Source organism: Eretmochelys imbricata, chromosome 1 (genome assembly GCF_965152235.1).
Source record: "Eretmochelys imbricata isolate rEreImb1 chromosome 1, rEreImb1.hap1, whole genome shotgun sequence".
Taxonomy (NCBI): Eukaryota; Metazoa; Chordata; order Testudines; family Cheloniidae; genus Eretmochelys; species Eretmochelys imbricata.
In genome coordinates this window covers 162,526,843-162,648,738 of record NC_135572.1, presented here as the reverse complement: position 1 = coordinate 162,648,738, position 121,896 = coordinate 162,526,843, and the positions used below count along the sequence as shown (strand labels likewise).

The 121,896-nt window shown below is 42.8% G+C and overlaps 1 protein-coding gene across 1 annotated transcript; it reads right to left on the bottom strand.

Moving 5' to 3' along the window:
- Window positions 1–3,615: 3,615 nt before the first annotated feature.
- On the bottom strand, window positions 3,616–62,946 carry KCNJ6 (potassium inwardly rectifying channel subfamily J member 6). The gene is made up of 2 exons (XM_077807245.1): window positions 62,034–62,946; window positions 3,616–3,941 (listed from the first exon to the last, which is right to left on the bottom strand). Exons 1-2 carry the CDS (start codon window positions 62,929–62,931, stop codon window positions 3,616–3,618), a joined length of 1,224 nt encoding a protein of 407 aa, XP_077663371.1. The 5' UTR covers window positions 62,932–62,946.
- Between the last annotated feature and the right edge of the window lie 58,950 nt (window positions 62,947–121,896).

Here is a 121,896-nt window from a genome sequence, read left to right as displayed (position 1 = left end):
CATGGAGGGTCAGGTCCTCAGGTGGTATAAATTCATGTAGCTCCATTAAAGTCAGTACACCTATGCCAATTTACGCCAGCTGATGATCTGACCCAGAAAATGTGGGTGCAGAAAAATGAACATGAACCAGAAACCCCTGCTATACAGGAAAAAGACTGAGAGTTGCACTATAGTCATCTGGAAGAGGTCTATACAAAGAAACTGCTCCAGCGTACCTAAGCTAGAGTACTCTCGTGTACTCTAGCTACCTAAGTAGGCAGAATCTAGCAGCATGAAAAGTTGCTGAAATATTGCATATATCTTTGAATATTGTCACTATCTCATCAATTTCACAATAGATTTTAAGAAAAAGATACCTTAGTGTATTAGTGAAATACAGAGAAATAGGAGCTTTGGATGGATTTTGGTTGCTTATGTAGCTAGCTACTCACATAAAAATGTCACATTATTTATGTTCCTTAAATTTGATTTGCCAACAATATTACTGGGCATTGGCATTTCCAAATATATTGTTTTAATAAGAGCATGAGTCAAAATTATCAGGTAAATGTATATACCGTAGTAATGAAAAACACCACTCAGTACGGTCAGCTTTGAAAATCCATTGTTAATTAACAGCATTCAATTCTTAATTGTTTTTAACAGTTCAGTTGAAGTTGTTGACACAAAATACATTGTTAAACTGCTTAATCAATCATTGTAGAAAAATAGAGGTGTTTGATAGGGACATTATAGTACAAAGTTTCTGTGAAGCTTTCCAGTTGAAACCCTTGGAGACTTTTTGTTTTTAAGCTTACATTACAAAAATGAGAGTTTTTGTAAACTTTACATTTCATACCACATTAATAGCAAAGACAACCAGAGACAGAGAGAGATCTTATGCTTTAAGTGCCCTAGTCACAAAAATATAACTTACCCATGCACATGCCCTAATAGCATAAAGTCTATTTTTTTGTACTAAAGGGCACAAAAAGGTTTAAAAGCCGCTGTTTTATTGAACACGAGAAGCTCTTCTTAAACTGCAGCGACGGATTATAGACGGGCCCAGTAAATCACAAGAGCAAAAAGCAGATTAATCCTATGAGGAGTTCTCTGCTTTAAACTCATGTACTATGCTCTAGGACTACAGGCTGACACACACAGACCAAGCCCCCCCACCCCCGCAGGTGGTGCTTCATTACTTTTAGCAAGTATCTTTGCTACGGGGCTCTCCCTTAGAAGACTATCTCTGATGTGTGACTAGTGTTCTCCAATGAAATTTCAGAGTGACTCCTCCTTTAAAACACCTTAAGAAGCACGCATACACCCTGCTCTACTGTGTGAATTCCTTGGCTCTCAAGAACAGCCTAAAAAACAGGGTGTGCTGTATAAACCATAGTACTGAGCAGGTTCTGACACCGTGTCAGTAAACAAAGGGTACCATTGTATTTTAAAAGAGTCTGTAGCAAAACCAGTTTTCGCCAAACTAAATGAAAATAAGCAGCAATCTGTAACTACCTGATGAAATCAGTCATCCTAGTGGAGGGGATGAAAATATATCTTTTGAACAATTGCTTAAATTGTGGAATTGTACGAGTAGCTTCTTGTGAAAACCTGTTCAGGAAAATTTTCAAAAATAAAGCAAACACAAGGCTTAGCTGTTTTGATTGGTGTGATCCAGGTGTGCAAAACCTCCGCCTGGAGACCACCTTAGCTGTAGGGGCCAAATCAACTCTTAACGACTCAATGAAAATTAAGGATGGGCAATTGCGTTGCAGTAAAAACAGTGTATAGATGTGAAATTAATGTGAAGGATATATCACAGTGCAAAATTTCCACCTGCCCACTAGGTTTCTCCTGAGGTTTTTTCCTTCTATTTGAATTTAAAAGCTTCTGTACAAAAAAACCCCTTTAAATTCTTTTCAGTGTATTTTTCCTTTCCAGACTAGGCAGGTACCAAAAGAAAATTAAGGCTGCAGTTTGTTTTTCTCCTGACTGAGGGAAATGGTACTCTTCATGGGCCAGAGCCAAAGCCCGTTGAAGTCTATGGGAGTCTTTTACTTGAATTAATACTATTTTATGCATACGGGGCCTGATGCAACAATCCTTGCATTGAGTAATACCATACACTGTGAGTCACCTCACACTGAGTGTTTTTGAGAAGTTAGGTACTACTCTATGCGCAAGATCCTCAGCTGGTGTAAATCATGCAAATCATCATAGTTCTGTTGCATCAAATCAAAATTATTCAAATCAGCTGAGGATTTGGCCCAATATGAGTAAAGGTGGGAGGGTCTACTCATTTGAATAGAGATGTTAGGAGTGGGCTTTTATATGAGAAACCCTGACGAAAATTACCTAGGGCCAGAAAGCCTGTTGGGAATTTTCAGGACCAACAAAGTGCTAATGATGTTAATGAATGAATCTCATTGACGACAACTTCAGATGAAATTCAATTATGTCTTCCCAGACCAAGTAGTTAAAAGTGTTCCCTACTTACCTATGAATAACATTCAGAATTTTTAATGGCTTATGCTGTTTTCATAGAAAACTACATAGTTTTAATCCAATGGTTTTGGGAAAAAAAGAATAGTTTCCTACGGTAGTGCACTTACAGGGTCCTAGCCCAACATGAACATGCTCTTTGTATTAGCAGCATACCGGAGATGCTTGTGTTTTCCAAGAGTCTGCCACAGTCTAATTCAGGCTGAACTGCCAAAAATAGCCAGGAATGGTTTACCCTGTAATATTACAAAAGATAGAATCATTTTTGTAAACAGTTTCACAGTATCTCAGTAATGTTTCAATTTCTCCACCCTGCCCTCCCCCAGACTTTTATGGCTTTTGAGAATCCGTAAAATGATTTGTTAGGGAGACTGTGAGGGCTTCTAACTAGCTGCCGGTCTGGTACACTGAAGAAAATGTTGGGCACGAAAAGGGCCAGATATATAGGGAAGAAACTAACATACTCCAAAGATTAAACCAGAAATGCCGATTCAATTTTTTGCATCCCAATATTTCTAGACTTATGTATCGAAACCTACATTAATTACACATCTCTGTACATTATTTAGAAGTTCTTTACTACAGTACTTTTGTACATGCTGGGTTTATTATGAAATTTAAAGAGCAAGTAATTACATAAGGCATATGTACAGTATCCTGTTGAGCTGCAGCTCTTTCGGCTCACCTCAGTCTTAAAGCTGCAATGCCCATTTTCATTGGAGGCATCACATCCTGTTTATGAAACTGTCTTCAAATATATAAAAATTAGAGCCAAGGCCCATGGCATTAACAAACATTAATCAGTCTTTTTCCTTTTATTATCCCAGATAAGGAGTTTTTCCCCCTGCCCCTCCCCCCCCCTTTTTTGGTTCCTTTTTAAACACACCTGTGGTGGCGAACTTGTATTTATCCAGAGGAAATATGCAATTATTGGAAGGGCAGTGATCAGAGATTTCATTGTATGTAAGGGATATTGCAGCTTTAACTCACGTCTTTGCTTATTTTAGGAATCACTTGATTTGTTTGGGCAGGTAGACATGTCAAACCTTAAATATTTCTTTTCTTGTCATAATAATAAAAAAGGGAAGGATCAAAAAGAAAAAAGAGGTTGTGTGGTGAACCTCTGCTGGTTCAAACTTTGGATTCATTCTCTAAATTTGCCACGTCACCATTCCTTTCGGTTTGGTCTTCGTGGTTCTTTCCCCTCTCTTCAGTTTCCAGGTCAGTGTGCTGGTTTAATTTGCTGGACACAGACCAAGTCAGGGGCAGTTCTGCTCGGCTGGCCATCTCTGCCAGTTCTTTGGCACTGTAAGACGGTGTGTTGGTCTCGTATGTTTCATGGAAGCTGTTGTAGTCAACTTCATAAAATCCATCCTCCAGCGTGAGGACAGGTGTAAAACGATGACCCCACAGGATCTCACTGGTTACATAAGAACTTCGAGCTTGGCATGTCATTCCTGTAAAGAGAGAGAGAGAGAGAAAATTGTAATACGGACCGAGTGCCCCAAAATGATTCTTGTTGTTGTAGTTTTACATAGCCGAGTGGTTTGTATTTAGTACTGCATGATAGAAATGATATGCCAGACAAGTCACAAGTTCACTGCCCCTTGACAATTAAAACTAAGCAAAAATTTGCCATGTGTCATTTGACAAACTTTACCTTTATTTTTTGTGGGTACGGTCCACAAAATTCTCACATTTATTTGTTTAGTTGGAAGTAGTCTTGAATTTCATCAGCAAATAATTCTCAGGCTGCAGATGAGTCACAGTCAATTTGCTGAGACTAGTAATCATGTTTATTCTGTTCCCTGATGGAGGACTTGTGTAACTAACTCTGCCTAGATTAGCTGAAGAACTAATACAAAAACCTTTACTCCGGTTGAGCTGTCCACTGAGAGTCTGACACAGGGACCGACTTTGTCTTGCCCAAAGGTTTGGGACACCCTTAAAGTTAAGTCACTCTGAACCTCAAACTGACAGTCTACTCCGAAATTTTAGCAAATCTCTCAAGCGTACGTTGTGAAAATTTGTGGCATTGGATGGAAAGGATTGGGATAAACTTCTGCCTTAACTTTTCTTCACAATACGGCTTCCACTGGGACTTTTGCCCTTTGGAATGCTTGAAGGGGCATCAACCCTAAGGAATCCTATGGATGTTGTTAAGGAAGCTTGGGGAAAGCAGCCAAACCAAGTTCAAACTATAGTTCTGCATGTCCTCTAGATGAGGAAACGTCCGTCCACAGTGTAGAGATTTTCTCAGGAGAACCTACCTCAAACCAAACTGACCAGAGGAAGGCACTGTAATAAAGGATTATGGGAAAGGGACATACTGGTTGTGGTAAGGGACAGGAAAAAGTGTAAGGAATGGGGGATTGAAGGTTATAAAAACATTTTCCCAAAAAAGTGGGATTATGAGGCCAGGATATAGCAGTTTCCCTTAAATTATTTCCACATTGCACAATTTTTGAATAACAGTGGTCACACAACTAATATAATATGGCAAGAAAACATAATGAATAGCAAGATCATGTAACTGAAGAATGAAAAGTGAAACTATTTAGGAGATAATCATAGGCAATAAAAAAAAGAATGTTGAGTTTGGAGATAATAAAACGCAATCTTTAGGATCTCACATTGCACCTCTGCAGCTGCTCCTGCCAGTCAAGTCACTCAGGGAGTTTCAGGACGTACATAAGCTCGTGGCTGGGTATTATTCTTTCCAGGGATGTCCACATTGCCTTAGACAAAATAATATTGCCCCTACCCCCTTTGAGCCTTCTCTCCAAGCTCAAGCAGAATCATTGTGAAGCTCTGAAAACATTGAGTTGACCTCTGTACTATATCATTACTTTTTATTTCGCTGATCTTGTTTGCCAGTAAAAAGACATTTACTGACCCTTGCCACACAGTGGTACTTCTGCAGCATTCCCTGTATTTAGAATTGCAAGTAGCTGCAGCATTTCTGCTGCTGCAGGGGGGGTAACTGTGGGTAACTGTTTGCATGATGACTGCTGTTCCTCTGTTACCCTTCCCTTTTTTCCCAGCTAGGAGTAGCACCAGAGGTGCTGAAATATCACACGAGAGGTTGGTTTCACGGTTTGCTACCCAACAACGAGAGGGACCCTAGAAGTCTTACAAGATATCCTGTTCTAGGGAGATTTCTTCTGCAATTTCAGTCTAAAGCGGGTCGTCTACTTTTTGATAATTTTGCATCAAACCATTTGACTGCTCATTTGAACTGAACCTCCAGATATTTGGAGAGTCCCCATCATTCATTCATCCGTTCACACTTCATGAAGACTTCTCAGTGAAATGAAAGGCAAAGTGTGGAGATGTGTCATCTTCAATTTTTCTGTTACCCAGTGAGTGAAACACAAACCTCGCCTGTTCAGCCAAGTGAGGGAAAGAAAGAAAGAAAGATTTGGGTTTTGTTTTGGTCATGGGGTGGGATGAAAATGAGGTTGCTTCATCCAGGTTGCCCGGGACCTTCATAGGGAGTGAAGATCTGAAAACCAGAGACAGGATCAATGAGCAGGGAAACTGATAAACTGATATTCTTTAGGGTTTATCTGCTACTTTTCACTTCTGTTCCTGCAATTTGAAACTCGATCTCTTGAGTTTCTGGACTATGTTTCTAGTCCTCCAGGAATATGAACCATGAGAGATTCTTAGTTAAATTTTAAAGGTGGGGGAAAAATTAATCCACAAAAGTGTCTGCAAACACTTACAAGAAACTGCTTAAAAGAAAGCGGCCATTATGGAAAAAAATGGAGTAGTTATACATGCAGATGCCCCCTTTCAATGTGCAAATCTGAGTTTTTTTTCGAGCAACCACATGCATTTTTGTGGTCTACGCAACTTTGAATACGTGGCCCTGTAGTAGGGTGACCAAATTTTCCAAAGGGAAAATGGGACACCGCACGGGGCTGGCCCGAGACACTTGTCCAAGCCCAGCCTCCCGCCTCCCACAAGGCTGTTGCTGGTTGCTCCAGCCCTGCCCCCGCTCCCTGTGCTGGGCTGGCATCACCACTCCCCCACCCATGTTTCTCAGCACTGCACCCCCACTTTTTTGACAACTGGCAAGAGCAAACGGGACAAATGCCCACTTTTGCCAAAAAAAAAAAGGTCAGGATGGCCAGGACAGGGCTTAAAAAAGGCACTGTCTCAGCCAAAATGGGACATATAACCACCCTCCCCTGTAGCATTTCATGTATCTAAACTGATCTCTATTGGTAGTTGTGAGTTTAAACTATGATATTTGACTGTTTACTGACATTTGTTTCAAATCATGAGATAGCAAGTGAGGCAGCCAGATTATGCCACTACTCCTTCTGCTTCACAACGTTACCATCTTGGGCCCTGATCCTGCAGTGAGCTCTGCAGGGGCAGATCCCCAATGCCTACATAGAGCCTCATTGGTTTCCATTAGGCTCTGAATGGGTGAAGCCTTGGTTTTTATACTGATAGCAACACAAGTTTCAGCTGGAAATGATGCTCTGCACTTTCCGACCCTAAACTGCTTTCAGTGTATGTTGCTACTAGGGTCTGCCCCAATGACAGCTGTGCTTTTCAGTGGTGGGCAATTCCTGTATATGGTTTGCAAAATGTTTAAGAGCTCTTTGGTGTGAAGGGTGCAATATAAATGAAAGTTATGTCTAGGAAAATGTATGGAGACTAGCAGATTCTTTTTATTCGAGATAGGATACAGAAACAAGAAGGGGAAAGCATGTGCACTTGGCTTCATCAGCCACGCAGATCAGATGAATCTGTGATGAGTAATTTTGTTGTTCTGTTTACACATTGTGGAGTGACCGTCGAATTGTAAAGATAACCAAGAACTAATATAATAAGGAAATGAAATAAAACGAACAAACACAATTGCATAAGTGAAGAACCAAAAATTGCAGCTATCTACAGAAAACATTAATGGGAAAATGTAGAGTTGAATTATTAAAGTTTTCTGCTCATAAAAGCATGTGGAACAAAAGTGGACTTGATTGCAGGATGGCCACATGAGGAGAGTTATTCCTGCTTTCCTTGGTATACAGCATATTTAACTGATCTGGTCCATGATAATTTTCCAGGTGTCATCTTCTGTCTGAGACCATTGCTTAATGAGCCACATTATCGTTCTCAGACTTCCTCTTGGATGCACCCTCTTTCCCATGTTTTCATCTTAGGGCAAGTCTACACTACAGTGCTACATTAGCGCAAGTGCAGTGGTGCAGCTGCACCCCTGTAGCATGTCTGGTGAAGATGCGCTGTGCTGACAGGAGAGAGCTCTTCCATTGGAATGATTACTCCACCTCGGTGAGAAGTGCCGGTGTGGACAGCGTGAAACTTGCATTTTGTGTCTGTGTGTGCGCGTGCATTTTCACACCTCTGAGCAACGTAAGTTAGATCAACTTAAGCGGTAGCGTAGACCTGCCCGTAGTTGGCCCGATGTGTCCACTCACATTAGGTGTCTATGGATATGGGTTAAAAGCATAGCAATCTTCTCATGTACAGCAAATGTCATTCTGGGATGTTTTAGCAGGAGTGCTGTAAGCAAGACACGAGAAGTAATTTTTCTACTCTACTCTACTCCTCTCTGATTAGGCCTCAGCTGGAGTATTATGTTCAGTTCTGGGTGCCACATTTCAGGAAAGATGCGGACAAATGGGAGAAAGTCCAGGGGAGAGCAACAAAAATAATTAAAGGTCTAGAAAACATGCTCTATGAGGGAAGATTGTAAAAATTGAGTTTGTTTAGTCTGGAGAAGAGAAGAGTGAGGGGGGACATGATAACAGTTTTCAAGTACATAAAAGGTTGTTACAACGGGGGAGGTGAAAAATTGTTCTCCTTAACCTCTGAGAATAGGAGAAGAAGCAATAGGCTTAAATTACAGCAAGGGAGGTTTAGGTTGAACATTCGGAAAAACTTCCTAACTATCAGGGTAGTTAAGCACTAGAACAAATTGCCTAGGGAGGTTGTAGAATGTTTGTCATTGGAGGTTTTTACTAACAGGTTAGACAAACACCTGTCAGGGATGGTCTAGTTATTATGTAGTCCTGCCTTGAGTGCAGGGGAATGGACTAGATGACCTCTTGAGGTCCCTTCCAGTTCTACACATCTATGATTCTGTGATTCAAGCAGTTGCAACTGGATCTGAAGAACTGAGGGGAAGAAAAACCTCCATCAGGAGTTAGAGACCATCTGTGTATTCTTGGTAGGAACTGGAACATAGGCAGTCTGGCCTAATGGGCAGAGAAGGTGTCAGGTCTAGTGGGCAGAGCAGGCATACAGGTTGGGGAACGGAAGAGTGGGTCAGAGCCAGAGTCAACTGCCAAATACCGGAATCAAGGGGTTAAGTCAGACTCAGGGCCAGGAATTGATGCTGAGGACTGAAGTCAGGATTAAATATGAATGCCAAAGCCCAGGGTTGAGTCAGAATCAGAAGTCAGAGCTGGTGTCAGATACCAAGTGCCAGGGTGAAGGGTTGAGCCAGAGATTCGGAATCAGGATTGGTAGCTGATGGTCAGGAGCAAGGCAAAAGAGCAGGAACCGGAGAGCGGCAAGGAGTTGGCATGGAGAAGGAGCAAGGTAGGAGCTAGGAGTGAGGAGCAGGAATCCGGAACAGGGCTGGATCAGGATTGTAGGAGGTAGCTAAGAGTATGGTCTGATGTGGCAGCGGCAGCAGCAGGAAGTCTGTGCATTGCTCAGACAGCCCACCTGGGTCATTTCTAGGCTTAAGTAGTAGGTGTGAGCCAATCAGCTAACTGCAGGCCTTGGGTGCTCCAACAGAACTTCATGTGGGGTCTGACTTTTCGGGTTTAGCGAGATGCTGCTTCACCTATCTCCCCTGGCGGTGACGAGGGTGCATGAGAAATTCAGGTCCCCCACAGTCCCTGGCTCTAGACCTGTACCCTCAATCCATACAGTTCTTCCCCGTCTCTAGTTCTCTGTCCACATCCGGATTTTTCTGCTTCTCCTTCTCTCTTGGGTGAGATGACCATTTTCTATAAGGGGAGGGAATTTTCTTCTATAGGGAAGCAACGAAGGGAAAATAGTTGTGATGTTTGGAGGATTTTTGCATTTTGTCCATCATAAGGATGGGGGTGGAGCTGTTGTAGAACCTGCAGCTGATGTAGTCATTCTCCTCTGCTTGTAGCATTATTTTCCCTTCGCTTCGTAGTGCTGTCGTCTCGGCCATCCAGTGATATGTCTGGAATAATATGGAGGCCCACATCCTCCATCAAATGTGGCCATTTGAGGGCAAATTTTCAAAGGGTAAAGGCCTATTTGTACTCAGCCAAAAATGCAAGGCAACATGTATGAATGCAATTTTGCACACAGACCTCTTCTTGAAGGAAGTGTCCCAGAACAGCAACGAGGAAACGCTTGCCGTGTCAGCTACAGACACGCTCACTTTTGTTATCTGCTCATTGCAATTTATGAAACACATGTAACTATTGCTGTCTTGGACAGGTCACTTCACCTCTCTGGGCCTAAAATGGAGAGAATCCTGATCCGCCCCACAGGGGTACAGAGACTTTTAATTAATGTTTGTAATGCTCTATAGTAGTCCCATTTATTTTAGAGGCACAGCACCATGAACAAAGGCTCCTTTGCTCTGAAGAGCTGTGGCTGGCTCAGTGGAGCATACGTGGCATAGGGACAGCGCTCTTCCCTGAATCCCTCCTGCACTTGCCATGTTAAGAACCCAGGGAATTACATACCTCTCAAAAGAGTTTTTGTTAATAAAGTTGGTTAAAATCCTTCACTACACAGATCTTAGAATCAGGGAATGGCAGACCTTTGAACTGTACCTTAATGCCCCCATAGCACTGTCCTACAGCCTTTGATAAACTCCACATCTTCAAAGGGAACATGCTGCTGCTTCAGACCGATAAAGAAACACACTATTCACTACATGTTAATCGTCCTCACAGTATACCACAAAATTTTAATTGCAGCCTCATACTTTTGTCAGAAACACACAACACATGACACACTTTGTCAACACAGAATATCTGATGATGTTGCTGAGACTGTGTTGTGTTATCCTGTTAGGGAGATTAATGTCATCACTCCTTGGGTAATTTGCTTTCCTTTTTGTACTGTGCTCATTTGCTCCTTCAGCATCTCATTTGCGTTCTTCATTGAAATTTGCCCAATGGAAAACCCCTGTATGCTCTGTGACAGACCCAGACCAGTTGGGTGCAGGAGTCTGGTTGAAGGAAGATATACTGGACGAATAGTTTTCTGTTCCCTGAGTGACCAGGGCAGGGGCTGCCCCAGAGCAGTCAAGAAGGTGCTAGAAGCAATTAAGTCAGGCAGACTCCATAAGACATCTGGAACCAATTAAGAACTGATTAAAAGCAATTAAGGGAAACAGGCAAGTCAGATCACCTGAAGCCCATTTAGAACCGCCTGGGAGTAGTTTAAAAAGAAGCTCCTTCAGAGAGGCTGGCTGGTAGGAGCTGGGAGTAAGAAGGTGTGGTGTGGGAAGATTGGGAGAAAGAAGGTGCGCAGTGAAAGCTGGGAGGACAAGCATGGTCAGGTAACAAGGAGGGTGCTAGGAGGCTCTGTTTGGGGAAGTAGCCCAGGGAAGAGCTATAGCTCCGGTAGTATAGGAAAACTACCTGTTGCCAGTGCTATTGGGGTCCTTGGGCTGGAACCCAGTGAAGAGGGCAGGACCGGGTTCCCCCCGACCCACCGCACACCTCTACAAAAACGCTCCCTGAGTAGGAAGACAGAGACTAACGAGGGCTCTTACACCAAACCCATTGACTGGCCAGTGATGAAGGTGGCTCAGTAAGCTGTAACCCTTGCCTCTAGGAGGGGACAGAGGCTACAATGAGGGTCACAGCAAACCTCTGAGGCAAACCCGAACCGCCTAGAAGTGCAGGACCGCCCTAGGCAAAGCCGGAGCTCTGCCACAGCTCATACAAAGTAAGTAATATTCCCTCTAAAATACACTGAAGAAATACTATTGCATTTCAAGTACTCTCCATTTCCCCCTGCTCTTTCATTATGGTCATTCTTAATGCAAGTAGAAAAGGAGTACTTGTGGCACCTTAGAGACTAACAAATTTATTTGAGCATAAGCTTTTGTGAGCTAAATAAATTGGTTAGTCTCTAAGATGCCACAAGTACTCCTTTTCTTTTTGTGGATACAGGCTAACACGGCTGCTACTCTGAAATCTGTCTTAATGCAAGTGTGATCTTTTGCCCCAGACACCAGGATCTGAACTAGCTAAAAGGAATGTGACATTCACAGAAGCATGACATTCATCAGCAAACTAGCAATCACAATACAGAAGAGCTGGTGTAAGCTGTTAGGAAATTATTTTGAAAAGTTGTCTGAGACAGGCTGCTGTGATAAGATAATCTACATCTTTGTGGGCCATATGCTACTCTTGATTCGCAAACACTAAGGGGATTTATGCATGTGGATTGAGGGCTTAGAAAGCACTCCCAGTTGTCATTCCAGTTAATGGCGAGTTCTCTGTGCACTCAAATATAAAGGCAGATCGCTGAACTATAATAGTTCGGCAATGTGCTACCTCCCAAACCAAGCCAAGTGAAAACGTTTTTATAAAGCTTTTCAATAAACACCAGTCTTATTATCAAATGAGACATGAGTTTGTGCCCAAGGAAGTAACTTGTACATACTTAAACATGATAGACATATGGTTAGCACTTTAGGGTTTTATTATTTGTAACATTCATCAAAGTAACATGGCTTATAAATCATGTCCTCCGTTCTGCAAAGTAACTATATATTTTGAATCAACTTTTCCTCTATCACACTGCCGTGCTATTATATAGCCTGTGTGTGTTTAATATTATTACCCTTTTGTCAAGCAAGAGCAGATTCTGAGGCTCTCCAGGTTGGCTTCTTGGAAGCAGAAATTGGTGACCCGGAATCAGGGTACTTTCTTAATGTAATTGATTTCTTTATGAAATGTGCATGGGTCCTGCGTCCTTGAAGGGACACAACGCCCTTTTTACAGACCCCTCTACAGAGAGAGAGAGAGAGCTGCCTTGGGCCTCTGCATTTCCCTAGGGTCTCATAATGCTAAATTACTTCACATTTTCTCTTTCACCCTAAGTTTACACCTGGGAATCGCCTCTACCTCAAAGCCTCTCATCTGGGACCACATGGTTAACAATTAGTCTGGGTATCAACCTACCTTTTGAAAGTAGCTACTTTGCAATATAAAAAAACCGGAGATCTTTAACTGCCAAAGGAATGTCCCCTAACCCACATTGTTTTGTTACCGTGTGGGTGGGTATTTATACGTCAGTGACCCCAATGGACAAGCCACTAGCCCATTTTGGCAGATCAATATAGCTGTATGTATGTGGGTATAGCTATAATGTAAAATAAAAATCATGCTATATATAAAACCTGTGGGTCCGATTTTTCAGAGGCTGAGTATCTGTAGCTTCTGTTGACTTCAAATGGAATTGTGACTTCAGCAATCAGGCCCTGTATCTGTATCTGTATCCCTTCATATACAGATACAATTATTATATGGTCATGACTCCCCAGTTAAGATTACGAGCCAGGATGCATTATGATCTATTTAGTAGAGCTGGTCAGAAAAATTCCAATGAAACATACATATATTTTGGTCAGAATTTGCTAATTTGTTGAAATCAAAACATTCTGTGGAGATGTGTTGATGAAGTGCCAGAGGAGCCCCGGACCCTGCCTGGTTTCCTGGCAGCTTGCATGCCCACATCCAGTGTCCTGTGCTCTAGGGCTGGGAACACCAGAGCTTCCAAGGTCTGCAGCTCTCATGAAGTATGCCAGGCACACTACCCTGGAGTTGGGAAAATGGGGCTTCCAGTGTCCATGGCTCTGTAGCAGCCCCACCATGCCGACTGCCCCAGAGCCAGGGCTCTACCCCCTTTTTAGGGCAAATTTCAAAGTTGTTGGTGTTCGCTACAAATAGGAATGAAACCAAATGATGAAATATCAAAGTCCTCTTTCCAGCTCAAATATGAAATGTTAATGTCTCTTCCCTTTCCCTATCTAGTTAAAACACCGTCAGAACTAGAATGTAGGTGATTTTTGAAGCAAATAAGTTGAAATAAAGCAAAGTTATTAACAATTGTTTTTATTGTTTGTGTGTGAGAGAGACAGACTTCTGAGTGCTCTCTAGTGCAGGGGTGAGCAAACTATGGCCCGTGGGCCAAATCCGGCCCGTCGGGGCTTTGGATCGGGTCTGCTGGATTGCCACCCCCGTGGTGCCACAGGCCCTGCGCTGTTCTCAGAAGCGGCCGGCACCACGTTCCTGCGGCCCCGGGGAGGGGGGGCAGAGGGCTCTGTGCGTTGCCCTTGCCTCCAGGCACTGCCCCCCGCAGCTCCCATTGGCCAGAAACAGGGAACTGTGGCCAATGGGAGCTTCAGGGGAGGGCCCTGGAGGTGTGGGAAGGGCAGGGCACGGAGCCCTGTGCCTCCCTGTCCTCCAGGGGCCGCGCAGGGATGTGGTGCCAGACGCTTCCCGGAGCGGCGCGGTGTGGGGCCAGGGAGGCAGGGAGCCTGCCCTGGCCCTGGTGCATGCTGCTGCCACCCTGGAGCCCGAACCCCTCCTGCACCCCACCCCCCAACTTCCTGCCCTAAGCCCCCTGCCTGCACCTTGCACCCCTCCTGCACCCCAACTCCCTGCCATGAACCCCCTCCTTCACCCTCATGCACCCCAACCCCCGCCCTGAGCCCCCTGCCCTGAGCCCCCTCCTGCACTCCACACCCCTCATCCCCGCCTAACCCCCTTCCCTGAGTCCCCTCATACATCCTGCACCCCTCCCCTGCCCCAATCCCTTGCTCTGAGCCCCTTCCTGCACACCGCACCCCAATCCCCTGCCCTGGCCCTGCATACAATTTCCCCACCCAGATGTGGCCCTTGGCCCAAAAAGTTTGCCCATCCCTGTTCTAGTGGCTGGTTACTGCTTAAAGAGACTAAAACAAAAAGTTACTTCTACTGCTGGCAGCCATTGGTAGTTCTACTTTAGTTCAGGTGGGAGAGGCATTCTGAGACATAAGGAGCAGAGTTCTAGCCCTAGGAATTGAATGGTTTATTCAGCAGTGGTGTAATTTGTTGGTAGTAATGGAGTTGTTGCATGATGGCATTAAAAATCAGTGTGACTTGAAATTTTGACTACTGTCCAATTTTGATGGGGTCCCTCTAGGGTGGGTGAGAGCTGGGGTCCCGGGGGGATCTTTTTTGCTCCATATTAGTCAGATTTTTTTAATAAATGAGGAAATCAAGAAACCAGAATAATTAACTTCAAGCTAATTGAAATTAAAATGATAGTTAAAATGTAAAAGGACTGTTTAGAGTCCATAAAATTCCTGAGAGCTGGAACTTCTGGTCTACTAAATCCACTGTACTGTAAGTGGTGCAAAGTGGGTTTAAAATGGCTGGACATGTCCAACAGAGAATTCCCCCTATGCAGGGGAACTTTCTGCCAGCACAAAGCTGGTGGAGGCAGCTCTGTGGCCTCTTGCACCAGCTGTCCCTCTCTATCACCCTCTATCTCCTGGTATAGCAAGAGGAGAGGGGATGTACCAGAGTGTGGTACAAAGGAGGAGAGCTCTACTTCGCCCAGTTCTCCAATGGTCTAAATTAGAACTACTCCCCTGCAGCTCTCACTTATGCTGGGGCCAGGTGACTTTAGACCAAGGAGTTGCAACCATTCCCCGACATCTCCCCCAATTTAGTGAGTCTGAGCTCTGATCAGAAATGGGAGAATCTGCCTCACGGCCTTTGGAAGCTGTAGTACTTATGATATAAGCTTGTCCCTGTTAGATGAGTTAATTGGGGCTAATCTTAAGCAAGCATAAATTCTCGTAGCTCTGTTGGCTTCAATGGAGCTAGGTCAAGGTCATTACTGTGCCAAGGGTGTTCTAGGCCTGGTTCAAAGACTCCAGTCCAGGCCCTCCTCCCCTGTGCTACAAAAAAACCAAACCAAAACCAGAAACGCCAGCGTTATCACCACTACGTACTTTTACAAAGGGACTTTTCTAGCCTTCTCTGGAGCAATCTCATTAATTATCTCATCCCACTCTATCTGCCTTGCTTCCAAGTTCTCTGTAGAACAGGGGTAGTCAATAGGCAGAACATGGGCCAAATCTGGACAGCCAGATGCTTTTGAATGGATCCCAAAATATTTTTATTTACTTATTTTATTACTATTATTTTCTCTGGAGTCTGGACCTTGACTATACTTTGACCAAGAAATTTGGACCTTGATAAAAAAAAACTAATTGACTCCCTTGGCTGTAGAAATAACTGCCAGATCTCTTAAACTTTTCTGCCCTATGGACATTCTTAGATAGGTCTTGATTAATTTTAGCTTGCTGAAACTCCTTTCATTAGCAGCCATGGTTACTGGCAGACAGCAAAAAATATGAAGTGCTGTTTCTGTGTTAGGGAAGTTTGCATCTAATGACCTTTTGTGAATGTAGCTAAGGAGATCAGTGGACACTTTTATCCTTGAAGATTTGCTTGCAAAAAATTGGTGAAGGGCTCAATCTTATTCTCAAAATTCCAGAGTTTTAAATCCTCAGGATAGCTGGTTGCTAATTTTTCTCTCTCTGTCGTTAGGTCTTCACTGCTGAGACTTTTCAGTTTCTTGCTTGCCAGAAAAACAAAGCTTCCTTCAACTCCATTGTACTTATTCATCCTGTCATCCAATATTGTGTCTGAGATGGTGTTGGCAACCTCTCATTCAAAAGCTTTTTCAGGATCTGATGAACTTTTGTCCTTTGCAAGTTCACCTGGCATTAATTTTCGCTGTTGAGATCATTTGCCTTTGAATTGTGTGGATATTCCTAATGTTTCAGACTGTCATGCAGCAGCTTCCTTACATGCAATGAATCCAGAAGAAGACCATCATTCTGGTAAAGCATCTCAAAGGCCACCAAGTGAACTGCGAGCCATTTGAATGCCAAGATCCAGGCTCTGCTATTTTTTGGCTCACAACGTTAAGGTTTGATAGGATAGTATACCACATTTCAGCCAAAACTAGAAATGAAAACTCTGAATTGTTCACTTGTAAGCTGTCAGCTTTTGACATAAGTTTTGGCGTAAGATTGTGTGCAGTCTTGATCTTGTCTAAAGTGTCAAGGACACCCTTAACCTGATTTTGTAGTGGTTGGATTGCCTCTACCTCTGCTGCCCATGTTGTCCTGCTGTGGCATTTTAATTTAAGGCTAATATGCGTTTTCAGCACATTCCAACAACCAATAGAAGTGCAAGAGAGGCTAGACAATATTTGAACAATTCGAAAAAATATAACAGCTTGGGGAACAGCCCTAGTGGCCGCCTCTCCAACACGATTCAGTGAATGAGCTTCACCTGGGACAAAAGATGAATACTGATTTACCTGCTGAATTTAATTTTGAACACCTTTGTTTGATGCTCCATTGTAATAGCTTTGACCCCTGCAATCAGCCATATTTAAATCGTGTTTTTTCTTCAGCTTCCCTAAAATAACCTCCTATTTTGGTGTGGATATCAATGAAACCTATGAAGCGCTGAACAACTTTTGATCTGTTTTTCAACATACCTTAACACCTGACACATTTGTTGCATTTGGGACAGGTGTGGAGTGCAAGCAAACATAGTAGAGACGTATTTAGCTTTCCTAACTTTGTCAAAAATAGTCTGCCATACTTTTCTTGTGATCCTACTGAACACTTTGAATTTGATTTGATAAGTATGTCACCTTTGTGACACCAGCCTTAATAGCTTCCATGTGATCTCACAAAACACTATCAGATCTTGCAAGCACTTCAAGTAAATCCAAAAAATTATCATTATGAGGCCTGTCTAATTTCATCTGAGTCTTTCAAAGCCATACATCTCTCACCTAAGCCCAGCAAAACATCCAAGAGATGATGCAAAATATTGCACCACTTGTGTTTCCTGTATTGCATACTTTTGTCAATTGCGCAACTCTTTTCCTACTGTTCTACAAGTTCCATCCAGTGAATGATCATCTCCGTGTGTTCCTTCGAACATTCATGTTTGGCATACTTGATCACTATCGTGGAAAAAGTCAGTGAACCCAGTTTTATGGTTTGGAAAGGAAGATGAGGAATTTAGCTGGAAAAGCAAACAAGCGAAACGGAGGAAAGAATCGAATTGTACATCAGTCAAGATTGCTAGCATAATTCTCCATTAGGAATTTTGACAAAGACCCATGATTTTAATACTTTCCTTCCTTTGTATTAACTAGGTGAAAAATCTTATTTTAAATTAATAATGGGACTGTTTTCTACCAAAAACCAGCAAATAGGATCCATCACTTGTGGGCAAGTAGCCAGACCTGCCTTGTCGGTGTCAAAATTCTGCCCCCATTTTCAGTAATCAAACTGTGTTCAGTATCCATGTTCATAACAGTTGCACTAGCAACCAATGACCAACTTTGTGTCCTGGAATCAGAGACTCCAGCACCCAACAGGCCTGACAAACCCAAATCAAAATCCTCATTAGCTATGGAAGGCCCAGTAGCGCAAGTAGCAGAAACTACTGTTCACCAGGAACAAGGCTGAACTTGGCAAGTTTCAAGAAACTCTGTAGCCTATTCACACTTTTTGGATCTTCTTTTTCATGGGCCTCCTGCAGATTGTGCTGTTGAGCCCTACTCTTGTGTTTGTAGGTATTCTGGTGGAAATCAAGGCTGACCATCAGAATTCACTCACCAAGCTTGTCACAAATGAATTGCTAGGCTTGGAGTGACAGCAGGGTGGGTGAAAGATCTAATTACTATCTCTGTGAAACTCTGAGAGAAATCAGTTGAAAGGTCATAACATTTCTGTGAAACTCAGAGCTATACCAGGTGAAGCTAATGAGCCAGAGCTCAGGAATGAGAATAAGGGCAATTGTGGTCAAGTGAAGGGAGCAGATACAGAGAAGGCTAGGGCCCCACGACAAAATAAAAGCATGACAAGTAAGTAAAAAAAAACACAAAAAATGGGGCCCATTATGTCCTGGGTTCCACTGGAACCTTTTGAACACCCTTTTGCAAGGCCCTGGCCAATGTACATCAGTTGAGGATCTGCCCCAATGCCTCTTGCTGGCAGGGAAGGAAGAGGGGGAGAGAGAGAGAGAGAGACCATTGTTGTAATTATTAAAAAGTGGGAGGCACTTAGGGTGACCAGACAGCAAGTGTAAAAAATTGGGACAGGGGGTGGAGGGTGAGGTGATAGGAGCCTACATAAGAAAAAGACCCCAAAATTGGGACTGTCCCTATGAAATCGGGACATCTGGTCACCCTAGGGGCACTCCAATACTACTGTGATGTTCACCAGCGCAAGAACCTAAAAAGACATATGGATAGAACATTGTTTTCAGTGTGCAACATAATACATTTATTTATTGCTGAAGATTTCCCTTCATGTTTGTTTCATTCTTTTACATGGTGAGCATTTTTAATTAATTGTGATGCTCCTTTGTATACGTTTTAATTTTAGGGAGCAACCTTAGCTTAAAGTTAATAAGATAATTTTGGTCTCTTTATTTTATATACACATGGAGACCATGGAACCACAGCCAAACATTAAATAAGAAGTAGATTGCTGGGCCAACTACCTATAAAGTAAAATTAATTGCTGTGTTACTACTTTGCGGTTTTAAAATGGTCTTTATAGTTCAATTGTAGCTCTATGTTGTAACAATAGCGGAGTAATAAAAGTTGCCAGTAATAAAAGTTCTGTGGGAGAAATGCACCGTTTTGGATACATTCCCTAGTGCCTTCCCTTTCCCAACTCATAAGATAAAATGTTATGGAGAGAGTTGATGCTTTGAATCTTGGCCTTGGTTACTGTGGGTAGTCCAGTCAATATTTGTGCCAGGGGGTCCAGCTTTGCGTGAGCCAGCCAAGGTGATATGTAAAGGTTGTTGGTTTTTTGGTTCAGATAGGCACACAGAGCTCACTTTGAAGTCACTGGGACACTATGTATGTATCTAAAGCCAATATTATTTGGTTATTGCACTTATGACTCCCAATACCATACAATCAGAAGGTCTCACAATCTTTAATGTATTTGTCCTCTTACAGAGAGGGTAAGCAACAGAGAGACTAAGTGACTTGCCCATGATCACATGGGAAGTCTGTGGCAGAGCCAGGAATTGAACCCACCTCTCCCAAGTTCCAGGGTTAGCACCTTACCCACCTGCCTCTCAATATATATAAATGTGTTTAGAAACTGTCTGAAAGATTAAATGAAACAGTGTGACTGACTTTGCTCCCTCTGTCAGAACATTAATCAAGGACAGTGCTTCAGTAGATTATGTTAGCACTTTGTCTCACAGCCAGTGTTCAAGGTTTGATTAAGCTTAGCATGTACACAGTGCAGTCTATAGAAAATGGCCTCCTTTTAATTCTGACCTGCAGACTGGTCTGTCTCCAGTGATGCTGAGGTGCCACTGGTAGATCTGCCTGCAGTTTCCTGAGAGCAGTAGGGAACAGGCAGCAAAAGGATAGTGTTCCAGCTGAGCCTCCTGCTGCTGCTTCACTTGAATTAAGTCTCTGCAAGATATTTTGCTGCTGCAGCCACATCCACAGAGGAAGGCTAATGGTAGAGGCTGGGCCAGACGGTTCAGTTATGGCTTTGGGCTGAGTGTGGGAGAGGAAAACTGCAAGTGTATCAAGATTTACAGTGTGTCTTACGTTTTTAGATCTGCCAGGTTTTCTTTTTGGCTAGGTTGTTTCCAAATTAAAGGGACTAGTCAACTAGAAAATCACATTATGTGCCTGAGTTTCTTCTTTTCTTTCCATGTGACACCTAAAATCCCTATAACTGCAGATGTTAGCGAACCAGAAATCCTTCCCCATGCTTTCCAGCTTGCTTATTTGAGCCTTTGAGAACACTTTGTGCAGAGTCAGCTTTATTGTCCCTCTAGTAGTTGGCTTCTCCATTGCTGAAAAAGACCCTTATAAATATCGAGGGAGGGAGGGAGGAGGGGAATGGGAGAACAGTCATCTCAAGTGTACTCTGCTGCACAGTAAATCCTGCATTACAGCTGGTTCTGTCTCCCTGTCCTGCTGCATCACATTTTCAGGTGGTGTCCCCTCAGGACAGGGAGCAGCAATTGCTGGCTGGTAGGGATGCGGGAACCTTTTTTCTCCAGCAGCAGCCTCCTAGACCTTTCTGCTCCTTGGAGAAAGAGAGGAAAAGAGTCTCCCAGGGAGGAGACACTAGAGACAGCAGGGATGTTTACTTGGGTAGAGGAGGGGTGACGATGGGCTAGCTTGGGCTGCTACATTATCCAAACGGGAAAGTGGGGAGGAGGAACTAGAGCGGGTCCCGAGCTGCTGGGCTCTGCATGGGCTGGCAGGCTGTACTCCCATTCTCTTGTGGCCCAGCCTGTTCACTGTGACCTCCCCTCCATCCTAGGGAAAACCAGGTCAGTTCCTGAGCAGCTGGGTGTTGTAGCAACCAGGCAAGGTACTAACAAACTTCAACAGGACTTTATTTTTAAATGGAAACCAAGCTGCTGCTGCACCCTCGGTAGCTCTCACTCCGCCTCCTCAACTCCCCCCCCCCTCCTGTTTCCTGTCCTTTCAGACTCCCAACAGCCAGTGCTCCCAGTTCTAATAATTACAGGCAGCCTCTGAAGACCATACTGGGCTCCCTCTCTGTGTCCCTTAGATGGGAGGCAGGGGAGTGGAGCAGGGCCCAGAACATCAGTGGCTGCAGTAGAGCCTTGTAGCGAGGCTGGGATGGGCCTAAATTAACAAATGGGGTTGGGCAGGGGTTAAATGATTTGTGCTGTCAATGTTACCAACTCCCCTGATTTCCCCAGGAGTGATGGGACCTGGGCTGGACCCAGCCTGCCATGAGGCGCAAAGCTCTGTCTCACTACCAGTTTGAGGTCTGCCTGGGGGAAGACGTCCTTTGCTTGTCCTGCTGCCCTGCCCGTCCTGGGGCTGAGCAACCAACCAGAGGTGCTGCAGGCATACACCTCTCTCCTCTTCCTCTCCTGCTCTCAGCAGCCCAAAGCTGTTCTCACAGGATGGGAGGAGGGACCTAAAGAGCCCAGCAACGCAGGGCGGCTCCCCTCCTGCCTGCCCCTCCCCTTCCTGTGAGCAATGGGGACAGGACAGTTCCTCTGCTCCTCTTCCCAGCAGCACCTGCCTGGGCAGGGACAGAGGGAGGTGAAGAGCTGCTACAGCTGCTCCCTCAGGTGTAAGGGGCAGAGGAGACCCTGCTGCAGAACCCCCAGGCCTGGGAGGCGGGGGTGAAGAACTCCAGGAGGAGCAGGGATGAGGCAGGGGTGCGGCACTGAACTGAATGGGGGCTGGGTGGGGAGAGGAGTAATTGCTGGGCAGGGGACGGGCAGATGTGGGGGGTGAGAGCTCCTGCAGCAGAAGCCAAAATCCCCTTACCCAGTACATTTGGGAGCATGGGCAGCACTATCTGTCACACCCATGCAGGGGGCGAGCAGGGGGAGTTAAAAAATAAATAAAGGCCAAACCCCACCAATCTAGTCTTCAAAAACAAACAAACAAAGAAAAAAAAAACCCTGTGATTCTGGGTGGTCGGATGCTCTCTCCAACCCCCTCCAAGCCAAAGCTGATGGGGCAAAGTCCTTTCCCGCCCATCTGTCAGTGATTACAAAGTGGATTTATTTTATTGACATAGTGTGGAAACAGCATTAAAAGGAATGTCACACATGTTGATGGGAGGTGTCACCCATTGAGAGGTTTGACAACTGAGAGGTATGAGCAGGAAAATCCGTGTGTGTGCATACAAAGGTTTCACTTTCCTAATATTACAGCAGAACCACTTTGGATAAGAAGGAAATTTTTGTGTAAGCAGTGTACATTGGGGGCCATAGGTCAAATGGTGGTAACAGGGATTCTACTGTGTGTATGGCGGGTGGAATTTGCAGAAGGGCTCAGCATTGATCTGGTACATGTGACATAACACACAGCATATACGAACCTCAGAGAGGGAGTTTGTATATAACGGGGAGGATATATCTAACATGCAATTATAATGGGGGAGTGTAAATAAAATCTAACATGTTTGGGGTTACTATAATTGTGCATTTCAGGGGTGCAGGGGAAAGAAAAAATCTTTAGTTAGAATGATACTTGCTGGGTAAGGGGTACAGGCCATACTGGCTTTTTTATTTTCCTAGTTTAAGTGCTCCATAGTTGTCAGAACTGTGAATCAAACATTTAATTAAATATAACTATGTGAAGCTATATTATATTTCCTTATTTGGTCTAATCAAATGCAAAGTTTGAATTTATACTTTAGGCAGCTTCTGATCCAACATAATCTAAAATTGTATTTAATCCCCCCCCCCCCCAAAAAAAAACAAACCCTTAAATGTGGAGCACATTAAGGCTCACTTATATAGAGTTTTTAATAAAACGTCACATTTTACTACATCAAGGATGTGGCTGAAACAGGGATTAAAAACGAGCCTTTGTGAGCCCATTCTGACATGTCTTAAAATCCAAGCAGCTGCTACAGATCAATAGCTTTTGACATCACAATCCATGAATCACATTCAAAGTCCTCTAGTTACTATTTCTGTGGTCATGGTTAATGGCAGTGTTGTAGCCTTGCTTGGCTTTAGTGAAATCTGTGTGGCAAAGCATTCAGTTCAGCCAGGCAAATGTTAACAAGACACGATGTCTGGAAATTAGTGTAAAGTGAAGATGTACTGTTTTTCCCCAAGATCATCGAAGTAGTTGGCAAGCAGCAAAATCTGTCAGTTAGCATGGTCAGTCAAGCAATTTTATGTTAACAGTGCATCTTTTGAAGTGGGTAGGAAAAAAATCTAGACAGGTGAGTTTGCTTGTGGAAATGATAATGTATAGGAAGTAGTCTTCTTTCCCCCCCCCGCCCCTTCCCCACCATATTGCCAGAGGTTAAATGTTAAATTTACATGGTGCTTTTCCTTCTGAAGAGTCCCAAAGGGCTATACAGACTGTTGACTTTCACGAGAGTTTAGGGGCTCAGCACCTCCAAGGATCATGCCCTAAATTCATACAGCAGCACGGAAATGCTGCCGCCTCTTAGAGGCACCCAACTGGCACATAGCACCTTGCATAACAGGGAAAATTTTGGCAAAAGACGTTGGAGCAAATACCTAATTTTACAAAAACTCTTCAATGTCTGTGCAGAGCAGACAGGGCCGCAGTTTTAAGTTCTTATCTAAAAGACCTATTGCACAGAACTAAATTATCTACTCCGGAAGGAGGAATGTTTGAGTTAATCAACTGTCTAAATGGGACATGTTAGTTATCACTACAAAAGTTTTTTTCTCCTGCTGATAATAGCTCATCTTAACTAATTAGCCTCTCACAGTTTGTATGGCAACTTCAAACTTATCTGTATGTATATATATATCTTCTTACTATATGTTCCATTCTATGCATCCGATGAAGTGGGCTGTAGCCCACGAAAGCTTATGCTCTAATAAATTTGTTAGTCTATAAGGTGCCACAAGTACTCCTGTTCTTTTTGTGGATACAGACTAACACAGCTGCTACTCTGAAACCTGAGTTAATCTTGTTAGGATTTGAAACTGTGGTTCCAGGTAGTTGACCTTAGCCCCTACACATTTCAAACCTGAGGAAGTTTAGATCACTAAACACTTGTTTGTGCCATTCTCTAACATGATTCAACAACTCTGATTTTTGATTTAAAGGACATTGTCAAACTTGTTAATCTTAAAAATTGATCTGCCATAAAAAGTGCCCTATTGTATTTTTGACTTTAAATTCCAGCTAGGTATTTAAAAAACAAAACAAAACCTATTAGTGTATTTGGTATAGTTTGAGAGTTGAAGCAAACAAGCAATTCAGCAAATACCAAACTTAATACAACTCAGAATACTGACAAACTTTTGCATACATACCCCTAGTTCCCCATCTAGAAAAGCATGTCTGGAATGCAGAGAAAGTCATCTCTGGTTTTTGTTTTGTTCTGTTTTGTTACCATTCCATAGCAAATGAAATGTTTTATTGGAATTCATAGAGTAAGATTTAAGATCAGTTACAACTTTCACATTGTTAATTAATACTGGATACCCATCATCTTTGGCAGTGTCTGTTTAAAAATGTAGGATTGAGCAAGGACCGGATGCCACAGGTAAATGAGAAGCAGAACACTGCACTTCTAAATCTGTGGTTAAAATTCAGATGAAGTCACTAGTGAGCAGTGACCAAAAGTTATTACCATGTGACAACTGTTTGGTATGCTGTGTAGTACACTTGCTAGGAGGGTGATGCCCACATCAAGGGTTGTAACTGACACTCTTGTCAGCTTTATTAGATCGAATTGGCAAAGATATCAAATTATTATCCAATGCCTAGAAATGAGCCCACCAAAACAGGAAAATTGGTTGTGTTTGCTCTTCCCACAAACACTTCAGATGGGTAGTTGAGGGAAGGAAATTTGAGTTCTTGTGCTGGCAGTTCTCTATATTGCAATAACAAAGGTTTGGTACAACTTGCATAGCATTTTTCCTACCAACTGCATCCCAAAATACTTCACAGTTTTACTAATAAAGAATTTCAGAGGGTGGGAGAAAAATGATGAGTTTTTAGCTGAGTCTTGAAAGGAGGTGGGCAGGCCTGGGAAAGCAATTTTAGGGGGCAAGTAGAGAAGATAATTGCACCTGCAATGGTGAGGTTCTGTGCCATGCCATAGAGGAGTGGCATTTCAGACAGCCTGTTACATCAGAATGTCATGATACATGATGGAAATTCTGTGCTCTTACATCCCCTTTGGCTTGGGGCCTGGATCTACGGATATGCTATTAATTCTCCATTTGTAATGGAACCCTTAACTGTACTTCTATGGGTCAGTTCACTCCCCCATACCAGTCATGAGATGACACTTTTCTACCATAAAGGATTCCAACAATAAGATTTAACAATGTATATACAATTAACCCAACAAGCAAATTACACCTTGAATCTGTTGCTCATGCACTAGTGTGAAGGATACTTTAGAAATGTCTACACAGAATGCTGACCACCAGGATGATGGAATTTTTGTGGTGGATCACATTTAAATGTAGTATTTCATTATGAAGTCTTGCCAGAAGTGGGAAAAACAAACCCTTTTTGGTCGAGTTAGTGATTATGGCTACTTCCTTTGATTTTTTTTTTTTTCCAGCTCCCCTATAGACATGAAGCACTTCAGCAAACTAGCGCCAGACCACATTCTCCTTAAGGACAAGCAAAACAATGACATGGTTTCTTTCTTTGAGCTTTTACGACAGCTGCCAGACCATTGCTAATTTGCAGCAGTTTGTTGATATGTACTTTGGGTGAGGTTGCCCATCCTTCACAATGCTGATATCCTGTCACTTGGTGTATAAACTAGAACAAGTCCCAAATCTCAGAGGTAAAATGCGGGAAAAAAAATAAAAACAGTCTCTACTGACTAATGAGATCTGCCTTGAATGTTACACATAAGTTATTTAAATGGGGTTTAAAGTGATATGGGACTAAATTGTTGATGTAAAAGGAATATGCAAGGCCAAACACTGCTGTCAGTTAGCACCAGTGCAAGTCTGGACTAACTCTTTTCACTTTTGTTGAATTTTTCAGGATTTATACAGTAACTCCACTGAGGTATAAAACTGGTGAGATCAGAATCAGGCCCACAGCCTGGACTAGCTGGAGCTTGTGAGGTTTGTAATATAAAAGCACTGCATCAAAACAATTATAACAGCCCAGTCTAGATGTCACTAGAGCAGTATTTCTCAACTGGTGAGTCATAACCCCTCAGGGTGTGCGTGTGTCATGAGGCTTTGAAAATTTTATTACAATCTAAAATATAAAGGCCCCAAGAAAACCCTACTCCAAGCACAGCTTTCTGTAACGAGAGAAGGAATAATAAGAGTAAAAGACTCCATGCAGGCCACTAGAGACCTTGCTTTGCCAGTCTAATTAAACCTGGTATGTTCTCAGATACTACAGCGGTGGGTGGCAGATAAAGCTGCTTTGCTTCCCCCCGCCTCAGCTGTGCCAAGTGTGCCTAGCTGAGGATCTGGGCTGTGGGGTGGGAGGATGTTGGTTAACTTCCTGTGGTGAAATTTCTGAGTGGCTAATCCATGATCCGCTCTGGCGTCAGTACATCCGCGAAAGAAGTAAGGGGGTTTTAATTACATTTTGCTCCTTTTGTTCTTTAAAAAAAAAAGTATTTGCTAATTCCCAGCGTGCACGTAAGCACTGGAAGGTAATGTGTGAAATGCAGAAAGTCTGAGCTGTAGAGAACTTAGATCTTTACTGGGTGTTATGCATTATATTGAAAGCAGCTACAGTGCTTGGACATGTGCTGTGAATAAAGTATTAACTTCTCATTCGGTAGGCTCTATCTCTATTTGCTTCCTATATTTCATCTTTTTAATTGCATTTTATTCTTGTTTTACTGGAAATGGAAGTCAATGCAAATGTAATAACATGGGAGAATATATGTTACGTCAGTATCTAGAGTCACAGTTTGTATCTCATAGAATCCGGAAACCCAGGTGGGAGGAAATTACTGGGGCCCAGGGTGGATAGTAATAATAATTACCTCTGATTTAGTACTCTTTATCTGTAGCTCTCAAAATGCTTTACAAACCAAGGAAAGCGGTACTATTCTCCTATCAAAGAGAGAAACTGAGGCTCAGTGAGGTGACTTGCCCAAGGTGTCTCAGTAGGTCCATTGCAGAGCCAAGAAAAAATGCTCCTGGTATATGGATATATAACTTTGGCATTCATTTGGGAGAGTGAAGGTTACGTTTAACCCTTTGCAGCCTGCCATCTGAACTTTTTGGCAATAGCACTGCTGCCATTTTCTTGGATTATCAACATGTGGAAATGCTGATGGCCAAGCTTCCATTAATGGCCATGCTTACATAACATAATTTTGAACTACCATTTCTACCCTGTCTAGTGGTGCTTCAGAGTGGTGAAATAGATATTTTTGCTGTGATGGTGCTGGTTTCTCTGCAGGTTTCTCTTTGTCTGCTTTTTTGAATACCCCTCATTTTAATCATTATTTTAATACTACCACCACTGACTTAATGGGAATCTTCCCTGTGTAAGGACTGCAGCATCAGATGCTGTAAGGCCAGTCATATACACAAAGACAGCCGTGATTTTGATTTCGTGATTCAGGTGTTCCCAAAATAACAATTCCAGCATTCTTTAAAGTATGCCAGGGAGATCCCTCAATCCCTTCAAATAGATAAAAAGGTCGGTTGATCATCATCAAATGAAAATTACCTCTGTCATATGTGGGGAGGAGAAGGGAATTTAACTGTCAGCAGTGAGAAGACAATTAGCAGACTTCAGAGAGGCACTAGGACAGTTAAGACATTGTTACAAGAAAATAAGTGGGAAATGATGGATAGATCAGGCTATTATAAGCAGATGTGAAATTGAACAACAAATTACCACAAGATCTTGAAATGTGGTGCGCTGAGATGAAATCAACCAACAGTTAAAACTGTTTAGCACCCAAACAGAAGGGAAATGTTTAGGTTTCATATCTTGGAAATATTTGCATTGTAACTGCATTATGTCTGAAAAGTCCTTGCAACACAAAATTACTGAAATTTCTAATTTTGCAAAAAGTTGCAGTAAAATTTTCAATAGTTCAGTGAAATTTAGTGGTAACCTCTGTGAAAATTTGGCTGTGAGAAAAGCCTTAATAAATGATGGATCTTGAGCTTATAGAGTCCAACTTCTTCAGTCTTGCAAATGTTCCCGTAAGTATTGAGAAGTTAATTTTTTTTGGAGGTATAGTTTAACCACCTATTAATCATACACAAAATATTTTGCCCTGCACAGCAAGGTGAAATAAATGTGATCAACTTGAATGCAAATACAGGGATAATTGTGCAACTAATTTTATGCTGCTCCCTAAACATTGGTTCGAAGCCAAGTAGTGCTACAAGCATTCCTCAAAAAGTTTTGATAAATACTGTAAATTTCATGTAATAAAACCCTTTATGACAGAAAAGAAACTGTGGCCCACTTGGTTTGGTTTTTTTTTTTTGTTTTTTGTTTTAAATTCTTCTTTATGCTTCTAACCAATAATGAATATGAGACATTTATTATTTCCCCGAGCAAATCTACTGCTCTCGTCATGTCACACATCTTCTGGGCAAGAGCTAGACCCATTCTCCACAAACTGTCACACAACCACAAATGAGGTGTCCAAAGCCAGTTGAAATGTAAAGATCTGATCAGAAGTCCACTGAAGACATGGGAAGTCTCCTATTGACTTCAGTGGCTTTTGGATCAGGCTTTAAGGGAGAGATTTTCAAAAGCTCCTAAGGGAAAGGGACTTGTGCTCCTAAATCCTTTATTTAAGTGCATTTGGAAATCTCCACATCGGCCTCACTTGGCTACTGAATCTCTCAGGAAGGCTCTTGGAGTCAGGCAGCGTGTGTGTGTGTCACATACTGAGATGTAGGCAGTGCGACCTAGTGGTCAGAGCAGAATCACTTGTGGTCAGGAGAGAAGCCAAAGGGTGGAGCCAGGAGCTGGGAGCCTGAACAAAGCCAAAAGGCAGATCTGGAATTGTGGTAAGCAGACAAACCAGTGGTGGGAGCCAGGAGTCAGAACAGAGCCAGAGTCATGGAGGGAAACAAGCCAATGATCAGAACCAAAGGGCACAGCCAGACTCATGTCCGAAGACAAGCAAGTGATCAGAGCCAGAAGTTAAATGGCAGCACTTCAGAGGCAGGCAGGGACTAAGGCTGGAGTGGAGCAGGCAAAGGGTAGAGCAAGGGATGGACAGGAAGCAGGTCAGGCACAGCGGCAGGTGTGGAACGCATTGAGCAGCCACTCTGTTGCTGTTGCTGCCGGGCTTAAATAGTGACCCCTTGGCTCTTCTGACCAACCAGGGAGCACAGTCACGTAGCGAGGGTTTATTGGGCCCAGCTGAGCTCATTGGGTTGCTAGGCAGCTGAGTTCCAGACAGTATGTACACACCAGTGCTTAAGTTGTAATGAAAGAGGTGCTAGGGCTCAAGCAATTTTTTTACTTTCATAATTGAGGTGGCAAGCCCAGAGGTGCTGGGGCTATGAACTGCTGAGCCTCAAGGTGTCCCACGGGGCTCAGCCCAAGCAAGCCCTGGCACAAATGAAGTGCTGGTGTACACGTGAATCCCTGTGCAGGCATTGCACTAGTATATATTGCATTAAAATAGAAGAATAAATCCAAAACGTCTGCTATCGTCATGAGAACCTCAGAGCTGTTAATGCTGAACATTACAACTTCCAATTATCACTAGCAAACTATCTGCTCCGCTCTAGTGATCCAACAAAACACAGGACATTAGTAGTAGCCATTTTACCTCTTGGATTATGGGAGTGAGAAATCCATTTTACAATGAGTTAGAGTAGAAGCTTTACTAGGTCCTAAAACGTGAATATTCTCATAAGGTGGGCGTAGGCAAATTCACTTGCCATATACAAAGAAGAGCCTGGGTTAGAAGCTAGTGTTGTGTGCTGTAGATTTAATCACCTATCTGAGTCTTGTAATGTAGCCAGCTGTCATCGTTCCACAACTGCATGGTCCAAGCTAGGATTTATGAAAAATCTTTATGATGAATCTAGGAACTGCAGATTGTATTTGTTGAGCTAGGGAGAACTGCTGAGACGTTGGTTGATCACTTAGCAAGCTAAGAGTGCCTTTTTGAATTCACAGCAATGTAGTCTTGTCATTTTGGGGAGACTACAGATCCAAAGTGTACGAATAATGTAAAAGGGGCGTCTGGAAGTGGAAAACTTAGCAGTTACAAATGGAAAATAAAATCTGTCGGTGCTAGATTTTGATACCCATCTATTGGGGTGGTTTCAGCATTATGCAGCCAATTTGTCATAATACACAGTAGCAGACTGACTCCATATTGATCCATTCCAACCCAACTGTTTCCATGAGAGAAATTATTGAAGTCATTAATGGATTTTAACTGGAGAGACCTAATTATTCATTTGAAATGAATCCAGAATTAGAATCTTAAACAGTTTATTCTGGCTGGTTCAATAACTGTAACTGACAATTCTTCCCTCTTTTAGAAAGGTGTGGAATTGGCTCGGATCAGATACAGTGACACGTGTATAAGAGAATGCCCTTGTTAGGTAACCTCCAGGCTGCAGACTGTGGTGTACAGGAATAGGCTAGTATCCCTTTAAATAGTTGTCAGCCCTTTAGTGGTGCACTCTGTGTTCTCTGTTTAGCAGAGCAGCATAGTGTATGTTTAGCGAGGTTTTGTGTGTTGTGTATAGTTAGTGAACATGGTTATGTGGACCCCACTGTGCCCATGTGGTTCTTTCATTTTATGTTTGCTGTATAAAGATCAAAAGACACAACAAAGAGGTTACCTAAAATATATTGGGTAAAATTTGTGTCCATCTTGTGATGCTGGCAGACCAGGTTGCAGCTCCTGCCAAAGTCCCTAGGCATCACTGAACACTGAAAAATGCACAGCTGGAAACCAGTCTGGCTCACCTGTGTGTTAGCATGTTAAAATGCATGTTAAGTTATAAGAATGTGTTTAATGTTTAGACTTGATGAAATGCTTGTAGGATGCTGCATGTATTGATCTCGCTTATAACATCTGTAGTCCATGATATATAAAGTTATATTTAGTGTTTGCATTATAAACCTCCGTAATTGCATAACAAGCCAAACAGGAAAGAAGCATTCATTAGTGTAAATTGCTGGTCCTGCACACAAGAAAGCCCACTGAAACCAAATGAACCATTGTGAAACATCAAAGGACAAAGACTTTGTTGACTGCTCCCCCTACCCCCATGAATAGGGGATCTGAGCATGAACTCATCCCATCTGCTTGAACTCTGGGGGAAGGGAATAAAGGTGTCTGACAAGGAGGAACTGTATCACTATGCTGCTTGGAGTTCGGAGAGAGCAAGATTTCTAGGCATAAGCAAGGGATCCCCAAGCAGCTTAGTTTGAGTTGGCCCTAAAGGACAAAGAACACTTGCATATATAGCAGCTGCTATCACCTTTTGGAACCTAAGATTGTAACTCGTGTGCATGTGTATGTTTATCTGCTTTAACCTGAAAATAGCTTTTATTTATTTTCTTAGTTAATAAATCTTTAGTTAGTTTTTTACAGGATTGGCTACAGTCATTGGTGAGAGATCTGGGATACAATTAACCTGGGGTAAGTGACTGGTCTTTTGGGACTGGGAGTAACCTGAATTTTGTTGTGATTTTGGTGTAAGGGACCATAGATCACAAAGACAAACTTGCCTAAGTGGCAAGAGAGACTGGAGTACCTAAAGCAGGGGTGGGCAAACTATGGCCCTCAGGCCACATCCGGCCCCCGGGACTGTCCTGCCTGGCCCCTGAGCTCCTGGCCGGGGAGGCTAGACCACAGCCCCTCCCCCCGCAGCTCCACCTCCCCTGTAGGTATGCCGCCACGTGGGCAGCGCAGCTTGCGCCCGCCTCCCAGGCTTTCCAATAAGCCAGTCCTGCCACTCTGAGTGGCATGGTAAGGGAGCGGGGGGCTTGGATAAGGAGCAGGGGGTCCCGGGGGGAAGTCAGGGAACAGGGAGCAGTTGGATGAGGTGGAGGTTCTGGAGGCGGGGCAGTCAGGGGACAGGGAGCAGGGGGTGTTGGATAGGGGGTGGGGTTCCAGGGGCTGCAGTTAGGGGCAGGGTTGCCCAGGAGGGCATGGTCAGAGGACAAGGAGCGGGGGGGTTGGATGGGTTGGTGGTTCTGAGGAGGGACAGTCAGAGGGCAGCAAATGGGAGGGGGCGGGAGCCAGGCTGTTTGGGGAGGCACAGCCTTCTCTACCCAGCCCTCCATGCCATTTTGCAACCCTGATGTGACCCTCGGGCCAAAATGTTTGCCCATCCCTGACCTAAAGGGACTGTGACCCCATGGTAAGGCTGTTGTAGTGCTTGAGAAATTCACGCTTGATACTTGTTTGGTGAAATCTAAGGCTAGAATACACAACCAGTCTGCCCTGGGGTTGGCACTCATGGTCGTGAGCCACTTGGTCTTTGAGGTAGTTTTTTAAACTGTGCACTGGTCCTGAGGTGCATGTGCATCCCAGTGTGCCTGTTCTAAGGCTGACCCTTTAAGGGAGTTACTCCCAGGTGAGGAGAATGAGATTTGTAGGATTGGCAGCGAAGTGACGCACCACAGTATATTAGGAAAGCCAGTAGCTCAGTTTGTAGCCATGGTGCAGTCTCCCTTGGTTTTAGGTATACACCCACAATTCCTCAATGCAGTCCATAGCGTAGGAGTACTCCTGGACTTCTTGCTGATACTAAGGTCTCACATGGCAGCATCCACAAATAACTCTTTCTACCATTTCTGGTTGGCTAGAGACTGAATTTCCTCCTGGTGGATGGTGATCTGGCATTGGTTATACAACCGTCATTGCCTCCTGTCTGGACCACAGTAAGGCAGTGTACCTTGGAATGAAGCCATCAAGCCTTAGGAAACTCCTACCAGTACAGAGCACGCTAGGGCTACTGTGCACAAATCACACCTGCTCTCCACCACTATCCTGGCTTCCTGTAGAATACAGAGTCACATTCAAGTCTCGGTGCTTTTGGCCTGTGACCAGTATATCTAAAAGATCGCCAACAGTTCTGGGATGAAGACGCTGGTCAACAACTCTGCTCCTTAGGCACAATGGAACTTTCTACCAGAAGGGTAAAGTTAGTCTGTGCAGGAGACCGAGCTCTCTCAGGGCCCAGTCCAAGACTGTGGAACAAACCCCCACAGGACCATCACGGACCTCACCACTTTCTGACAAGTGCAAGGTGCACAGCTTTGACCTGATCTTCTCCATAAACACAGAGCAGTGTGTACATTTAAATAAACAAAACTGTAACCAGGTAGCTTGCCCTGTGGGCGCGAGAGCTTGGGGCTAAGCCAACCTGATTCCAGAATGGGGCCCACCCAGGGGGAATAGGGCAATTCCCCATAAAGGTGGCTATAGTAGAGAGAGGAAGAGCCAAGCTTAAGTGATGAGACCCAGCTGGAGGGAGAGCCAGGCAGGAAATGCAGCACAGCAACAAAAGGACTCCATGGGGGGAGGCCTGGGAGAGACCTTGACTAGAGCTGAGAAGAGGTGGAAAGAGGAAAATCCCAGTGAGGGAGGAAGGATTTTGTTCGTGTTTAAAAACATTCTGGGACTTTTAAGTGTGGACAGCTGTGACTGTGGAAGGGGTGAATTTAAGATGGTGACCTGGCCAAGTGCCAAGTTATTGGAAGAGATGACATCACAGCACTGGAACAACTGTTGGTAAGGGGTGCTAGAGAAGCAAGAGAGCTGCTACGCTACACCTGGCCATGAAGGGTTGCCTAGCGATGAGTGAATTTATTTACAAACACCCTATCAGAACATGCAGTTCTCCCATAGGGAGAGGAGGAGAGAACGAACCCCATATGACAGATGTCAGTCACATGGCTTAATGCACTGCTGGAAGGTGCTCAGATACTACAGCGTATACAAGGTGGTACAAGAACCTATAGAGAACAGAATGGAATAGCTGAGAAAGAGATGCGGAGTGGGAGCAGGAGACTTTTCCTAGTTTCCAGGCAGAGGATGCATGGAGCAAGACCTGCAGGGAGCAGTAGCCTGCTGAGATGGGGGTTTAAATATTGGGGAGACCAGAGGAAGGCTCCTGGAGGAAGAGGCCCTGGGAAAAACTGAAGGATGGGGCAAAAGGTTGGGTGGCTAAGGGCAGATAGCCCATTTAAAGAGGGTTCACATGGGCAGAGACCCATAGAAAAGGGCAGGTGTGGGTTTCCCTTCTCTGCTGCCATCTTGGGAAGTGGGGCAGCCACCCTGTTGACAAGGGGAAGAAGAGGTTGATTGGTGCCCAGGAGGTGGAAAACTGAGCCCAATGGTAAGACTGAAGGCTGAAGAGGACAGACCCTCAGAAGAAGGGTCATGCCCTGACAAGAGGCTGGAATTGAAGACTGTTTGTGTTGGTTTAAGACTTCATTTGATATGCTGGAAGGGGTAAACTCAGTGGGCTAGTTGGGGGTTAAGTCAATGCACTGACGACTCCTGCATAAGAGCACCATGGACGACAACCAATGTGGGACAGAGATGTTATGTGAGGGGAAGCTGAAGTGGTGGATGGGCCCGGCACTGGAGTAGGTAAGCCCCGACTTACATGGCTGAGGCTTCATTATACTTAATTTCTTGAGGTTTTGTAAATTTGTTTATTGCTTGGTTGCAGAGTTTCACTGGCAACTCAAAGTGCCATTTTTATTTCCCAAATGTTGATATTAAAATGCAGCACTACTGCAGGACAATTGGAGACATAACTTTCATCATGCAAGTAGGCCTGTCAGCAACAGAGCACAACTTCAAAAAATGAATATAAGCTCTGAGGATATTTGAATGATGCTATGGGAAGAGAGCAAGATCACAAGCCCAGTCAAGATGGATATCCATTATCAATGTCCTGAGCCAGTCTCTTCCCTGCACAGATAACATGTTCTATAACCTGTTGCATGATTCAGCATTTTTGAAGTGATCAAGCTATGAAAATAACACCAGGCCTATGTGGGGTGGATGTAAATCTGGGGATAAATATAGACTAGCCGACCTCTCCTAAGGAGGGACGCAGGAGAGCTATGAGCATTGTTTAATTTTCTTTGTTTTTTTTCTCTCTCTCCGTATTAGATGATGACAGATGCCTACAAGTCAAACTGACACACCATCATGGATTATCTGGAGTTGAATACAAGATTGTAACTTGATTAAGGGGTTCTGACAGGTTTAGAAACAGCCACAGCGTTTTAAAACAGAACTATAGCTGGAGGGCTTCATTCATTAATAATGTATGCCCCATTTAAACAGATTTTTCCTAAACTTTACTCCCACCCACCCTGCCCTAAAAGCATGTGGGGAGTCCGGTTGAAGCCAGTGGGACTTTATATGTGCTGAAGTATCTTGTTGAACAGGAGCCTCTATGAAGTTGAACTTCAGTGAGGTCAGATTTGGCAGATATAGAGTTGTACTGATTTGCCAGTTATTAAAAGAGCTGTGGGGAAATGCATGGAACAAAACCTGAAATTCTCACAAAACCCACCTGGTTTGGGGTTTAATTTCTAATTCTAAACTTAGAACAGTGCCAGCAAGTAGTTTATAAATCTGGGCTGATTAGTGGTCCTGTGAAATCCGTGATTTTCATATTGGATTAGCATTAAAGCAAGTCAAACTTGAGTTTCAATTTGAATGCTGGGGTGCTTTCAGATTCAAAGCTCAAGGTGAAATTATGTAGGTCGGAACTGAAGAAATTATTCAAACAAGACCTTTTAGAAATTATTACAAAGGTTTTTTTCTGTGTCACATGTAAGAATCTCTGTAGGTGACAGGCATCAGGCTTGTTGTGGGTTACTCCTATAAGGTATCTCACTGAGCAGATTCACATGCATTGGTGTCATTGGTTTGGACAGCTTCCATTCAGATAGTGGAGTGGCCCGACAGAACCTTCATGGTAGCAGTGGGTTTGCTCATGGCCCAGACTCTGTATCCTGTGTGGCGTGGGCCAGAAATCTTTGCACATAGACAAAACTAAGGGATAGTTTTGATTCTGCAAAAGTCTCAAGGTTTGAGAGTTTATTATTATTTTTTAAAAATCAAAAGTAAGGGTGGTTCAGATCTGGGTCCCACTTCATCTGACAGCACAAAGTGTAGCTGAGGAATGTTCAGAGAAATGGGTTTTTGTTTATTTCCAGCTAGGATCAGGATCAGATCAGTGGGACCCAGATTTGTGTACAGATTTCTTTAGCTAATGCTTGTCTTGATTTATGCAGGTCCATGAGTGAACAAACAGCTGGCCCTGATGTGGAGGAAAGGAGAGATCTTGTTTCACTACCATGTGCCTATCTCAGTAACACCCACACACTGTTCCATGTATTTGGAAATTCGTAACTTTATTTGAAAATCATGTATTTTTAGTTACAGTGGAAACATTCCTTTTAAGTAAGCAGAGGAGACTGCGTCATTGGAGTCGAGCCGGTTACAAGGATGTGGGATTATTAAGGTAGATATGATGTAGGAGGGGAAGAAATGCTATTACTTTCAAAATATTATATTTCCAATATGTTTAATGTTCTCTTCCAGAAATGCTGGGCTATTATTAAAGTGACCATCAACAATAGATTTAGAGCCTGATTTTCTGTTGGCTTGTGCTCTCTGTACTTATGGACCTGTGCAAAGTGGTTGCAAAATGGATATAAAATGCTACTAAATCAGAAGAGCAGCAGTTTACACCAACTTTTACACTTTCTTTGCAGAGATATAAATGAGTACACAGTGTGTGGCAGTGAAAAATCAGGTCCATGATACCTGGAGGATTATTTAATTAAGTGCATGTGTAAGTATATCTTCTGTTAGCCTGAGTACTGTATTAGCAGTTACGTCTACACTACAAATTAATTCACTATATCTTAGGTTACTAACGGGTGTGAATAATTCACACCCCTGAGTGACATAAATTAAACCTCCCTAAGCGCTGGTGTAGACCATACTTTGTCAGAGGAATTGCTTTTCCTGCTGTCATATCTATCGCCTCTCACAGAGGCAGGAGTTAAGCCAAGGGCAGAGCTCTCTCCCATCGACTTAGAGCATCTTCACCAGAAGTGCTACAGTGGTACAGCTGCACCGCTGTGGCTGCTGTAAAGTAGACATAGCCTCAGTCACACCACTGAATGAAATAGGTAGATGTTATACCATTCTCTTTCAGATCAAGCTAGGTCTGTCTTTTCTGAAATGACATAGAGGTTTATTTTCTGGACCATTTGTAAATTTCACCTCAGTTTTTTTTAAGAAGTCACCTTGCTCAGTCTGATTTGAGCAAAAGTGGATCATCCAGTTCTAGACTCCACTGCTTTATTTTCTTCCCCGTGAAGTATTTCTTTATCCCCATCAGAAAGTGCTTTTTCTCCTTTTAGAATTTCTAGGTTTTAAAACTAACTTCGAGGGCCAGATTTTTAAAATCAGCCTCTAAAGCCCCAATCCAGCAAAGCAATTAAGAATGTGTCTCAAGTTAAGCATGTAAGTAGTCCCATTTATCAGAGTATATGTATACTGCAATTCAAGGTGTGATTGCAGCTTAGGTAGACATACCTGTGATAGCATTGCTAATAATAACAGTGTACATGTGGTTGGGCAGGCTTCAGAGCAGGCTGTAGAAACTCACCAGGAACCCTGGTTACTTACTCATGTTGCTGAAGCCTTCACCGCTGCACCTACCCTGCTATTTTTAGCAATGCTAGCATGTCTAAAGCTAGCGTGGGTGTGTCTACCTGAGCTGCAATCTCACCTTGGAATGCAATAGAGACATACCCTCAGTTCCATGTATTGACTTCAGTGGGGTTACTCCTGGGCTCTGTTTGGTATGTGCTTAAGTACTTTGCTCTATCAGGGCCTAACTTTGCAGCCATAATCTGCTTTTGGGTACAAAATAGAATATCTGATTTGTGGGTTTAAATAATATTTACATCTGCAAGTTAGGGAGCCGGACATCAAGGGCCTGATCCAAAGCCTATTGAAGTCAAAGGGCTTTGGATTGGGGCCTTGCATTTTATTTATGCCTCACCCAAATTTGTCATTGCAAATGACGGTGTGTGCAAAATTGCAGGTTCAAATTTAGCAGCCGGGTTTGAGGCACTTTTCCTAGTGTGGCCATTATTGGTTTTTCTAATTTAATGCTTTGTATTTAATGGCTTTTTCAGGGGAAAAAAGTATAGTAAAAATGAAATGTGTACTGAAACGGAGACAATGTTTGTTGCCTCCTTCGGATTGAGTGAGGTCTCATATAATTATGGGTAGCGAAGTGGAGTCCTTGTGGAAAATGTAGTTATGACCTGATCCAAAACTCTTTGAAGTCATTAGGAACTTTTCCACTGACTTCAGTGGGCTCTGGCTCAATCCCTTATTGCATATTCTTAGTAACTACTTCTTAAATCTCAGAAATCCATTTTCATTTAACCAAGTGCTCACTGGCAAGTAGTCTACAGTGTGAATCAGTCCCTTGAAAATTTCACATTTCATCTTCAGGATGTTTTTGTTCTGTAAAAAATACAAGAAAATATCTGTACAACAAAACTCCTTCCTCCCTATGGCAGAACTTAGACAACATTTCAGTGGATAAACCAATTTTAAAGAAATAAAATAAAGTTTGATCCTTCAAGGAAATCCCCTTTTCCAGGTTTTGGCATGCAGATGCTTTTTACAGCCGTGTTCTCAATCTCGGAGTTTGCAGTGGCAAAGCTGACTGAACAAGAGTGCTAGCCATGATCATAAGTCACTACTACATAACTTAGGGTCAGGTCCTGCACCATGTTCCACATGAGCGGGCTGCTGGGGCATGTGTCTCCAAAGACATGAGAGTCTGGCAGCTTGAATGATCTGGGTCACACTGGATTTCTTTCGTTCACAGGTGGATTTCACATTGTAGTAAATGACAAACTCCACAGAGATGCATGTTTGCACTAGTTAAATGTAGATGGTTTTGAAGTGGGATGAAATTTATCATGCCTGGTTCCAGAGACCAGAGAAGGAATTACTTTTCATAAAATGTTGAAATAAACAGTTTGATCTCTTTTTAAGACCTGAAAATACAAAACACTAACTGTGAATTGTTGCTTTTGAGTTCCCTTTTGACCAGAAATAATTTAAGCATAAGTGTTCCATGTGTGGATCAAAGTCAGTGGGGGTTCCACATGCAGGGCACAGATGGATTGGACCCAGTGAACTATACTAGCACTTACCATTACTTGCTGGGCACTGATGTATGCTCAGCATTGTACAGAACGTAAGAACATAATCCATGCTCCAAGGAATTTATAATGGAAGGCCCAATCCTGCTACTTGATGCACAGGGATGAACCCTTCGTCCTGTGAAGAGTCTCACTGAAGAAAATGGGGCTATACATGAATGCCAGGGTCCACCTGTATGGATCAAATTGCAGTAAGAAGGCCTTACATTTTTTTTAATGAAATTAATACAATTACTATGTAAAACAGTACATTTAATTATCTTAAATAGCTGAGTGATTTTATTAGCTGGAGAAAGGTGGCTGTTTTACCAGAACAAAGTTGTGGGTTTTTTCCCCTTTAAAATACTCTACACTAACTAACATTTCCAAGAGCTTTTAAGAGAAGGACTTTTAATGATAGGTCATGTTGGCTGCTATAATTTGTCATGTCTGTGGTTCACAAAGTTTCTAAGCACTGATATGTATATGGATAGGTGTATGATAACTATTCTGATCCACGTCTCTCTCTCCCACATATGTGAAAGTGAAATCCATGCCATCATCTCGAGAACCATATGATAACTGTATTACATTGCTCTGAACTAGATTCATGAAGCACTTTAACTGCCCTCTGCCTGCTAATCCCTTCCCCTGGGATTGATGGTAACATTTTCAACTGCTCATTGGCTTCAGATAGCCACTATTACAAATTAGAAAAGAAAATCATCCTGAGGGAGAGATGTTCTTCCATGTCTCTCTGCATGTGAGGTACTCTCTGCACATGCTCACACACAAATATATTACTTTTGCCTACAGCATAAGACAAGCAAGATTCAATCCTACAGCTGTGCCAACTTTCCACAAATAAAAATCATTTATTTAAAGTATTTTGCACGCCTCCAGGACTAGAAACAGAAGATTTAAACCACAGGGAAGGGGAAAGTCTCAGTTTCCCAATGGGAAACAGCACTTACTCCTGGACCTGTGGTGCCATGGTGTATCAGGCTATAAAGGTGACATTTTTAGGTAGAGAAGATTGCGTGTGGCATAAAGGTTTCATCAGCCTGAATTTGGATTTAGCTCCAGAACATGCCTATGGCATCGTAACTCATAAGTAATAATGTAGCTGTATAAAAATGAATGCCAATAAAATCTTTCTAACATACCACACTAGCATGTATTCCATAGTATGGTGGTTCTAGTTGTGACTCCATTCTGAAGTTTGTGTTGAAAATGCAGCTAAATTGGGGACATATTTCATTTTTCTTCTAAAGTCAGTGGAGTATTCCTTTCCCATACTCTCACTCTCACAGTTAGAATTTTTGTGAATGTTCTAAGAGATGCCATCAAATAAGTTAAAAGTTAGAACCATTAAAATGTGACCCATTTTTAAAAAAACGTCAAACATATTTTAATAAGGGCCCTTTGGCACCTTCTATTTTTAACACTGTTGGATCTAGAGAGCCAGATTCTAAACCGGTGTAAATGGGTAAAGCTCCATTGAGGTCAATGTCCATTTACTCCAGCTGAAAATTTGGCTCATACTTACCAAATGTATAGTCATTGATAATGGCCCAAATTCTTGGATTTGGCAGAGCTTTGCTTAGCACAGAACCCAGTGGGGAAAGGTGGCAGCTCCCTGATTCTGGGGCCTAAAATAAAGCCGCCTCAGGGCTGTGCCATGACCTATGCCCATTTGCCAATGGTCCCAAAGAGCCATGCCAGCCTGGAATAGTCAGAGTGCTGCGGCATTGTAACCATGCTCCCTTCCCTCTGCCATGCCCCTCTGCTGCTGTTTGCGAGAGCAGGTGGTTTAGAGACACTGTGCTGGCTCTTCAACACCCAGGAAGTCTCCTGCACTAGAGGAATGCCCAGGTGACCAGTTCTGCTGGCTTTATGGCTCTTCTGAACCAGCAAAATGACACAAAGGGAGCATCCTGGAGAATCTGGCCAATCGCTATTTGTATTGAATTTATGACGGAGACGAGCTTAAACAGCAAGGCTGGGCTTGAGGGAACTGGTGTCTGCCAATATTGTCTTTGCCTTTAGTCTTGTACCAAGATAGTTGTGTTTCTGCCTCATTCTGCTTTCAAAACTCTCTCTCCCACAACTCCCAAGTTGTTCACCTTTTTGAACCCAGATTGTGTCAAGCAAGTGGAACTCTCACACCACAGAATGAAGTCCATGCACGGGTGCCTTGTGTCCTGTCTATGGTGGACATATTTTTCATACACATTCTTTCTCTAAGCCACAGGATGTATCTAGCCCAAGGTGCATTGGCTATTTCTTTATGGTCTTTTTAGCATTATCTTTTCCCTTGTCTCCATATTTCTGAAGTTTAACTGTAGTGGTTCTGAGGGACACTTACCCTAAGCTAAAGTATTGAGTTCTGTGGAAGCAACAGCACATGCTACAAACCAAATGAGCTCTTACACTTACCTAGTTTGTGAATTTTTAAATGTACACACTACAACTTTTGAACGACCTTTGTTTAAGTTTGGTTTAATTTTTAATAAAATACACAGTAGGTGTACCTTTATCCCTATTAATGGGGTATATGTTGCTATTGAATAGTAAATAAATGATCGCACTGATAAACTATGCTAAATCTCCCATCAGCACACTATGCAATACCCCTCCAGTCTGTCAAAACTCCTCTAACCTTATACCAATTTCACTTCAGCCACACTCATCTATTTTCAAATCTACATACAGCTTTGCAACTGCTACTCCTAGGGCCAAAAAATGACATCCTGATATTGCATCATGTGACATCTTTTAATAGCTTTTTAAGGCCAGAAGGGACCACTGTGATCCTCTAGTCTGACCCCCATACATCATGATATACCAGAGCATTGCATCATATGGAGCCAAAAATTGGGACTGCGTCAAGAAATTGGGCCCACACATAAATCACCTTCTGATGCTGACATTGAAATATTTGGGTGGAAGATGCAACCTGAGTGCAAGATAGTATGAATTATTATTTATGCTTTGCTATGTATTCTATTATGTCTAGAGAATACAAATCTCTCTGAAATGGCTGCCTTTTTAGCAGTGCACTGATTGGGCTGGTGTGGTCCAGGAATGGCATCATTCCTCAGAATGTTTAAAATCAACATCTTTTTATTGAAATTTTCAGGTGAATTGGCCTATTCATTCCTCTGGGGGAAAAGGCAGGGCCAGGAAGAGTGGAAATGAAGGAGAAGCGCTTGCCCTGGACAGAGCAGCAATGGCCTGTCTCCTATTCCCAGAACTGTACGCATCTCGGGATATCCACAGATTTTGGTGGACAAACTCTTTCATCTTCCTGCTCTGGAAGAAGCAAGGTGGAGAACCTCAGCTCTGATGGAAAAATTTGGAGGAAACTCCTTGAGATTCCCTGATTGGACTCCTATACTGCTGTTAAGCTTCTCCTGCAGATTTTCCTGATTGGCTTAAAGTTACTCAAATACTGTGATGACGGGTGACCTTAGAAAAACCTAGCTAGGTTGATCTTGGCCGTAGTTACAAAAAATTAGGAGGAATAGCCCTGAGAGCTGTGTGTGTTTACAGGAGTCCATAGGACTCTTCCATAGTTTTTTCATCTTTTTAATGATTTCATTAACAAAAAATTTTAATGAATCCACCATCATTCTGTTCAGGGGAGTTATACCTGGTATGAATTTGGCTCTTGTTTCTTTTTTCTAACAGATTAAACACTAAACAACAACATGCAAGAGATGGAAAGTTTGGTAGGTCATGAGGGATGACAGTATGTAAAGAAGAGGACTAGGGTGAGGATTATTTCTGCAGTCTGATCAAATAATTACATAGCAGTATTTGTATGTACCATGAACACATGTTCATGTGATGAAATATTAAAGCTTTGTTTTGGTATAACTCTGCACTGGGTGTTTTTACATCTACATGTAAAGAAGGGTAGCTACACAATAGGAGAGCCCCCAGGGAATGGTTTCTTGCATAGAGGATTGACTCCTCAATATTGACTCTTTTTTTTTAAAAAATGGCATAAAGTCCCCTTTTCTTAGACAAAAGCTTCCAGTATCAGTCCCTTGACTTCCTTGTAAATCTTTTAGCTGCTGTTAATCTGTCTTAATTAATGAGTATTTTAATTAGTGTCTTAATTGCTTGTTTTGTGAGGTGACTGGAAAACTGACAGGCACCTGTAAATTACATTTATTATTTTATGACTATTATAAAATTCCTTTGAAGTGAATGAGAGTCTTTCCATTGGCTTCAAGGGGTTTTGGATAAAGCCCATAATGTACATTAAGTTTGTGATGCAAACTGACAGGAATTTCAATGTTCAGGCAGACATTCGGGGCCTGATTTTTCATTGCCTCACCTTCAATGGGGAGTCATTTATTATCTGTGAAAAAACTAGGAGTGACATGCTACCAGCATTTTACACCCATTTTGCAGAGGTGTAAGAGACAAAACAAGCAGCATGGCTGAATGGGCTTAAGCCTACTCCATTGCAAGGTTTTCATAGAATCATAGAATATCAGGGTTGGAAGGTTCCTCAGGAGATCATCTAGTCCAACGCCCTGCTCAAAGCAGGACCAATCCCCAACTAAATCATCCCAGCCAGGGCTTTGTCAAGCCTGACCTTAAAAACCTCAAAGGAAGGAGATTCTACCACCTCCTTAGGTAACGCATTCCAGTGCTTCACCAACCTCCTAGTGAAAAAGTTTTTCCTAATATCCAGCCTAAACCTCCCCCACTGCAACTTGTGACCATTACTCTTTGTTCTGTATCTGCCAATACTGAGAACAATCTTGATCCATCCTCTTTGGAAACCCCCTTTCAGGTAGCTGAAAGCAGCTATCAAATCCCCCATTCATTCTTCTCTTCTGCAGACTAAACAAACCCAGTTTCCTCAGCCTCTTCTCATAAATCATGTGTTCGAGTCCCCTAATCATTTTTGTTGCCCTCCGCTGGACGTTTTCAAATTTTTCCACATCCTTCTTGTAGTGTGGGGCCCAAAACTGGACACAGTACTCCAGATGAGGCCTCACCATTGTTGAATAGAGGGGAACGATCACATCCCTCGGTCTGCTGACAATGCCCCGACATATACAGCCCAAAATGCCGTTAGCCTTCTTGGCAACAAGGGCACACTGTTGACTCATATCCAGATTCTCGTCCACTGTCACCCCTAGGTCCTTTTCTGCAGAACTGCTGCCTAGCCATTCGGTCCCTAGTCTGTAGTGGTGCATAGGATTCTTCCGTCCTAAGTGCAGGACTCTACACTTGTCATTCTTGAACCTCATCAGATTTCTTTTGGCCCAATCCTCTAATTTGTCTAGGGCCCTCTGTATCCTATCCCTGCCCTCCAGCGCATCTACCACTCCACCCAGCTTAGTGTCCCTCTCTTTAGTACTGCAAACTTGTTGAGGGAGCAATCCACGCCATCCTCCAGATCATTAATGAAGATATTCAACAAAACCGGCCCCAGGACTGACCCTTGGGGCACTCCGCTTGATACTGGCTGCCAACTAGACATGGAGCCATTAATCACTACCCACTGAGCCCGATGATCTAGCCAGCTTTCTGTCCACCTTATAGTCCATTGATCCAGCCCATACTTCTTTAACTTGCTGGCAAGAATACTGTGGGAGACCGTATCAAAAGCTTTGCTAAAGTCAAGGAATAACACATCCACTGCTTTCCTCTCATCTACAGAGCCAGTTATCTCATCATAAGTTTTAAATGACTTAATGGAGTTTGAATCCACATAGTTTAAAAACTGTTACAACCATGTTTGAACCTTACAGCAGAGTCTCCAAGTGCAGTTTGTAGAACACAGTGTGGAGTGTGGCTGGAATGCTGCCGGACCGCATAAGATGGTCGCCCCAGGCATCTCTTAATGCACAACATGATAACAACACGGTAAAAGTTTAGTGTCTGTTTCCAAACCAAGAATTTCAGTATGATTGAAAGTTTAAATACAATTGCTTTCATTTGAATGCAAGCTATTCCCAGTTATCATTGCCCATCAGAGTGGGTATCTGAATATAACTTTAAGATCAATGAATTTATCTGTACTTGAATTTTGTTGTTATCCAATATTTTTGTTTGAAGTATTACTTTCTTCTAAATCTTAAACAGAGAATTGAACACTTCAGTGCACCTATGAAGCCCAGATATAAATAGCTAGACAGACAGAATGTCCAGTATCACAGACCTGTGTTAACTGTTAATTTGCATATACATGTAGTGCTTGCTAGGGATTGTCAAATACTCTTTGATCAGACGAAGACAGTTAATTGAAAAATATACACAGGTTACCATTTTTTCATTTACTTTGCTTGAATGTCCAAAGTTACAGAGAACTACTTTAAACTTGGGGGCCCAGTCTGAGCTAATATGTAAGTTAATGGGCAAGAATGTGTGGAAAGAGGGGGGCCATGAGTTGGGTGAGGGCTAGGTTCTATTATAGCTCTGCCACAGACTTCCTATGGGAGCTTGGACAAGTCACTTAACCTCTCTATGCCTTAGTTTCCCCCTCTGTAAAATATGGAATTTTCTGTATTTGTCCCCTATTTGAGCTATTTTGTGTAAACTGCGCTCTCTGATCCTTTCATTTTGATTGTATCCTCCACCACACACAAAAAGCTGCCTATGTAAAATCCTAGTGGAGGACAAGGCACAGTTAGTTTTGATCATGACTAGCTTAATTGAGGCCAGCCCTAGGTTTGGGGGGTGGGGTACACAACTGACCTCCACTAGCTATGTCCACTCCCTATGCCTTGTCTCCACTAAGATTTTACATCAAGGTAATGGTCATGATGTAAAAAAGCCCCACATAGTTGTTCGTAATGAAGACATAACTCCAGAAATAGGTAGAAGTGGTGTGAGTGACAACCTCATTCTGGCCATGGACTGTAAGAGAGACTATAGTCCTCTGCTCTTAAGCGGTGTCAAGGAAGAGCATGAGGGCAAAGTGAGGGCAGCACAGACAGAGAAAGAAAACTGAAAGGAAATGTGTACTGTCACAATCCTCCCAGGATACACAACTGGAGCCTGATTCTCAGCCCCTTTATACTGCGCTGGCAGTTTAATTTGAATGTGTGATCATTTAGATGTGCTTCAGTGCTTTGCCAAATTGGGGCTTAAATAGATGGATATTGAAATATTAAAAGCTGACTTCTACCTTCTGAGTCACAAATTCAATTAGACTTTTTTATCTGAACCATTATTTTTGGGTAAAATTTGGTCATTTTTCATGAATAAACATTTCTAAAAAAAGCAACTTGATTTTTCTCAACATTTTCCATAATTCAATGAATACCCTGGGAAAGTTTTCAGATTTTTTTAAAATTTTTTTTATACCAGCTCTGGAGATTGATGAATCTCTTGGAAAATGAGGGGAGAAAGTTTTCTTAAGCCTTGTCTATATTCAGGATTGCATCATTTTAAGTTTAAAAAAAAAATTAAAGAAAATGTTTTAATTAAACTGGTGCAAAACACAAAAAGAATAAATTCTTAATGTGATGGAATCCTGTTTTATATTGATTTATCTTAAATCTGTTGGTTACCAAGCTAAACTAAATCAATATAAACCAGATTTAAATTGAATAGAATATTCACACTGTTTTGCACCAGTTTAACCAAATCTCCTTAGCATTACATGTTTTGTTTAAACCAGTGCAGCTATATAGACAAGGCCTTGCTCTGGGATGTTCTAAAACTGCAGCACACTCTGAGGACTAAGGTGCAGATTCTCTGCTAAATTTGGGAATGGTAGCCTGGAGCAGTCAGCATACAGGCTTCTGGGACTTTCTGTAAGCAAACAGAACACCCACAGATTCTCAGAAAACTAGACCTGACTGAACTAAGTGGGTCCTGAGGTTGCCTCTTAAGGCACCAATGTCAAAGTGGAAGATACGTTGCCTGGTCTCTCCCAGAAGAGACAGACCCTCTCTTGCACACCCTTGCAACAAGAGAAAACAGCAGGTTGGGAAAAGCAGCAGATGTGTAAAAGTGGTGGTCTCCGTTTCTGAGGAAAAATGAGATTTGTGTTGCTTAGCAGCAAGACAGCCTGACTGCTCAGGAAATGGCTTTTCCAGCTAAAAAATGGCCCTCTTAAACTAAGCCATAGACTTTTCTGAAGATGCTCAGATTAATTTATTTGGGCTTTAACATCAAACAGTAAATGACTTACTTAATTAGCCTGATTGTTCCATGACGATTTAGGAAACACTAATTTGGAATATGGCTATACCCCCAAAATATTCTCACATTGGAGCTCTTGATAGCCCTCTTCATTTAGAAAGAAAGAACTTGTTTAACTATTTTGTAGACCTATAGTTTGGAAGATGTCTATAAATTTACTGCAAACTACAATCCATGTGAGCAAACTCCGATTAATGTTGGTAGGAATTGCAGGTCTGAATCCTGAGCAGTGTATAACTCACAGAACGTAAACAACTCCATTCATATACCATGGAAAAAAAAACTGTAATACCTGGTAAAGTCTCAGGTCCAGATTGATTTTGGCTCTTTCTTGCTGTTTTGCACCTCTCTGCAAAGCGGCTGTAAATGCATTGTGACCATCCCATTAAGCTGGGTTTATGGCTGCTTTGTGTTATCAGTGGTACAAAGCAGCCAGACAGTACTGGTGAAGCTGATCCTCAGTTTGTTTCTATGTGTTTTAAATGCCATATTATAATTTTTGAGTCTCTGAGGTTCATTGTAATTCTGTAGTTTTTCTTTGCTCTAACCTCTGGAGAACTCTTTTTTGGTGGCCTCAGGAAACCCAGAAGCAATGCCATAAAAGGAGTTTTTAGTGCTGGTAACTGCCCCTTTAGATACGAGAAGGGCACATCAAAAAGCTGGGCCCTTTTAACATATTTCAGATGTCCTGTGGGATTAACTGCAGTCCATAGCCTTGTCCTTTTTAGTCTGTCAAATTCTTATCTTGAATTTACAGTATGCCTGACAATTGTATTTGCTGTTTCTTTTATATTTTCTGTCACTTCTGCCCTCATAGTAACGGTTCTGTTATATTCTGAATGAAAACTTTTTGCTACAGTTGAATGTGAAGAACAACATACTAATGACATGCACTAATGCAATTACCTGTGATTTTAAAGAGAACCTAACGCTATTAGAAAAGTTTGTTGTAACAGTGATGTTGACAGACCAGGGGCCAGCTCATACCAGAGCTCCAGGCCAAATCACTTGTGTATTGGTATAAATCAAAGTGATTATTAAATGTATACAAGTGTACTTGGTGTTTAAACTTCATGAAAACTAGTGGGATATTACTTGCATTGTTTTCACTTATCTGTATCCCGTTATAGTGTAATAGCAAACATTTGTGTATACCCTGTAACTAAATAATCCATCAAAGGAGAGAGAAACCTTGTGAAATGCAAATGAAGAACTTTAACAGAAAAGTGCTAATTTCTTAGCAAGTGGACATTGTGTGTGAGGATCGGAGGTCAAAGACTCAAAATGCATTCCTCACTCTCTGTCATCAAAGGAAAAGCCCACGCGGTTAGTGACCCTGTCAGTTTGTTTTCTGTGAGAAGAAGCTATAAGTGTGGATTCAGGGAAAGATTCTGGATCTCGGGATGTTTTGACTCTTCTAGGGAAGTGTACCAGATACAAAGTCAAGATCCCCACAGAGAATCTGGGTACCCTGAAAGGACTTTTAGGAAACTGGCAGTTTATTACATCACTGCCACCATTTGTAATTACAAACTGTGACTCACCTGTGCATATGTTTTACCTGCTTTAACCTCTCAATAACTCTCATTTCCTTTTCTTAGCTAATAAACCTTTACTTAGTTTACTATAGAATTGGCTACCAGCATTGTCTCTTGGGACTGGGAGCAACCTGAGGGACAGGGAAAGCCGCTCAGTGCCATCATCCTATCCTGCCCTGGCCCCTGCAGAAGTTCCTCTGTTGAAGCTCCATGGTGTGTTGAGGCAGGGCTGGGGGTGAATCTGAGGATCCAAGATCTCTCTGGAACATCATCCTCAGTGGACCCCTTGGATTCCCATAGAGAAATGGAAATGTCGCTGCTTAAGTGAGATTAACTCCTGCTGCATCCACTGTGAGTCTGATACTGAGCAGTGGTAGGAGAACCCAGCCAATGGTAGCATTGACCCATGATATCCAGGGTGAGGGAGCCAGCAGAGCCATGCAGAGGGCTCAGCTACTTTCCTTGCAAAAAACTGTGCAACTTGAAAACTGTGCAGTACTTTCAGTACCCTATGGCCCTTTCCCATGTGTTTCTCCGTGAGAGAAGGTGATATAGCGCTCTGTTAGGTAACACTTCTCAATGGTGACAGTTAAAGGTAAATTGCAAACTGGAATTTTGGGTTCCCCAAATGGACTGTAGCGATGTACCGTACCCCTGTGACGCTGCCATTAACATGAAGCATGACTATGGGCTTGGCCTAGTGACATGGAGACAGAAGCAAAATCAACCAAAGAGACCCAGGTTTCAGAGCAACTTAGTGATCCTCATTTACTCTGCCTGTGGGTATCATGTGCATCATGGAGGTGACATGTTTGGTCTCAGAGTGATAGGGCATAAGAAGAACAGAATGTTTGAGTTGCTCTGCTTCATGCTATGTGCTCTAAAGTGCCAGCCGTGGAGCAGCATTGACAGCAGACTCAGGGTCAGTGGAAAGCAGTCCTTGTGGCTTTTGTACAGGTTTTTAAATCCCAGTATTGTCTTAGTTATGAGCTCAAATCTACCAGTAAAGGTCCCTCTGCCAAATTAACCAAAAAGAGAAGCTCCTCTACTGAAAATATGTTGTTGCTAGGGCTGTCAATTAATCACGGTTAACTCATGTGATTAACTCAAAAAAATTAATCGCAATTAAAAAAATTAATCGGGATTAATCACACTTTTAATCACACTGTTAAATGACAATAGAATACCAATTGAAATGTATTAAATATTTTTGGATGTTTTTCTACATTTTCAAATATATTTCAATTACAACACAGAGTACAAAGTGCACAGTGCTCACTTTATATTATTTTTATTGCAAATATTTGCACAGTGAAAATGATAAAAGAAATAGTATTTTTCAATTCACCTCACTTGTAGAGCAATCTCTTTATTGTGAAAGTGCGATTTACAACTGTAGCTTTTTTTGTTACATAACTGCACTCAAAAAGAAAACAATATAAAACTTTAGAGCCTACAAGTCCACTCAGTCCTACTTCTTGTTCAGCCAACCGCTAAGACAAACAAGCTTGTTTACATTTACAGGACTTAATGCTGCCCGCTTCTTATTTATAATGTCACCTGAATGTGAGAACAGTACATGCTTCCATGCTGACAAAGCTTGTTAAAAAATAATGTGTTAATGAAATTTGTGACTGAACTCCTTGGGGGAGAATTATATGTCTCCTGCTCTGTGTTTTACCCTCATTCTGCCATATATTTCATGTTATGGCAGTCTCGGATGATGACCTAGCACATGTTGTTCGTTTTAAGAATAGTTTCACTGCAGATTTGACAAAATGCAAAGAAGGTACCAATGTGAGATTTCTAAAGATAGCTACAGCACTCAACCCAAAGTTTAAGAATCTGAAGTGCTTTTCAAAATCTGAGATGGACGAGGTGTGGAATGCTTTCAGAAGTCTTAAAAGAGCAACACTCCGATGCGGAAACTACAGAACCCAAACCACTAAAAAAGAAAATCAACCTTCTGCTGGTGGCTTCTGACTCAGATGTTGAAAATGAACATGCGTCGGTCCACTCTGCTTTGGATCATTATCAAGCAGAACCAGTCATCATCATGGATGCATGTCCTCTGGAATGGTGGTCGAAGCATGAAGGGACATATGAATCTTTAGCATATCTGGCATGTAAATAGCTTGTGACACTGGCTACAACAATGCCGTGCGAATGCTTGTTCTCACTTTCAGGTGATATCGTAAACAAGAAGCGGGCAGCATTATCTCCTGCAAATATAAATAAACTTGTTTGTCTGAGTGATTAGCTGAACAAGAAGAAGGACTAAGTGGACTTGCAGGCTCTAAAGTTTTACGTTGTTTTATTTTTGAGTGCAGTTATTTTTTATATATAATTCTACAACTGTAAGTTCAACTTTTATGATAAAGAGATTGCACTGCAGTACTTGTAATGGGGGAACTGAAATACTATTTCTTTTTTTTACAGTGCAAATATTTGTAATAAAAAATAAATATAAAGTGAGCACTGTACACTTTGTATTCTGTGTTGTAATTGAAATCGATATATTTGAAAATGTAGGAAACATCCAAAAATATTTAAATAAATGATATTCTTGTTTGTTTAACAGCGTGATTAATCATGATTAATTGTTTTAATTGCTTGACAGCCTTAGTTGTTGCTTTGTTCTCAATATCATTAAATAACAGCCATGCGACAGACTGACCATATCAGTAATATCCTGAACAAACCTTGTGGAATTAAGATAAACTTTACTGAATTAGGGTTAATACCTTTAGGGTGCATTGTATTAAAAATTCAGTTGTGTATGTGTCATGGCACTGTATGTACCTTCTCTAGCAGGAAGGGAGGATGCTATCAGCCTTTGATGCCATACTCCTATGTGTATATTAGTGTTATGCAGGGCCAGGGAAGGTTAAACAATGACCTTAAGGACATATCAAAAGGGTATTACAATGGCAAACAGGGCCATGTCAAATGGAGGCATTTGTTAAGATAGGGCAATCATAAGGGGGAAGTGTGGAAACCGATTAGCATTGGAGCGAAAAGACAATAAATCATTCAATCACCAGGGTTGTAGTTAAGAGCAGACACAACTTTCTACCATGTGTGCCTAGCCAATTGCCTCATTTGCTATATAAATAACATTTTATGCGCACATTTGACTGCTTTTCACACACATTTTCTACAGCTAGTGAGCATGTTTGTTTATGTATCTATAAACCCTTCTGCAAATATTGGTCTCGAGCTGTCCATGTGTCAGAAATATAAATGAGTTCTATTACAAATATATTTGTATCATTCTCCATATGAACCTGAAGATGTCTATATACTTTGCCATGCAATTTCCTGTGTTGCCTTTTATTTTTAACACATTATAAAATGTTTATAATAGCTACTGTCTCATTTTTCACATTTTCATTTTCACAAGGGGGGAACTGCCATTGGGTTTTCTAGTGATTAGCTGAACAAGAAGAAGGACTAAGTGGACTTGCAGGCTCTAAAGTTTTACATTGTTTTATTTTTGAGTGCAGTTATTTTTTATATATAATTCTACAACTGTAAGTTCAACTTTTATGATAAAGAGATTGCACTGCAGTACACCCTCCCCGGCTGCCAGTGGTCACATCATAATGTGTATAGGTTATTAGTGTTGGTGCCCATGTTTTGTGACTCACTAAATATTTGCCTTGTCCAGAAGGCAATGGGTTTAAACCTTCAAAAGCATTTCTGGGGCTTGTACAAAGAAGAACACCCAGAGTGAAGTTTTAAAACTTTGTTTAAAAATAATCCCTGTCCCCATCCAACCCAATTAAACAGCCTAGTATTACCTTTTAGACATTGCTCCTCTGGCAGACAGAGTTGAGGCTCTTTTGATCTATAAAATCTACCTAAGTCCTATGTGGTAAACAGCCCCTCTAACTAGGAGCTCTGGTTCATATTCAGGCACAGTAAAAATGTTCATAGTGTAAACAAAAACTCCTCTAATTCCTCTGTAAAACAATATAAAATCAATGGTGACATTTTAATATAAACCAAAATTATGATCTGTTGGCCAATATTAATCAGCAATAACACAAATTGTCTGCATCATGCAAGTTGTGTTCCTATCAGAGGCTTGTCTATGCCAGAGATGGGAAGGAAAATAGAGTGCATATTCCCCCTTCAAAGTGGAACTCTCCTTTAAGGCACATGGGAACATTACATCCTGTTTCCCAGGACTGTACAAACATGGGCCAGATCCTCCGTAGGGGAGTAGCCACCGTGTATCATGCCACCAGTGTAATCTAGGGGTCCTAAAGTGGCTTAACTGACCCAGGAAGGATCACCTCCCTAATCTTGTAGTGATATAAATTGACATCGGCACTCTTATGCCTCACACATCCCCACCTGCTCTCAGCACTGGAGTGAAAATAGAACATGATCTGTGGAAAGAGGGTATAGCTTGGATGTCCCTCAAGTATGCCAGTTCTTGGATAAATGTGTGGCTCCCTGTAACTGCTGCAGTTCATCACAGGTTAAAGCAAGCCTCAGACCGCTTCAGAAAGGCACAAAGGGACCAGCGCTACATAGCACACCATCAGGAGTGTGAAAAGTTGAACTTTAAACTACCTTTGTGCACACCACTGTCCTGGGAGTATTCCGCTTCTGAATACCCTTCTGGGCATGGTAGATTCTATTGAGCATTTCTTTTTAAGTCTGAGCATATTTCTGTTGTGTTTTACTCAATGCTTGGGAACGCATGACAATGAGTGACACTTTTGCAGAAAGATAACCCTTCATATCATGTGTGTTTGCATTGACTGAGATTTTAGGGTATTTGTTAATCTCAAAATACCAGGGCTCCTGTAAAATATTTGTTTTAAACTCCCCCAAACATTTCTTTTGCCAGTCATCCCACTGCCATTCTGTCCTGTCCTCTATCTGCATTTTGAGTGGAACACTTAAGTATGACAAACTAGGGATGAATTTGCTTAGATATGCTGACATACTCGTGAATCTCTGAAAGGCCTCCTTGTTTTGGGATCTGTTTGTACAATTGCCATCTTTCTGCACTCTGATCAAAATCCTTTGTTACTCAGGCTGTGTCATGAGTGACTAATCTGATTCTCCCTGATCAGCATTTTTCCTGTTCGCTTTTTTTCTCTCGCTGCAGACTATAACAGTCTCTCATTGTGGTGTGCTTCATTTTGCCCCGAATCAGCAGATAATGAACAGTCATTTCCTTCAAGTATAAATTCTGAAAGGTCTGGGATTCTCAAAGACCCAGTATGGCCATTCTTATGTTCTTATGTAATACTTTGGTACCAAGTCACAGCAGAAGACAAGTCACTTTAACATAGATCTACTAAAAGGGAAGTGGAAACTGCAGAGTGAAACGCTTTCTGTACTTTGGATTGGCCCAAACCCTTGCATCCAAAACTGAAAATACTTTTTGCATTATGAAATGTGGATTCTCAGCTGTTCTTCTGAGGCAATTTGGTGGCTGTATTCAAATCCTTTGGTTCTATACGAATTCTTAACTAGTTTGGTTTTACTACAATGACTGTACTGTTAATCTAGGCCTTAAAAGTTAGGTCACCATAGTTATGGTGCTCAGGAGGGATGTGATGTGTAGACATGGCCTTAGTCAGTGCTATTTGCATTTGCTCAATAACATCTAATTTTACCACCTGGTTGAGTTCAGCTTTTACTTTCTGTCAGTCTAGTGTGATTTTGCTGAAGGAGGACAAGGGGAGGAGAGATAGCTCAGTGGTTTGAGCATTGGCCTGCTAAACCCAGGGTTGTGAGTTCAATCCTTGAGGGGGCCTGTCATAAATATAAAGGGAAGGGTAAACCCCTTTAAAATCCTTCCTGGCCAGAGGAAAAATCCTCTCACCTGTAAAGGGTTAAGAAGCTAAAGGTAACCTTGCTGGCACCTGACCAAAATGACCAATAAGGGAGACAAGATACTTTCAAAAGCTGGGAGAAGGGAGAGAAACAAAGGGTCTGTGTCTGTCTGTCTGTATGCTGCTTTTGCCGGGGATAGAACAGGAATGGAGTCTTAGAACTTTTAGTAAGTAATCTAGCTAGGTATGTGTTAGATTATGATTTCTTTAAATGGCTGAGAAAGGAACTGTGCTGAATAGAATGACTATTCCTGTCTGTGTGTCTTTTTTGTAACTTAAGGTTTTGCCTAGAGGGATTCTCTATGTTTTGAATCTAATTACCCTGTAAGGTATCTACCATCCTGATTTTACAGAGGGGATTTCTTTACCTCTATTAAAAGTCTTGTAAGAAAACTGAATGCTTTTTCATTGTTCTCAGATCCAAGGGTTTGGGTCTGTGGTCACCTATGCAAATCATAGAATCATAGAATATCAGGGTTGGAAGGGACCTCAGGAGGTCATCTAGTCCAACCCCCTGCTCAAAAGCAGGACCCATCCCCAATTAAATCATCCCAGCCAGGGCTTTGTCAAGCCTGACCTTAAAAACTTCTAAGGAAGGAGATTCCACCACCTCCCTAGGCAACGTATTCCAGTGTTTCACCACCCTCCTAGTGAAAAAGTTTTTCCTAATATCCAACCTAAACCTCCCGCACTGCAACTTGAGACCATTACTCCTTGTCCCGTCCTCTTCCACCACTGAGAATAGTCTAGAACCATCCTCTCTGGAACCACCTCTCAGGTAGTTGAAAGCAGCTATCAAATCCCCCCTCATTCTTCTCTTCCGCAGACTAAACAATCCCAGTTCCCTCAGCCTCTCCTCATAAGTCATGTGTTCCAGACCCCTAATCATTTTTGTTGCCCTTCGCTGGACTCTTTCCAATTTATCCACATCCTTCTTGTAGTGTGGGGCCCAAAACTGGACACAGTACTCCAGATGAGGCCTCACCAATGTCGAATAGAGGGGGACGATCACGTCCCTCGATCTGCTCGCTATGCCCCTACTTATACATCCCAAAATGCCATTGGCCTTCTTGGCAACAAGAGTACACTGCTGACTCATATCCAGCTTCTCGTCCAGTGTCACCCCTAGGTCCTTTTCCGCAGAACTGCTGCCTAGCCATTCGGTCCCTAGTCTGTAGCTGTGCATTGGGTTCTTCCGTCCTAAGTGCAGGACCCTGCACTTATCCTATTGAACCTCATCAGATTTCTTTTGGCCCAATCCTCCAATTTGTCTAGGTCCCTCTGTATCCTATCCCTGCCCTCCAGCGTATCTACCACTCCTCCCAGTTTAGTATCATCCGCACATTTGCTGAGAGTGCAATCCACACCATCCTCCAGATCATTTATGAAGATATTGAACAAAACCGGCCCCAGGACCGACCCCTGGGGCACTCCACTTGACACCGGCTGCCAACTAGACATGGAGCCATTGATCACTACCCATTGAGCCCGACAATCTAGCCAGCTTTCTACCCACCTTATAGTGCATTCATCCAGCCCGTACTTCTTTAACTTGCTGACAAGAATACTGTGGGAGACCGTGTCAAAATCTTTGCTAAAGTCAAGAAACAATACATCCACTGCTTTCCCTTCATCCACAGAACCAGTAATCTCATCATAGAAGGCGATTAGATTAGTCAGGCATGACCTTCCCTTGGTGAATCCATGCTGACTGTTCCTGATCACTTTCCTCTCATGTAAGTGCTTCAGGATTGATTCTTTGAGGACCTGCTCCATGATTTTTCTGGGGACTGAAGTGAGGCTTACTGGCCTGTAGTTCCCAGGATCCTCCTTCCCTTTTTTAAAGATTGGCACTACATTAGCCTTTTTCCAGTCATCCGGGACTTCCCCCGTTCGCCACGAGTTTTCAAAGATAATGGCCAATGGCTCAATTGGTGAGGATTTTTACCAAACCTTTCCCAGGAAGTGGGGTGCAAGGGTTGGGAGGATTTTGGGGGGAAAGACGTGTCCAAACTACGTTTCCCAGTAAACCCCGTTAGAGTTTGGTGGTGGCAGTGGAGATCCAGGGACAAAGGATAAAAATAATTTGTACCTTGGGGAACTTTTAACCTAAGATGGTGAAAGTAAGCTTAGGAGGTTTTCATGCAGGTCCCCAAATCTGTACCCTAGAGTTCAGAGTGGGGGAGGAACCTTGACATGGTGGCAGAGTGGTGGGATTAACCTGAAATCATTTTGAGATCAATTTGAGATTTTTTTGAACTAGAAATACAGATTTTAAAAAGGATTTTTTTTTCCTTTGGGGCTTCTGGAAAGGAGGTTCAACTGAAAGCAGCTAGTTTTTTCTCTGCTTTGGGGCCAGAGCAAAGACAAAAGGGGATTATCTTTGTGAATTGCAGGTTTTCTTTGCCTGGAAGCAGGGTACTTAACTCCTGCAGAGAAATTCACAGTCTTCCAACCCAGAGTTTTTTTTTTTCCTAAAAGTAAACGGGGTGGTGGTGGTGGTGGTGGTGTTCTACCCATTTGCCTGGAGACAAAAGTGGCAGGGTTGTTGTTTTTTTTTTTTTTAGGATTTTGATTTTTTTACAAGGAGCACCGGTTTGAAAAGGAATTTTTTTTCCTTTAGGCTGCTGGTAAGCAGGTTTCCAAGTAGTTGGAGGTTTTTTGCTTTGATTTGGGACCAGAGCAGAGACAAAGGGAATTGTCTTTTTCTGTAGGCTGACAATCACTATCAGAGAATAGGTATCCTATTCCAGCACAGCAAAATTTTACAGCCAAGTTTTGTTTATTTCTAAACCTCGGGTGTAAAGTTAGTTAAAAACAGAGAGGTTAGGATGACAGAATCCGCGGCTCAACAAGAGCAGGAATTAGCCAGATTTCAGGCTGAGGAAAAACAAAAGGAACATGAAAGACAGATAGAACTCATGCGGCTGGAGAAGGAGGTACAGGAGGCTGCCCACAGGAAGGAAATGGAGGCAAGGAAGCATGTGGAGGAGGAGAAGGAAAAAGAGAGGAAGCATGCACGGGAGATGGAAAAGGTAAAAGCTCAGCAGAATATACCAACAAACCCAAGCAATCCTTCTCCAGGTACCACTTCCCATCCTAGAAAGTTCCCCACCTACAAGGCAGGCGATGATACTGAGGCCTTCTTAGAAAACTTCGAAAGGGCCTGCCTTGGGTACAGCATCTCTACAGACCAATACATGGTAGAGCTGAGGCCGCAGCTCAGTGGACCCTTAGCTGAGGTGGCAGCTGAAATGCCTAAAGAACAGATGAACAAGTATGAACTGTTTAAATCCAAGGCGAGAGTCAGAATGGGGATAACACCCGAGCATTCTCGTCAGAGGTTCAGAGCCCTAAGGTGGAAACCAGACGTGTCATTTACCCGACATGCCTACCACATTGTGAAACATTGGGATGCCTGGATATCAGGAGCAAGTGTTGAATCTCCAGTAAATTTGCCCTTCCTAATGCAAATGGAACAATTCTTAGAGGGTGTTCCTGAGGAAATAGAAAGATACATCCTAGATGGGAAGCCCAAAACTGTAATCGAGGCAGGAGAGATTGGAGCCAGATGGGTGGAGGTGGCAGAGAAGAAGAAAACTGGTCGCAGTTGGGGCAGAGACCAGAAGGGACAACCCCAGACCACATCCTATTACCGGGGTCCGCCCAAGGCCCCACCTACCTCTGAAAGAACCTTCCAGACACCTTATCGTCCCACCACCCTGTTGTCCAGCAACCCACCTCGCCCCAGTGACCCGTCAGCTGGACGATGTTTTAAATGTAACGAGCTGGGGCATGTAAAGGCCAACTGCCCCAAGAACCCCAACAGATTAAAGTTCATTGCACCGGAATCACACCAGAGGTCCGCAGGCCCAGATACCTCCCAGATACCCTTGGAGCAGAGGGAAACTGTGAGTGTGGGCGGGAAGAAGGTCACCGCATGGAGGGACACCGGAGCACAAGTGTCAGCTATCCATGCTTCCTTAGTGGACCCCAATTTAATCAACCCAGAGATCCAAGTGACGATTCAACCCTTCAAGTCCAACTCTTTCGATTTGCCTACAGCCAAGTTGCCTGTCCAGTACCAGGGCTGGTCAGGAACATGGACTTTTGCAGTCTATGATGATTATCCCATCCCCATGCTGTTGGGGGAAGACTTGGCCAATCATGTGAAGCGGGCCAAGAGGGTGGGAATGGTCACCCGCAGCCAGGCTAAACAAGCCGTGAGGCCTAGCTCTGTTCCGGAAACTTCTACCAGGACCCGGTCAGAGGTGATGGACCCGGACCCCAGGCCAGTGTCTGCAACAGCAGTAGTGGATCCAGTCCCAGAGACCCAGATGGAACCAGTCCCAGAACCGGAACCCAGTTAGAGTTTGGTGGTGGCAGTGGAGATCCAGGGACAAAGGATAAAATTAATTTGTACCTTGGGGAAGTTTTAACCTAAGCTGGTGAAAGTAAGCTTAGGAGGTTTTCATGCAGGTCCCCACATCTGTACCCTAGAGTTCAGAGTAGGGGAGGAACCTTGACAGGGCCATTTAAGTATCTGGGGCAAAAATTGGGGATTGGTCCTGCTTTGAGCAGGGGGTTGGACTAGATGACCTCCTGAGGTCCCTTCCAACCCTGATATTCTATGACCAGGGGACCTATATCAATAGGATGTATTAAAGGATCCCAGTCCCTTTATCAAGTCATCAAATGATTTAAGAATACCTTTTTGCATCCTGCTCAGTAGACAAAGTTATACACTCATTTGATCATCTACATTTACAGACTTATCTTCAGCTCAAGCATATATGGATCTTTCTGTTTCATCATTTCAAATTCTATGAGAAGTATTTGTTCTTCTCTATACGTGCCTGTGTGGCACTGCATATGGGCTCATTTTGTTCCCATTAAATGAAGCAAGTTATGTTTGCAATTTGAACATGCGTCAGTCACTAATCGTTTTGTGTAAGTTTGCTGTGATTACATTGCATTTAGCACCAGTATCTATTTTGAGATTTGCTTTCTGTTCATTTATTTCCAGTGTCACAGACCACTTTGCTGTAGTTCCTTGATCTGTAAATGTATTAAGAGACCCAACAAATAATTTTTTGTGTTGTCATTGTCAGAGATTTGAGCTCCAGCTGTTTATCCAGGATGTATTTTATTTTTATATTTCCTTACAATATGTGCTAAGCAATATATGAACGAAGCCATTACTATCAGGGGCCCTCAGCATTCAGTTCTTGGTACAATACTATTCAACACTTTCAGCAACAATATAGATGATGAGATGAAATCTTTTGCTGGTTAAATTTGCAGGTGACGTGAAGATTGATGGGATAGTAAATAAGGAGGAGGACAGGTTACTGTTACAGAGTGATCTGAATTGCCTGGTTAAATTATCACAATCCTACAAAATGTGTTTCAATACGGATGAATGCAAGGTAATACATAATGGGAAGAAAGAAATAAGGCTATGCCTACAGGATGGGAGACTGTCTTGGAAAGCAGAGACTCAGAAAAGGACTTTGGGGGCATCATTGTAGAATAAACTTAACATAAGCCCTCTGTGCTATGCTGTGACTAAAAGGGCTAAAGCAACCCTTGGACGAAGTAAAAGGAAAATATCAAGTAGAAGTAGGCAAGTGATCTTGCCTCTGTGCGCTGCACACTGCACTGATGAGACTGCTACTAGAGAGCTGTGTCCAGTTCTAGAATACAGAGCCCACACTCCAAGAAGGATGTGGAACTACTGGAGAGAGTTCAAAGGAGGTCCACAAAAATGATCCAGGGGCTGGAAAACAAGCCTTTTGATAGGAGGCTCAAGGAGCTCGGTCTATTCAGTTTTTGACAGAGAAGGTTGAGAGATGACTTGATCAATGTGCCTGGTTGTTTACACATGCAACAGATATCTGACACTGAGGGGCTTTTCAATCTTTCAGACAAAGGCATAACAAGATCCAGTGGCTGTAAGTTTAATTTAGACTAATTCAACCTTGAACTAAGATGGAATTTCTAGCTGTGAGAGTAATTAAACATTGGAACAGCTTAACAGGGGAGGTGGTAGACTCACAGTCTTTTGGGGTCTTTAAAACAAGTTTAGCTATCTTCCTAAAAGATATGTCTTAATCCAGTTTCTGATAACAATTCCATGGCCTGTGTACACCGGACAATCGTAGTGGCCCCTTTTGGCCTTAGAGTCTTTAAATCTATGAATCTATTGCTTTTATTCCATGTGTGACACTGCTCCCCTCATCCTGTACGCCTTTCCATTGTTTATATGCAGTGTTGTTGTAGCCATGTCGGTTCTAGGATATTAGAGAGACAAGGTGGGTGAGGTAATATTTTTTATTGGACCAACTTCTGTGGGTGAGAGAAACAAGCTTTCAAGCTGCACAAAGCTCTTCTTCTGGGAAAGGTACTAAAAATGTCACGGCTAAATACAAGAGCGAACAGATAGTTTAGCCTTAGCTGTATACACCTATTTTAAGGCTCCTGTACACTGCCAGAATGGCATAAAGGGCCTTAGTGTAAATGAGAATCAAGTCCTTGATATTTTGAATCTAAAGTAAAACCAGCCTAAAAGTTAAAACAAAACAAGGATTAAAAAAATAAAGTGTTAAGTTTAACATATTATCACTTCACACTCGATGCAAACATCTTTGGGGAATTCCATGGTAGAAGTTTGCACATAGCACACAGTTCTTTTTGCATTACCTGTGAATAATTGGGAACAGCAGGTACTACAATATTTTCACATTATGTCTAATCAGGGATTCAGATTAGATTTTTACAAAGCACTGTAAAGCAGTTTATCACACTAGGTTCTACAGGCTTGATTTACGCTTGTGATAGAATGATGAATAATGGGATGACATGCTCTGGAAAATGTAGACAGCAATAAATGTTATATCATTTTCAAATCAGATCAGAAACAAATGTGATTTCATTGGGCAGGGTTGAGCACACAATTAAACTGAGCATGCTTTTAATTTTAAACCCAACCATACTGCTGATGCCTTTTGCAAATGTAATGTCTGCTTCCGTTGTTGAAGTAATTCTTTTAAAGTGAGGTGAAAACAAAGGTTTTCTGTGGCACAAGAGGCACCAAATGGAGTATAACGACCAGTCCAATTCAGATTTACTGTATTTTCCCTGCTGAATACAGTTTGTATCTGAAATCAATTTACTTTAAAAATTAAAATGTATACTTTACACAAGGTATAAGAAACATTACCTGTTGCCTCCACCATGCCTTCTAGAATTACAACAATTTCTAGTTCCTCTTTGGGCAACTGGTCTTTGGAAATCTCCCAGAAAGGACTCTGCTGGTTAATTTCATGGCTGATGATCAGTGGTGAAACCAAAAAGAGACGATCATCCCCTGTGTAATAACCTACGTTGATATCTGTCTGGTTGAGTGGTATAAATTCCCCCTCCTTTGTCTGTTTAGATTTGATCAACTTGGCTCGTATTGATGCCTCCACAATGTGTGAATTCCTAAGGTCCCCTACTCGGAACATCAGGCACAGCTTCCCATCCCGCATGGAAATGACTGCGTTGGTAGAAAAGACCAGGGTTTCTGCCCTCTTCTTGGGCTGGGATATTTTCACAAACATGCAACCAACCATGAAAGCATTGACAATAGAACCTAAAACAGACTGAACTAAAAGCAGAATAATTCCCTCGGGACATTTGTCCGTGATGACCCGATAACCATACCCGATGGTGGTTTCTGTTTCTATTGAGAATAAAAAGGCCGAGACAAACCCATTGAGGTTACTGACACATGGGGTCCATGTATTGTCTCCTATATGTTCCATATCACCTCGGATGTAAGCAATTAGCCACCAGATCATTCCAAAGAAGAGCCACGTCACCGTGTAAACCATGACAAAAATCAAAAGGTTGAACCTCCATTTGAGGTCGACTAAGGTAGTGAAGATATCACTCAGATAACGATAAGTCTCTCTCACGTTCCCATGGTGGACGTTGCATTTCCCATCTTTCCTAACATACCTCTGAATTTTTCTCTTGGTACATACTTTGCTTATGTGTTTTGGAAGATCATCTCTAGCTTGTTTGGGCAACTTTGGCTGCTGTATCGTGACAGGGCTCTCCACATCCTGCTCCATTGAGTCTTCTTCAAATACGCTAGCTGCCATTAAAAAAAAGACATTAATATTTATGTGTTTACGGACAATTGAATACGCACACAACTTTCTTCTATATTAGCAGTAGGAAACAAGTATTAATTCACTATCTAATAGAAATAACTTTGAAAGGAAACTTTTTCTTATGTCATGGGCTTCCTATCTATTATTTCAGAGATTTGATCCTGTCTACACCAGTGTTTAAATTCTGCAACAAATATTCAAATAAATGTTTTACCCCCTTTGAAAATGTAATACATCAGTCCTGTTTATAAGCCAAGAATGATCTTCTTGGAGATAGCACTTATATAAATGAAGAAACAGATCTGCTTTGGGGCTTAAGTCACCAATATGAGCAGAGAAAATGAGCAATTTTTAGACTATTTTTTTTACATTGATGCCATTACTAAGGGGAAAAGAATTAAATACATGTAAGTGGTTTTAAAAAACACTTTATTTTCTGCTGTCATTGACCTCAATGGAAGAAAGTTTGGGCCTTAGAATAATATACACCAATAGCAATTCTAACTAATTGCTATACAAAATAGATGTATTTATATTGAGCCTGGGCAGTCTGTTTCCTCCTCTCACTAATGTAAAACACACAGTACTTCAGAAGTTGGTGCCATGCTAGTTTACTTGGGTGAGGACCCAAGAATGAGGCTATTAATCGTAGTGCACCTTCCTTTCTATGGATGCGAGCCCCTAGCCACCCTCATATCTGAGTGCCTCCCAAATATTTAAAAAACGGAAACAACAGTAACAATCTCTTTCTCTGTCCCCACTTCCTTCCCACCCTTTTGAGAGAAATAGCTTGATTAGTTTATACAGTTTTTGTTTGTGTGTGAGAATGTGGGGGTGTGAAAAACTTGCTGAGGGAAAGCTAAGTCAAATGAACGAGTTTTGCACGTCATTCTGAGCACAGGGAGACCTGTGGTTATTCTTATTTCTTGTAGGAATGCATTTTGAGCTCCTGTGTGAGTTACAGCTCCTGCTCTCCCAAACCTCACCCTATTGGCTGATTTTTGTTGTTCCACTAGAATATAGTGGAGGGAGAAGCAGTCTCTCAAGTAGCTAGAAGCAATGCCATAGAAGGCTTTGAATATCAAAACAGAGGCCTTGAACTATGAGATTGGCTCTAGTTCAAAAGGAATTATTTTGGGGCTTGGAAATCTATGAATCTGTGAATTAGGCTCTCTATTCAGATTGCAGAACACTTAGGTGATTTGTTTTTAGCAACCTGTGTAGCTAAGCAGATGGTTTGCTGAGTTTTGAATTACTTCGAGTTTTTTGGGATGTGTATGGCTTCATCCCTCTGGAGCAGAGTCAGAAGCTCTCTGTAAAATTCTAGGTGCAGGTAAAATACACATGAAAAGAAGATGTCGTAAAAATACAACTGTCTCTCTACCCCATCCAGCTGTCAGCCATGCCCTTGTCTACCCAATTGCCTTTTCTGTGAAATAAAGGCATGAAGGTTGGTAGTAGCATTGAAACCTGCCAGCATTTTTGTGTGTTCATGTTATGGACTCCATCCTGTGTCATTTTCTAATCTTGTTACTATTTCTTTAAAAGAATTTTATTCCAGCTGATTTCAGGGGCAGCATTTACAGCGATGTTCCAACTAGTCAGTTCTGGATGAATTTATCCCAGCTGGTGACAGTGCTGCCTTCTTGGATTACCACTAATGCAGTATAATGAAATAAACACGTAAAAAGCGCATTCAAGAAACCTTTTGGGGCTGACTTAAACTAAAGCCAGGAAATTTGGTGTTAAGGCTTTACACTCTATGCTTAACTCACAATTGTGTCTAAGGGAATTTCAGTCCCTGGAATCCATAAAATCAATCCAGTACAGCCCCTTGAAATAGCCAGGAGTGGGTTATGAAGCCTCTGGCTTAGAGTTTTAATGTAATGTTAGTTAGACTTGTAATGTCCATGTAATGGTTTATTATATTTAAAATGATTGAAATATTTTGCTTTCCCATTACAGTTAGACTCTGGCATATGCAAAGAGACACTGTGTAAGCTTTGACAATGCATTTCAGTCTTTGCAGATGGTCTCTGCTGAGTTTTGTTATTCAAGCAAACTTTGTTGCACAACTCCAGTTCCGAGCCTTTCTTGAGCAAAGACTGCAAATGGCACCAAATAATGTAGTGGAACTAGGAGGAGACAAGCACACTAATTTCACTTGTGGTTTAAGAATAAATTTGAAAGGACGTCTCCAGAGATTGAACTTCCCAGCAACCAGGTACTGCACTCTGTAGCCTACTTTGTAGGTTTATTTTTGCTTTTAAAGCACTTATTAATACTGCTATTACTTTGCATTTATTTGGCATATTTAATTTGAAGCTCACAAAGTGCTTTATGTTAAGTAAGATCCTCCACATTGAGTGATCTGAAGCACAAGAAAGGTTTAGGTCCAGAATTTCCAAGGTGGCCACTGATTTTCTAGTAGAAATGAGCAGTCCTTATGCACCCAGAGCACAGGGAGTGCAGAGACTTCTAGTGTGAGTGGCCCTCACAGACCTCTCTCTGTTGAGTTGGGGGAAGCCTCTTTCACACCCATAAGGCTATGTAAGGGCTGCTCACATTCTGGTTCTTTGCATACAAAAAAACAAACACTTCAAACTCACGTTTATTAACCAAAGACAATCACTAACTTTAATCTAAAACTGTTTCAATAGAACATCTTACAAATAGGTGCTCACAGAGACTTAGATTACGCTGGAGACATCTGCATGGATCTTCAGCCAATTCCCAATGCCAACCTCTCTAGACTGTCAGGCAGTCTCCGAAAAAGTTAAACTCAATACTCCAACCTTTTCCCAGCAATTCAAGATACCCAATTAATCCTATTACTCTTTCCACCACCCAAGCAAGTCATAACCAAACATGCCCTCCTTGTGGCTGTCAGCAACTAGACATGCTCTCAGTCTGGAGTTTAGCTCCAAAGGGAAACACAAGAGCAGCAAGTCCCTAACTAAATGATGCCCGGAATGTGCATCTGTGTGTTGACAGAGATGCCAGGCAAACATCTTTTAAGCACCTGGCAGGATCCCTTGTACATCCCCAGGGCCAGTGAAAAGTCACACCTGGGTGGTGCTGTAGCCACAAGACATTTAGTCTAATGATATTTTTACTTGGTATCAAGCCAATTAGCTTATGCTGTTTATCTCATTTCATTCTCTCTGCAGTTATATAATGGTTGTCATAATTCCAGGGACGCAGGAGTGAATGGCTGCTATCTTACTTGAAAGCTATTTTTATTCTTAGTGGTTTTCTTCATGGCAAACATACATAGATAATTAACCCACATGCTGAATAAGTATTTTCTACCTTGGACAGTCTGCATTAAACTTGTGTGAACACGATGGCACAGGTAGCAATACCCTGGCTATTTAGCATATTCTGTTCAATGTAATACTCAGTGGGGCATCCCTTAGACGGTTAAATTTTGTGCCTAGATGCCTGCAGGGTGCTCATGTCACATTCTGTCCAATTACATGAATGTGTAAACATTAATAAGTCCGCTTACTGGTTCAGTCCTATTTAATCATAGCAGTACCTAGCGATGCGCGTTTGTTCTTGTCTCTATTACTGTGAACTCAAAAAGGAATCCTCTAATGGCTTCACAAACAAAGCGATCTGTATAGTCCTGGATAACGGGAATATGATACTACTCATGAACTATTGTATGGGAGACCAAAAGTATAGCTCTGTCATTAGCTTCAGGGCTGCAGGTGAACAAAAATTAATAACGATACCTTAAGTGTTGTTGTTAGTGGTGGCAATAGTACTTATTTGTATTGTGGTAACCCATGGTAACTTCTGGGAGCCCCAGTCATGGACCCAAACTCCATTGTGCTAGGGGCTGCCAAACAGAAGAAAAAGATGATCTTTGCTCCATAGGGCTTATATCTCTCTAAATGAAATACTCATATCAATGTGACTGTAGAGCAGTGTGAATGTATATTCCATTGGAGGTGACAATATACAAAATTATTAACTGGTTTTGCTAAGGTCAGTATGAATTATAACTAAGGCTACGATTTTATCCCAGAGGTTGTGAAATCTGTGACTTCCAGTGATCTTTCGTGACTGTAGCCCACAGTGGCCGGGAGCTGCAGGGTCCCCCCATGGTGGCCAGGAGCCACGGGGAGCTCCAAGCTGTGGAGGGCGATGGGGGTAACCCGCAGCTCCTGGCTGCCACGGGTGGCAGGGTCCCACAGAGCTCTGAGCTGTGGGCAGCAGGCGTCCCTCGCAGCTCCAAGCCGCGGGTGGTGGGGGACCCCAGAGCTCCGAGCAGGGACCTTGAAGCTGCTCAGCCACTGTGGGTGGTGTGGGGACCCTGTAGCTGAACTGCCCATTTTGTCATAGATATTTTTAGTAAAGTCACGGATAGGTCACTGGCTTCCGTGAATTTTTCTTTGTTGCCTGTGACCTGTTTGTGACTTTTACTAAAAATATTCATGACAAAATCTTAGCCTTAATTACAACCTTTACCATTTGCAACAGAACTCTGGTATAAATAGAGCCACATGAATGTTCCCTAGTGAAAGCGGCAAAGAGTCCTATGGCACCTTGCCGCTTTTACAGATCCAGACTAACACGGCTACCCCTCTGATACTTGTTCCCTAGTGAATAACTTATGAGATGAATTAAGCCTCTTTATGGGTCTGTGAATTGTTTGTGTACAATTTACTATCTCGTCCAATTTATTAGTAATTGAAAGTTATCCACCTAGTTTCAAAGAAGATTATTCTCAAGTAGTTCATTGCAGGTATTTAAAATTAATGCAGCATTAGTTAGTTCTGATTATAGTTTGACTTAGTTTACGTGGTATTCCTCTCCTTTCCTGGTTGGATGTGTGTAATCTTTAGAATTAAGTTTATGGTGCAGATGCTTACATTATAAATTGCAATCTTGCTTTTTGTTAATATTCTCTAATATTCACTTTAACTTTGCTGTTTTCATCATTGTTCCTGCCAATAAACTCCTTTACTAGAATATTTGTGGAATTGGAACAAAAAGTGACATGAAAACAATAACTTTTTGATTTGAGTGGATATTTATAAGGATAGATTTGGGCAATATGATATTTAAGCCTTCTATCTGAATAATCTCTATAGCCCAGTGGTGCCCAAACTTTTCCTGTTGCGCCCTCGCCTCCCCCCCCCCACAGTTATGGAATCTGTCTGCGCCCCTTCTCCATTGCTGCACAGTTGACTCAGCAGAGGAGCTTGGGATAAAGACGGAGCTGTAGGCAGAACTGGGGACGAGGGAGGAGCTGGGGCTAAAGGCGGAGCTGGGCTGGAGGCGGAGCATGGGGTGGAGCTGGGCTGGGGGCAGTGTGGAGCTGAGGCTGGGGTCAGAGCTGGCCTGCCGGCAAAGCAGGGCTGGGTGGTGCTCCCTCCTTGCCCCCCATGGGGGCTGGCCTGGGACCTGCCACGCGTCCCCCAAACATTCCTCTGTGCCCCCCTAAGGGGGTGTGCCCCACAGTTTCTGGACCACTGCTATAGCCAAACTGAGTGAATGAGGTGGACATCAGTTACTTAATATGCCACTCCAGTTTGTTTCCAGTAACATAGTTTATTACATTATTTCTGATGCCTTCTCCCTATGAATTTGTTAAGCAAACATTATATCTGGCTCTCCAGGAATCCAGCTCAGGTAGGCTCATGTGAAACCTCTGTTCCCCATTGCTGTGGTGAGATTGTCGGCCCCTCTAGATCAGGAGAGGACTGTTCAGCTGCATAGTACAAACAGATGCCTGCTCTGTCAGAGCTCCTGCTCTGCTGAGTCTTTGCCGTTCTTTCTCCGCTTATGCTCCAGACCCAGGCTGGACAGCGAGCCACACAAAGCGTTGCCTTTGGTTTTGATGAGGACAGTCACAGGGGCTTTGAAATGCCTTGCCAGATTTCCCTGGCTTGGTTTAGGCGCTGTTTCAGCTCTGTAAAATCTCAGCTTTGCTGAGCCCTGGGCACACACTAGCAGATATTTTCAGAATGGGGAGAGATATGCTTGCATGGTGAACTAGACTTTTATTTATACTTGTGATGGGCAAACCTCTAAAGAGTCAGTTAGATAAGGAAACCCGCCCCTCAAATCTGTACCTTCACACACATTATTCTAACATCTTAAATAAGGATTAGTGCCTCAATTCAGCGGGGTAGCTAAGCCCATGAGTAGTCCCATTGAAATCCATGGCACTACTCACATGCTTAAAGATAGTCACGTACATCAATACTGTGCTGAATCAGAGACGAGAGCAGGATGGCTCTTGGTGGACAAGGTTGATTGTTATTGTTCCTCTGAGCAAGATCAATAGGCACACCTATCTCCAACTACCTAGCACTTGCTATTGCTGGCAGCGCACATTCTCCCAGGCTTGCGGTGTATCCTCATTCCCTGTACAATAGACACTCCCTAGACAATTGCACATGCATTCCCTGTCACATTTTACCCATTCAGCTGCAAAACTGTATGGAGGGCCAGGTAGGGAAGGCTGTGCCTCCCCAAACAGCCTGGCCCCTGCCCCCTATCTGCCCCCTCCCACTTCCTGCCCCCTGACTGCCCCCCTCAGAATCCCTGACCCATCCAAGCCCCCTGTTCCTTGTCCCCTGACTGCCCCAACCCTATCCACACCCCTGACAGCCCCCCCAAGACCCCACCCCCTATCCAACCCCCATTCCCTGTCCCCTGACTTCCCTCCCCCGAATCCCCAACCCATCCAACCGCCCCCTGCTACCCTTCCCCTGACTGCCACTCTGGGACCCCCCGTTCCCCACCCCCTTACCATGCCAGAGCCGGCCATGCCGCCGGGCTGCCCAGCCAGAGCGGCGGGACAGAGCCCTGGCAGTCCAGCATGGCACGCTCAGGCTGGTGGGGGAGGAGGGACAGCAGGGGAGCGGCTGTGGTCTAGCCTCCCCAGCCGGAGCTCAGGGGCCAGGCAGGACGGTCCCGTGGGCCGTAGTTCGCCCACCTCTGAGTTACGGGTTACTGATGATGCACGGAAGTGGACTGCAGCTGATAGTTTACAAATGGTGGTCCCTTGTGGAAATCTACAAAAGAGATGCATAATCCAGAGTGTTGGCCAGCGTTCCAGGCTGGCATTAAAATCAGAGGGATAGGTAAGTGCATGGCTGTTCACAGAGATGCAGGAGCAATGCCCCACCATGTACAAGAGAATTAAATCCTTTGTGCATGAAAAGGGGGGGGTTCCAGCCATCCCTCTTCCCTCTGAAAGATCAATAGGTGGCAAGTTTAACACAGAAGGAGGCAAGGATCAGCAGCAGGGAGGGTCTGAACAGCATCAGATCAGACTAGCTACACAGTCATTCTAAGTACCACTGTATAGAAAAAGAGAGAGAAGGAAAAGAGGAGAAAACGGTCTCCTCCCACCCAGCTGTTCTGAGAAGTAGTGGGCCAACCTCAGACGCAGAATGAGTGGGTATAGGCTCCTTTGACTTTATGGGACCTGTACCCATGTATCCAGGTCTGAGTTTGGCTCAATAAATACAAATTCATTGATTTGATTTCTCTACACCCTAATGAGAAACAAACCTTGCCACACTGTGGTTGTTTACAAACAGGTAACATACAGTCTGATCTGTGGGTACCTTGGTAGGGGTAAATCTGGGACAAGTATGTGCTATCTCTGTGCAGAGAGGTCCATATGTATGGGTGCTTGTTAGACCCAGGTACAGTTCTGGGGGCAGTTATATAACTCTTCCTGCTCTGTGACAGAGATTAACTTTCAGAAAAGTTTTCCTATGTTTTCTGTCATCAGTCCAATTCTGTTGTAACTGACCATCATATCCTCCTCAGATCTAGCCGTCTTTTTGAGAAGACAGCCAAGATACAGAGGATGCATTTTTACCCTGGAGAGATTAGTCTCTATATTGCAGCAGCTCCCAGCAATGGTGCAGCTACACCAGTGCTAAGCCACTAGTGTAGACACAGCTTAGGTTTCTCCCATTAAAAATACCCTCCCTATACCAGAGCTTGCACCTTCTCTTCCCCTTGTGAAGCTGCACCACTGCTGGAAATTGCTGTAATGTTTCACAATGCAAACAATGCCTTAGTAGCAATAGCTGCAAATGTTGGCCAAATGCTTTACTTCTGATACTTTAACGTAAAGTATATGTCTCCCAGCGTAGCTGAAGAGCGGCATCATTGCTCACATGGCCTGTGAGATTTCCTTTGTAGCTATCTGACTCCTGATATTTTTCTCAAAGGACCTTTGTTTACTCTCAGTTTCCACTGGCCTGTTGATAAGGGTTGCTTAATATTGCATAAGATGTACTAGTAGGAGGTGACTGGGCTCTGCTGACTTGCTGTGGGGTGTAGTTGGAAAAGGAGAGAATCAGCGTACAAGAAATACCCATGTCTGAACGTCATCAGTTAAAGACTACTTATGGTTATATGCCTCATTTTGTGGCTCTGTTTACTATTAGCCCAGAAATGATTGTTCCTGAAGTGAGAGACTAACAGTGTAGATGTCTTGATTTTCTCAATAGCTGCAAGTTTTCTGTCAGTGGTCAAATGCCCAAGCAGCATTATGACATATGGCAGGGCCTGGCTGAGTTCTGGATTTTCCACTCATTTTCTCAGTTAGTTTTCAACAGATGGAAGAATGGAATAACTTGACATAGGAATGCTTTCTGAGTTCTCTGCTCTCTGGTGCCAGTCATAAAGAGCTTGTAGCTCAATAAGAACTACTTCAGCAATGGAGAATAGTGTATGTTATTGGCCTGATGTCACTGTGAAAAAGGGGCAGAATGATTGCTATTTTCTGATCAATGACGCAAGAGCGAACATCATATAACAGGAAGAATTTGGTGCAGGTATTGAAAATAGTTGATTTTTTACAATTTGAGGTATTTGGATTGGATGCAAATCACCCCGTATGTGTCTGTTGCCTGATTGGAATCAGAAGTCTGATGTGAATACTGACAACAATGAATTTAAAACTTGGATATTCTGCAACATTTGGCTGTTTTGGTGAAGCTTTCTGCTGTAAAATCATGCACTAGAACATTCATAGAAAGTGAACGCTAAAGCCACATGGATGCAGTTGAAGTGAATTTGTTTAAAATTCAAATGAAAATCAGTGAATCACTTTCTTCAGTATTTGCCCAACTCTAGTTATTCCAATTTTCTGTAACAAAGAGCTGCATGTAAGACACTATTCAGTAATCCAGATATTTCAGCTGCTTCTGAAAGGTGTTGAAAGTAATGTTGAACCCCCATTTTACTGAGTATTGCATAGAGCTGTGCCAAAAACTTATTTTTTGGTTCACTAGCCGTTCTGAAAAATAAAATTAAGTTCATATCGACCTGAACATTTTTCAAAATTTTCAGCAAATCGAAAAAAAAAAAAAAAAGAAAGAAAGAAAACATTTTTTTCATCCCAAATGAAATGTTTCATTTTGAGCTTTTTCTTAATTTTTGTTTTAAATTAAATAAAATTGAAGAACATTTTGAAACATCAAGTTGTTTTAAACCAAAAAATCGAAATGTTTAGAAAATGTCAAAATGAAACATTTTGATTTTTTTCAGATTTTTTTTTTTTTAACCAATGCAATTCGGCAAAATGGACATGCAATCATTGAATGTTTTGGTTGACACAAATCTGAATTTTTGGGTGAGAAAATGTCCAAAATTTTTTACCCAGCTCTAGTATTGCGTGTGCTACTTCCAGTGCCTCTGCTTAGTAGCATTGGTAATGACCACAGAGCGCTGCTATCAGGTTCTGAAAAAGGATTGTACGTAAGAACTTCTACTCTCTCAGATTAAAATAATTATTTGGATGCATGTGCATAGATCAGTGGTAAAAGATATGACCTTTCCCTTTGCTTCTGGAAATGTGCGCTGCTTTGATCAATAAATATAAGGCATAGAAATATGGGAAAAGAATATTCACCTTTGGAAGGAATAGCTTGGCTCAATCAATATGCTATACCAGTCCTTTGAAGCTAATATCTTATACAGTGGAATATACCTGCAGATGAAGGACAAGAATTTATATTACTTTTCAAGAGACATGGGCTGGAGATACAAAATATAGATCTAGATTTGAGCTCTTCAGTTTTGGGATCATGAATTTGGGAAGACTGTGTGAACATTTAACTTTCTTCTGAAAAGTACATAGCTGTGATCTATGCAGAATGGATTTTTTTGTTCAGGGGTGTACTGACTTATGCATATTCCTACAATTCTCATCCTTGGTATTGCCAACGTTTATGATTTAGTGTGAGTTTTGTGGTTTTGCTGTTTTTCCTGAAGCCCCAGCTCCTGGAGTCAGTGAATTACATGGGAATCTCAGATTTCAGTTTTTTAAAGTGAGTTTCCAGAGATTGCAGAGAAAACCTTGAAAATGTGAACCTTCTATGCTCAAAAACAAGACAAATAAAAAGAAGCCCAATGTTGTTTTTTAAAAATCTCTTGATTTCTTTTGGAGGGCTAATGATTTTTGAATGCTTATGTTTGGTAATACTACAACCTCATTGTTCAGAGGGTCTCTCATACTTGTCTCTTCTTCCTCTCCATCGCTGTCACTAATGGTATGGCTATAATGTGGAGACTATACCAGCATAGCAAGGTATACCAGCATAACCCCATAGTATAGATGCAGCCTACACTGACAGGAGGGGTTTTTCTGTCAGTGTAGGAACACCACCTCTGTGAATGAAGTTAGCTGCATCAACAGAAAAATGCTTCCATTGACACAGCTGCTTCTACACTGGTGTCGGCACAGCCATCTCAGTCAGGGTGTGTTATTTTCACACACCTGACCAACATAGCTATGTCGACTAACTTTCACGGGTAGACCAAGCCTAAGTTTGTTGGGCTTTTTCTTTTGCCTAACTGCTGCAGAATATTTGTGAAATTGCAGAAGGGTCCACTACTCTCTCAGTTTGGGGATGAGAAAAGAAAAAAAGGCGAAACACAGCCAGAGCTTTTGTTTTTAACTGATCCTGTTGCTTTCTTGTCTGATAACTTCTTCCCAATCTGCTACAGATTGCAATGGTTTATGCTCCTAGTCTTCAGGTTTTACAGGTGGCCAGAAACTTCTGCCTTCCACTATCCTCAATGGAGAACAAGGGAGATTTTCATGTTGTGTTCTTGTTCTCTTGAGAATGAAAATCACTAGAATCTGACAGTAACATCTTCCTAGACTGGGAGGAAAAAGAGTTTGTGAATTCTGCTGTTGAATCTCATGATGATGATTTACCAGTGCAGGTGTATTTACCAATATTATCTAACTATCTTATGTAAATAAGAGTCTTTCCTTTGATTTGCTTCAAAGTTCAGTGGCTTTGCTCAGAAAAATAAAACTAACAAGCCACAGTGAGCTGTGATTTATAGTTTATTATTATTATTCTTATAGTAGTAGAACCAAGGGGCCTCAATCAGGATTAGAGCCTGCTTGTGCTAGGAGCTACAAACCTATGTAAGAGCGTAGGGTCCAACGGATTGTTGCCCTGCACTTTGTGTAGTCACACCAATGGAAAGTGGTTGCAAAATGTTACCGCTCTGATTGAGTACTGTTTTACATCCATTTTGCATTCATCTTGTGCTAGTGTAAATGACTGTATATGGTGCAGACAAAGACTGACCCAAATAGACAGGACAGATAAAGTGTGAGGAACAGGAATGCAACAGATAAGCAGACTGACCAGAATGGGGGGTGGTTAGTAAATGTCATGTTAGTTACATTTTTTGTGGGGGTGAAGGGGGTCTGGTGCCAGTTCATGCGAAGGCCCCAGGCCTCACTGAACACTGACAAATGCATAGCTGGAAACCAGTCTGTCTCACCTGTATGTTAGTTTTGCTAAGATAGATATTAGAGTTGTAAGAATGTGTTTGGTGTTTAGACCTTAGGAGTAGCTTGTAGGATGCTGCATGCATTAGTCTCACTTATTGGTACCCCATGTTATAAAACAATAGCAAATGTTTTCATTTCATTGGCACTGTGTAACTCATCAAACAGGAAAGAAGCCTTCTATAATGTAAATGCTGGCTTCCTACGGAAGACATTTGGTCGTGCCCAAAGAGAAGGCCTTTGAAATCAAATGAGCTACTTTGACACATCAAGGGTATATCAACACTACAATGTAAGCCCAGGGTTAGTGGGACATGAATCAGCTGACCTGTGTTAAGGAACCCTGGGCGTGAGCATCTATGTTATATTTTAACCCTATGTGAAGACTTTTCTAGCCCTTGCTTGAATCTAGGGCTCTGGTGTCCACACTGCAAAGTAACCATATCTCACAGTTCCTAGTGCCCCCTGCCTGAAATATGGCTTCTCTAGCCTTAGGACCATGGTAGGAAAATTTTACTGCCCGCCCTGCACATTACCAGGAAGAAGCTCACTTTGTAAAAGGCTTGATTGGGTCGCTCTCCTTTGCAAACCCAGGCTCTCTGATAGTGTGCTTGCAATTCAGTGATCAGAAGTTAATGGGTTAATGCTAATCTGAGTTGCTGCCATTTGCAAAAGCGGGGGGATGGCTTCCATTTTCAATGGAGTGGATTACAGTTTGTTGGGATAGAAAGGACTAAAAAAATTGTCCCATGGAATTGTGGGATACTTCTGTCTGACTTCCGGGACCTGAGTCAAGCAGGGCTGTGTCTACACTGCAGAGCAATAGGACTCGGACCCTGGGTCCTGGCGTAACTCGAGCTCAGACTTTCCAGACCTGCAGGGTTCTGGGACCGTGGATCCAAGCCCTGGGTTAGCACAATTGCAGTGTAGATGCAAGGGGGGTTAGGCTTCAGCCCAGGTTCAAGCACGGGCTTATGTTGCAGTGTCGACATACCCCAAAAGAACAAAGACGTTGTTAATTGCACTCTTCATTCTCTCCAGGAAGAGGAAACCTGTGCATGAACTCATCCCATCAGCTTGGGCTCTGGGGGAGAAGGGGATAAAAATCCCTGAAAAGGAGAAACTTGATTATTTTTGCTGCTTGGACTCTGAAAGGGCAAGAATCACCAAGCATAAGCAAACACCCCCCCACCCTGCTGTTTTGCCTGGGTTAGTCCTAAAGACATATGGAGTTTGCTTATTATAGAAGTTTCTATCCTCTTTCGGAACTTAAGAGTGTAACCCATTTGTGTGTGTAAGTTTATCTTCCTTAATCTTATAAATAACTCTCTTATTTCTTTTTCCTACTTAATAAAGCTTTAGTTAGTTGGTTACAGCAGTGGATCTCAAGCTTTCCAGACTACTGCACCCCTTTCAGGAGGCTGATTTGTCTTGCAGACCCCCAAGTTTCACTTCACTTAAAAACTCCTTGCTTACAAAATCAGACATAACAATACAAAAGTGTCACAGCACACTATTACTGAAAAGTGCTTACTTTCTCATTTTTACCATATTTTTATAAAATAAATCAATTGGAATATAAATACTGTACTTACATTTCAGTGTATAGTATATAGAGCAGCATAAACAAGTCATTGTCTGTATGAAATTTTAGTTTGTATTGACTTCTATAGTGCTTTTTATGTAGCCTGTTGTAAAACTAGGCAAATAGCTAGATGAGTTGACATGCCCCCTGGAAGATCTCTGTGTACCCCCAGGGGTACGCGCACTCCTGGTTGAGAACCACTGTGTTACAGGATTGGCTACAAGTGTTGTCTTTGGTTTGAGATCTGAGTACAATTGATCTGAGGTAAGTGATGGGTCCTTTGGGACTGGGAGTAACCTGAATATTGTTGTGATTACTGGTATAAGGGACCATATATCACAGAAGTAAGCTTACCTGGAGTGGTAAGATAGATTGGAGTACCCAAGGGGACTTGTTACTTGGTTAGTGAAAAATAATTATAGACTATATAACCAATGTGGGGTTTGCCCCTTATTTCCTGACAGGCTGCCCTGAGGTTGGCAATCACATTCACGAGCCACCCAGGACAGCATGACAGGGAGTATTTAAATGTTTTTAGCTATGTCTTATAAGATCCTCTGTGTGCACCTGGCAGTATGCATGCCCCCAGGAGAGCTGGGTGAATTTTTTCAGACTGCACCATTTTTTGCTGAAAAATGCAGATTTGAGTTCACCAGAATATTTTGTGAATTTGCAGAATAGCTTCAACAGAAAAGCTCCCTCTAAAATACTGAAAAAATGAAATATTTTGTTCTGACATTTTTGAAACACATTTCAGTTTTTTCAATCTGAAATAACTTTTCGTTGATGATTTTACCTCAATACCATTTAATTTTTTTTTAAAAAAACCCCATTCCTCTGAAACAAAATGTTTAGTTTTGGGTGGAATGAATATTTTGTTTGACACAAAACCAATTTTTTTCAACTTTTTTGGTTAATCAAAAAACTAATTTTCAATTTGGGTTGACCCTGAAGAAACCAAAAAAATCTATTATTTGCACTGCTCTGAAAGTGAGCAGCAGCTCTGTGTGACTTCCAGCACTGCAGTTGTTGGATTTCTGTGGTTCCCTAATAGAATACAAAAAAGGCCAATGCATTTTGCTGATTAGCTGGGAAGGGAATAAAGGCAGTTGCACCATATCTGTGTGAGACCGTAAGTGGCAGCTTGTTTCACACTGTCACTGACACCGAAATTGTCAACCACCTGCCTCAGAACATTACAGCACAAATAACGCTGGTTGTCTTGGGGAGCTGCTGTGATGTTTTTCATTCTGTTGGCTTCTTCCCCTTATGGAAGGTGTTCAGACAGACTAATCTTTCTCTTTCATCCCTCCCTTTCTGAATTTTGAACAAAATCCTGTTTGTAATTGGGGCTGCGTTTGCTCTTTTTTAGGCTAAATAATTAGACCATCAGTAACCCTATCTCCTTTCCTCTCCCAAAAAACATTTAGTCACAAAGACCAGCTCCCAACCTCCCTTTTCCATTCCCAGCAATTTACAGGCTGAAAAGAAAACATAACTGAAAATGATGCTTGAAATGAGGGTCACAAGGTTTTAAGCACCTCATCATTTTGGCTGGGTTGCTATTTTGTTTTGGACTATGGTATTTTGGTGTCCTGATGCCAGGAAGTACAGAAATGCTCAACATTGAAAAATATGACTTAGCTCTTACATAGCACGTTTCATTATCCAAGAGCTTTTCAGACATTAACTAATTATTCCCCCTACTGTCCCTGTGAAGTAGGTAGATAAAAGTTATCCTGATGATTATTGTCCCCACTTTATAGATAGGGAAGTGGAGGCAAAAAGTGAGGGCCTATTTCAACATGATGCTGTGCATAGACACTGACTCCGTGGATGCTCCAGGGCTGGAGCACCCATGGGGAAAAAAATAGTGTGTGCTCAGCACCCACTGGCAGCCTCACTGATCAGCTCCTCCCCTGCTCTCCCCCAGGCAGGGCCCACTAGTGGGTGGGAGATGCTATCAGCTCCCCGTCCTTCCTGCCAGCACCTCCTGCCTGCAATGATCAGCTGTTCAGCAGCATGCAGGAGGCACTGGGGAGAGGGGAAGGAGCGGGCGCAAGAAGAGGCAGGGCGGGGGGAGGAGTGGGGGCAAGAACAGGTGGGGCAGAGGTGGAGGCTTGGGGGAAGGAGTGGAATGGGGGTGGGGTGTGGGGCTGAACGGGGCTTGAGCAACCCCTGGGGAAATCCCAAAGTCAGTGCCTCTGCTGTGCCCTCTCAATTCCTGGCATCAAGCAACATTCTGGCTTAGGCTCTCAGGATATGTGTACCCAGTAAAGAAAAACCCATGGCTGGCCTGTGCCGACTGACTCGGGCTTGCGGGGCTGTTCCGTTGCTGTGTAGCTGTTCAGACTCAGGCTGGCGCCCAAGCTCTGGGACCCTTCCACCTCGCAGGATCCTAGAGCTCAGGCTCCAGACAAAGCCTGAAAGTCTATACAGCAACGGACTACACAGTCTACACAGCAACAGCCCAGCAGAGGGAGGGCATGTCTACGCAGCAAAGAAAAACCCATGGCTGGCCTCTGCCAGCCAATGCGGGCTCATGGGGCTGGCACAGGCCAGCGGTGGGTTTTTCTTTGCTGTGTAAACATGCCCTCTGCAGGCCTTGCATCAGGACTTCAGAGCACTGGTCCCCAAACTTGTTCCTCCATTTGTGCAGGGAAAGCCCCTGGTGGGCCGGGCCGGTTTGTTTACCTGCCACGTCCGCAGGTTCGTCCGATCGCGGCTCCCACTGGCCGCGGTTCGCTGCTCCAGGCCAATGGGAGCTGCTGGAAGTGGCGGCCAGTACGTCCCTCGGCCTGCGCTGCTTCCCGCAGCCCCCAGTGGCCTGGAGCAGCAAACCGTGGCCAGTGGGAGCCGTGATCGGACGAACCTACGGACGCGGCAGGCAAACAAACTGGCCCGGCCCACCAGATGCTTTCCCTGCACAATCGGTGGAACAAGTGGGAACCACTTCTTTAGAGTTTGTTTAGACTACAGTTTGTGGCCTTGTCTACATAAGAAAGTTGCACTCTAAAGGTATGAGTTTTTTCAACTGATTAAGTTAAACTAGTCCAGTGGTTTGAGCATTGGCCTGCTAAACCCACGGTTGTGAGTACAATCCTTGAGGGGGCCATTTGGGATCGGGGGCAAAAATTGGGGATTGGTCCTGCTTTGAGCAGGGGGTTGGACTAGATGACCTCCTGAGGTCCCTTCCAACCCTGGTATTCTATGATTCTATGTTTAATCCACGCTTTTTCTAGCTTAGTTTATAAAGGATTAGAAATCAATTTAAACTAAACCACTGTTACTGACATAAGAGTCTCCACACAAGACTTTGTACTTGATTGTCTAAACTGGTTTAAAAACATGATGGTTTAAAAACAATTTTAAACCAGTACAAATTTCTCACGCTGGTGTAGACACAAACTACTAATCTCTCTGTCCTGGAACAAACACTGTTTCGTGTCTAGACTAGCATTTAATCAACCGTGTGCTCAACTCACTAGACCATGGTTTTCATGAAGAGAGAACTGAATTTTCCTGAATGGGCAAAAAGACTTGATCATGATTAGTTTTTATTTCATCCCAGCTGGTCTAACTGTAACATTCCGTTCTCACAAATCTGTCAAGTAATCTCATGGCATTTGATTCTGGACTGCTGAATTTAAAGCCTAGTCTAAACATAAAATCCTACTATGATTTTCAATTTTTCTCTCCATTATGTGGATGTTACCAGAACAGGCTGAACTGATGTCATGCTTTTTAAGTAATTCACATTTTAGATGGCACATGAGCCTTCAGCCAGCATAGCCCATACATCTTAATGGAGCTAGCAAAGCTCAGCATGAGCACCAATAATTCCAATCTTTCACAGCCTTTAGAACTCTTGCGCGAAAAGAGTAGTTCTACTTTTTAACATAAATCCCTTGAGTTTTGTAGGGGGAAGATCTACCTCCAATATGTGTGTGCGTTGTATTTTAGGGATTTGTTCATAGGGATCAGAAAAACACAGGTTGCTTTTGTTAGAGACACTAGATGAAGGAGTACACTGAGATAAAAGAGGAATTCTATGTCTTTTGAATTCTAGGAATTCTAAAAGATAAAAGAGGAATTCTAGGCAGGTACATAGAGTGGTACCCATTTAAATGAGTGCCTAATAAAGGAACTGACCTCTTAGTTGGAAAGATTTCCTCTGAAGTAAATGAGAATGTATAGCCCTTTGAAGTGAGTTCCTGATAAAGGAATAGACTTGTTCTAAGAACAGACCTGTGCATCCAAAAAAAAAAAAAAAAAGAAAAGAAAATTGAGATGATAAAAATATAGTTTGCTATGTGCTTAATAAGTTTGTATTGTTCCTTTATTAAAATGCATTTGAAGCTTATTAGAGAAGATGAGGCCCATGACAGAGGGGTAGCACTTTGCCTGGAGTAACAAAGACGTTCAGTTACTGGCCATGGTCTCTGACTTCCTCGGCCAGCAGGGGTGGGATAGCTCTGAAGGTAGAAGTGTTCAGTGGAAGTGGTGGGCAGGATTGATTCTTAGTGCAATGACAAAAACTTAGAGGACCCTCTTGGAAAAATAAAATATCTTAAGGCCAAATTCTGCCTGCTGGAGTGTGTGTATGTGTGTGTGCATATACAGCTCCCACTGAGCTGCACACTGTATGCTATCCAAGAAGTGGGGAGGCCAAAACCAAAGACAAAAAAAAGAAGTCCTCTCCAAACAGACCCCAGCCAGCAGAGTTCCTAGTTCTCTTAGCGTTCTAAGAGGCAGGCAGGCCTTTTCTCTTTCCTTTAGACAGCAAATTAGGGAAGGAGCAATTTAGCCAAGTTTATAAGGCTCTTTTCTCAGAGCCTTGAGTTATATCAGACAAACTTATATTCAAAAAATAAAGTCTCTAAGGCCCAAATCAAGTTAACGTCCTAGGGCCTACAGCCCATAGCAGCCAACAGTCCCTTCTCTAAGCTGCCTTTTTCTATTTATATATCCCAGCCCTAAAGGTGGGATGCTCCTTGACTATATCCAGGCAGTCTTGGCTGGGAGCGCCACACTGTCCCTTAAAGGGGTAGAACACACATCTGTGGGTTGTATATAATTTGTACTGAACTAGCATTCTGACTTACTTTGATATTAGTGTTTTAAACAGATGAATGCCACTGAATAGCCACAATACCCTGTGGGTTTCTACTGTCCAGTTAAATTTCATTGATTACTACAATTCCTTCACCAATGAAAAAGAACAACTTATAAATATGAGTCAAATTCTAAGTAAGGATCCCTTGGAAGTTAAAAGGAGTGACCTGGCTAATGTGCTTACATTATCTCTGTGATTAGTCAGATACATTTACAATGGCCAGTTTGATATTTTTGGTTAATATCAATTATAATATTATCAATAATACAAATATTTATTTTCCCCTCTTGTGCAGTGTTGTAGCCAGGTTGGTTCCAGGATATCAGAGGGACAAGGTGGGTGAGGGAAACCTTATGAAGGGAAACGCTAGTTTCTTATAAGTCAAAATGAAGAGGGGGGAAAACAGGGAGACAGGGAGGGTGAGGTAATATCTTCTATTGGACCAACTTCTGTTGGTGAGAGGGACAAGCTTTCAAGCTTACACAGAGCTCTTCTTCAAGTTCTGTCTAAGCTGGGAAGCTTGTCTCTCTCACCAACAGAAGTCAGTCCAATAAAAGATATTACCTCACCCTCCCTGTCTCCCTGTTTTCCCCCCATCTTCATTTTGACTTATAAGAAACTAGCGTTTCCCTTCATAAGGTGCAGGCTCTGCAAGGGTGGTGGTGTTTATATAGGCTCCCTTAACTGAGGGGGCGCTTAGCAATTGCTAGTCAGGTTTGCAATGCCAGTTCCCCAGCTGCTGCTGGATGTTCAGATAGCAGCGGTGGTCATCTTTTTGCCACCTGGGCTTGGCAAATAGCCTTAAATGCAAGAGGTGCTTACTTGATGCAGTCAAATGTTTCAGAACTTGATGTAGCAGTCAATGAGACTTACCCTGAAAACTTTGCAAGCATGAGGATTTTCCTTTTCTTCTTTGGAGTTTTCAGGGGGATCAAAATTAGCCTGTGTTATGAAGAAACTACCACATTCCTATGACGAAAACCACTGAGACCTGCAGAGCTAGGGTTAGAAGCTTTGCTTTGGTTGCCAACTCTTAGCAATTTTTATAACAAATCTTGTGATATCCTGGGGATGGAAGTTAGTTCTCATCAGTTTCTGACTTATGGCTTCAGTCACGTGAACTTTTGCCCATATCTAAAATGATTGCTGTCTCCTCTCACCTCAGCGGTGCTGGAGCTACAAACTATCCTCAGCAAGATGGCCAGCGTATTTTTTGACATTTACATGTGAACATGAGGCTGCCCCCCTCAGAGGTTTCCACTGGGGCTGAAGCCAGGCTGAAAACTGTTTCCACTGGGGCTGAAGCCAGGCTGCACTTGGAGAGGATGATGTCCCCTTACTCCTGGGTGAGGGCCTGGGAAGAAGCAGGAGAATCTGGAGGTGCCGGGAATGATACTGGGATGGTCACATCAGGGACTAGAAACAGGTGAGGAAACTATGGAGAGTCAGGGAAGTGTGTGTGTGTGTGTGTGGGGGGCGAACGGGAGGCAGACTGAATGGGTTGTGTGTTCAGGTGAATGTGGGAGAGCAGGAGGGAGATTCGGGACAAAGGAGGACCCTGGGGTACAGATACTGGAGGCGGATCACTATAGAGCAAGAGAAGCAGGAGGCAGCAAAAGTAAGTGGTTTTGGAAGGTTGGGAGAAAAGCTGTTTCTTGTGTTAAAACTTCAGTGGGTTTGTGCATAGTCGGGGTGATGCTGTGGTGCTACAGATGAATGTCTGTATCTCCTTCCCCATAACTTTTTGGGCAAAATTACTCCACTGTTGCAGTAGTTCTCTAACTTTTTACTGAGATGACCCACCACCTGCATTTTGTCTCTTTTTTGCAACCCACCATCACATATATACTGTATGCCTTCTCCTCCTCTGCTGCTGCTTTCTTCTTGCCCTGCTATGGGGGCACTGACCAACCACAGCAGCACCCTCTGCTCCGGCACTGCAACCTTAATCCTGGCCTGGTGCAAATGGGAGGCCCTTAGGAGGGAGCGGTATTAGAGTGCAAGCCCTCCCCACATACACCCTGCAGCAGAGGCTCCTGTCCCCAGGGGCTTGGCCCACCTCCCAGCTCCGGGCACTGTGACAGGGCACATGGGTTTACAAAGCCACTCAGGTTTGGCTCAGTTGTCTCTCTGTTATGACGGACAGGTGACTGGGCCAAATCTGAGTGAGTGGCTTTGTTACCTCATGCCCAGGTTCACAGTGCCCCAAAGGTTTAGCCTGGCTGCCCTTCCATCATAACGGAGGGCTGGCTATGCCAAATCTGAATGATGCTGCTACCCCATGCACCATGTTGCAATACTCAGGGTGGGGTGCTGGGCCCAGTCCCTAGGACAGGAGCTGCCACTGCAGGCTGAATGCAGGGCTGACCTCACTCTCCATGTCTCCCCTCTCACTCCAGGCCTCCTCTCACCCAGGGCCCACAACCCATTTAGAACCTTCCCGCGTCCCACTGTTTGGGAGATACTGAGCTACTGGAAGGACCCTGATGCTCTTTCTAAGCAAAAGAGGGCAACATACTCTCAGAAACACAGAAAGCCCAATCCTAGTCCCTCTGAAGTCGGTGGCACAAAACAACTCCTGCTGAGATCAGTGGGAGCAGCATCGGGCCTACAAAAAGTGGGTGGCAAAGGAGGAGATTGTTTCTATTTTTAAATATTTAGGTAGCATTCAGATACAATAGCCTTGTGGACCATTTAAGTACTTTGCAAGACTGAAATCAAGGAGAAGAGAATTGGGCCCTAATCTATCCAGGACAAAAATCACTAATAAGTTTAATTACAACCTGTTTTCTTCAAATGTAGCTAGGTTTCCAAGGATATTTAATAATACGAAAAGCCTGAAGGGGCAATAACAAGTCGCTGGTGAGCTAATGACAAACGAACGAGCAAAAGTCAAAATTTCAATTTTTGTAATGGCCTACAACTCACATCAAATTGTTTTTTATTTCCTTCAGGCTTGGCAGAAGCGTTCTCCTTTGCATTCAGAGTAAATCTCATAATTTTCAGCCTAACCCAGTTTTTCAAAGCCAAATGTATGGGAGTGCTAAGATAGGGATTTAAAATGGAAGCTGTTTGCCGTCTTAATTTTGGAAAAGCTAGGGCCTTTCAGTAACTAACCAAATACAATCTGTTGGGAGTATTTAAAGGAATAAATAAACAGTTTATTTAGAACCAAACCTGTCCTGAACCATGCAGTTTTATCCTAGGTATTGAATATATACAGTATGGCCCAAGTGGTAATTGTTACTTTTGAGGAATTGTTGCATGAGTATAATGAGTTCCACAGGACTCCGATTAATGTTATGAGCTTGACACTGACCCTCTATACCCAGGAGATGTGACACAAATTTTATTAGCAATGTGTACGGAGTATGAGTTAAATGGAGTCTGTGGAATGGCAGATATGGAACATAAAACAATTTATACATATTTTTGTGTTGGTGCCAACCCCATCCCAGGTAGTACATAACATGAATTCTTTCATCAGATTCTTGGTCCTGAAATGGTGACCTCTCTAGCCCAGTGGTTTTCAACCAGGGGTACGTGTATCCCTGGGGGTACGCAGAAGTCTTCCAGCGGGTACATTGACTCATCCAGATATCTGCCTAGTTTTACAACAGGCTACGTAAAAAGCACCAGCGAAGTCAGTGCAAATTAAAATTTCATAGAGACAATGACTTGTTTATACTGCTCTATATACTATACCCTGAAATGTAAGTACAATATTCCAATATTCCAATTGATTTATTTTATAATTATATGGTAAAAATGAGAAAGTAAGCAATTTTTTGGTAACTGTGTGCTGTGACACTTCTGTAGTTTTATGTCTGATTTTGTAAGCAAGTGGTTTTTAAGTGAAGTGAATCTTGGGGGTACGGAAGACAAATCAGACTCCTGAAAGGGGTACAGTACTCTGGAGAGTTTGAAAGCCACTGGTCTAGGCCAAACCCAATTCCTTTATTCTGGGCTGTTACTTCCCTCTCTGTGTTCCCCTCCAATTCATGAGACTGACACTTTGTGGAAGGATAGTACAAACAGGCAGCTACCTCAGGGACTGATTTTCTACTGCTTTATGAAGCAGGTGATAGGGAGTGCTGACTGTCAGAAGCTGGGACTGGACAACAGGGGATGGATCACTCAGTAATTGTCTTGTTCTGTTCATTCCTTCTGAATCATGTGGCACTGTCCACTGTTGGAAGACAGAATAGTGGACTAGAAGGACCATTGGTCTGACCCAGTACAGCCACTCTTGTGTTCTTATATTCACAGTGGAATGTCGTCCTCTCTGTGATGTGCCTGACTGTTCACAGCCTAGGGAGAGTTCCATAGCTGCTCTTGCATTCAAAAAGAACAGGAGGACTTGTGGCACCTTAGAGACTAACAAATTTATTTGAGCATAAGCTTTCGTGAGCTACAGCTCACTTCATTACATTCAAGTTATTCTACCCCTAACACCCACTATTTGATTCAAAATAAAAAAAGGAGTAAGTTGGTTCATCTTCTGAGGCAGTCTCTCTCCCATCAACAAAGCATCATTAAAGTAAAGCGGAAGAAGCACTGCTCTTTTTGGCCACCGATCACAATCTGTGATCTGTGGGAGAATCTTTGGGAGGGACGGCAAATGGGACTTACCTGCTTACCTATACACTATTGGCAGTGAGGCAGGGAGAAAGATGTAATAATAATACAAAGTGACATCTCACTCTCCTGACACCTTAGCAAATGTCTACAGTAGAAAAAAGCTGGGGGATAGATACTTCTAATGGGTTGTTATGTAATAGGAACTCTTGATTCTCTCACATTTCCCCTCCTTGTGCAGTTGGACAGCCCCTCAGGATAATTTTATTGGCATGTACAGTATATTAAGCAGTTTCTAGAAAAACTTCTTTGTAGGAGAAAGTGTGGCCCAGTAAACGAGGGATGCAAGAGAACCTGGGTTTGAATCCTAGTGCTGTGTGACCTTGGCTAAGTCACTTAAACCTTTCAGTGGCTCAGTTTCATAATCTGTATAATGGAAAGAATGATACTTACCTTAAAGAGCATTCATATCTACAGATAGATGTGCCGGTTTCTGTGGGATGTTAACAACACTGGTACCAGTACCAAGGGTGCTAATAATGATTCTCTTTGTTAATCTTTAGCTTGATCTTTGGTCTGTACAGAAAGCTGATGTCAGTTGCTATGGGACTTTTCTATACCTGGTGATGAAACATCTAACAGGTGCAATCTGCTGACAGGTTGTGTCTTCCCAAGGAAGGAGATGGATTTTTTTCTACAAGCATGACAATTACTGAGCCTGGGCCACATTAATATATTTACTCATTGTCTGCTGCTCACAGAGCCCTCTCCAAGCTCAGCTAACAACAGCTGGCAAGCCATTAATAACAGCTGACTGTGATAAATGTCTGTTCATTACAACTGACTTCAGCATTACATGGCTGACCTGAGTTTAGGCAACCAGACTTTAATAGAATTCACAGATAAATTAGGTACAAGTCCTTATTGGAGTGGTGCTGTGGTTAAATGCGCAATCTCTTGTCATGTGTGAGCAATTTTAACAAATTGCCCTGTTTCCTTGATTTTGCCTTCCCTCTCTTTTCTCTCTTGCAATTTCCTTGATTATTTGTTTCTACATCTGGCATTAGTGTATGATGTTAGCAGTCATGTTTCCCTGTCAAAGAGTTAAGGAACATGGTTCTTCCATGACCCCACCCTTCCCTTCCCTTCCATACAGATTAATCACACTGGATTATTGGATCCTGCAGAAAAAAGCCCCAGTTCAATATACTAATATACTCTGTGGCTGGCATGGGTGTATTGGAACAGATGTGTGTTGTCTCTAGGATGATGGAGGTGCAAAGCTAAACTGAGCAGTTCTGATTCCTGCATGGTTCACACAATGACTCTCCTAATTGGTAGAATGAGCCTATTAACCATTTTGTGATAATGCACTAGGAGTGTTTGTGCTGAGTCTCTCCTTCAACTGAAATGGAGGTGCTACCACAAAGCCCTCCCTTACAGTGCCAGGCTTATGTATGTTTTAGAGTAGTGGTTCTCAATCAGGGGTATACAGAAGTCTTTCGGGGGTACATTAACTCATCTAGATATTTGCCTAATTTTACAACAGGCTATGTAAAAAGCACTAGCGAAGCCTGTACAAACTAAAATTTCATACAGATAATGACTTGTTTATACGACTCTATATACTATACACTGAAATGTAAGTACAATATTTATATTCCAATGGATGTATTTTATAATTATATGGTAAAAATGAGAAAGCAATTTTTCAGTAATAGTGTGGTGTGATACTTTTGTATTTTCATGTCTGATTTTGTAAGTAAGTAGTCTTTAAGTGAGGTGAAACTTGAGGTATGCAAGACAAATCAGCCTCCTGAAAAGTTAAGAGCTGCTGTTTTAGAGGAGGAGCAGCAAGAATTTCCTTGAAGGCCTTCAGACTCCCTTTTTGCCTCCTTCCTGAAAAACCAAGGGAAAATATGTTCTAGCTCAACCACAGGATATAGGCTTGATGCAGGAATTGCAGGGTGAAATTATATGTCCTATGTTATACAGGATGTCAGACTAGATTACCATAATGGACCTTTCTGCTCTTAAAATATATGAAACTCCTGCTACTCTTCCTGCCATGAAGCTGCCACTGTTTTCACTACTTCTGTTCTCTTCCTATTTACAAAACTGTTTGGCTGTGGTCAAGTCATTTAACCAGTGCCTGTCTCCTGAGCTGTAACATGAGGTAAGGTTTGTGCAATGCTTTCACTATGTAGAGTGGATAAGGCAGGCAATGTGGGGTCTATTCCTAGCGGTGTCAATGATTTGCTCTGTGACCAGCCAAGTCCCTTAGGGTATGTCTACACAGCAATTAAACACCCTCAATACAACACAGGTCAGCTGACTTGGGCTTTCAAGGCTTGGGCTGCGGGGCTGTAAAATTGATGTGTAGACATTCAGGCTCAGTCTGGAACTCTCCTTCTCAGCGTCCCAGAGCTCAGGCTCTTGTGGAAGTGTGAACATCTACATGGCAATTTTTAGCCCCGTGAGCTAGAGTCAGCTGCCCAGGGCCAGCTGTGGCCGTGCTGTGGGTCTTTTATTCCAGTGTAGATGTCCCCTGAGGGCCCAGTTGTGCCTAGTGCTTACATGGCATGGGAGAGGGTCCAACATCCCATTTGCCTTTGCAGAGCCCACATGAGAAGGCCAAGCATAATTGAGGTCTTTGCTCTCAGAGGAATACAGGGACTAATCCCTCTTTCTTCATTTGGGCGTGCAAAGTTACCAAAAGGCAGGGGAGAAACAGTCTCTCTCTGCACTACTGCCAGCACCTTTTAACTTATAGATCGCTATGTAACAGCCAAGTCTTATCATTTAGTACTAGTCGATGAATCACTCCACTAAGTGGAGAGGCTTATTCTGACGTTCTATGGGTAACTTGTTCTAGTGCAGCTAAACTCTGTGAATATGTTTTTAGGGCTCAAAACAACAGTCTCTGTGGAATGGCTATTTGGGTCTCCTGAAGTGTCAGCTTGGAATGAGTGACAAACATGAAGGCTTTGTAGTAGCAAAGCAGTGAAATCCCTAGTTTTCCTTCCCAACCAACCCCATTAAAGCTCCTGGATTTCAGGAATAGCTGAACTGCACTATTATGTGTTTCCATTCCTCTGTTTTCAGTGATTGATAAGCCTCTTGTTAGTTGAAGGTGAACTGAAGAGAATACATATATTGAATGTGAGTAGGAAGGCCTTCATATTATCTGTGAGAGTCCACTCAATATGCAACACTGCAGATGGATTCTGTATTTGGCATTAAGTTCCACCATGCTGCCATTGTTTTCCTACTGATTCAAGGGCTTCAAATGGGGGGGTGGGGGAAACTGTGAGACTGAAACAAGCACTCCGACACTACTGTCATGGGGGCCATGTAGGTAGTAGTAAAAACAGCCTCAAGCTCTAGCAAAATAAAAGAAATATGTGGCATAAACTACAGGATGGTGGTATAAAGATTTTATTGCCACCTGTCCTGGAAGATCTGTATAACACAGGTGTCTCTCTACCTTTTGTGAATGGTATAATCACATTAATCCATGTGTTCTGCCTCATCTATCAGATTATCTAGTGGTTGCAGTAGGGTACTTGGAGGGAGAGCACCTGAGTTCTCTTTTCTGAGAGAGGTAGTCTGGTTGACTAACACTCTCTCCAGAGGTTGGGGCACTAGCCTGGGGCTTGGGAATACAGGTTCAGTTCACATAGGCTTCCTTAGGGTATATCTACATTGCAACGTCATTACAGCACATGTAGACACACTCAAACTAGCTTTAATCTAGCTAGATCAAAGTTAGTTTGAGTATCAGTAACAGTGAAGGTGCTGCAGCATCAGTGGTGTCATGGGCTAATCCTGCCTGCCTGGGAACCTGGGTACACACTCTAGCAGCTAGCTTGTGCCACCTGGCCCTGCTGCTATGGCTTCACTACTGTTGGTACCCAAGCTAGCTAGGTTGAAGCTGGCTTGAGTAGGTCCACCTGTGCTACAATCACACCTACCAATTGTAATATAGACATACCCTCTTCTCTCTGCGCATAAGTTCCGCATTTCTCAAATGCACTTCCCTACCTCACAGGAGTGAAGATAAATACATTAAAGATCGTGAGTGCTCAGATACTATGATAATGAAGGTCACATTAGGTACCTTAGCTAGACTCTAACAATGAGTCGATGTATGACCCTTAATAATCACTCAAGAGAGGGATCTCACTTTATCTATGCCTTAGTTTACCTATCTGTATATGGGGCATGTTTACCTTACAGGGATGTTCTAAGACTTGGTGTTTGTGAAGCCCTTTGAAATCCCTTGTTGAGAGGTTGAAGTATTATATTTGCCGTAAATAACATTTACAGAAATACTAGTCTGGCGCAACACAGAAGGAGGTAAAGAATGGCCCAATATCCAGATTTTAGCTGCAACAATTCACTTAGCCCTTGTGATTTTTTTTTAATAAGATGTGATTTGAATAAATAAACTATTCAGTCCTATAGATTGATGAGGAAGATTCTCTGTGGAGTCAAGCTCCTGCTGAACTTACCTGGGTGGGGGTCTTGGAAAACTGGCTCCCTGATTCTCTGCTCCAGCACAAGTTAAAACAGACTGTAGTACCCGGCAAAAGTTGGAGTAGTGGGGGCTGAAGGAAAGGAGGCGTAGAAGCTGGCTTTGGCAGTTGTTTGTCTACAGGGCAATCCCACACACTTGGGATATATTCAGGAGGGAATTTAGAGGAGGCTTCTGTGTTGCATTTGTGCCACGTGAATCAGCAGAGAATGTGCTGTCTATATGCAAGGAATATAGACAAAGAAGAAAAATGACCATCCTAATGGAAGCAGCCTGAGTCTCTCCACCTCCTCCAGAGTGTCTGCTCTGTATTGTTCTGAGTCAGAACTATAAAGGCAGGGATGGTGCTGAAGCCTTATTAACTTTATCTGTGGCTCATCCTACAAATGTCTTGTCCTCCATTTTGGATTCCTTCTCCAAACAAACATAGTTCCTGTATAAAAAGCAGCTACAAGTAGGTCTGCTTCAAGCAAAAGAAAGGTAATGAGAAGAAATAAAATGCAAGAGGGATGTAAAATGCTGGGAGCATATCGTTTCTGTCCAGCTCACCTGTTCCCAAATTAACAAGTAAGGAGAGAAAAAGGGAGAAAGGAAATTAAAGACTTATTCCCTGGAATTCACCAGGGCAAGGAGTATTTGAGACTTCTTTGTCACAGGCCCTTTGGCTCTAATGCAATTATATTTAATCATCCCCCTTACAATCACATTTTCATCTGCTTATGTGCCTTTCCTCAGAGTGTGTGTGTGGTGGGTTTTTTTTTTTTGTAATTACCTTTGTGTTTGAGTGTAATGATGCTTACAGTTTTGATCCTTCATGAGGGCTGGTTTAGTTTTTGAAGATGGGCCTGAACCAGATAGCTGAGATCTAGATTTCAGCCCTGTCTGCAGTGTTCAATGATTTATGGATTCTTGGTCTCAGTTTAGCCAGACATAACATTTAGATCCAGATCTGGATCCAGGTTCCAACTCAAATTGTTCTCAAAATCAGATGCAAAGTTTTGTGTTCAGTGCTATTTGTAACTTATTTTTGTTACTGTTGCATAGCTTTCACTACCATATAGTACTCCAGTCACCATGTTTTTGCTCCTCCTTCAAATACTGATGCAAAAGTAAAGCAAAACTCATATGAATAAGTGTATCTACTTGGTAGTATAAATTTTATTTTTATATATAAAAACTCTTTAAGAGGAATAAATAACAGCAAATGAGATACTTACCCAAAACCCCCCCAGCCCCAAACAAAACCAAAAAACTACCCTGCCCTGGCTATGCTTTCATGCACCTCTGGGTCCTTCATTGTGTCCTGGCTTCTCTGTGGCCCCAATCCTGCAAAACCATTATGCATGAGGTTTGCTCTGATGAAACTCATTGCAGAATTGGGGCCTAAATCTGTGTCTAAGGACCTGATCTTATAAATCTTTAGGCCCAGATCCTTAAAGGTATTAGGCACCTGACTCTTAGTGATTTAAATGGTAGTTAGGTGCCTAACTACCATTTAAAGGATCTGGGCCTTAACTCACTTGAGTGCTGCCATTGACTTAAATGACTAAGGTCTACTAATATGTATAAGGATTTGCAGGATTAGGTCATTAGATGATAAATTTCTTGTGGCAGGGACCGTCTCTGCACTCATGAACTGTACTGTACTGAGTTCATTACATGCCTAAATAATAATACAAAAGTAAGAAGGTTTGATCCACTGTTCTTAATGTACATATTTTATTTTCATCATGCAAATATTTTATGATGAATACTTCGTTTAAAAAAAGACCTAGACAGACTCCTCACATGGGAGAAATATTTGGTAACTGTTGAATGCTATGTTGTTTAACAAGGGTGTGTTTGTCACTCTGCTCAACTAGGAAATTCAGTTCTTACAGTACTTGATGGTTTATATTTGCTTTATGAAGAGGTGGAGTTATGATAGATGTTTGCTTTAGTCTCTCCCAACCAAAAGGCCCCTACCCTTGATTGCATTTACCTCTCCAACTACTGCCCATCTCCCATTCATCTCTAAACATATTACACTTGGTGTCTACAATCACTATCTGAAGTCTCTCCTCCATTTTCATCCTAGATCCACTCCAATCTGCCCCCGATCTCCACTGAAACTGCTCTTGCCAAAGTATCTAATGACCTCTTCCTAGCCAAAGCTCAGAGCCAGTACTCCATCCTTGTCCTCCTTGATCCATCAGCTGCCTTCAATACAGTTGGCCATGTTCTCTTCTTTAAATCTTCTCCATTGACTTCTGTGACACTGTCCACTCCTGGTTCTCATTCTACCTCTCTAATTGCTCCTTCTTTATGTCCTTCAGAGGATCCTCCATTTTGTGTGAGGGTTTCACAGGGCTCTGTCCTTGGTCCCCTTCTCTTCTCCATCTACACCTGATCTCCAGGTAATTTAATCTGTAAACACAAATTCAATTCAACATCTCCGTGCTGTCGACTCACAGATCTTCCTCTCTGTTCCAGCCTCTGTCCAGACAAAAATCTCAGCCTGTCTCTTTGACATCTCTTCATGAATGTTGAAACATGGATAAAACAGAGCTCATAATTTTTCCCTCTGGCCCTCCCCCCTACCTTCTGTCTTGATCATTGTGAACAACACCACCATCTTGCCTGTCACTCAGGTCTGTAACCAGGGCATCCATCTTTGACTCAGACCTAGGGTGACCATATTTCCCTATGCTGAATACGGGACACCTGGTAAAATTACTCCTACTCAAGCAAGTTCCACGGCAATCAATCAGAACTGTACAGTACAAAGATTCAAATTAACATCAAGTTGACTGAGTCCATGTTAAAAAGAAATACTGCATAGTTGGGATCTTTTTATTTACCTTCTTATCTTTAAGGCTTTAGGGCTCACACGGAGAGGGGTGACACACACACCCCTACCTCCCCCACTTGGGGAGAGGTCTCACATACACACACGGGGGGAAGTGACCGACTGATCTGACCCTCCCTGCTCAGCCCTCTCTGCCCTCCATGCCTGGCCGGGCCCCTGGGATGAGCCCATCTCTCCTGGTACCTGCTGCCACATCTTCCTGTGGCAACACATGGAGGGGCGGGGGCGGCATGCAGGGTCACATGCCCTACCACTCGGATCAGGGTTCACACCAGAAGGTGGCCAGCAGCAACTTTTCAGCACTGTACAGAAGGAAAGGGGTGGGGCGTGGGGGAGGGATGACCTGGCCTGTGTCTTTGCAGAGCTCATCTCTTTTTCTCCCCCTCTCCTCCCCTCTGGCTCAAAGCAGCTTGCCCCTTCCTGCCTGCCTGCATCGTGTCGAAAGGCAGCTAACACCTCCAGGCTGCTGCTGGCCACCGACATACCCCAGCCGCCTCTTGCCCCCACCTACAGCATGGGCAGGAAGGGGTTAAGCCCTAAGGATGCATTGTGCACCAGGGCCCAGGGAACCTGACTGCAGGGGCTTCAGCAAACCCAGCCAGAGAGGTAGCTCAGCAGAAGAGGGTGCCTAGAGAATGGAGCAGCAGCACGCTCCCTGGGGGCAGGGCCCAGGGCACTGGAGGGGCAGGTGAAGGGCTGCAGTGGAGCCTGCAGGGTCAGGGCATGAACAGGTGGGAAATCACTTCCCCCCCGCCACTCCAGAGTTTAGCTGAGGGGTGGAGAGGTTTTCCTGTGCCAGCACTGTGTGGGGATTTGGCCCATGCAGGGCTCAGTTCCTCCTGGCCAGCGCCCCAGGCCGGAGGGTCTTGGGCTTTCCTGGGGTGCCGTCCCAGCCAGAGGCAGTGGGGGAAGGAAGGAGCCTGCCGGCCAGGCTGTTGGTGAGCTGAGTGCTACGACCAGGGGCTGGTTCTCCGCACAGCGTTGGGCGCAGGACTTGCCCTGCCGGGGGGGATATGTAGGAGCAGTGGAGTTAGTGGGGGTGAAGGGGCAAATCAGGGAGACAGTGATAGGGGGAGCATGTAAAGGGCCGATGGGTGGACAGCAGAAGTCACAAGTAACCAGCCGTTGCCTGGTGCCTGCCTGCACTCACTAGCCAGTGCCGGCCAGAAACAGGATGGCGGTGGGGCCTTACTGGCCGAGAGCCGGCATGCAGAGCGGGCTGTGCTGATGGGCCAGCCCTGTGTGTTGCAGATTTGCCTCGCTACCAGCCTTGCACACCCACCCCAATCATCGGCCACTTTGCCCCCTCCTCCCTCCCTCACTGCTGGTGTGTGGGTGGCTGACGAGTAGGGAGCTGGCTGGCAGCAAGGACCCACCAGTACTGATGCAGGGGAGACAAAAAATACAGGACAACTTGCCCCTTTTCAAGAAAAAGTTGGGACGCCTTCAGGAGAACTTAAATATGAGACTATCCCTTTAAAAACAGGACATCTGGTCACCCTACTCAGACCTCTTCCTAGGTCAGAGGTGGGCAGGCTATGGCCTGTGGGACCATCCTGCTCAGCCCTTGAGCTTCCCGCTGGGGAGGCTAGCCCCCGGCCCCTCCCCCACTATCTCCCCACCCCTGCAGCCATGCCGCTGCGTGGGCAGTGCTCTGGGTGGCGGGGCTGCGTGGCAGCATGTTTGGCTCTGGCTGGGCAGCGTGGCTGCCAGACATGCTGCTCTGAGTGGCATGGTAAGGGGCTTGAGCTGGGAGGTCCTGGGGGGCAGTCAGGGGACTGGGAGCAGGGGGCTCTTGGAAGGTGTGGGAGTCCTGGGGGGCCTGTCAGGGGGTGGTTGGATGGGGCGGAGGTTCTGGGGGAGCTGTCAGGGGACAGGGAACAGGAGGAGTTGAAAAGGCGTGGGAGTCCTGGGGGGCCTATCAGGGGGTATGGGTGTGGATAGGGGTTGGGGCAGTCAGGGAGCAGGGGGGGTTGGATAGGGGTGGGAGGTCCCAGCAGTCAGGGGGCGGATAGGGGGTGGGGGCCAGGCTTTTTGCGGAGGTACAGCTTTCCCTACGTGGCCCTCCATACAGTTTTGCAACCCCAATGTGGCCCTCGGGCCAAAAAGTTTTCCCACCCCTTTCCTAGGTCATCACATTGAGGCTACGGATAAATATTGCAGTTTCTTTTTGCATAACAGCTCTGAGATACAGCCTTTTCTGTCCATCCACACAGCTAGAACTCTCATCCAGGCTTTCATCATCTCAAGTCTCAGATACTGCAACATCCATCTCTCTGGCCTTGACAAATGCAGTCTTGCCTCACTTATAGCCATTCAGAATGTATTGCAAACATCATTTTGCCCATGTCACCTCTCTCTTTGCATCCCCCCCCTTCTCTATCACATCAAACGTAAGCAGCTTGTATTTACTTTCCACGCCCTTCATGGGCTATCCCCACTCAACCCAACCTCTTTCACTACTGAGATGTTGATTGCCAACTATGAATGGCCCATAGTACCAGCCTCCATTGCTCATTTGTTAATTTGCTAACAAGCACTTTCATGCTTTCTCCCATTCTTCCTTTACACTTGTGGAAGCTCTCTCTAAACATCCGCAAAACTACTGCATTAAAATCCCTTCAAGTCCATCTTTAAAGCTCTCCTTTGCCATGATGTCTACAAAAAACTTGATAATGGTTAGGCAGCTGTTGTGCTGATACCACTATTATGCTGACCAACATTGTTTCCTTGTACTCTCCCATCAAACTGTCTCTATCCATCTGTTGTCTCCTATCTTATACTTAGATTGTAAGTTCTGTGGGGCAGGGCCATCTTTTCATTCTGTTTGTACAGTGCCGAGCACAGTGTGATCTTGGTCCATGACTAGGGCTGCTAGGTACTATGGCAGTACAAATAAAGCATTTGGAGGGAAGAGTGAGGTGCTCTGAATGTGAAAAGTTTCTGTTATAAATGAAAGGCTTCCCAGAGAAAGAAATGTAAGTAGGGTTTTCTAGAGAGGGGGATAATAATATGCTAGTTGCAATGGACTAAAGCAGCAAAGAAATCTGACAGGTTGCCTCTAGGGTTTTTTAATTTGGTTTTTAGTTTCCAGTAGCATTTCTACCTAAAATGAAAGAGAAATATAATTTATTTCTAAATTACATTGGGATGGTTGCTGTCCTCTAAATATTAAATCCAATGCTGGTGTTTTGTTTTTCTAATCCCTTGTTGTTTTTAGTGGTTGCATTTTTACAATCTTCTAGTTTTTAGAGCTTTGTAACGTGCATGTTTGTGACTTAATAGGATGAGAAACTGATGCTACCTTAATATCCCATAGTTCTCTGTTTTCTAATGAATCATGAGTGCCAAATCTGCAGGAGTGCTATTTTCACATATCAGAAAGCCTGCGGGACTTTAATTTATTAGTTCAAGCTCACTGAATATTCTGGCATTTCTGCTGTTAAAGGGTTAATGTGCGCTCCCCCTCTCTGCTGAGCAACCCAGCTACCAATGATAACTAGCTTTACACATGGATAGATATGTAAAACTTTGAAATCTCTGTGTTATACACGCCATTAATCACCGATCAAGACAGGAAAACAGCTTGCCGGAGAATGTGAGCAATAAAAAAATGGAAAAGTCAACCAAGTCACAACTGAAATACTGTTCTGGTTTTTTCAAATCCATTTTGCTACGAAGTTTTGGTTTAAATCTTATCTGCCAATAATCAGGATCTAGCATTGAAGTAATTATTCATGCCAATATAGCTATTAACGCTATCAAGAACACCTTTGCTTACTGTTATGGACTCTATCAACCTATTATCTCAAATCAGATACTTGTCAGTTTTTATGTCAAGTATTAGACTTGTTAGGGCAGATAGATGCATAGCACTATGATCCAGATATTAATTGTTATGAACACCATCATTATAAAGAAAAATGGGTGACAGAAAAGCTAACGAGCTCAGGAGTTTGGTTTGAACAAACAGCTAGAGTGAGATTCTCTGCTGTGCCTTTAACGGAGGAGCGCCGAACTCGCAGCCCTGAAAGATGGAGTGGACTATGGTGGTTTTAAGCCATCTTTTGTGCCCCCCTCACCATGGCCTGTATCAAGGCCTTCAGTGTAACTTAGACATCCCTGGGGGCCTGTCTAAGGGTATGTCTACAATGGAGCTGGAGGTATGATTTCCAGCACAAACAGACATACGTCTGCTAGCTCTGATCCAGTGTGCTAAATATAGACGTGGTGCGATGGAGGTACAAGTGGTGGTAGGGGCTAGCCACCCTGGGTATGACACCATTCAAGGCTCTGGGTATATCCTCGGGTGGCTAGCCGCTTGTCCCCAAAGCCACGCTTCTACTTTTGGTGCACTAGCTCTCTCACAGCAAGTGCAGGTGTGTCTACCTGAGCCAGAAATTACACCTCCAGCTCCAGTGTAGATACCCTAAGGTATGTCATCCCCTTTTGCTGCCCTTCGGGTTATGGAACTGCTTGGAATTTCTGAAGCAACATGGCCTCCCTGCTGACATGAGGGACACCTGGGGCAGGAGGGTCATGTGTCAGGTCTTGTAAAGGAGTCTTGAGGAAGTAGCCTCACGGCTGTAGTCTGCAGTGTATATTCTGGGGGAATCCTCCTCTGGTCAGAACTGGGGCTTTTAAGGGCCTCTTTATGCCACTCTGCCCTTTTGTGCAGTGTAAAGAGGCTGGATAAAGTATGAGAATCTCATTTCTAAAGGTTAAGGAGAGTGTCTTGATTCTATAAAATTTGGAAACGAACCAGGGGGGAGGGAATAGTTAACTGAAAATCTTAGCACCTTTTGAAATCCCATTTGGCATTGGTTCAAGAATGGGGCAAAAGTTTGATGGTGGTGGTGCCGTGGTTCTTAGTTTCTCTCTGTGCGTTACTTTGTTCTGAGGGTAAACAAAAGGAATAATGCCATCTGGTAAATAAAGCCCCAATCCTGCCATCAATTCTGTCCTGGGGGTTCCTTGCACCTGCGTGGAGACCTGTTGACTTGCTCAGGGCTCTCTGCAGGGACCTGCCTGCTTGGATCCCACTGCAGTACTGGAGTTCTCTCTAATACTGGATACTCTGTCTCTCAGTCTCTGGTGACAAAAAGAATAGAGCTGTTATCTTTTTCTACATACAGAATCCAGCACTTATGTCTCACAGTATCACTTCAGCCTTATTGAGAGCAACAGCCTTTATACCTGCAAGTGTAATTTTTACATGCGTTTTTGTTTTGAAGTCAGGCTTTTCAGTTCAATATTCTTGGGCACATTTGGTGCCTGTGCATCTTCTGTGTTACAAACAATATATAATTAGCAAATAAAGATTTGGTAGCACTTTATGGACCTAAGACCACATTCACTGTAGAACACAAACTTTGAACTGAAGTTTTCAGAATAATAAGACTGTAGTATTAGAATCAGATTTTCATTTAAGTAGCTACAGAAATTGCTCATGGAATAAATACAAGTTTCAGTGTTAAACTAGCATCCATAACTTATGCTTAGCCTCTCATCACTTTTTTTGTTCTACTGCCTGAATTGGAGGGAAGGACTCGGGAAAAGGAGGCAGCTCATTTACAGTTCCTCTAGTCTGAGGAAAATTTAGAGCCTCCTCCATGAAGACTGAAATTCAGTGTGAATCTAATTACTGCATTCAACTCCCAGCAGCATTCTGCCTGAGAACTTTATGGCCTTTCTTTCTTTTTTTAAAACTGAAATTCACTATATTTTCCTATTACACATTTGAAAGTTAAAATAACAGCATGTTTTTTGGATGGGAGTGGGTGAGGGGAGGGAGTGTTTCCTGTCCATAGAATACTTTAAATTGTCTCTTCATTTTCCAGTCTATGCCTCTAAGAGCTCTCACATGAATAGTTTTATTAGCTATCTTTGATTATTATACTTTCCTTAGTTTATTTGTGTGAAATGCTCTAGCTAAGTGTGTCTTTGTCCCCCTCCAGTGATGGATCATGTAAAAGAAGTGAAGTCTGCTACTGTGTCCAGTTGTTGGACTGAGCCCCTTGGCCCAGGGTGTAGAGACCTGTACATTAGAGCTAGAGGTCTGGGGCTTAGGCCCTGCTGAAAACCCACTCATGAGGTCATTATGTTTTGTAATCCTATAAAGCTTCCATGACTCACAACGTGAAAAGTTTTATCTGTGTTTTTTTTTAATGCTGCTTTTCCAGCTTCAGATCAAACTCCTCAGAACCACAAGCAGGATCTTGACTTATGCTCTCTCCACCCTCTGGCCAGTAAGGAGAACCTGAAGTCAAAGGAATTGCAAATCGTGCAGTGGATGTGGTGCTCCCCTCATTCAAAGCAATGGGCTAGACATGCAGAGTGAAGTAGTTTTTTTTTTTTCTTAATAAAACAGTAAGTCAGTCAGAGAGAGAGGACAGAACATTGGTGATCTCCTGGTTTGGCCATGAGATGGACTGGTGAAACAAGCAATTCTTGCACTTCCTCTAAAAATAATTGGATAGTCTGTAGAGAAGAAGGTAATCAATTGATTTGTCTCATTTTCAAGTTGTGAGCTGTTAATGATTTCCTGGGATATATTTTTGTTGTTGGAAATTACTTGATAATATTTTTGATTTTTTTTTTGTTTAAATTTCCCCCCCTTGATGGATTGATCCTGAGAGTTGGCTATTTGTCTGAAATACACTGTATTTTAAATTTGAACTGTATTAGCTGATTGTCACTGGTTACATAAATTACATGGTATTGTTCCTGTTCTGTAATTAGATGAATGAAAATGCTTTGAAGCTGTAAGTCCTCAGTTTGTGGAGAGATTCAGGCAAGCTGGATGAGGGGATTTTGGGGAAAATATTACCCCCCTTTTCTTTTCAGAACCACACAAGCCATGGCCAAGGCATCATTCCTAGAAAAATTAAGCTACTGTAAGACTACTACAGAGTTAAAAAGGAATGTTTCCTTGCATTCACTCTCAGTAATCTTATTTGCATCTGTGGTCCTAGCTTTGAAGGATGCAGTTAGATCCTCTGACAAGAACTTTGGGAATAAGGTCCCACTGCTGGGTCAAACGGTATATAAGCACACATAAAATATGCCATTTCTAGCCTAAATATTCAAGAATGCAAGCTTCATATGAGCTTTTTCTGAGTAAAACTAGACCGCTTATGGTAGGAGCAAAGGTGAGACACATTTATTGTTAAATTCAAAACATACTTGCAACATTTCTGCACTAATCTCTGAACTCTAATATAAACTAAATTTTTGAAAATGCAACCAACAAATGCTGTAGTGAATTGAACCAATGTACTTCTCCTCTTGTCTAAATCTTGCAATTCACAAATACTGGAAGCTAAATGTTTTTGTCACTTCTGGTAGTTCTTGTGGCATACAGTGGAAGTCTCCATGGCAAATGCTCGTAGGGTGACTTTTTTTATTAAAGTGAAAATATTCCATTTGCTTTGACACAATTTACTACTTTTATATTCTGCCAAGTGATACTTTTAAGAAGAAAACTCAGACATCTATTGATACCAGTAGTGAATGACTAGTTTAAACTATTAAGTGGAGCAACAAACCAGTAATTAACAGGAGGTAACCAATGATTTACAGGAAATTACATAATTTAATCCAAATAATCCACTTTAAATTGATCTATGATCAGCTACAGTAAATGGCTTTATTGCATTTTCATTCTTTCTGATATGAATGTAAAGCACGAAGACTAGCTTATGTTAACAATATTTTTTCCAGCAGTTATTTAGAAGTTCTACAGAACTGAATAAAGGATGCATTATGCAAACTTTAAAAAGGATATCAGTGCCTCAGCATAACACATCCAACTATATTTAGTATGTCCCTGTGCACCTGCACACACTGTCCCCTACCTATGGAAGCTACAGATTGGGTGGATGTACTGTAGATGAAGTCTAACTGAGAATGATTGTCAGGTTTAATTCACTTAACTACTTTCCAATCGCTGAAGTTAATCATAGCATTTTCATAACAGAGGAGTTGTTAAAATTTTAAAATACAAGGATGTAGAAAGAGCTAAGGTTAAAAAAAGAAACACACACCCAAAACTCAGCCACCCAGCAACATCAGTGAAATTGATTATGCCAGTGTTGGAAAAAGTCAAAAATGCAACTTTTTGCCATTTATGATTTAACTGATCATGAGACTGAGTCTGTCTAAATTGTCAAAAAATAAATACAGTATTGCTGATGTCAACCATTCAAAAATTTGTAATGAACCCTGCCCCCGCCCCCCCCAAAAAAAGATGAGACTGACTTAAAAATAATGAGATTTATTAAAAAAACAATTTTGGGGATATTTTTCTTTGCCTTCTGGCTTTTGATCCTTTAGGGTGCAACTCACTGCACATTTTCATCACTTGTCCACAATCATGAGGGGTAGAAACTTTTTTTTTTAATGAAGGCCGAGAGTCCCATGCAATCTCTTGATTCCAGAAGCTGGGATTTGAGTAAAAACACCAATACTGTGAAACTTGGCTAAAATTGTGAGAGTTGACAACTTTGGAAATAAAACTTTTTGTGAGCACTTTGTCCACTGACCTGTAGGTTCCATATTTGGTTGGGTTACTGACTCCTGAATCTTGCACTGTCCTAGGACCTTGTTCAGACTTGTTTTTCATTCATTTTGTAACGTGTTAATTACAACAATTGTAAAAGCTAATAAAGGCACTTCCTGAGCATTTATTCCTGGTCATGGTTCATACTGGATTGAGGTGAAAGGATAATGTTTGGTATCTAATCACCAGCAAAATGTGTATTAAAATTTAGCGTGAGCCTGGGGGGGGGGGGAAAGATGGCAACAGCACTTAAAAATCACTAATCTACAGCAGTGAGATCAAACACTTGTAATCATGTCTTTGATTTTGCTACCAAATCATCTTAAATCCTCCCAGAAAACCTGCTTTGTATACTTTATCACACACTGGGACTTGGCAGGCAAGTGGTAATTCGGTTTGCACTGCTATCAACATATATAGCAACTGGCTTATTTTAGCGTATCAAGACTGTAAATTAACAAGCTTAATCAAGCTAGAAAAACCCAGATTCCATGGAAACCAAAAGCACCTGAATCAATGCAGATCTAGGGTCATATTAGTATTTCTTCCTTTTGAATAGACCATTCCAAGCAATGTGCTGGGGAATTAGGGCTGTACCTGCAGTCTGTGGGGGCCTGTGATGAGATACAGTTGGCAAGCTCTAAAGAAGTCTGAGCCTAGGAGGTGGAATCTTTAAAACAAGTGTTTTCACTAGCATTGAAAAATGGTTACATCTCTCGCTGTCTCATCTGTCTCTGCTCTTCTCTAAACCTAAAAAGATTTCCTGATCATTACCGTAGCATTAACAGTCTTAGAGCTGCTCATCTGATGCCTGCTAACACAGAAGGGATAGAAGCTGCTGAAGTGCTAACTAAATTGCTGTTACTGACTGTAGGGCTCAACCCTTCAAGTAGTCGATGTGTATGGCACTTCCATGGACTTCAGAGGGAGTCATGCACCCTCAAGGCTTGTAAACCAGACTCTAAATCAGTATAAGCAATGCATTGTAGCAGCACCAGACACAGGGATTCTGAAACTAACTAGGAGGAAAGTCTGCACCCAGAAGGCTCTTCCATCTCATAAATATTTCATAATAGAATGAGGTAGAATTGTGCATTAACTTCTCGTATGAAATCTGAAATCTCAGGAAAACTTGCCAGTTTTTTGGCACATTTACAAATCTGTAACTCAGACCACCTTTGTCAAAAATTTACAAGTAGAGCTGGCCAGAGAACGGTTACTCCATTTTGTGACAGCTTTTGAAGTTGGAAGATTTGTTTTCGTTTCACATTGGAGGAAACCAAACCTTTCAAAAAGGTTTTTGTGAAACAGAATTGTAGCAAAACATCTGGTTTTGGATTGAAAAGGATAGGTTTTTGGCTTGGGGTCTCTGGTCTGAGAGAAAGAGATAAGGACCTTAGAAATCTTCCCATTGAAAACTTAGTTGATACATCTCTCCAAAACATTTCAGTTTTGATGAAACCGCATATTGAGGAAAAGTTTGTTGAAAATGTTTCAACCACTTCTACTTATAAAGGAGCATAGGTTCAGTTCTGGGAGAACTTGTGTTCTCAAAGATTTCTGCAGAAACCATGTAAAATGTGTGGACTTTACTGATTTGGCTTTATCTGAACTTGGAACGTTAAACCTAAGAAACTGAAGAAAAAGTTTGCACACATTGAATTGAAACAACTTAGTTTCACACAAGTGCGCCATGTAGGTCTAAACTCCGTGAGTTAAATGAAAACTTTGGGAGTGCTGGTGTCTTCAATGAGATTGTGCTTGGCGAAGGCAAAGTGCAAAGGTTTTTCCCTACTTTAAAGTTCCCATTTCTTCAAGTTTTATATTTAATCTAACTGTTGCTAACCTCAAGACATTTGGCCTTTTAATTCTTTTAGACTATTTTTGATAAATAAACAATTTACCAAAGATGGGGTGGTAAAGGAGGGAGAGCTTATTCAGTCCAAGAATGACCAGAGAAATTCTCACTTACATCAATAGTATGCTTACAATTTGGGAACAAGTAACTGAGGAGAAATTGCCTCCAGAGACATGCAGTCTAATCTGTAACTGAATACATTTCCTGATGACCTTGGATATAAACATATTGTAATAAAAGTGTTATGGGGGAGTGGCTCTTCATCAACCGGCCAGGGTTACTAAAATATTATTGGTCAAATAAGGGCACAATTGTCCTCTCTGATCCACGTAGAGGATTTTGACTCCAATAAACTGTCCTCCCTTCAGGCAGGCATCTCCTCTGATCTGTCACATGGATCTGAGAGGACATATTAGCCTTAGGAAAGCTTCAATACTTTGTAGAATCCTGGAAGTCTACTGGCTGAGTAGGCAGTGATTCTAATGAACATTATATTGCTTGGCTGGCCATAGTGTATGGATTCATAAACATGATATAAAATGGGAAGTATATGCTCATGTATTATTGGCAAAATGTAAGTTTAGCCTCTTAAGTGAACTGTTCTAGATTGGGGATTGCAGTGTTAAATAATATGTGCCACCAAGGTTTCCCCTTAGTCACATTTGCTGTAATCTCCCACCCATGTACGCATTTCGTCTGACATTGTTTACGAGGACAGCAGTGTCAGAGATGCATTAAATCATTTAATTTGATCAGGGCCCAGTTGGCACTGACATCTAGTCCCTAACTATATCATTAGAGTTAGCTGACCTGCTCTCTGATTGTTGTTTAAGTTGTCCAGAGGAACATGATCACATTGTATCAACTTGTCTCATCCATGCCTCGTTGCTTCCCGCCGCAGTCCCTTCCCCACTCCCCCAAAACAAAATAATAGTGTAAAAAAAAAAAAAAAAACCCACTCACTCCAGAAAAAAATAAATGAGCTGCTCTACACGAAGCCCAGCCCAATGTTTTCTGTTTTGTTGAACTTTTCTATGAATAAATTGATGATTTTAAGGGTTGTTTAGACTCTGACATGAAACACCAGTGTGTGTTGTTTTATTTACTGCTTGTACTGCAATGACTCAATGTAGAGTATTAGGACAAAATGCTGTTTACAGTAATGAAAGGAATGGATACTTCGATGACAACATTGATTTTTGAGTTAACACAGAATAATATCGAATACCGGCACACTACAGATCAAAGCCAAATGAGATTTTCACTTTCTGCAACAGAAAATCATTAATATATAATACTCAGGAAATGCATTAACATGTCATAATATGACTGTGAGCCCGTCTCCACTCAGCAGAGCTTAGAGAGAGCAACATATCTTGAACTCTTCCCACTCCGTAACCAGATATTTCCTAGTCAAACAGCAGTGAACAGTTAAACCAGAGGGCTCCTGTTTCTAGACTCTGGCCTTAAACTTTCGGCCTGATTCTGATTCTAGATATCCTGAGGGGTATCCAAGGTCAGATGAGTTGAGATAGGTTGGGTCCAATTCTAAGTTTCACACTCTTTCTCTCTTTTAATAGTATTTGGCCATAATTTGGCAAAAGGCTTCTCCTCAAGCAGGCTTCACTGGGATCATATGGTTAAAAACATTTATGCTTACTCATGTGAAGATCTGCCATAAGCAAAGGAGTCCAGAGTAGGTCTATAGAAAAGACTGGTCTATAGATAATGCAATTCATTTTCATGTTGGGATTCACAGTCCTTGTATTGCTTAGACCCAAGATATTGGGAGGAATAGGATTATATATTGGGGCAAGCCATAGAAAGAAGCCAAAAAATAAGATGGTGGTCATATGAGGCTGGGGTGGGTTCACTGGGGAATATTAATATCACTTGAGTATTAGTCTGATTTTCTAACCACTGTGTCAAAGTCAGACTGGCTAGCTGTAAGATAGGGGCGCAAGGCAGGTATATCAGCCCTAGAATGCTAAAGGCCCTTTTTCCCAGGAGCTGAAAAGAGGTTACCTCAGGTCAACTAAGGACACGAGTCTAATTAAGGGCTGCCTGTGACCTCTTGTGGGGGGGGGGGTGTGTTAGAGAGAGAGAAAAGAGAGACAAATTGCAGCAGGAAGAGAGGCTTCTCCTAGATGGAAGACTGGTCTCCTCTCTATGGGGGAAGCGACTGTTTGGGGGAAGATATGGCACCCAGAAGCCAGCATAACAAAGCAACACCCCAGAGAGGGGTGAGGGAAAGGTATTTCCTTTCTGCGTTGTGAATTTGTGGTTTTGGTTTGGTGGAAGAGGGCCTATTCTGAGGCCTAATTTGTGTGTATATAAAAAAAAAAAAAATTGAAAAATAAAACCTGAGTGAGAAATAAAAACTCTTCAGAGCGGGAGTGATTTACTCTAGGCACCCCCTCATCAGAGGCGGGAAATGCTGAGCCCAGCGAGGCAAAGGAGGAGCCCTGCCTTCTGCTCAAGATCACGTACAGCCAGTTGCTAAACCTTAGAAGGTGGTATCCACCCTGCCGTTATCCACCCTGCCGTTAACATAGGAGGTGAAAGAATGTCTCACTCTTCAGCTGCTTGATGGGGAAGCAGGTATTGGTCTGTTTGACCCACCCTAGCATCTCCTGGGGACTGCATGTGTGGGTTCCATGTGGATTCTGGAACAGGTGGAGAGAGGTAGCGAAAGATGAAGCGGGGAAGTCAGAGGGGATAGCTGAGTTTAAATTACATCAGCCCAAGTCTCAAAAACTTCTGGCTTTATTGTTCATGGGTTGGGGTCGAATCCAAACCCATATTGATTTCTGACAGATTCAGGTTCCAGCCAAACCTTTTATGTAGCCTGGGTACCTAGAGTCCTACAGTGATTTAGATTCTAAGTAAAAAGAATTCACACAAAAGGCATTCCTGCCTAGAGCAGGAGAGAAACTATAATAATTAAATGGAAATGTGGTGAGGGTTTTGGGAGGAAAGAAATGAAGTACGCACCTTCTCTCTTCCACTCTTGGGAGAAATACAAATGAAAGAATGGCCAGAAAATCTCTAAGCTTCCTGACAGCCTGCCCTGCAAGACCCAGAGCCTCTAAAAATGAGAGTTAAACTGTACCATGTTCCAGGGGAAGGTGAATGTTTTAAAATGAAATTTTAGACAGGGTGCTTTTAGGGGAAAAAATCTTTCTCGCACTCACACACAGTGCCACAGCTGGTAAAGGGTTCTATAAGATGAAAGCATTCAAATAATGCTACTGAAATTGCGTTCTCGGTTTCCTTGTGTTGCTGTACTCTACAATACACCAGCTCTCTTTGCTTCAGTTCACTGCTGTATTGCTAATCATTGCATTGCTGTTTGGGCAGAAGAAGCAGCCTACTATAGAAATGAGGAAAAGCAGTAGGAAAGAGGGTCAGATTCAGTGCAGTGCCCAGTCTCCTCTGGGTAGACAATAATTGGAGTGCCTTTGTTTTCAGGATTGGCCTGGCATAGTTTAGAGAAGACTTGGTGCTACTCTAAACTACGCTAGCTGGTAGTGATCCCTGGGAGGCTCTCGGCCAGCAGAGAGTAGCTGGAGTGCAGTAGTGCTCTGGCAGCGCCCACTATGCAGAAGCTGGAGGGGATCTGGCATAGGAGACCTATGCAGCTGAGGATTCTTCCTATGCTGGGGAATTGTGAAGCATGTTGATCTTCAGCTCTGAGATCTCTATCTCCGATAACGGTAGTTCAGTGATTGTGTTCCTCTTCCAACAACACTCGGGGCACTGAGCACCAGAATAAAAACAAGTATGTTCCAAAAACAATAGAATCCTAAAACACCAATCTTTTAAAAATAAGAAGCAAACTAATGTTGGGGTCCAATGTAGAAACACACAACGAGAGAGAGCGAGTGTTCCGATGAAGTGAGCTGTAGCTCACGAAAGCTCATGCTCAAATAAATTGGTTAGTCTCTAAGGTGCCACTAGTACTCCTTTTTCTTTTTGTGAATACAGACTAACACGGCTGCTACTCTGAAACCTGTTAAAGGGAAGGTAGGCAGGGGCCAAGAATAGTCATTCTAAAACACCGGTAAAAAGAAAATTTTGGGGACAGATCCTTAGGTGGTGTAAATCAGCATAGATTCAGTGACTGACTTCACTGAAGCTACACTCGTTTATATCAGCTGAGGATCTTCTCCAAGGTGTTGTGTTGTGGTGTTTTCTCCCACCGCACTTAAAAAAAAAAAAAAAGACAGATTTCAGTGAGGAGGGAGCTCTGTGATTGTAGGTAATTTAATTAATCAGTTCATATGCATTTAGTAGCCCGAGTGTTTCTTTCCGATTTGTACAGCTGGCTGGTTAAAAGTTCATAGTGGCCATCTGTCAGTCTGAGTTGCTTGTCAGCACAATCACCTTATGAAATAAAGCTGAAAAAGAGCCTTGGGCCATAACATCAAATGGGTGATAAAACAGATAATAGAATGCTTACAGCCTAAGACAGCCAATCAGAAGACATTTCAGACTGAACACTGACTCATGTTGGAACCAGAATCTACTGGACTGTTCCCATCTTTCCCACAAACGCATGTGTAGGTAGCTCTAGGGTACAGATCGCAAAGTGCTCTTTTATTGCTATTTTTAAAAATAGTAATCTAATAAGAATTTGTTCATTTTAGTGGTGGGTTCTATCAAGCTACGGTTGGAAAGCATTGTGTGCGTTTCCCTTCAGCCAGGGTATTTTAATAACTAGCATCCCAATAAATTATTGGGTGGTAAAATGTGCAATAAGAAGGGGACTACTGTTTTTTCATAAAAACAAGAATTTGTGTTCTCTTACAAGGATTTTTTTTTTTTTTAGTGCTATCTGTTAGTTACACAGAAATTATATGGGGCAGTATTTCTGCAATAATAATTCCTGAATCATTTGCTGTTCAGAACCTGCCTACATCCATTAAAATATTATCCAGGTTATAAACAGATAAATTTTTGTTCCCCTTCCCCCACTTCTAAACTGAAGATGATAAACAGGATTTCTCTGCAAAGATATTTTGAGCGACCTAAGAGTTCCATGATGTGAAAATGACGATGTCTCCAAATAAATTGCAGAAACAATTCATCTCATGGTAAGAACATCTTTTATAGCAGGGTGTGATATAGTAGGAAATTCTGTGTCTGAATTAAATATGTCTGGATGGCATAATAGAATATACACTCTGGTAAATAGAGAATTTCAAATTGTTTGAAAGAGAAGATGGATTTCTTTAGAATCTGGTTTTGGAGCTGGATGAGAGGTAGTGCTGTGTTAAGAAAATTGCTCTCTCTTTACCATAACAGGCCAGATCCTTCTGATGGTGTAAATAATTATTTACATCAATCAACAGTCTGGTCCAACATCTATCTACATAACATAACCCCCACAAAAATCTCTCTTAATTTAGCATTAACATTGCTCAAATGTATTTCCTCATACAGAGCAAACCATAAAAGGCAAGTTAAGGTAACATTCACACCCCACACAACACTCTCCAAGCCATCACAAAATTTAACAGCACCAACAAACTAATACCTTCTTTAACTCACTTTAAGTTCAACAATGGCAGCCACAAAGACACAACAGAAAAGGCCATCTATATTAAAATTATGGTGCAGGCCATTGCTTGTTGGGCATCTTCCCAGGACGTGGCTGATATGTTGTTGGTTTATTGTCATGGGAGAAGCTTGTGGATTTTGGTAGTGAATGACTTTCTCACCCTGTTCTGTTAGACCTTCTACTCTGATGACAGGTATTGAATCAAGTTCACACGGTCAGTGACGTCCTTACAACTGTGCATTAATACTTTGGTTTGCAAAATGTGCTTCCAACTTCTTGTGCTTTGTTTTTCCATTGCTCAGCCTGTCTTTGGTGAATGACAGTAGCTAAGACCAAGAGCTGTTCGCCTCCATTTGACTGACCTACCAGTGTTTGGGTTTTTCCTTTTACTCACTGACTTATCTGCCAAAGAGGGTTTCCTTGGGGAGGAGAAGCTGATGCCTGCCCTGGGGTGAGCTGATTTTCTGATGTTTCTATTCCTTTCTACATCCTTTATAGGGCCATGGTTTGAGCAACATGGCTTCATCCTTGACTGGCTGGCTTGCCTGTCATTTTTCTCCTTTCCAGTGAAAGATGAACTCCTATGCCCAGTTTGTATGCATTTTTTTTTTTTTTTTTTTACTCTCAAATGTGTCTGCGTTTGGTTTGATCAGGCCCCAGATTGTTTAAATGCATGTACGTGTTGATCCTAGTGTTCCTTCCCTCACCATCTTCCTTCCATCTGTTCTACTTAATAGTGAACTATAAATATTTGAAATGGAAAAATGTGAACAATTTATTTTTGTTTTAATTTTTAATAAGTAGCTTGAATATTTCAACTCCTCAGAACCCCCCCTCCCACGGCAAACCAAGACTGCATTGTCATTATTTATTACTTATACATTTAAAATAAAGTACTGTACTGCTGCTAATGTAACCCACACACCTCCTGGGTGTGGTGTTCTGTCCCGTCTAGAGGCACTGAGACAAGAGACGGGGGGAGGATTAGATTTGATTAATGAGTCTGCTCTACAGCCTTAGCTAATGGCCATATGGCTTTTAGCCTATGCAGTAAAGGCTCAGGTATTCAGCTCCAGAGGTCCCAGTTTCAATCCCGATGACCGGGGTCTATCAGCGTTACACTAACTTCCAGTAGACTTTAGTGTTATGTTCCTTCAGCATTTGGAGATTTTTGTTAGATGCAAACATTTATTAGAATTCTCTTGGGTTCCATTGACTATAATGTTGTCCAGCCCACTTTGCTCCATAGATAGATATCATACACTTCTGCTTCCCCCCCCCATTAGGAAATGGCACATTGCCCTTCTTCTGAACTGCTTTGCAGGGACGTTCATGGGAGACACAGTGCATGTTGACAGATTTCAGAGTAACAGCCGTGTTAGTCTGTATTCGCAAAAAGAAAAGGAGGACTTGTGGCACCTTAGAGACTAACCAATTTATTTGAGCATGAGCTTTCGTGAGCTACAGCTCACTTCATCAGATGCATACCGTGGAAACTGCAGCAGACTTGCGCATGCCAAGTAGTGGAAAGCTTACACTAGAGATGGTGCATTCTGTAGACAAAGAGCATCAAGATTGACATCACAGCCAGCTTTTCCCTTACCTCTTAGTAGTCAAAAATGCGCTCTTTGGGTATGTCTACACTATAATTAGACACCCAGAGCTGGCTCATGCTAGCAGACTCAGGCTCGCGGGACTCAGGCTAAGGGGCTGTTTAATTGCAATGTAGACATTCAGGCTTGGGCTACACACCGGACTCAAGGACCCTGTGAGGTGAGAGGATCCCAGAGCTCGGGCTGCAGCTCAAGCCTGAACATCTACACTGCAATTAAACAGCCCCTGAATTTGAGTCAGCTGGCACCGGCCAGCCGCGGGTGTCTAATTGCAGTGTAGAGGTACCCTTAGGCTCATGTTTGACATGAAGCTCTGGGTTTGGAGGTGCGGGCAGGTGAAATGCAACCCTGAAGCTGTAGTGCTCAGTGTATATATAGGCAGAGTCCTACTGGTCAGGAATAATTGATGTTGTTTTATTCTGGAGTTATATTCATTTCTTTGACTTGGAAAGAAACCAAGATATGTATTTCAATATCCTATATTTTCTATGTGTACATAGAGTACTTTTCCAGTTAGTGGCAGTTTTGTTCTGTGCTGGGAGTGAGATGTGGATCGTTGGCTGAGAAGATTGTCATTGGTAAATGCAGTAGTTGGTGGAGGCTGGGAGCCCTAAAACAAGTTCAAATTAGAAATCAGGCACCATTTTTAACAGAGAAGGTGATTAGTCATTGGAACAAACTATCGGGGAAGTGGTGTATTCACCATCTCTTGAAGGCTTCAGTTCAAGACTGAATGCCTTTTTGGAAAATACATTTTAGCCAAGCACAAGCTATTGGATACACGACAGGGGTAACTGGATAGAATTCTATGGCTTATGTTATACAGGACATCAGACTAGAGGATCTAATCATTCCTTCAGGCCTTAAAATCTATGAATCTGTGAAAAGCCGCAAAAAAAAAAGGAATAAAAAACTCCACAATGAAAAGTCTCTGTATTCCTTCCTTAGGCACAAATCCCCAGTTACTGTGGGATTTAGACCTTTATAATTTTTTTTTTTCCTGTAGAGTGTTTTTTTCAGGAGACTAGGGAAATTCTTTTAATTGAAATGGGTGGGTGTCTATAAAATTGTTTTTTTTGGTTATGTAGGATGAGTCACACAGTCTTCTGATTCTGTTCTTTCATATGTTGGCCTCATTATCTTTCTGCTATAGCTTGTTTAATACACTTTGATACAATTAAGACCCCACACAGGTCAATATGACGGGAGAAGTCAAGTACCTGTGAAAATTCTTCAGCTGTGTGGGGGAAAATCTTATACAATACTTGATGGATTCTTGCTCTTGCATGCATTAAGAACATTGTTGGTTATTTAGGAACCAACTTGCTTTGGGCCTGATCCTCCAGGGTGCTGATGGCACTCAGCAGTCTGCAGAACTGGACCTGCTATTTGTCCGTATTTACTTAAAAGAAAACTACATAGTTCTACATAAAAGAAAACTTCTAAGTTGCTGCTGCTCTGACTTCTAAAAGATTTGTAGTAGATTGACTGACTAGAGCAGTGGCCTTCAAACTGTAGTCTGTAGACCACTGCTGGCCCGACAGCACTTTTTGGGGGTCTGCAGAGAACTGACTGGTCATACTCTGCTGTCTTCTCTTTGTTTCCTGCTGCTAAATTTATATGAAAAAGACTTCTAAAATACTTTACTTTGCTAATGTTACTCTTCTGCTTAAACAATTGCTGTACTTTATCCAAGGGATGTCCTGGGATTGCTTACATAAGTAGATGGTCTGTACAATTGGGAAAGGGAGGCAAAGATTTCTCTATCTGTGGTATGGGTATGTCTGCTCTGCAGCAGCAATTAATTTGGAGCTCACATAGACATGCCTGGTTTAGCTTTAATCTAGTTAGCTCAGGTATTGGAGCAGTGAAGGTGTGCAGGTGCAAGTTTCAGTGTGGGCTAACTGCTTGAATAGTCATCCAGCGTTCCAGGCGGGCGCTTATAGTCTGTGCTGAAGTCCATGATGCTGCAGCTTCACTGCTGATCTAACTAGATTCAGGTGAGCTTGCTTACATCCTGTGATTGCAATGTAGCCATACCCTATGAAAAGCTCTGAGAACCCCGGACATTCAGTGTTGTCGCTATATTTGATTAAGAATGAGTGCCTACATTTGGGAGCAAGTTTGTAATGTCTTTTTTCTTATTTTTATGAATCATTTGCCATCTAATGGACTGTCATCTTTCTGCTTCACATGAGATAACCTTGATGCCATTCTTTAAGATCATTAAAGATTACTGAAAATATGGGATGTGCACAAATAGAAATCATGAATAGTTAAATATTATTGGGTATGGAACATGGTTCCAGAATATAAATGTTTCAGGTGCAGAAATATTAGTTACCAGAGGATTCTCGTGAATATAAATGTTGCAACGGGAAGAGATTACCTGATAAGTGATAGGCCTGGTCAGAGGTGCTGGAACAATTTGTATAGTGGGCGTGCTGAGAGCCATTGAACCAAACTATAAATCCTGTATATAACGGAAACCACTTCAAGCCAGGGGTGCGGCAGCACCTAAGGGCCTGGTACTGTCAGCACCCAGACTGAGTGTCTTTGGAGATGTCAGCATGGATATAGATGACAGCTCTTCTTCACTAATTTGGTATTTCATGGCCATCCTGAAACCAAGCCCCTTGAGGGTTAGAAATACTGTGTGGTCCTGATCCTGCAGTTGGATCGGGGGAGACAGACCCTTGTGTCCACATAGATTTATTGCAGGTCCAGTGGTCTATATATATTCTCTCAGTGCTACAGATAAGATTTTTAGGGTTTTTAGAATGCATTTATTTTAATTTTTTAAAAAAAAAAACTATATATCAGACAAATAATGACCGAGAGGTATAAAGCTTCCATCAGAAAACATATTTAAAACATATTTTGAGTGTTTTTATCTTATTATTTATATTGACATCCAAAGACTGGAAACAGAAAAGACATGATTAATTTGTGAGGTCTTTGGGACAGACGTAACCCCCTGATTCTACAAGCTGCTCTGGATGGGTTGACTTCCCTCTCTTCTCTTTGAAATCAGTGGGAGTTGGCATGGGTAGAAGGATCAGCCTGAACAGAGCAGCTTGAAGAATCATGACCCAAATTATTCATGACTTGGGGAGAAACAAGATGGTAGGAAGTGAGGGAGGAGGCAAGGGGACGAAAAGAATACATAATTTCTGTGTAATAAAACCAGGTTTTTTTTTTAGATAGGGCAAGGGTGCTAACAGAGAGAGGTGTTCATTAATAATGTAATTATCCACTGCAATTTCTCTTCTTGCAGCTGTTCTTTCAAGACTAGTTCAATTTTCCGTTACTCCACATAGAGCCAATCACTAATGCTTTAGACTCTGTAAATACAACGTAACTTTCTGTGTCTTTCCCTTTTCATTATTGTGGTGCCATACAAAAGCCCACATATTGAACAAAGAGGATAAAGCAAAACCCTGAATAGCTGCTCATTAAGTGAGGATTGTCCATCCTGGGCGCAGTTGACTTTGCAACCTTAATAATGTTCTTCTAACACAGGTATGTGTGTGTGCCTGTGTTTGGGTGTGGAATTTCCTAGGCTTTTAAAAAAGGAAACGGAAAAGACAAATTCTGTAATGTGGCATCATATTGACACTCACATAGTTCATCAGGAGGGTTGGAACCCTTATGTCCAGTGCACAGACATCTGACACTTGAGCTAAAGAAGTAACGGATAGCAGTCATAGGTTTTCATCCTCTATAGGGACGCACACCAGGGGGGTTGGGGGGTGAGACATACACTTTGCCAGTGTATTTTGCAGATATATGCTGACAGCAGAGGAATGGTGAGACTCGGGAATTTTGAGGTCCATTCCAGACTCTGTGGCCGGAGGGGCGGGGATATGCTCTACTGGACACAGTCTCTTCTGCCTGTTTCCCCCAGCTTTGACCCCTTCTGCTCTATCCCAGTCCTCTCTCTTCCCCACACCTGGCTCCTTGTTCCAGTCCCAATGCCCTTACCTACCCAGTCCAGTTCTCCACTCCAAATTTTTCATCCCAATCCATTCTTCTTGCCCAGTCAGTCTAGTCTGCACCTTTTGGGCTCCCTGTCTGAGTTCCATCTCCCTTCCCTACTCTGTCTCCATGCCCAGCAAGTCACAGTTCCCTTTCTCCTGCCTCAACTCCTTTTTCCCACTCCTAGCTTCTCATTTATCTGTCTCTTCCCCCCCCCCCCAACCACCCCAATGGCTCCCAGTCTCCATCTCTGGACTCATCATCCAATCTCAGTCTTCCCTCCAATAGCTCCTTGTCCCAGTTTGGGAGGAGAGTCCCATCTGAATCTCCTTGCCCAGCCAGTTCCAATCTCCCCACTCCAAATCCCAGTCAGTTTCTCTACCTCCCCCTCCAGTCCCTGTCTCACCAGAGTTATTGTACCAATCTATTCTTTTGCCTCCCCCTGATCTGGCTTTTGTTCCCTTTGCATTTGAATCAGATGGCTTCCTCCTCTGTGCTGCCTAGGTGCCAGTGTTGGATCATATTAAAGAAGTTCTGTATTAAAATCACAAATGAGTTTGATTCCCCAGAGTTTAAATTCCAGGGTATTACAAATTAAGAGGTCTCTTGGTTTTTGGTACTGTTTCTCTCCCTCTGTGTGAAACTTGCAAGCTGCTAATTGCGTTAGTACATTCTAAGACAGAGTCTGTTCTCAAAGCAATTCGCACAGAGAGAGACTCAAAGCAATACTCTGTAACAACAGAAAAAGCACCCAGAGTCTCCCCGTCCTTTTGTTGTATTAACAATTGTGATTAAAATAGAGAGAGAGGATGTATGTGGATGGATGCTTGGTGTGGATAATAACTGAATGATTAGGGAGGTGCCAGCCTAAAATCCAGTGTCCATCGGCTGAAGAAGGCGTCAAGCGGAAATAACCAGAGGACCCCCGGAGGACAGGCTGGAATCCACCCAACAGCCTCAAGAATGGGAGAACCAAAGAACAAGATAACATCTAGCAGCAGGGAGCCGCCAGGAATGTGCTATCTGCTGATTGATTCAGCAACAGCATGATGAAGCAATTCCCATAGACTGGCATAGGAAGAAATTCCTATAAAAATGGACTCTAGAAAGTGAGAACTTTGGGGGTCTGATTCTGAAAACCAACTTCCAGGAACATCAGATGAGCATCTGACAAGGCCCTGCTCCCTCCTCATGTCCAGACCACCTGGCCAGTGGCTTGGCATGAGCAACTCTAAGGCTGGTAACTATGATAACAACCTTGCAGAACCTGTGTGTGTGTGTATATACGAATGAATGTGTGAATAAATATGAGATTGAATGGAATGTTATAGCTATAACTAACTGCTTACTATGATTCTTTCTGTATTCACAATAAATGTGGTATTTTGCCGTTTCCCCTTTAATAAGATCCTGCTGGTTTTTAATTTATTGGTATAACACCAGCTGGGGGTCACTGACAGCATGGGAGAGACAGTTTTCAATTCAATTCCCTGTTTACAATTCCAGTCCCCAGTCCCACCCCAGAATAGCGTTTACATGGAAAGTCCTTCTGAGCCCACATAGTTCTGGGCAGGAATGTGCTCAGTTACTTTGTGGGGGTGGTGCATGTGCAATCCTGTTACAGGTAGGAACTGTGAGGGCTTGGCACATGCTCAGTCTCTCTATAGGGATGGCACATGTGTTTGATCACGTCTAGGATCTGTGAGAGGCTTAAGCTTCCTCACTGAGGACAGAATCTTTAGAGATTTTACCTGATAAAATGGAAGTGTCTACTGAATGTGTGAACTGCAATTTGTCCAAGATTTATAACTTGGCCAAATTTGGGCAAATTTTCACGGGACTGGCAAAAAGCACATCCCTGACACAAATGCCACCCCTCCTGCCAAGTTTCAAGTCCTTACTCCAAAGCACTGGGGGGGGGGGGGAATTTAAAGCATTTTAAAGAAAAAGTCTTAAAACTTTTTTAATATGGGCAAAGCCATGTATTTTTTTCCTAGCTTCATACTCAGAAATGATTGAACTGTTGTGGCTGAAATGTTTAAAAAAAAAAAAAAAAATTGAGCCTGAGGCAGAGCCGGCATGGAAAATTTCAGGCAGAACTGTTAAAGTTTGGCACAAATGTAAGCAATTGAAAACACTTTGCCAGATAAGGTCTTCTAATAGAATGTTAGTCATAGGTAGTGCTACCAGCCCAACCCATCATATACACTTCAAATAAAACTAATTTGGCAGTAAAAATCCACTTTAATTTAATTTACTCGCTGTTGAAAAGATCTAACAAACTGCATTATGGAGCTGGCTGCTAGTTTGGGGCTTAGAGATAGTAAATGTCATCACATTTTTAGCTGCCTGTCAAGGTGCTAGCCTTGATCAGCTTCTGAGAGAACAAAACAAAATAGATCACATAATGGTTTACTTGTAGGGTGTTGGTAACCATAAGGCGGGTAGGGTTGGCAATTTTCTAATAGCACAAAACTGAACACCCTTGCCCCGCCCCTTCTCTGGGGCCCTGCCTCCCACTCACTCCATCCCCCCTCCCTCAGTCACACTCTCTCCCTCGCGCTCACTCACTTGCATTGTCTGGGACAGGGGGTTGGGGTGTGGGAGGAAGTGAGGGCTCTGTCTGGGGGTGCAGGCTCTGGGGTGGGGCTGGGGAGGAGGGGTTTAGGGTGCAGGAGGGGGCTATGGGCTGGGGCCGAGGGGTTCGGAGTACGGGAGGGGGCTCAGGGCGGGGTGGGGGGTTGGGGTGTGGGAGGGAGGTCAGGATGTGGGCTCCAGGTGGCGCTTACCTCAGGGGGCTCTCAGAAGTGGCCAGCTTGCCTGGCTCCTAGGTGGAGGGGCCAGGGGGTTCTGCGAGCTGCCTGTGCCCACAGGTGCTGCCCCTGCAGCTCCCATTGACTGTGGTTCCCAGCCAATGGGAGCTGCAGAGCCAGCACTGGTGGTGGGGTGGGGGCAGCGCATGGAGCTCCCATGGCCGTCCCTATGCCTAGGAGCCAGATATACCAGCCGATTCTGGGAGCCGAGCAGAGCCAGGCAGGCAGGGAGCCTGTCTTAGCCTCGCTGCGCTGCCGACCGGACTTTTAGCCGCCGGTGCTGGCTGGAGCTGTTAGGGTCCTTTTTCAACGGGCGTTCTGGTCGAAAACTGGATGCCTGGCAACCCTAAAGAAGGGTGGGGTGTCCTGAAGTATGCTGCACTCATATGGATATTAGAAATCAGATTCAACCAGAGAAACTTGACTTCACCTATCATCCAATATTAATTAAAGCACCAACGCTACTTGATTATCCTCCATCCTTAAACTTCATGGATTTCAAAAAATCCTGCTGTTTCTGAATGAGTAAATCCCAGTGTCAGATTGGATCCTAGGCTCTGCACTATTTCCCAATTAAATATCCCTTTCTCTGCTCTGGGAATTAGTCAAACAATCCAAGGTTCTGTGCAGTGGACAGAAAGCAGCTGGAACTGGATTCTACAGCCAAGACTTTTAAAGTAGTTATGTTCTATTAAAAAATATAAACAAGATACTATATAAGTACAGGTAAGTCTTGAAAGAACTTTACTGAAGTACATTATTATGCAATTTATTCAAAGAAGGGTTAATAGTCTAAAAACTGTCATTCTGAATAAGAATTGGTTCCAATCTAGACAACCTATCAAAACAAAACCAAATCTTCAAAATGAATATTCAATACAGTTTACATACTGTGGTTATCCCAAAGGATACTTACTGAAAACAAAGCTTACAGTTTAATAGGTAAATTCATCATTAACTTTGCATTTTACCTTTTCAAATTTAGTATTTATTTTAGTCTTCAAATTCTTTTAGAGGATAAAAATGATTTTTTGATCTACAAGGTAAATTTACTGTGCAAATGTGGACATTTATGGGAGGATAGCATAGGGAGAGAGTGCTTTGTGTGATCTGAGACTTTATTATGGCTGTTAGAAATTACTTTAAGATTTTCTCTTCCTTTTGCTGTTACTGAAATTGAAGATTCAAGTAATAAAGTACAATTAAATATTCTGGATTTAATATGTTGATGCTTGGGAAGTTTCTAGAAAATTGTTAATAGTTCTGCATTCTGCTCATTATCATTTCCCTATTTGAGTGTATTTTTATGCCTGTGAGAATCATTTGTCGATTTTTTTTTTTTTTTGGCTCCTGATTTCCCTTGTTTTGCTCCTCTGAGTGCCCCTGCTGTCCCCTTTTCAGCCACTCTTGAGACATTAAACGATGGGAAGTAATGCCAAACACTTAATCAGTGCGGTATTGCTCTCCTGATGTCTTGCACTTTTGTAATGAATTGACTTTAGATTGCAACACTTTTTCAGAATCTATATGGGTTTAGACCTCTTTTGTGTCACACTTTCAAACTTCTTATTCTGGGAGCAGCGTGAGCTTATTAATCAAGACAAGATGCTGTTGAAATCTCTGCATGTGAACGGTTGGCTTTTAGGGATTTACAGCACGTTAAAGAAAATGTAACAACATGGGGAAAAGTTAAAACATTTGAACTATATTTCCAGATAGCTAAAATGGCAAATTATAAACCCTAGTAAGTAAAATTAACTACCCCCTAATTAGAAAATCTTTTTAACAAAGGAAAACAGGTGGACACATGCCCTATACCGCTGTTAGGGAACTTGCAGCATAGCAGTGACATGTAGTTCTGTTGTTAATGTTGTCCTCTGTCACTGTGTAGATTTAGACCTGCTGCTGTTGACAGTGGTGGGGCATTCTGGCACTTTCTCCTGGTAAATGTCCCACACTCAAGGAGGCCCAATGCAAATACTAAGCCTCAGATGTGTACCGTGAAGAAGACAGCATAGCTTCCCCCTGCAGCAGCTCAGCTTTTCCCTGTACAAAGCCTCCACAATAAACAGTTGAAGGAGCTGTTGTGACCTCTGCTCCCTGCTCAGAGAACCTACAGTTGCCCAAGAGGGAGTAAAAATGAGCAGAGCATAGAATATCGGGGTTGGAAGGGACCTCAGGAGGTCATCTAGTCCAACCCCCTGCTCAAAGCAGGACCGATCCCCAATTAAATCATCCCAGCCAGGGCTTTGTCAAGCCTGACCTTAAAAACTTCTAAGGAAGGAGATTCCACCACCTCCCTAGGTAACGCATTCCAGTGTTTCACCACCCACCTAGTGAAAGAGTTTTTCCTAATATCCAACCTAAATCTCCCCCACTGCAACTTGAGACCATTACTCCTTGTTCTGTCATCTGCTACCACTGAGAACAGTCTAGATCCATCCTCTTTGGTAGTTGAAAGTGGCTATCAAATACCCCCTCATTCTTCTCTTCCGCAGACTAAACAATCCCAGTTCCCTCAGACTCTCCTCATAACTCATGTGTTCCAGTCCCCTAATCATTTTTGTTGCCCTCCGCTGGACTCTTTCCAATTTTTCCACATCCTTCTTGTAGTGTGGGGCCCAAAACTGGACACAGCACTCCAGATGAGGCCTCACCAATGTCAAATAGAGGGGAATAATCACGTCCCTCGATCTGCTGGCAATGCCCCTACTTATACATCCCAAAATGCCATTGGCCTTCTTGGCAACAAGGGCACACTGTTGGCTCATATCCAGCTTCTCGTCCACTGTAACCCCATGGTCCTTTTCTGCAGAACTGCTGCCTAGCCATTCGGTCCCTAGCCTGTAGCAGTGCATGGGATTCTTCTGTCCTAAGTGAAGGACTCTGCACTTGTCCTTGTTGAACCTCATCAGATTGGCCCAATCCTCCAATTTGTCTAGGTCCCTCTGTATCCTATCCCTACCCTCCAGCATATCTACTTCTCCTCCCAGTTTAGTGTCATCTGCAAACTTGCTGAGGGTGCAATCCACACCATCCTCCAGATCGTTTATGAAGATCTCTCTTCTGCTGTGTGTATTCTTGGCTGGCCAGAAGAGGAGAGTGCCTGAGGAGTTGAGAATCAGAGGAGAGGAGAAGAAGAATGAAGGGAAAGAGTTAGAGAGGAAAGTGGTGGTGGGAAGACTTTAAATGGAGGGTAAAACACTGAAATGTCCTCTCTCAGACTAAATAAGTATAGAAGGAAAGAAAAATGTGGAGGGGGTATAAGAAAAAGAACAAAATACCTCATGGTAGAGTGGGATTCTGTTCCACTCAGCTTTTCACAAAACAGTCTGTGGCAGAATGTTTTGAATCAAGTACAGTATCTGGTAAGAATATGGTCTACATATGTCTATTTTTGCCATGGTGGATGTATTAACAAAAGCTAACTTTTCACTGACAAATAAATCTAGAACAGAATACCAGGCACCTTCCGGGCACGCTATTGTATTTCATACAGTTCTGATCTGAGATGTCATACATTTTTTCAGGGAATTACCCTGGATATTTCCAGCTGTTCTAAGTGAAGCCGGATCCCCTGTTTAAACTTTTTTTTCAACTTCAGAATAATTTCTTCCACCTGAGCAAGTTCTAAATGTTGTTGGGACAGTGAATGTGGAGTGGGCTCTGTCAGCTTCTTACCTCTTACATCAGGGGTGGGCAAACTTTTTGGCCCGAGGGCCACATCGGGTTGTGAAACGGTATGAAGGGCCGGGTAGGGAAGGCTGTGCCTCCCCCAAACAACCTGGCCCCTGCCCCCTGACTGCCCCCCTCAGAACCCCTAACCCATCCAACGCCCCTGCTCCCTGTCCCCTGACAGGCCCCCCGGGACTCCCAACCATCCACCTTTCCCGCTCCTTGTCCTCTGACCGCCCCCAGGATGCCACCCCCCCATCCAACCTCCCCCGCTTCCGGTCTCCTCACCGCGCCCCCCCCCCCACCCCCTTACAATGCCCCTCAGAGCAGCAGGACTGGCTTATTGGAAAGCCTGGGAGGTGGGCGGGCACAAGCCATGCTGCCCGCATGGTGGCG

Excerpts from the sequence above, each read along its gene's own strand:
- KCNJ6 (XM_077807245.1), bottom strand. The coding sequence starts at position 62,931 with ATGGAGCAGGATGTGGAGAGCCCTGTCACGATACAGCAGCCAAAGTTG. Across the intron at positions 3,942-62,033 it reads AGGCATGGTGGAGGCAACAG|GAATGACATGCCAAGCTCGA; the intron begins GTAATGTTTCTT and ends CTCTCTTTACAG.